Source organism: Ochotona curzoniae, unplaced genomic scaffold (assembly GCF_017591425.1).
Source record: "Ochotona curzoniae isolate NIBS_2020 unplaced genomic scaffold, NIBS_Ocur_1.0 contig_3520, whole genome shotgun sequence".
Taxonomy (NCBI): domain Eukaryota; kingdom Metazoa; phylum Chordata; class Mammalia; order Lagomorpha; family Ochotonidae; genus Ochotona; species Ochotona curzoniae.
The window spans coordinates 7,274,806-7,415,396 of NW_024465894.1; the positions used below are offsets into that span (position 1 = coordinate 7,274,806).

A 140,591-nucleotide genomic window follows, 5' to 3' on the forward strand; every position below is an offset into this window, starting at 1 on the left:
TGAGAGAGGGAAGAAGCCAAAGCTAGCTAGGACAGAGAAGGCAGTGTCCAGATGGAAACTTAAAATTTTCCTTTCCACTGTGAAAACCACCCGGGGCTCCTGGGTGCTGTTCCGAGGTGTCACCAAAGTCCATGGATGGCCTTGAGCCTGTGCAGGTTCCCAGGCTGCTTCCGTCCCATGTGGGAGATCCAATGGGAGATGACTGACCTGAAGTACTTGGCCTTCAAGGACAGTCAGATCTCCAATGACCTCCTTGGCAGTTGGGACATGGCCCTGGGTGGCCTTTCTGATGAAGTGTCCGTTGCTTCTGCAATGAAGAGCACTTGGGAGGCCTCCGGGGGTCTCACTGGAACCAGGAGCACACACCTCTCTCATCCTGCTTTGCCATGGGATCCCCTCCTGGTCTCTGAGGTAAAAGACCATGGTGACCCCTTTAAGAGGATATCAGGGCACATTCAGGTCCCATTTGTCTAAAGTCCTATCCTAATGTCCAGGGCAGTTAAGAATCTGTTATCTATATCACCTATTCTTCTCTACATAGAATCTAGTGGAATATACTTAAAGTCATTCCTCAAGCAGTTTAAGAAGCTGGGGGATTTCTCTGTGGCTCTTAATCTCAGATTTGTTTAAATCAAAATAAAAGGTTCAGCTTAGCAATTCTCATTTATGAACATTTGCCCAGTCAATTGAAACAGACTACATAGCTTGCCACGTATACCAGATAACATACATTATAAAGCAAAACTTTTGTAACAGCTTTTGAAAAATCTCTTTAAGTGTTTTAAAGTTACCACATCTTGCTCTTAGTAACACTAGTTGAAGGTGCTTTTAGTTGGAACCTGTAGCTTACTGCTTAGCTTTAGTTCTATCTGCAATGGATGCAATAGTATCTGTTGGAACTAGAAGATGAAGCATTCATTGTCAGAATTGTAATAACAAATATAAACATCTATTCATACAGCACACTGTGAAACCACCTGTAGGACTTATACACACATTTGCACTGTTTTAGGCCTTGTTCATTAGGATAACAGCTATAAACAATAATGCAATAAGATTATTAGACTTTAGTGATGTTTTCACATTTGTACCAATAGCAGTCTGTTAGGTTAATAGTTCATTATACTGGAACTAGCTAGCAGATTTAGTCACCAATAAGATGAAAATAACTTGAAGAGAACTTAAAAAGTTGGTTTGACAAATAAGATTTCAGTTCCACTGTCCCAAAGATGAACATTAAGAAAATGTTGTATACAATATGTTCAATCGTACCATACATCCTTTAAGAACTTGCTGTCTTCCTGTAAGACAAAATCTCACAAACGATGCTTTTTGCAAATTAGAACATAAATAATTGACAATGCAAGAATACAAATAATTCCACAACGTGATACAGCTGCACAATTAAAAGACAGTTTGACCATAAACATAACCACCAGTATATGCATTAGTAACTTTTGGACCTTTATCAAGAATCTTTGTAATTATGCAAGTATTCTTTCACTTTAATAGAACATATAAGCTCACACACAGAATCTGCTCCTCCTTATAGCAAGCACCACTCTAGGTGTAAACACTGTAGGCCGGATCTGGTCAGAGCTGGGATGGCACTATAAATCAGTAGATGGTTAAACTTCAAGACCAAATAGCAACAAAAGCAGCAGAAAACATTGCAAAAACACTGAGAACTCATCGCTGAAGCCAGTTGCAATGACACAGAAAAACTTTGATTGAAACATGAACACAGCATGAACAGTGAGATACACTATGAAGCAAAAGGCACATAGAATGAAATACTAGTAGTCGGGGGCAGAGGAGACTGCAAAGGGAAAGAATCTCTCAGGCTACAAAGAGTTAATGAGTTTTAAGTTCTCTCCGGGGGTGCAGGAGTCTGGGGTCTGGCCCATTGTTAACTAGCAATATTCCCGTTGGTTCCCGAGATCAGTGACCAAGGAGAGACAAAATGAACTTCTACCTCCTGTTAGATCTCTCTAAGAATTAAGCCTAAAACTAGACAATTAAAGCAAAAAACAGAACAGGGAAGGACCAAGGTAAAAGACAGTTGTGTGCTCCACATGGCGGTGGAGCCAGCACAGCACAGCAGCATAGTTATGCAAAGAGACCCATCCAGACTAACTCTCTCCACTCTAAAGCTCAAAGCTGGCAGCGAGGCTGTGGCATCCCTGTAATTGCGGAGGCACCCCAAGGGGTATCTCCGTTCAGCCCCCCATTCCTGTGACATGCTAACTCTGGGACTCCTGCCAGTACAAGTAAATCCTGGTTTTGCACCTGGACATACTTGTCAGAATAGCATGTGCTGGGAGCACTGAAATGAGGATAGAAACTAGAAGCGTCCCTCAGTTTCTATCTCTCCCGAGTCTAAGACGTCTCTTAGGACTCCTATAGCTCGCCCGTGGTGTCCAGGTGTGCACTGCTGAAGACCACAGAAGAAGGGAGGAAGGTGGGAGTGAAGTCAGCACACTTGACTCACGTCGCTCGACCTTCCACGCCTTGTGGGATGTCTCGGTTAGAACAGCATGTGCCAGGAGTGAAAAATCCGCTCCCGTTTCCTGCGCCATGCTAGACCTAGACCTCTGCCTGGTGCAATACTCTGATGTCCTGGAGAACATATAAGTCAGAAACAGCATGTGCCAAACTGCACCCTGCTGCATCTGGGACTTCTGCCGGACAAAATATGCTCTCCTTTTGAAATTCATTCTAACCTTGAGCTGACAAGCCTGACCTCAAACTTCGGCCTGATTCTATAAGGCTGTGTAACAATGTCCTTAACTAGAGCTGGAGGAGTACATGTGTTGACTCTGGCTTTCTGCTCACATTAGCGACTACACTCGTTAAGAGCTGACCTGGAGGAACTGTCTCTGCTGACTGCCTTGTGAAGGAATTAAAGCACTCTCCAGTTAAGTTTATCTTAGATCTCATCTTTAGAGGGGCCTAGAAAGAAACTCTGCCTGACTTTTCCTTTTCCCCATCACAGACCAGCTGGTATTTAGCACATACTGACCAGTAAAAGAAAACCCAAAAACTGAATCCATAGAGAATGAGGAGGCTTAGTGAGAAAAAGCTTCTGGAGAAGATATCAGAAAAGGTAGCAAAGGACTCGACAGTGCCTGAGGCTATTTAGGAATTGAGGCACGCAGCCCAGGGCTCCTGGCCTCGCCTGGTGACGACTGAGTCCCCGCAGAAGGAAGAAAAGAGTGCAGATTTCAGCCCGACACCCTGACGGGCTGTCGGAGTCTGGGGTACAGTCCAGAGGCCTTTCGAAAAGCATCAGGGAGTGGCCCTGACCAGAATTTCTGAGGCGCCCTTAGACTTCTCCCAGTCTCACGCGACGGGCTTAGTCCGCGAAAAGAAACTGAGTCTGGACAAAACCGACATTCCTGGAGCCAAGGACCCCAGCTCCAGGGGATCAATTTAGCCAAACTCAGCAAGCCTCGCCCCTGAGTCTTAAGACCGGCAGCCGCGCTAGACGCATTTAACTGGCTGACAGGGACCCGGTGTTTCTTTTTCCGAGAGTTACTAATTGTGGAGAGCTAGTGTCTCCGAAAAACAGGATAGAGTCCGCTTTGCTCACCATCCGACGAGATGGATGTCTGGAGGCTGGCTGGAGATGAACTCAAGTCTCGCTGGTAGAATCCGAGTCACACGGCACCAAAACTGTTGCAGGAATTTTGACTCCGAGTATGGCAGCAACCTCAAATTCTTGTCTCGCAGGAAAGAAGAATTTTCATGCGGACACAGTTTAGTTTTAACACAAGATTTATTAGGAAAGTTGAGAAGAGAAGACTCCCGTCCTAGTGACGGGAGGGGGCTTTGAGATAGAAAGAACCCTTACCTCCTGCCATAGTGGCAGGAGGAAAAGGACCTCAGTGCTCTGCCATAGTGGCAGGAAAATGAGAAGCAAAACCCTAGTCCTCTGCCATAGTGGCAGGGGGCAAAGAAGTAAAACCCGTATTAATGGTGGGGAATGCACCTTTTAAAGGTTTCCCTCAAAGATGTTTCTCCATAAACAAAGAAAGTTCCTGATTTCCAAGGTACCTGGCCTTGGGACAAAAGGTCACAGAGATACCAGACATAGGACATTCCAGGCCTTAGGCAGATGTGTATTACTCCTTTCAATGATAAAGAGATCAGCCTGAGGCCCTCCCACAATAGCCGAGGTAATGGCCGATACTTCAGGTGGGGAATTGATATGCTAATAGCACCACTGTCCCTTGGAAGAGACGTGCCCTGGTGAGTTCAAGACATGGTGGAGAAATTCTCTTTTACTCAGGGACCCAGAATACCCTAACTGCCTACTACCCACTCTAACTCCTCTCTCAGTTCTGGTGAGAGGTGTGTAGGTCAGCTGTGTACCCCTGGAGGGTAGTTCTCCAAAGAGGATTATTATTTTGAGTTCAAGTCCAATCAAGGTCTTCTCTCTGAGCTTTACCAGCCTCCACTGATGCTAAACTTCAGAGCTGCCCAGTCCTGAACTGGATTCTACAAACTTTAAGCTGAAATAAGCCTTTTCTTTCCCAAAGAAGCTTCTCTTAGCTATTTTAGTGAAAACAACAAAGAAAAGACAAATATAAGACAGACACGGATAACCCTTGAAGCCAGAAACACCAACAGGTGGGGGAGATCCTACATATGGGGATGAAATGTTTGCAGGGGAGAAAAGGAAAACCTGTCCAGCTGGCAGCTAGACCCCCTGTTCAGAACACAAGCAGTAATCACAGGGTAAACGTAAGTTCCAGTCAGCTGTGTCGTTATAACTAAACAGAAACAAAACCACATTGGAGCCACAAAAAGGATTCAATGCTGAAAAAAAAAAAAAAAATTCCCCCTCGGGCCCAGTGCAATGGCTCAGTAGCTAAATCCTAGCCTGGGATCCCATATGGGCTCAGTTTGTGTTCTGTTTGTTCCACTTTCTGTCCAGCTTCCTACTTGTGGCCTGGGAAAGCAGTAGAGAATGGCCCAAAGCCAGTGGGACTCTGCACCCACATGGGAGACCTGGAGCAAGTTCCTGGCTCCTGGCTTCAGAGATGCTCACCTCCAGCCATTGCAGCCACTTGGGGTGTGAACCAACAGATGGAAGATCTTTCTTTCTGTCCCTCCTAGTTAAGAGAGTATTTCTAAAGCTTCCCCAAACTACAGCAACTTCTATTCTTGGGTAAATGTTTTCTGTTAATTATCTGAATAACATTTCCGTAATTTTTGTTGTATTGTTACTTCCCCAACTTGTTTCCTACTTTTACCAACTGGTAAACTTTCCAGGTTTAAAAAAAACAAACTCTCAATTTTAAAGGTAGAGTTGCAATGTGTGTATATGACAGAGAAAGAGAGAGAGAGGAGGGGCAGTGTTTCTACCCACTGGCTTATTCCCCAAATGGCTGCCACCCTAAGGAAGCCTGGAGCTCCAGCCCAGTCGCCCAAGTGAGTGGCATGGCCCAGGCACTTTGGTCATCTTCTGCTGCTTTCTCAGAGGCTTTAACAGGAAGCTAGATCAGAATTGGAATAACCAGGACTCAAACTGCTGCTCATATGGGATACCAGCATTGCATGTGACAGATTACTAAATCCATTGCATCACAGAGCTGGCCCCAGATATTTATTTTTCTGTCTCTCTCTCACTCTTTTCCAAAGGAAATAGACAACTGTTAGAGGGCCTAAGTTACTTAATGTCTTGTTCTTGCATCCTTGAGTTCCTTGATTCAGCACAAATGGTATGTACACTGCATTTCAGCAAGAACAATGGCTGCCTTTCTTTGGCTAATCAGGACTCATCCTTTGCTTCTTAGATTTAATCTACATTCCACGTAAAAGCCCACCAAGACTATTCCCCAAGTAAGTTGCTTTCTCCCTATACAGTAGGCACTAACTATATTTTTATTGAGAATACTCTGGTCCTGGCTCAGTAGCCTAGTAGCTATGTCTTTATCTAGCATGAGCTGGGATCTCATATGGGTGCTGGTTCTAATCCCGGCAGCTCCGCTTCCCAATGTTGTGCCGGATTTCTGAGATCCCCAGAAAATCATAGAGTCTGAAGTCGGTGCTAAGGCATAAAGGGCAGTTTATTCAGGTTAACCTAGGTCTCCCAGTCACCTCCCCCAGCCCAGCAGCACTGCCAAGGTTGCAGCAGGAACAGCTGGACAGGAAAAAAAAAAGAGAAGAGCTGAGGTTGAACAGTACAGGGTTCTTAAACATTTCAGAACAATTCCATATAATTATACAGTCATGATTGGTCAGTTTTAACTGTTAACTTTCAAAAAGAGCAGTTGGCAGGCTTCTATTGGTAGGTATGAAGCGAGCGATTTTCAAAAGCTACAAATTGATGGGCTATAGGGCGGTAAATCTTATTAAACACCAGGGACCGCCTTCCTGAGGAGTGGTCTGCCTACGTGACCTGCCAGGTGTCCTGCCGGGTGTCACGTAGGCTGCCAGGCCTGGAGTTCACACAGCCCCCAGCCAAGCAATTAAGGCAGAAATCACACAAGCAGAGAACCCAGGTTCTTCACAATCCAGCTCCCAGCTTGTGGCCTGGGAAAGCAGTCAAGGATGTCCCAAAGCCTTGGGACCCTGCACCCGTGTGGCAGACCCGGAAGAGGCTCAGAGCCACTTGGGGAGTAAACCAGAGGACAGATCTTCCTCTCTGTTTCTCCTCCTCTCTTTATATCTATTTTTTAAACAAACAAACAAACAACACTTAAAGCAACTCAGCGATAAAACGTTTAAAAAGAAATGATAATACCCTATAACATCTCACGACAATAGGGTGTATTTATGTCCTCTCCTAACTGGATCTGAAAATCTGGGAGAACACACCCTGGGTCTCCAGCGCACCTCCTAGATCTTTGCATAGATTGGGCTCCCAGTGAATACAACACAGCGGAGCAGCCCGCCTTCTCCCTCGGCGGCCAATGGCGGGTGTCCTGCGCGGGGGTGGGGAGCGGGCGGGGCCGCGCAGTGACGTGAGGGGTGGGCCGTACTTCCGGCCTGAGAAACCGTCGCGTTTCTGGGGCGACGCCTCAGCTGGCGGTTACCATCACCGCACCAGAAGCCTGCGGACAGGTCACCTCCAAACACCGGCGTCACCATGGGGGCTGTGCTGGGCGTCTGCTCCCTCGCCAGCTGGGTGAGTTGTGTCCTGGCGGAGTTTAGGGAGACCCCGAACTCAGCTCGGAACCTCTCTCGGTCCCGAGGGTGATGCGCCGGCCCCGGGCCTCGAACTTCTCGGCGTGGGGGTGGGACTGGGTCTCCATCCGCGGTGCCCCGGTCGGGATCCGGCGGCTCGCCTTCCGGGTTAGAGGAGAAACCTCTGGAGCCAGGCGGCCATTGTTTACAATTCCGATTGCCCCGCCCCCGCGAACCTTCCTGACGCCAGCTTCCTCTAGCTGGGGTGGGACGGAGGAATGACAGCTCTTGGGGCGGGATTGTTTGGCTCATTTTGAAGTTCCCCCCATCAATCACCCCCCCCCCCTTGTGTGGCGTCATTTGATTTTGGTTGTTTTGCATGACTTCCCGCAGCTCCAGGATTTGCCAGAATTACACGGTGTGTGGTGGAGGTGGAATTGCAAAGGAGGGCACACTGCCGTCTCGATGCTAGGGAAGAAGGTCTTGTGGGTTAGGATTCAGAACTGGGGAGCTGTGGGTTGCACATCTGGGGACCTTTATGTGAGAAATGACCCAGTGGAGCTTTTTTGGCAGACAGATTAGTCTTAGTGTGGACCATAACAGACTGGGTAGCACCCAGGTTAGGAAATCCCAAAGACCCCAGAGAGGGGCCACTGCTGAGCTTGCTTCATGAACTTTGCCTGCTTGTTATCTTTGTATCCTTGAGTAGTTCTGTAATCTGTAACCACGGAACCTTTGTTCTGAGTGCTGGGGTGTGTCACTCCTGGAATTGCACCAGTCTTGCTATGCTCACATTGTGACTTCCTTTCTTCCCTCTCCCTGCCCAGGAGCAGGCTTGGGTACCCACTTTAGGCACCATCATGTCTAGGTTGTGCCTCACATGTTGCTCTTCCCTTCCCACTATTTACTTATTTTGAAGAACTACAGAGAAAGCAGAGGTCTTCCATCTGTTGATTCACTCCCCAGATGGCCGCAATGGCAGCACTGGGCCAGGATGCCAGGCACTTCATCTAAGTCTCCCACGTGGGTGGGTATCTGGGGCCCAGACATTTGGGCCATTGTGCTGCTTTCCCACGCCATCAGAACTGGATTGGGAGTGGAGCAGTCCCGATACTGACTGGCTTCCACGTGGGATGCTGGCGTTACAGGCAGTGGCTTTACCCACCTCACCACAATGCCAGCCCTCAGAAGATGTGAAATTTCTCAGGGTGCTGCCGACTGGCCACACTGCTCTTGAGACCAGCAAGTCAGTAAAGGCCTCACTCTCAGCTTCTGCTGTGGTTCTGAGTCCATCCTGTGATGGAGAGTTGGGCTTCCTTCTCACTTTTATCCCAGCATCTGTGTGGATAGTGAATAAATTAAGCGCTTTGCTAATTTAGGCTCCATGAAAGAGACTGCATTGCCTTTCTCCCTCTACCTGCTTCAGAGCAGTGTGATTCTGTGAAGTCTCTTCATAATTGCTTTCTGATCTCTTCCCTCTGGCATAACTAACCAAAAATTCATGCACTGATGCTTCTTTGGGACATAATACATTTCCTACCCTTTAAGATTGTTAAATTGTCATTTAGGTATTCCCTGAGCAGTGGTGGTCCAATTTTTTTGGTCTTGACCTAAAGTAAGAAATCCATTTCACAAAGTTAGCTAATGCAGCCATTTAGACCTGAAGCCCAATGAAATAATTCTTACCTTTACATTCTATTGCAGTTTTTCTTTATCAGACTGTAAAGTTTTTGGTCATTTTATCACTTGATATTTCCAATCTTAGTGGGTCAAGACGCAGTCTACAAAATAGATTTTAAAAATACATAGTTAAGAAGGTAGAAAACAAATGTAATTTGAAATAAGTATATCTTTCCTACATTGATAATCTGAATTACATTTTGACTGATTTTAAGCTGAGTTGTGAATTGATGTAGTCTGAGCATTTGTAGCTAGAAACTGCTTTTTGTATTATCCCTTTTATTCATTGGGAACAGCAAGGAATGCAGTGTAACAGAGTCTGGAATGAAGGAAGAATAACAGGAAATGAAATCAGAAAAGTAGCTGGTAGTTAAGTGATGTGAATATTCACTATGTGGTGTCTCTCTTTTTTTAAGATTTATTTTATTTTTATTGGAAAGTCAGATATACAGAGAAGAGGAGAATAGAGAGGAATATTTTTTCATTCCATGATTCACTCCCCAAGTGGCCATAGTGGCTGGAGCTGAGCTGATCCGAAGCCAGGAGTCAGAAGCCTGTAGCCTCTTGTGGGTCTCCCACATGGGTGCAGGGCAAAATGTTTTCCTCTGTCTTCTTGGATTCAGTTTCTGAGGTCCTGCAAATTAAACTCGCACAAAAATTAGCCAGAGGGAATCTTCGCTTGGTTAAGACACATAGACACTTGGCTGTAGGGTTACTCAGTGATGGGTGTCCCACAGGGTCACTACAATTCAGAACTTATGTCCCTAATTTAGTAGGAGGAAAGTGGGAGTATAAAGAGGCTTCCTTGGGAAGATCAGTAGGTTTCTTTCAGAAAAGCAATTGTGTTTTTAGGAGATAAGATTGTGATAGGGCCCTGGTGAGTGGAGGCGGGGGAGGAGGAGGGGAGGCCTTCAACGTGCTGGGATGGGATCCCATATGGGCGCCAGTTCTAATCCTGACAGCCCCGCTTCCCATCCCTGCTTGTGGCCTGGGAAAGCAGTCTAGGGTGGCCCTGAGTCTTGGGACCCTGCACCTGCTGGGAGACCTGGAAGAGGCTCAGGGCTCCTGGCTTTGGATTGACTCAGCTCTGGCCTTTGCAGCCACTTGGGGAGTGAATGATCAGATGGAAAGTCTTCCTCTCTGCATATCTGCCTTTCCAATAATAATAATAATAATAAAGATTGTGACAATATTTGTTTTACATAAGTTGGAAGCATATATATATGTGTGTGTGTATATATATATATATATATATATATACATACAGAGTTTTTGCAGGGGCATTTTACAATGGCTTGTATGGTATAGCAAGGGAGGGAAGGCTGCATTCCCTACTTATCTCGGCTGGACAGCCTGTGGCCTTGGAGGCCTTGGAGCCACCTGTGAGATAACCGGACTCAGGCCTTGATTCCTGGGAATTGAGAACCATCTGTGCTAAAGGTCACGCAGATGGTTCGGCCTACAAGCTTGTACAGTCTCACAGTTTCATAACCAAGCAAGCAAAGTGGAAGGTGCAAAAGCAAAAAGTATAAAAAGGATTGCAGTTAGCAATGAACCATGTCTACTCCGTTTTAATTTCAACTCTACACTGAGAGATTTGTCCAGTTTGTTCTGCACTCCATCCTCTGCTGTGGTACTAGATGTCCTCTGTAGGCCTCAGTGGACTGCCATAAACCTTATGTGCATCTGGGCATGCTGTCTACTGTCTGCTGCACTGCCTGAGCAACTGAGGCTGCCCAGTTCTGACACATGTACTACATGGTCAGACCACAGATTCTGCGATTCTCCCTGTGGTTGGAGTTCTGAGTTCAGTGGTTCAGTTGCAGGGATCCCCAAAGAAATCTTGTCTGAGGTGACCCCAGACCCGACTCCTGTGTGTGCTAGCCCAGTGTGGGGCCTGGCTCAGTCTGTCATCCAGATCAGCTTACACACACACTGGTGGTTGCAGTCAATTGGTCATTTCTGTCCCCAGCCCCATCTCTTACACAAACCAATGGATGCTGCGGCCCAACCCAACCCTGCCCACCACTCACTCTGCTGGGAGCCTAGGCCTCCCAGCTTTTTTGTCATTGGGGCACACAAAGGTGCTAAGAGAGCGGTGCTCCAGTTGTATGGCAAGGCCTGGTAAATGTCCCTCTGTAGAAGGACATTTTGAACCTAGAAGGTCAGCGAGCACAGGATTACAATTGATTGGACAATATTTGTATGAGAACAACTGAATGGATACCTTTTGTATAACTGATTGGATGTCATTTGTATGAGAACAACTGAGTGTGTACCATTCTGTAACTAAATGGATATCATTTGTATGAGAACAGTTGAGTGGACAGCATGTGAATGAGGACACTTGGTGGAATATACAAAACAAAAAGGAGTTCCAAACAAAAGTATAGAAACAGTTGATGGGTTTTGTTGATAAGCTCAATACCTCCTCCCTTATTCTATATGACCCTCAGTGTATAAAGTCTGATGCCACTAATAAACTTTTGACCATCAGTCAGAGTCCCCGCATGTTGTTATGGACTCTGTGCACCAAGTCCATCGCTGCAGGAAAGCGACATCCCTCCAGCTATTTCAGACGAGATCGGGCGTGTTCAGGGTGGTTTGGCTGTAGAGCCTCCAGCTATTTCAATGCAGTTTCGTGAACACTCCGCTATCCCTGAGATGTGCTGATGCATTGTTGTTTGCCCTTGTGAGATGTTCTCTGTAACTGATGTGAGCTTCGGAACTAATGTCATTAACAACATCTTGGTGAGTGGGTCTTTAACTATTTATGTTGTCTTGGCCGCTCCCATGACCCTTTGGCTGAAAAAGCTCAAGGATGTTTGTACTAACATTGTAACACATGCTTTCAAACTAATTAAGGCCTTGTTAAGCCCATGGTTGTAGTGGGAATTTATGTTTAAAGTTTATTTAAGATCTTTATGTTTTTCCCTCTGTGATATATTTTCTCCTTTAGCTGATAAGTTATAGAACAAAAAATGTACTGACTGTATTACTGATTAACATGTGCTGCCAGCTGAGGAATTCCTGGCTGCAAGGTCAGAATGGATAACACCCTGCTTTAAGGTGAAACACCCATTTTACCATGAAGTAAAAAGTATGCAAAAGCTTTTGAATTCTTCTATGTAAATAAAGGGGACAGCTTTCTTGCATTGTCCATTATAATCATGGAATTATAGTGGTCCATCTTTTCTCTTTATCTCTTTTAAAAACGCTAACTCCACACATCTTCTGTGAGCTCTGAACTTAGCTGGAGCTGTTCTCTGGGAATGGCAGCTTGGTGGGAGTGACCCCCCAGTAACTCCTATCAGGTCTGTCCCCAGTCCTGTTTCCTACACATGCCGGTATGTGCTGCAGACTACAGACTGGTACAGTCTGTCCTGCATCCCATTCAGCTTTTATGTGCACACCAGTGGGTGCTGCATCCTAGCTGCATCCTACACACCAGTGGAGCCCAGCTGACTCCACTATGCAGCCCACACTTAATGCTAGTGGGTGTTACCACCTGTCCAGCCCTGGTTCTCATGCCTACTGGTGGGAGCTGCACCTCATCAGAGAGGTGTCCACAGTTTCCTTAACAGGTCCACTCCCAATCCCACATCTTGTACTTTCCAGGTGGTTCTGCAGTCTAGCTTGACAGGACTTGCCCCATTCACTTGCCAGCTGAAGCTGCAGCAAAATCCTCCACTTACTTCGGCTTATGCATGCACCAATGAATGCAGTCGATTAGCCAAGCCTGGCTGTCTCCCTAAACCAGCTCACGTGCAGGCCAACAGGTATTGTAGCCTGTCCAACCTGGTCTGCCCTGGTCCCATTTCTCACGCTTACCAGCAGAAGTGGTGGCCCAACAGGGGAGTCCTTGCTGCCACCCTACCTGGCTTGCCCCTGCCACTCCAGGTCTTACATGTGCTGGTGGGTGCTGTGGTCTAATTCTGCCATGACCTGCCTCACCTTGGCTTTCACCAGTGGGTGTTCTAGCCTAGCCCGGCCTGACCTGCCCCCAGTTCCAGCTCATGCTGATGGGTGATTGAGCTTAGCCCAGCCAGCCAACCCCCAGTCCTGTTCTTAATGGCCTGTCTTAAACCCCATCCTCACACAAGTTGAAAGACTTTCCTCTTTAATGGCATGATGTGGAGTGCTAGCCTGGAGATCTGCCTGCCCAATACGCACCAGGCTCCTGGCTCATGTGCTGGCCTGGGACTCTACCCCTCTGCCCACCCAAGATCCAAGCACATTTCACAGTTTCCCAGCCACACCATACCAGCATGCTAACTTGGGGTTCCCTGCAACTCCACTACCCTGCCTGGGCATGGCCCCCAGGTCCCGCATGCACCCCACCAGTGCCATCCCTATCCCTCAGGCCTCCACTGTGGCAGAAGCCTGAACTCTTGTGTTTAATTCAGATGATGGTAGTGTTGCCAGGGATGCTGTGAAAATGGTCAGAGTCTGCATACAGTTTACAGATATTCGTGATCTGTTGACAGATTGGGGAAAGCGAAGACATGCAGAAGGATTTAGGATTTTCATCCAAACAATCAAGGAATAAAGTTATGCTTTACTGAAATAGAGAAGGGAAGAGTAAAACAGGAATGGTACACGGTTACTGCTTACCTACTGTGTAAAGTGCAAAAGGCAGTAGTACACTGTAAAGGTGGCTTCTTGCTTAAGGTATGTCTATTGTTCCACAGTTAGAGAGAATGGGTAGGTATATTAGCTTGTTAGAGCTGTAAAACTAAGCCCACAGGTTGCGTGAGATAAACAGTAGGAAGTTGCATCTCTCAATTCTTGAGGCTATGGTTGGCTCCTGCGGATAGTGAAGAATCTGTTGCTGCCTGTCCTCTTTGCTGACCCCTGACATGTAGGTCACTCCGTTCCCCTTCACATGGGTGTGCCCTGTGCCCTTGTGCCCTGTGTTGCAGGTCTGAACCCGTTTCCCTCATTTTATGAGGATAAGGCGCTGCTTCACTGCGGTTCTTCTTGACTGATCACATCTGTGACAATCCTGTTTCTACATGAAGTCATGATAGGAGTTACTGGGGATGGCGATTCAGCTAGAATTAAAAGAGACACAGTTTAACCTATAACAGGCAGTAGGCAGTTACTGTGGAATTACTTGAATTAGTGAGAAAAAAAAAAAAAAGCTACCAAGAGCAAGGAGTGTGAGAAGGCAGACAAAATAACTTGATCATGATTGTTTGGAAAACATCTGAATTTCTATTTACAGATACAGACTTCCAGTTTGGTCTTTTGGCTCAACTGTAGTCAAGAATTGGGGACTACTTGCTGGTCAGTTTCTGCTACCTGTTGCACATATAAGCAATAATGATTATTATGTTGTATTGAGCCCTGTCCATGTCAGACATTATATTAGGTGTTTTATATTGCTGATACCATCTCATTTTTCATACAGTAGCTCTGGCCGGATAGATGGTCTAATGTCTGTTTTTGAGAGAGAAAACTAGACTTCTGAGCAGCTTACCTCAAACTAAAAAATTAAGGTAGGGTTCAGCGCAGTAGCCTAATGGTTAAAGTCCTTGCCTTGAATGCACTGGGATCCCATATGGGTGTCAGTCTGTGTCCCGGTGGCTCTACTTCCCATCCAGCTCCCTGCTTGTGGCCTGGGAAAGCAGTGGAGGACAGCCCAGAGTCCTGGGATCCTGCACCCGCATGGGAGACCTGGAAGAGGCTCCTGGCTTTGGATCAGCTCAGCTCTGGCTATTGTGGCCACTTGGGGAATGAATCAGCAGATGGAAGATCTTCCCCTCTGTCTCCTCCTCTCTGTATATCTGATCTGGATCTTTTTTTGTTATGTGACTTGAAAACTTGCCTGTGAAAGCAAGTTAAGGGGCTGGTGTTGGTGTCCAGTGGTCAAAGCTTCCCCCTGTGAGGCCAGCATCCTGTGGTGCCAGTTTGGTTCCTGGTTGCTCCATCTCTAATTTGCCTTCCTGCTAATGCACCTGGGAGGACAGTGGAGGATGACCCAAGCACTTCGGTCTGTGCTCCCCATGTGAGAGACATGGTTATGGAGCTCCAGGCTCATGGCTTCTGCCTGGCCCAGTCTTGGCTGTTGTGGCCATTTGGAGAGTGAACCAATTGATGGAAAATCTCTCTCTTGCATACACGTGAAACCTCTCACTACAACTCTTCCTTTCAAATAAGCCTTTTTCTTTAAAAGGAATTTGAGAAATTTCCTAATCAAGCATATCTAAGAATCATTGAAATTATATCCTCTCTCCTCCAGGATGCTAAACAGATTTTAGCTGAGCAGAGTTCCAGGTTTCTTTTTTTATAAAATTTGTACACAACATTAAATAAATCATTTGAACATATGTAATCAAGTATCAGTCCATTCAGTGTTTTGCTGTCAGTATATCTAACTGCATAACACTTTAATCATTCTAAAAGAAAACCCCCTTACCCATAGCACTTGTACTCTCTGTGGTCTTCCTCCCCCATCTCTACCACTAGCCCCAACTCTTCTGTCTCTAGATTTATCTGTTTTTGATACTTCATAAATGACATTTATATATATATATGACATTTTGTGGTGAGCTTCTTTTACTTAGTGTGATGTTTTTCAAGTCTAAGTTGTTCTAGATACAGTACGGCATTCCATCAGAGTGCTAAAAAACCACTGGGTGCAGATGCCACAGTTTGCTCACAACATGTGGACTTACCAATTGATGGACATATGGGTTGTCTTGGGTTGTCTCTACTTTTGGAGATTGCAAATAGTGCTGCTGTGAACAGTCATGCACTGATGCTTTGGGTTTTGTTAGAATACTGACTTATTGCTGAGGTGGCTGGTATATGGTAAACATAGGAGTTACATAGCTAGATCATATGATAATTCTGTGTTTTGCTTTTTGAAGAACATTCAGGTTATATTAGAGGGAGGTAAATTGCTCTCCCAATCATTAATTATAAGAAAATTAGTAATGTTGCTTTATGCTATAATAGCAGCTTTGCTAACTACAATTCTCAGTAAATATTGGGTGAAAGTTGATTTTTTTTTTCATTGCCTTAACAATGTATATTCATGTGAATATGACTCTTATTGGGCTGTGTGTGTTAGGCGCTGTGTTGAACAGCACAGACTGAGGAAAAGCAAATTCTATTTATTACTGAGTCCATTTTGCAGGGTTAGAGTTAATTATGTAAGTGCTGAGGTAACGTAGCAGGGATCAGACTGACTGCAGAGCCTACTTTGAACGGTGTCATTCGCTCAAAGTTGTCTGGGCTGCCTTAACTCTGCTGCATCGCCGCTGGGTCAGGAGGGAGATCTCATGGCATCTGTTGTGCTTGCCACAGGTCCCATGCCTCTGCAGTGGCGCATCATGCTTGCTGTGTAGCTGCTGTCCCAACAGTAAGAACTCCACTGTGACTCGTCTCATCTATGCTTTTATTCTCTTCCTGGGCACGATTGTGTCCTGCATCATGCTGGTAGACGGGATGGAAGCTCAGCTGAAGAAGGTGAGTAGAAGTAACAGCCTTCTTGCTACTCATACTGGTTATTTTCACTGTTTTGTTTTAATTCACTTATTTAATTCCTTCCTTTTTTGATTACTATTTTGATAATCTTTACATAGTTGATTAGGGCACAAAGGGTCAGAGGCTACAGGAAAGTGGGTAAGACCATTGTTTCCACATTCTTCACATTCTTTTTTTTTTTTCCTGCGTCTGAGGTAGGGGGGAGATAAAGGGAGAAGGCCCACCCAGCCTCCCACCCATCCCAGGTCCCCGATATGGAGCATACTCTGAGGGCACTGCTCAAGTGGTTTTGATAGTTCAACAGTCCTGAATTGCTGCCAGTCTTGCCATTCCAAGTACAATGAAATCTCTCCAGAATCCATTGACTGACAATCCGCTTTAGAGTCTCCATTTGCCCAGATTTTCATTGCCTACACGTGGCTGGGGTAGATGGATTTGTTCTGTCCTCTGTCCTCTGTTGTGGTACCAGGTGTCCTCTGCAGGTTCTGATGGACTGTCATATTCTCCATGTGCACCTGGATATGCTGTCCACTGCTATTAGCCACTGAAGAGGCTCAGCTTTGACACATGCACTCCATGGTCAAACCATGGAACCTGCACTTCTCTTCATGGTTGGGGTTCTGAGATTAGCAGTGGTGATCCCAGACCTGATTCTTGTGTGTACATGCCAGTACAGGGTCTTGCACAGTCTGTTGCTCTAATCAGCTTATGCATATGTTTGTGGTTGCAACTGCTGGGTCAGTTCTGTTTCCAGCAGTCCTGTTTCTGTTGCAGTCCAGCCTGATCCTGCCCACCGCACACTCAGCCCTCAAGCAAACCAGTGGGAGCTGCAGCCTATTAGGAGCGATCCACAATAACCCCCTCCAGTCCCGCCCCCTGCCCTGGTTCCTGTGCTTGCCAGTATATACAGCAGACTTGTCCAGTTTTTCCCGCTTCCCATTCAGCTCTTGTTCATGTCAAAGGGCATTGAAGCCTAATTCAACCCAACCAGCCCCACTGTCCAGCCCACACATATGCTAGTTGGGTGCCATTCTGTCTAGCCATGCCTGCCTCAGTCCTGATTCTCATGCTCTCCAGTGGGAGTGTTAACCCAAGAGGAAGGTGCCCACTGTTTCTCTACTCTCACACCCGGAGCCAGGAGCCTCTTCCAGGTCTCCCACGTGGGTGCAGGGTCCCAAGGCCTTAGGCCACCCTAGACTGCTTTCCCAGGCCACAAGCAGGGAGCTGGATGGGAAGTGGGGCTACTGGGATTAGAACCGGCACCCACATGGGATTCCAGTGTGCCCAAGGCTTGGACCCCAGCTCCCAGGCCATTGTGCCAGGCCCAAGGAACTCATTTCAAATCTCCCAAGGTGTAGCAGAGAGACCCACCTTCTTGAGCCATCTCTCGCTGCCTCCCAGTGTGCACCATGTCAAGAAGCTAGACTCCAGGACAGAAATAGGACTGGGACCCAGGCACTTCAAGTATGGGATGAGGGCACCCCAAGGGGCATCACAACTCCTACAACCAATGCCTGCTCTAAATTTCTGATTAAATATGGCTGTTCTGATATATTGAAATTGCTCTTTTTTTTTTTTTTTTTTTTTAGATTCCTGGCTTCTGTGAAGGAGGATTTCAAATCAAGATGACAGACATAAAGGCAGATAAAGACTGTGACGTGCTGGTTGGTTACAAAGCTGTTTATCGGATCAACTTTGCCTTGGCCATCTTTTTCTTTACCTTCTTTCTGCTCATGTTAAAAGTAAGAACAAGTAAAGACCCTAGAGCAGCTGTGCACAATGGGTATGTAGAAGTTACTGGTTTACATGGTGCATGTCCCTTGTAGCAGTTAGTATTGCTGTCCTGATGAAAGGTTTAGAATATGTAAGTCAGTGGCCCAGATAGGTTTTGATCTATTGGATATTTCAGTGTCATTTTAGGTAGGAGGTTTATTTATTTATTTGAAACAGTTACAGAGTTGGGAAGGAGGTAAGAGAGAGAGAGGTAGAGCCATCGTATTCCATTTGTTGGTTCACTTCTTAAATGGCAATAACAGCTGAAGCTGAGTCAGACTGGAACCTGGAGCCAGGAACTCTTATCTGTGCTCATGTGGGATGCCAGCGTGTCCAGTGGTGGCTTAATCCACTGCACCACAATGCTGGCTCCATTTTTTTTTCTTAATAGCATTTATTTCTAGTGCCTAGATTTTTATTGAATCACGTGTCTAATAGATTAGATGCTACGCTAGGCACCATACAATGCACAGGTATATATATATATATATATACACAGTTTCCTTTCTATTTAAATATAAAAATGTACTTGATATGTTTCAATAGTATGTGAAAAAATATATGAGCCACTAATTTAGGTATTTTTTTAAAAAGATTTATTTATTTTTATTACAAAGTCAGATATACAGAGAGGAGGAGAGACAGAGAGGAAGATCTGTCCGTTGTTTCACTCCCCAAGTGAGCCACAACGGCTTGAAGCCAGGAGCTAGAAACTTCCTCCAGGTCTCCCACGCGGGTGCAGGGTCCCAAAGCATTGGGCCATCCTCGACTGCTTTCCCAGGCCACAAGCAGGGAGCTGGATGGGAAGTGGAGCTGCTGGGATTAGAACTGGTGCCCATATGGGATCCCGATAGGCCACGCCGCCGGGCCCTAGGTATTCTAATATTTCGCACTCATGTCTCCTAAACTCTTTTGCATATATTTCTTGTGTGAAATCTGAAGGGAAGTTGTGAACTTTATGTGTGTTAGAATTCTCTTTCTGCACAGTTCAGAAACGTTAAATAAATCACCTGAAATCTCTTAGCTACTGAGGACTAGAGCTGGAATTAAAGCTCAGGGCTGCCTAGCTCCAAGGCATACAAATTAGCTGTGATTGTGGCAAGATTCTTATGTCCTATGTTGTATGTGAGAGCTTAGATGGCAGGTTTTCACTAGAACCTCGTGGTTAATGGCCCTCTCTACAACTAATGCTGTTAGAACTCTGGAAATTCCTGTTCTTACATGAAAAGTGTAGCAAGACGCAAGTTTAGGTGTTTCTCTCATTTTGAATGGAATGATTTATTTTCCATGCTAATAGTAATCTTTTAATGAAATGCTGAGTGAATCAAGCAGCCTTGTATTGAAGGCAGAATTAAGTCCAGACAATCCTGTTAAAAATGGCTTTCGTTTTGTATTTCAGAAATTGTTTTCTACGTAGTGATGGGAATTCCCACTGACAAATGTACTTTCCTACTTTACCAGGTTTTGGTTCTTCAAAATTGCTGCCATTGTTGGTATCATGGTTGGATCTTTCTACATTCCTGGGGGCTATTTCGCCTCAGGTATGGCTACTCCACGCGGGCTTCAAGATACCATGGCATATGCTGCAGATGCTTGAAACATGTCACTGCTGATTTTGCAGAACTGGCAATTTGATGAGAGGAGGTCCAGTTACGTGACTTGATATTAATATTAAGATAATGAACAATTAAAGCCAGAAGGCAGTCAGCCATTTCCAAACTTGTCTGGAACCATATGATTGTGATTGTCAGTCACAGTGCTTTAATATAGTTTGCCTTCTCATTTGACAGTGTGAAGTTAGACTGCTTGTCTGCATGGGGGTCTTGGCAACTCTTGTGCCCTGATAGTAATCTGCCTCCTCACACCGCTGGCAAGGGACGAGGCTTTCACTGTGATAGTTTCCCTTCGCCCTTAGCAGTAAAGGAAAAGACATAACAGTGTACGTAAGAGATCTGAAACCCAACAGGGCATTCTTAGAGAATGTCTTTGAATTTTGAACTGTAATAATAGTGCTGTATTAGTGGGACATCTTTACTGTTTGTTTGATTTGAATTGAAGTCTGTTCAGAATGTTGGACATTTTTCGGAGGTGCTACTGCCGTGGCAAAGAGTAACTCTTGTCTTCTTGATTTCTAGTCTGGTTTGTTGTTGGCATGGTAGGGGCTGCATTGTTCATCCTCATCCAACTTGTACTGTTGGTAGACCTGGCTCACTCGTGGAATGAATCATGGGTAAATCGTATGGAAGAAGGAAACCCAAGGGTCTGGTATGCTGGTAGGTATCTGAACTCACCTCCACAAGCCAGTACAATAAAGACTCCGTTAATTTAAATATAGAAATCTCCTTTTAAAAACTGCAATTTCCCAGTTGAGTCCAGTGGAGGTAGTGACAGATACAATAAAAGTCACTAGGTTCTCATAGTTCACTTATTTTGAGATTTGTAACGTAACTACCTGTTTAGGTAAAGAAGAATAGTTGTGTTCAGCAACGGTTTTGGTTTTGGTAGCCTTGGTTTGGTGGAACTCAGATGGGGTCTGCAGAGGGATCACTGCACATGTGCCTCTTCAGCTAGGGGTGAACGTTCCCTACTGTGTTGGTCACTGTGGCCCCATACCTCTAGTACAAGCTTTCTGATGGGAAAGGGCACTTAAAATTTCCAGCTTGACAAGAGGACTCACAGCCTGTTGAATCATGGGGAGTGAAATTTTAGCCTTCTGCCCAACAGGGACAACCCAGCCGTGCCTCATTTTAAAACGTGACAGCTGATGGGATTCTTCACGCAGTCCCTTCCCCATTGTGAAAATAATACTGCATGTAAAAAACTGAGAAAACAAAACCAGAAAGAAAAAATTCTCTCATTCCAAGCATCCAATAATTATTACTGTTAACAAGTTTATATTCTTGCAGCATTTTCCCTAAATGTATATGTCTACAAAAGGAAAATGATTACTGAGAAATATATATAATGTGTTTTTTAAAAATGTATTATGCATTTGAATTATTTGTAGTTTGGCTTTTTTTAAGCTAAAAAGCTTATGACTATATCCTGGCTTATGGTCCAGTAATAAAGAGCTAATAATGTATACTTGAACAATAATCTGGCTAAATTTATGGAAGTAGAACTGTCAAAGGTATCAGTGTTTTAAATACTATCAAATTGCCCAGTTTCATTTTTATTTAGCTTCTTTAAAACACATATGCAAAACAATACTGCATTTAAACAGAAGTGATAGAAATTTAGAAATAAAAAATACAAATCTCAACCCACTTGCAATCCACTTTCTCTCCTAAAAGTAGCCACTATTACCGTACCTTTATGCGCACAAATTTTTGTTTAATTTAAATATAAACAGGATAATTGTTCTGTGGTCTCATTCATTTAACATCTGCATGGTATTCCGTTCCAAACAGTTCCTCATTTTTCCATGGATGGTATAACACTTTCTCTAACGTTTCCCTGTTGGTCACTTAGACTGTTCATTGTGACTATTAACATAGTGTCTGTCACTTACCATCAGGAGTTGGGAATCTCCAGACTCCTCCTTTATTTTCTAATTCATAAAAATTTATTATTTTTGCCTATTTATTTATGTTTTCCATAATTCATTTTGGATCATACAACTCTACAAGAATGTAATAATGGGTTGTAGATTGGCCTTACTTTAAAGTAACTGAGTATAGAGAAATCGTGTATATGCAAAAGGAAAAACATCAAGAATTGTGTTAGAAAGTTACTTTAAATTTTTTTAAATTTTATATATGCAAAATTCATTAAGCAGAACCTAGTTTTCTCAAGGAAGTCTGTCCTATGAATTGAACACAAGCTAACTGACCTCTAGATGATTTCATTTTCCCATACCACCATTCCTGCCATGCAGCTGTGGGCGGGGCCATTGTGAAGGCTGAGAGTTATTTATTTATTTTTCCTAAGAAAAGCTTAGAGTAGACATTACTTTGCATGTAACAGCTGTGATACTTGGGTATCTAGCTATCTGACACATGAAATCAAATAAGATAATCAAGAAATGAACTCAGCTGCTCAATGGATTTTGGCGTTTGACATTGAGCCACTTAACACAAACTGAAACTTTGATCTTGGGGTTGAAATTTTGCTGTGTGATATTTTACTGATTGCCATGATAATGAAAGCGAAATGAAATGAAATTGCCTCTTCATTTTTGTCTGGAATAGAAGAAATCATCTTGGTTGTAAGAGTCAATTTGTGGATATTTCATAGTGGTTTCCTTTTTCCAGCTTTACTGTCGGTCACAAGCTTGTTCTATGTCCTGTCCATTGTGTTCGTGGCCTTGCTGTATACCTACTACACCAAACCAGACGGCTGCACAGAAAACAAGTTCTTCATCAGTATTAACTTGATCCTTTGCGTGGTGATTTCTGTTATATCCATCCATCCAAGAATTCAGGTATGCTTCTCTCCTCCTGCTTCCTGTTGTGAAAGACTTCACAGGTGCAAGGCATACAAGCTGGCAGTCTGGTACATTGCCTGTGTCTGAGCTCACCCATTATCCCCACTAAAGGCTCCGTAATTGTTAACAATTAAAAAAAACAACAACATAATGTGCTATTGAGTGGTAATGCCTGTATTTTGATGAAATGACTAATTTGTCATTAAAAAAAAAAAGCCTTGGTAACATGAGACTTATCTTACAGAAGTGTTTACATCATGGCAATGATTCCAGTGTGTGTATTTTAGAAGAATTAGACTAGAAAAAAAATGGATTTTAATATTTAAAAGCCAAAATTCAAGCTTTTGAGTTTCATCTTCAATGCCATATGGTAGAAATCCACAGTATTTTGGATAATGAATTAGGAAAGAACATTTGTACATCACCTATCCTTTTATATATGTATATATATATTTTTAAAATATTTAGTTATTTTTTATTGTAAAGACAAATACATAGAGAGACAGAGAGGAATATTTTCCGTCCAATGATTCACTCCCCAAGAGACCACAACAGCCAGAGCCGAGCCAATCCAAAGCCAGGAACCTGGAGCTTCATCTGCATCTCCCTTGCTGGTGCAGGTTCCAAGACTTTGAACCATCTTTGACTGCTTTCCACGCCACAAGCCAGGAGCTGGATGGGAAGTGGGGCTGCTGGGATATGGGATCCCATCGCATTCAAGGCGAGGACTTTAGCTGCTAGGCCACTGCACTAGACCCTCCTTTTATATTTTTTAAAGATTTGTTATTTTTAAAGGTCAGAGTTAAAGAGAGAGAGAACAGGTGTGAGGGAGATAGAAAGAGACAGGGAGAGATTTTCCATCCTCTGGTTCACTCCCCAGATGGCTACACCAAATGGGAATGGGAATGGGCTGGGCCAGGTCAAAGCCAGGAGCCAGGAACTTCATCCAGGTCTCCCATGTGGGTGGCAGGGGGCCCCAAACACTTGGGCCATCTTCTGCTGTTTTTCTCAAGTGTATTAGCAGAGATCTGGATCAGAAGTAGCCAGGACTTAAAATAATGCCCATAGAGGATGCCTGTGTGCCTGGTGGCAGCTTAACCTGCATTGCCACAACTCTGGCCCCTCACCTGTCCTTTTTTTATAAAGTCAGATATACAGAGAGGAGGAGGAGAGACAGAGAGGAAGATCTTCAATCCGATGATTCACTCCCCAAGAGCTTAGATTTTTTCCAAAGCTTTCATGTCAGGTCAGAGACTCCAGGATGATGAAATGCCTTTGAGAACCAGTGTCCATGGTTTGTCTCTTTGTTCTTTCATAAACTGACTCAAACAGAAAGGGGACCAGGGCTAAGCAGATCCAGAAGGTTCTCAGCTCCCAACCCTTCAGCGAGTACCAGGGAAGAGTGGGTTTTAGCCAGTCAGTCTTCACAGCCCTTGTGACCTTGTCTTCCTTCTGCTTCGCAGGAGCACCAGCCTCGCTCGGGCCTCCTGCAGTCCTCCATCATCACCCTGTACACCATGTACCTCACGTGGTCCGCCATGTCCAATGAGCCCGGTAAGGACGTGTGGGCAGCACACTGCTGTGGTGGAAGCAGCAGGAAGTCACCCTGTTTGTGGGTGCAAAACACTGAGTAAGCGCAGGCGGGGCGAGTAGAGCTTGCTCTGGTGTGGTCCGCCGCCCTCTGCAGTTCTGTCGCTGCTTGCCTTCGTGTTCCCTCTGCACATTCACAGGCATGTTGGAGAGCCTCAGGTCTGGGTCCCAGTGGGCTGAGGCAAGCTAGCTAAAACTTCTGTAGTTACTATAGATCATTTCTCAGAAGGATATTCCGAGTACTCCTTTTAAAGAAAAACTGATTGAAGGCTCCCCTCTGTTTAATAGTTTTTGTTTTAGCAAGTAAATATGTAAAAATAAAACTAGGGTTAAAACCCTGTACTTTAAGGCTTTGGCACTAGAGAATTAGAGAGATTTATCATTTAAACTAAAACCCATAAAATAAGATTGACATGAAATTTGACAGATTTTTTTTTTGTTTGTTTAAAGTGAAGTAACTGGTTGTGATACACAGGGCCTTCAGAATGCTCATGGAAAATGTGCATTCTGAAAAAAAAAACTGGATTTAAAGTCCTTTTACTTTGTAATCTCATGTTTCCATGAATTTCTGAAGGACCTTAGTAGCATTCCTGACTGCTGTGATTCAAGCAGAGTGTGTCATGGCCACGATTCATGCCATGCCTGAGTGATGTGCAAGCGACCCCCAGATCCCTTCTTGGCACAGGGGGAGTTCTCACTTGGGCTCAGCTCTGTGTCCCTCTTCCAGATCGTTCCTGCAACCCCAGCCTGCTGAGCATCATCACCCACACCGTGGCACCCACCTCGGCTCCTGGAAACGCAACCACCATAGCCCCTACGTCTATCCCAGCAGCAAAGAGCGGGCACTTTCTGGACCTTGAGAATGTCTGGGGGCTAATTATCTTTGTCTTGTGCCTGTTATATTCTAGGTAGGTTAAAAAGTACTTAGGATAATGCTTTTGTAAAAGATTCTAATAGCATTAAGAAGCTGACTTGTTTTCAAAACAATGTGAGAAATTAAAAAAGAAAATAACAGCTCAAATTTAATGAAAAATCCTTGACTTGATTCAGACACAGCTGAGAAGAGTTCTTTAAGTTTTGTAAATAATTCCTCCTAACCTTGCAAAGAGCTACCTTTCCTTCTATAGGAGCATAAAATTGTCACTTGGTCCTAAATGGGTAAGACTAGTGGCTCTGAAAATAACTTGTATTATGTTTAAAAAAATTGTAGCTCCTGATCAGTATAAGTAATACTTAACAACTATGAAACTATACAGAGGGACTTCAAAAAGTTCATGGGAAAACAGCATTAAAAGATGGTTTTTTTTTTTTTTTGCAAAAATTTTAAAGTCTATGAATTATTTTTTTGTAGTTCAGATTTCCATAAACTTGCCATGATAACCTCTTTATATGGTTTGAGATAGGAGACCCAGAAGCTCCTGGCTTCAGTCTAGCCCAGATATAATTATTGTGGCCATTTGGAGAATGAACCAGAAAATGAAAGGCCCTTCTCTGTCTTTCTGACTCTGTAAAATAAATAACACAAAAAAGTAAAAATTGGGCCCAGTACGGTGGCCTAGCAGCTAAAGTCCTCATCTTGAATGCACTGGGATCCTATATGCGCATCAGTTCTAATCACGGCAGCCCCACTTCTCATCCAAATCTTTGCCTGTGGCCTGGGAAAGCAGTTGAGGATGGCCCAGAGCCTTGGGACCCTGCACCTGTGTGGGAGACCCAGAAGAGCTCCTGGCTCCTGGCTTCAGATCAGCACAGGACTGGCCGTTGTAGTCACTTGGGGAGTGAATCATTGGACAGAAGATATTTCTCTGTGTCTCTCCTCCTCTCTCTCTCTCTCTATATATATATATATATCTAACTTTGCAATAAAAATAAATCAATCTTTAAAAAAAAAGTAAAAATTATCTCTTACAAATGTGCGGGGGGAACCTCATGTCCACATGCAAAAAAAACTTAAGTCCTATCTCAAACCATATAAAGAGGGTATCCTGGCAAGTTTATGGAAATCTGAACTACAAAAAAATAATTCATAGACTTTAAAATTTTTGCAAAAAAAAAATAAACATCTCTTAATGCTGTTTTCCCATGAACTTTTTGAAGTCCCTCTGTATAGTTTCATAGGCCTTTCCTGATTTGTTTTCCTTGGGATCACTTTCCAGCATCCGCAATTCGACCAATAGCCAGGTAAACAAGCTGACCCTTTCGGGAAGTGACAGTGTGATCCTCGGCGATACCTCTGCCGCTGGAACTGGTGAGGAAGAAGATGGACAGCCTCGGCGGGCTGTGGACAATGAGAAAGAGGGCGTCCAGTACAGCTACTCCTTCTTCCACCTGATGCTCTGCTTGGCTTCCTTGTATATCATGATGACCCTGACCAGCTGGTACAGGTGAGAGACAGTTACAAAACAAATAGGCCACCTGCCCTGTTGGACTGCCTGCTGAATCCCCCCTCTGTCCTGAGCCTCTTTACCTCTGTGCTGATGTAATGTTCGTGGCTCCTTTCTGAAATGTGGAATTCTTCATAGCGGGGGTGGGGCGGGAATCACTGAGCTTGAACTAATCGAGAGAAAAAAATCATGCAAATTATGTAAGCCATCTTTTATATACTAATTTTCTCTGTGTCTGGAGATGGCTATGTCAAGGCAATAGTGTACGAGTTAAGAAAAGCTACAGGGGGGCCAGTTAGGTCTGGGTTGTTGCCAGTAACTATAACAGCTGGATAATCTTCAAGAACCTTGTCTAGAGAATGGTTGAGGTCTTTAATGTTCTCACGAAGAGGCACTTACTCTCTGAGAGTTCTCGGAGAGGCACTTACTCTCTTGCTCATAAGAAGTAAGAGTAGCAGCTACTTCAGGTCCCCTCTAGAATTGTCCTGGGAAGTTATGCCAGTCAAGTTTCACAGGGTAATTTTTTGGCCTTGGCTGGAAGGGTGCAGGAAGTTGATAACAGATTCTTTTTCCTGATTCTTATTTTCTTAGCCCTGATGCAAATTTCCAGAACGTGACCAGCAAGTGGCCAGCTGTGTGGGTCAAAATCGCCTCCAGTTGGGTGTGCCTCGTCCTCTATGTCTGGACCCTTGTGGCACCACTTGTCCTCACCAATCGGGACTTCAGCTGAACCTGAGGGCCATGGATGCCTCTGAAGCTTATAAAGGTCTCCTTTGCTGAAAACTCATATCACTTTTAAGTTTGCTTCAACTAAAATATGTAGTGAACGCTTGGCAAATGTGACTAATTGCAAGCTTCTATCCAAGGCAAGACTAACATGTGCTGTGGAGTCAGAGTGTTGTTCTATGTTCATGATGTTGACTTGTAAGGACAGAGGATCAAGGGAGGAGTTCTGTGATGTAAAGTGAATTGCAGCTGTGCTGTGAAGAGAGTTCTTTATAAAGATCTGTAGCTTCCTACAACTTTGGTTTAAGATGTAAGAAGAATGTTGGCTGTTGAGGCCATTGTTAATATATTTCTATTGCAGTATTGCTACCTTAAAAAAAACAGTCCACACCAAATCACGTTGATATGACATCTTGCTCTGTGAGAGGCCTTCCTGGTGTATGCCAAGCACTCCTCAGAGGGGCAGGGCTCATGGATGGGCTTTCTCTCTGGGAGAGTGCTTGCTGAGATGGTCACCGCTTCTATGTTGTGAGTTTTTAAATTTACTTTTTAAAATACTACAGCATCGAGGCTGTTTGATTCAGGTCTGTAGCTTTGCTGGCTAGTTTAATGTCAATAAATGCTTTGTAGATTTGGTTAAAATGAAGGTTCACTTGAGAAAACACTGCAGTGTCTGTGTAATGATCTTGTTCTGAGTATGTAAAAAAAAAAGTGAAATGCATGTGACTTTATTATATTTGTACTATAAAGCTATTTGATTAAAACAGACATTAAGTTTTTCAGGCCCTTTCTTTAACAGCTGTGGTGAGTTAGCAGCCATTCTTGGGCTTGTGGACAGTCAAGTTTGTCAAGCATCTAGCCAGGATGCTCAGATTCCTTCTAAAACTTACTGTGTGACTGTAAGTAAGCAGAGTGTTACTCCTTTCAAAACTAAGACCTTCTCTAGCTCACTTTGGTGAGGAGCAGCAAGGCATTGTCAAAAAAATGTATTCATGAGAGGCAGCATATAAGGAGGTAGAACAAAAAGCATTGTTTTTCCACAGATTTCCTGAATGTCTCTTCTGGCCCAGGCTGTTAGGTTCTGGGCTGCAACCCAAGGCAGGTAGTCCTAGACTCTTCCATCTTGGACTTCAGCTAAGAGTGAGAGCAAGCTGACAGGCGGTTAGAATGTGGTGGTTCTGTGGTGCTGGGTAGGAAGTGCAGAGAACTCACAGGAGAGGCCCTGTGAGTGGTGGATACCACTATAGGCTTCCTGGAGGAGATATCTAAGCCAAGACTGAGGAGAAAGCTGAGGGAGACATTGGAGTGCAGGGGCATAGCAAACAGCCAGTGGAGCTGGGCTGGGCAGTGGCACCAGGGAGGTCAGGAAGAGCTGAGTGAGTCCTGCTCAGGATTTTGGACCTTGCACTGGACAACGGAGGGCGTGCTCAGAGTGACACAAGCAGACTATGTCTTTGGTCACTTGGACTGATATAGAGATGATACCAAGGCCAGTCTGTCTGAGATTTGAAAGAGGAGGGCAGTGGAGATAAAGAAATTGACAGTTGGGACTCAGTAATCAGAATTTTAAACATGAAAATTAATTAGATATGAGGAGACAGTAGATGGTAGTTCCATTTATTTATGTGGGAAACATAAAAACACTGTTGGGAGAAGGGAGGTCGGCCATAATGGTTAATGAGCCTGGGTGTTGTCCCGATTTGCATCCCAGCTTTGCTGTTTCCTGTTGTCCAACTGGCCGGCTGACTTCTGAGTGCACATGATGCTTTGCTGCCCTTAAGCCTGCGAGGCTGCCTCTCTGTATGTCAAGTGTTCATACCTGAGATGGTTAGTATTAGCGTGCAAGAGTGTTCATAGAAAATAAGGTTATTGTGCAAAGTGCTTAAACCATTCCAAGGCTGCTGACAGTAGCTGTGTATCTCCCTGAGGCTGGATGGTATGCAGAGGTCAGAGGCGCTCAGCCAAGACCCCAGCAAGGCTGGTTTCCAGGTATTTGGGCAGAATCAAACAGGTGAAGGTAGAGGCGACAGACTTTATGGCCAGGGATGGGGACAGGCAGCAAGCAGGGCTTTATACGGATTGTTGGAATCAGCGGTTTATATCAATGTATGGAGAGAAGTTTACAGGAGATTTAGGGGTGGACAGGGCTAGTCTCCTTATTTTGTCAATGGTAATTAGACATCTGACTTTTCTTAGTGGGGAGAAGCCAGGTTAAGAGCTTTCAAGACCCTGAATTTCAAAAACATTACAGTGCCCCTTTCTCCATCTTATTTAATTCAAGCAAAAGCAACACTAGGCTGTAAAAGAAATGTAATAAAGTCCAATAAAATTATTTTTCCTCATAATAACTTGGATATTAATTTGAACTAATAAGTACTCCTTAAGAAGCAGTGGCGGGCTGGAAGGAGCAGTGCCACTGCTGTGCTTGGTCAGATCCTAAGAAGTCTTCCTGGGAATGAGACACCCGGTTACTCAGGGGAATTGTGCACACAAGTGCTGAATTACACATAAACATAAATAATGCCAGCATCCTGAGTAAGCCCAGGATCAGATTCCAAAGCAGGACATAATTTTTTGAGTCAGCAGATCTCATGGTGTCAGCTCACTTGTGAATCACCAGGATGAACAGGGCTGCAGGTGGAGGCTCTGGCTTCAAAGTCTGGGGCTCGCTCTAGGAATTTTTCAGCTACTTTGACCTAGTCATGGCTGGGAGAAAGCTTTGTAGGACTAATTGTGCTGGATTGTTACTTTTTTAAAAAAGATTTATTTTTATTGGAAAGTCAGGCTCTGGCTTCTCACTGGGGGTTCCTGCTCATTGCTGCCCTCCTGTCGTTTGGTCAGTCTATTCTGGCAGGTGTCAGCCAGCCAGCCAGCCAGGTGATGTCTGTATCCTCAGGTGAAGTGCAAGTCATCCAGTGTGTGGTATTTACATAGAGTCTTTGAAAAATTCATAAAGATGGAATTAGATATCGTGTTTATTTTGGCTTAAATTTCTTTTGAAATTAATAATTCTTTCCACCCCAAATACTTATTTATTTGAAAAGGCAGAAAGAAAGCAGGCTCACTCCCCAAATGTTCGAAACACTTGGGGCTGGGTCAGGCTGAGGCCAGGAGCCAAGAACTCCACCTGGATCTCCCAACATGGTGACAGGGGCCCAAGCCCTTGGGCCATCTGCTGCTGCTTTCCAGGCCCATTAGCAGGTAGCTGGATTGGAAGCAGAGCAGCCAGGACTTGAACCAGCACTCCAACATGGGATAGTGTTGTTGCCATTAGCAGCTTAACACACTGTCTCTCCATGCTGGGCCTTAGCATTTACCTGATACACATTTTCCATGAACTTTTTGACTCCATCCTTGTTGATACCATATAGATAGCTGTGTGTAACAGTGAACAAGCATTACCTATATTGCTGTAAGGTGATTATCTTGGCCCACTTCATTGCTCAAACTGAGGCTTCGAGAAGCAAATGACTTGTATGGTTGCTTAGTAAACAGCAAAACAGAGGCAAACCTAGGCCTCCTTGTCTTGAGGCCCTTAAGGAAGATGCAGGCTACTTAGAAACACATATGGGAGTTAACTGGCTCACTAAAGGAAAAGTTACTAATCACCAGAAGGCAGAAACTAGTATTTCAGCAAGCTACTGTATCCCAAGTACAAGGCATTTGGTCTGGTAAGAGCAGGACTATTTGGCTAAGAAAATTTTTTTTTCAGAAAAGTGATACCCTGAGGATCTTCCTCCTCCCCAGCTTGAAGTGCAGTTATGTGAAATTTGCACTGCCATGGGTGCAGGTGTGCCAGGGCAGCCCTCTGTGAGGAGTAGGCACAGAGAAGGGGCTGACTCCTTATAGGCTTCTGACACTGCTGTGAGGCACCCAAGCACGACAAGCAGGCTGGGGACAGGCGGGGCACAGGCTGGTGTGAAGAACTACCTGGCCACAGCGTAAGTACTAGCCTGAGGCCTCAAACAGCATGTGCGCTGTGGTAAGAGTAATTTCTTAGTGGCCTTGTTACCTGTACAGCAGACCCGCCATGGCACCTCACTTTTATGTTCTGCTCTGGGGTAGAGTGTGTGCTCCCCTCTAAACAGGACAGGTGGGCAAAGCAAGACTTGAACCAGAGACACTTGGGCTATACTCTGGTGGCTCTCAAGGGGTCAGAAACTGGCTTATCGGAGCTTCCAGACTAAACTATTGAGTGGTCACTTGGCTCTGAGAGGGGCAGGACTGCTGCTGTGTGATTTTGAAGAAACTAGAACACAAGCCAATTTCCTCTGTACCCCGGGTGTGACTGGTTGTGTTCTGCCCACATTGGCATAGTCTCACTGCACATGAGCGCCATGTACAAGATGTGCCATCATCATGTGTATCCTGGCTCACCTGGAGGAAGACTTGCCCAGACCCCTGGAGTCACCCACCTCAGAACTTCAGTCACAGTCACAGAACACCACACACCATCAACCTTATAGGGATTTTTTTTTTAATTGTGGAAGTCCCAGTCATGCATACTAAAATGTACATATTTTTACCACTTTGACTTAGAAAATGCACTAGAAAAATAAAACTTCTTGTCAAAACAAACACTGAAGTAGATGCAGGCGTCGCCATGGTTCCCTTTATGCTCAGAGCCAAACTGAATTTCAGTTTGAAGCAAGGAATGAGACCAGAGGCAGCAACAGTGCTCCCTAGCTGGTCAGGAAAGCCGCCCACCCCCCACGACCCCATCAGAGGGAGAGAGAGACGCGCCAGAGGCTCTCAACCATAGAGAAAGTTCAAGTATTTCACTTGGAGCAGGTTTCTACCTGCAGTGCCAGGAAGCCATCAGTATTACCACTGGTATTACGAACGGTTCAGTTCTGAGAGGCATTCTCAGGAACTTGCATGTTTCCCTAATGGTTGGTGTGTTTCCTTTGGGAATCTCCATGCCTCTCCCAGACACGGGAGGGCCACCAGCACGCCATGAGCCCAGCCACCTCTCCCTCCCGACATGCGAGCGCTCTGGGCGGAAAACGTTCACGTGAGGCATTAGAATAAAGCCATGACATTGCTACTGCTTCCGCTGCCCACAATGACAAGACATGCCTGTGACTGGTATGAAGATCCGACGCCACTTAGAGAAGCTGCCTGTCCAGAAGAAATCTGAAGGTTTGACGCCTCACAGGAATTCAGGGGAAAGGACTCTGGGACTCTGAGTGGGGACAGTGTAGGAACTGGAAGTGCTGAGGAGCCCCGGACAAGCGCCCCCTGGTTGAAAGCAGCAAGGAAGCCTGAGGGGTCCAAACCTCAGGGAAACTCCTGGAGAGGAGGGGAAGGAGGGAGCACGTCTAGCGGTTCCTGTAGGTTCCACCCAGCTTTTCCCTTGAATGCAGGTGTGGTTTTCAGGAAGAGACATGATTTTCCAAAATTCTCTGTGGGGCACAGGGGAAGAGGTAGAGGACAACTCCCGTACACCAGAATCTATGGATTGATTTGAAAGCTTTTAAGTGTCAATTCATCCAGATCTAAATGTCCTAAATAACAATCCAAATGGGGGTGGGGTGAGGGGCAGAGTCACCTCTAAAAACAGAATAGGGCATTCCTGAGGCAGTAAAGCCAGTGGAATATCAAGATGGGTTCAGAGTTCATGGTGTAGACATGCTCAGGGGATACCAGCGATTCAAAGCCAGAGCAAGGTAAGGCTGCAACCGAATGGAGAGGAAAGTTAACTTCTGGGTGTTGTGAGCCTGCCGGAACTCTGCCCCGTGAGAAAACCTTCCAACTCCTCCATTCCTGTTGGTGGTGGGTTTGCTCCCTGTGTACCCCCCTACCCTGCTGGGGCAACTACACAAACACCCTGGGAAGTCTGAGAGGCCGCCTTCGTATGCACCCAGGGACGTCCGCTTGGCAGCTTGGTTCAAGCCTCTTGCGGTCCAAAGCTCCAGGTTCTCTCTTTGAGGGCAAAGCACAAGTGCAGGGGCTCCGAGGCAGACAAAGCTCGCCCAACTCCTTCCCTGAAGCTGACAGCACAGTTTCTTGGGCCCTTACCTGGAGAGGCCTAGGAACAGGACCACATTCTGCCTGGCCTTTGAGATGTCTCTCAAAGCATGGCTACTCCTGTATGTCACTCAGACCAGGCCGATGGCCTGAAATGCAATATTGAATTGAAACCTCAGGAACAGGTGAAGCCGAGTGAGCAATTCTCTTAGTCTAAAAAACATTTTTCCCCCCTCTCTTCCCTCTGGGAATCTGAGAAAGGTTCTAACCAGTTCTCCAGCCCAAGTTGTTGGATTCTGGACGCTCATCAGCCATTCTTGCCCTAGTTAGGCCATGACAGCTCGTAGTAGTTGTATCCTTGTCAGCGGCAAAAAGGCAGCTGCAACCGTGTGGCTTGGGCATTTCCAGCTCAACCAAGACCCTGAGGATCCAGGATTGGTATTTGCGGTTTTGGAAAGAACTTCCTAGAATTGGCATTAGTGAGGTAAATAGACAAATTTTCACCAGCAGCTTCTCCAGACATTTTCAAAAGTGCTCTAAAGATGAACAGCTTGGCAGCAGCAGCCTGGCCTTGCACTTGAGAGCACTGCTCTCAACCGCTGTGTGCCTCACGCACTTAGTCTGACAGATGCACGGGGGAAGGTACATACACAGTACGTAGCACTGGTCGCTGTTTCACACCACGGCCACAGGGAACGAATGTGAAAGGAATCAGGTGGGATGCCATCACATGGACCCCCTAATCTGATGCCAGGGCTAAGGCTGGCATCCTGATGGGGAGGGTCTAAAGTGCCGAAACACAGAGCCGACATTCAGGCTGGCTGACTAGTCCTTCCAGGGAGCCTGGGAAAGCTGGGTGCCCAAGAAGTGACCCAGCCCTATGTTCATTTCCAGGGACCAAAATGGAAGGATCTCCAGCACTGTCGCCACTGCAGACAGGTTTATAATACATGGCCACACAAGATCCTGGTGGCCTCACCAAGGTCACCCTTCTTGAAGTCTAACCATCACAACAGGAAGGAAAGGCAGGGCCAAATGGTGACAATCCCTCCTGGAAAGGGCCACGTGACTCACAGAAAAATAGGACCCAACCACTTGTATCTGAGCAGTCATCTTCCCAGGTACAAAATGGAACCAAATTCCAGCACCTCAGTAACCAGAAAAACTCTAGCCATATCCTTAATCCTGCCTTGTTTTACCCGTGAGCAAGCTGAGGCCCCAGGGGGAAATCTGAGCTCCGTTCACACTGGAGCCCAGGTCTCTGTTTCTGAGGCCAGAATTCTACTGCCCTAGTATTTTAGAGGCAATTAAAATCTCAAACTTTTAGGACCCTGAAAGAGTCTACCAAGACCCAGGGCTAAGGCTTTTTGGGTTTAGGAAAATCCAAGTTTCTATCACAAGATTCAGCCAGTGGATTCCTGCAGTGCTTTGGTCTGTGGCTTCCGGATGTCACCAGGGAGTGCTGACAGTCCTGAAGCTTGCAGGAGTAGGAGCAGGTCCTTTTCAAGCTCATTGATGGCAACTGGGGCCTAGGCCTCCAACTTGTTTCCTGATGAGCAGATATTTACAGTGGCTCCTGTGAAAGACACAAATGCCTCAAGCCAAAGCTCACCCCTGGCCAGCTCTGGGTTTGACCAGATGGTCTCGCAAGAACAATGCCAACTGTCCAGGTGGGCTGTTTCCTCCTGGAAAACAGACTCAGGGTGACATGGGCCCTGACACGTCTTGCTTCTGACATGCGTGAAAACACAATGTAGCTGTGGATTAAGAGATGCAAACCAAGATTCCAAACACTGGGAGATTCTTGGGCCCATTTCCCATGCCTTACAAGGAGTAATTCAAGTAACAGACGTTTAGTCCATGAGAGGCTCATGGTTAAAGCTCTCCAAAGGCTGCTCCTCAATGCCACTGTTGAATCACAAGGAGTGAGACTGAATCCTTGGCCCCTTAAATTCACCTTAGGTGTTTCCAAAGGGAAAAGGAAAGGATGAAAAGATAGTGGCACCCATGGGGGACTGGCTAGTAGCAGGAGTACAGCTGGGACTTCACAGCTCGCATGGAGTCATCACACTGCACGTCCGAGGTTAGGCCTTCTGGCAGCAGTGCATGGTCCAAGATGCTGTCGCAGGTGGGGACAGGCTGGCAGAACTCTTTCACAAAGTCATCCTCTGAGGCCAGCAGCACTGCGTTCCAGGTGGCAGTGTCCAGCTCGCCAGCTGTGCCCCCATATTCCCTGGGGAGAATGCTTCTTGGGAGGTTTGTGTGGAGAGAATTCAGGTCAGACCCATGGAGGAAGAACTGAAGGGGAGATGAAATGAACACACACATACGCTCTGGTTAATCGCTGAGGCAGCAACATCCTCTGGGGTAGGAGCTCCAGCATCTGGTCAGTGAAGGGATGACAGCTCTACCCTTCTCATTTCTCAGACCCACAACTTTGGAGGATCCGGAATCCCCTTTCTCCAAACTGCACACTCTTATTGGCTGGATGTTCAGAGTAGATCCAGATCCAAATACTTTTCAACCACCCTCAGGGTATCATGCTGCCATCACGTCTCCCTGAACATCTGTAAGAGTCTACTCTGGTCCTCCTGTTCCTACCTGTCCCACTGCAAACTTGGCTTCTTTCAGTATCTGTCAGATCATGCAATTCTCTACTAGCAACCACCAGGGCTTCCAGCTCACACACAGAAAGCTCAAATTTGCCTGATAGTCCACCAGACCTCTCATGATCTGATCCTGTTATTCTGACTCGCCCTCTCCCTACTACCACTGTCTGGGTACTGACCACTCAGGTCAGCCCCCCAGCTGTTCCTCCAGGACACCAGTCAGGCTTCACCTTGCAGTACTGTTGTGACTGGTCTTCCAGGTCTCTGGTTCATTTCCTCACCACTCAAGCCCTTGCTCAAACATCCATCATATCTCATGCTCGCTATCTAACACTAGACACCATTAGTAAGCCGCTAGCTGGCTGGCTATCTTACGAGCACCCCTGGGCCAGGTTTGGGGGCTTTTGTTCATCTTGCACCTAGCGGTTGACCAGTAAGTATTTTTGGGTAGATGAGCATACAAAGGAACAAATGAACAACATCAAGGGCTGCACATAAGGGCATCTCACAGGTGTAAACGCCCTGACCACAGGCTGCTTGGGGCACGGTTCCAGGCAGCTACTTACAGGCCCCACAGGCCTAACGTGCATCCCCATTACCCTGGGAGATTCAAGCCACACAGACCCGTGCGGGCCATCCCTGAGCTGATGAAGCTAAATCTTGGGATTCCAAGTTCTGGGTCCTTAGAACCTTGGCACTATCTGCATTTCCATCTGCTTCCTCTTGACAACGCATATGGAATTCAGGCCCAACCTGTGGGTTGTTAAGCTTACCAGCCCACAAGGCTGTTAAGCCTAGGGAAAGGGGAGAGGGCGAACGTCCAGTGCAGCTTGGTCAGCTGTGTTGGGCGAGGTGAAGACATCTCTCCTGAAGCTTGGGTTGAGACAAGTTGGGGAAATGTGAGGAATTATTACAGCTCCTTGCACTTTTATGCCCAGTGATGGCTTTTGCATCTCCTTTTTGCTACATCCTCTTAGACACAAAATACAGTATCTCAATGATGACAAAGCTGGGAAGCTCTTAAAAAAAACTTTCATTCTGCTCCCTTCACTACCAAGCAATATATTCTTACTCATTTTGTCTTCCCCTCACAAACACAATTCTTCGTGTATTTTAACTTGGACCTTGAGCTTTCCAAATTAGCGGTCTCAGGTCCAAACGAATAAGCTGAGACATAAGGCCTATATATCACAAATAAAATAAGAGAAAAATCAGTTTCTGGATTCGGGAGGCTCTGTACTTACTCTGTTTGCTATTTTCTCCTTGAGAAATGGTTTGATGATGGCAAAGATGCCTTTGAATATCCGTGGCTCATTCACCACGTGAACTGCCTTTATCCGAATGGGGAAACCATCCTGAGGGGAGGAGCAGAAGGAAGGGAGTTAGGTCAAGTGGAGAATCTGCAGCCTTCCCTTTCACAGTCCACTTCCCTGATTGGATTCCTCATCGTAGGGCTCAGCACCAGGCCTGCCTGGTTCTCCTCAGAGCCCCCAGAGAGGCTAATGAGTAAACAGTCCCTGGGGACCAAGTCTCCCCTGGGACCCAAAGCTGGCTCAGGAGAGACGTAGGCAAGCAGGTGGAGCATGATCTTGGTCTACAGGCAGGTCTGGAAAACACCAGGCCTCCAGCGTCAGGGTGGTCCAAAGCATCTTCCCTTGGATGCTAGCAGGTGATGAGAGGCAGGCAAATGAGTAGGAGTGATGTGACACAGCCAAGTGATAAGTGAGGCCAAGCACGGAAGACACACTCCATTCAGCCACGTGTGAAGCAAAAGCAAGGGAGGCTCAGAGAAGCTACAGGTGTCATGAGGGAGAGGAGCAGGGACTGAGTGACAGTGAGACAGGAGTACACAGCTCTGGGCTCCCCCGCAGAGCAGGATAACAAGGGATGAGAGTTCACGATACAAAACAAAACAAAACAACTAGAAGATTTTGGATATTTTAACCATAAAGAAATGTTTGGGGAGAGACAATATTTACCCTGACTGACATGATACAATACATACATGACACAAACATACACCAAAACATCACATTAACCCGTAAATAGCCACAATATCTACTACATTTTTTTTTAAAGAAATATAAACGAGGGTCAAGTGTTGTGGCATGGTGGGTAAAACCACCACTTCCAATGCCAGAATCCCAAACAGGTGCCAGTTCATGTCCGGCTGTCTCACTTTCAATCCAGCTCCCTGCTAGTGCTCTGAGAAAAGCAGTGGAGGACGGCCTAAGTCCTTGGGCCCCTGCCACACACGGGAGGCCTGGATGATGCTCCTGGCTTTAGCCTGGTCCAACCCTGTCTGTTGCAGCCATATGGGGAGTGAACTAGCAGATGGAAGATCTCCCTCTTTCTGTGTACCTCTGTCTGACTTTCAAATAAGTTGATAAGGGCCCAGTGCAATGGCTCAGTGGCTAAATCCTAGCCTTGCAAACACTGGGATCCCATATGGTGCCAGTTCATGTCCTGGCTGCTCTACTTTCCAACTAGTTCCCTGCTTGTGGTCTGGGAAAGCAGTACAGCAAGGCTTAAAGCCTTGGGATCTGCATCCAGGTAGGAGACCCAGAAGACACTCCTGGCTTTGGATTGGCTCAGCTCTGGCTCAGCTCCACTTGGGGAGTGAACCAGAGGATGAAAGATCTTTCTGTAAATTTGTCTTTTCAATAAGAATAAATAAATCTTAAAAAAAAAAAACACCTTTTTTCTAAAGTACAGTCATATTGATTTAATCACAGCCCTATTAAAGATCTTTACTATGGAAAGGTTTATGATAAAATTCACAGGAAATGGACTGACTATAAAAATGCCAATCCCACTTCTATCCTGGCACATGAGTCTACAAGGTATCCAGCAGGAGCGATCAAAAGACTGGAAGCTAAGGAAAGCCAGGGTTCAAGCTGACAGACATGTCCAAATGGAGGGCACTGATTTGTTCCAACATTAAGCCTGCTACACAGCAGGGGCTCAAACACATCTGTGGAACTCAGAGAACCATGGTACAGCTGGTATCCACAGCTCACAAGACAGTACAGAAAACAGGGAATGCAAGGTTATGGAAGCTGTCAGGCCTGAGCTGGCCTTGGTCCTAAGTCCTTCAATTTCTCCAATCATCTCAAAGACTAATCCTCACCTTAGCTATCTCAGAAGATTCTTGGAAGAACTAGACAAGCCAGTGACTCTGAAAGCATTGTGCAAATCCTTCAACGCAGTTCAGATATGTAAGAAACTTCACAATTTCCTGTGACCCGAGGGGCAATGCTACAGACCGGAATGTGCCCCAGTAGAATTCCATGAGCCTAGTTCCTTACAGGTGGCACAGGCTGAGTTCTTGGAGGACTCCTTCTCCATCTTCCAAGCAAACAAACAAAACACCCAGTGGAAAAGCATCTCCCTGGTGTTTGGACTCTGGTGCTACAGCTGATCTTGCCCAGGCAGAAGAAACCTTCAGAAATGCTTGGAGACCCTGGCCGGAGCTGAATGTAAAACTGGACAAGGAGACTTTCTCCTGTAACACCTCCTGTTTCTCTCTGCTTGCAGGAGTGGGATGTGGGATTTAGATGTTCTGAGACCTGCAGTAAAGGGATGGGGCCCGCAGAAAGCCAAACCAACCACAGAAGAGGTGCAGGACAAACAGCGGAACATACCTGGAGGATGCCAATCACCTTTTTGGCTATAAAAGGGCCAAAATGAGATGCTTTTGATAAGCTCACTCCTTTGTAGTCAGCCAGAATCACAATTCCATTCACCTGGGTTTCTTCAGACTGAATGAGTTTTTCTAAGGTCAAGTATATGGCGCGGATGTTTTCGGTAATGGGATAGTTGCTGGGGATCCACCTGTCTGGGGTCACAAGAGATGGACATGTTATAGAAATGAGCATGGTCGTGCAACCCGAGAAAGCTTAACCTTTCTTTGTGTTCAGTTTACAGCCAAGGACCATGGGCAGTAGCTCATGTTTCCCAACTCCAAATGTTGAAAAGGAAGAAGCCGCTTGGTGACGAGGCTGCATGCGTGAGCTGTGAAACCAGGCACGCCTGGGGGATGGAGCCTTGCTGGCTGTGTGACTCTGGCCAAGAGACTTCCTCCCTGTGAACCATCTCCTCCTAAGTAGGACAGGCTAGTAACACCTACTGGGGCTTTCTGCTACCAAAATCCTCCTTCTCTTGAAGCCACCACCGTGACTTTCCTTGGGGAGCCATCAAGTTAGGCTGGAATGGACTTGACCCCTGGCAAGCAGAGGAGACTGGATGAATTTGGTCCAATCCTCCTGTATGATCCATGCCAGGTCATTTGGGGTGCTTGGCCCTTGGGAACTGAAAGTATCCTCTCCTTGGCAGTGGTGAGGCTATGAGCACAAGACTCCAGGGTTCCTGAAAGCCAGGGCTGGCCTGAGAAGGCAGCTCAGGATGGGGACAGCCCTCCAGCACCCGATGAATCCAGCTGGGCCCACAAGTCAACAATGTGGACAAACAAGTTCTCCTTTGGGTTCCAGCTGATGTGAGCTGGCTTCCTGTCGCTTGTGACACTTCTGAGTCACAGCGCACACCCCACCTGCCGGAGGTGTTGCAAGAATGGAGCTATGGAGGCCTTGCACAAGGGCTCCTTTCCAGGGCGATGCTCCCTCAATACTCCCAGTTTACTTAAAGATCCTTAATTTTCTCTGGGGAGGGAAGATAAAATGGGCAACTTTGGGGTGTTAACTGTCCATCTCAAGAAAATCCCACCAAGATCCATGTATCTATCCCTGCTTTAGGAAAAGAAAACTTGCAGTTTGCCCCTGAACAGGGATACATAATGTGCAAAATCCCCATGAAAACTCTAGTGCACAAATGGCTCCAGCCGGCTGTTTGCTGCTGCTGCTGTCTTACCACCACATAAAGGATCCCAACCCTTTCTACCACACGTCTCTGCAGGTACCCAGTTCAGGGCAAAGGCTATGGACTCCTCCCCTTAAAAAGCTGGGCCGATGGAGAGTCCAGACCTGCTCTAGACAAAGGTGGAGAGGAAGTTACCCCATGAGCAAAGCAGAGTGCCCAGTGTAGAAACAGCTGACTGTTCTGCAATCTTCTCATGAGCAGAAGACAGGGACAGCAGTACAAGCACTGCACTGGCTGGCATCCAGCGTCTCGTTCTCCTGCAATGTGGACTGCACTGCTTATTTTAAAATAAATGCCAGCTAACGTGGGAGAGCACCTGAGTGGGTGAGGCCCTTAGCTGTGTGCCTGGTGTGCAGCCAGGGCTGAAGAGACAGGTTCAACCATTGAGAGGGTGTGGTGGGTGACTCAAGGAAACAGTGATGTGGGGCTCATGGGTTCAGGGGGCACACCAAGGTATCTGCCTTCCCCTGGGCGGTTTGTCAGCAAAGGCAAAGGAGAGCTGCCAGTACTTTCTCCGTTTCTGGCTTGCTGGTGAAGAACACCACACTCTGCCTTCCAGTGGTTTCTTCAGCTCCGCCCGATGCAAAAGGTCTGGGGGACATGCCTCAGCTGACAGTGCATTTGATGTCATAGGAGGGCCCAGGACAAGGGTCTAGAGCTGGAGTTCTGACATTCTCCAAGGTCCTATGTCCCATTTCTGAATGCTCTCTGAGGGGAGCCTCCCCCAGCCCCAGGCTAGTGGCCAAATGAAGGTGTCCTGGCACCTGGAGCTGGAATCTAAAAAGGGATCTAGAGTGAATCCTCCCAGTGGCTTCAGACAGCAAAAGAAGGGGGAGAGGAGGCAGAGAGCAGGTGCCCAGCCTGCAGCTATCATCTGCCCCTCCCTCTACTCCCACAGGAGGGACAAGAGCGTCCCGGTCACCAAACTGTACCTTGTGACCAGGGGCAGGTCCCTCAGATTCTTTCTTCTAGAGACCAGAATTTGGGTGGCCAGGTGCACACGAGAGCTGAGGGTGACAGATTCCTCTACACACAGAGGTACAAAAGCCAGTCTGCAGGCGCAAGCGGTTGGTGCAGTGGCAAAGGCAATACTTGGATGAATTACTTACTGGAATGCCAGGTTCAAGTCCTGGCTCTACTTCCAATTCAGTTTCCTAACACCAATGCCAGTGTACACCTTGGGGGGATGGGGCAGCAGGTGATGGAGCCAAGAGTTAAGAGACCTGCCATCCAGTGAGACCCTCAGGTAGAATTCTGGCTCCTGGTTGTGGTCTGGCTGTCACAGGCCTTTGGGGAATGAACCAGCAGATGGAAGGTATCTCTCTTTTTCTTTTCCCCTTTCAAGTAAAATGAAGGGAAATTTAAAAAAACATTTTTCAACTATTCTAAAGAAGAAAAGCAGAGTGGGACAGCAACAGGTGGCAGAGAAACACAGAGACAGCCTTCCTAGCTCCCAGCACTTCGCCATCTTAGTTCCCCCCACACAAGGGCTGCTCCATGTGTAACCCTCTGGTTTTGAGAAATACTGCTGGGTCCTCACACTGGGCTTGAGTTGGTTTGTCACCTGCAGCCCCGAGCACTTTGACTCAAATAAGCAGGGGTGAAAAAGGGAATACTGGATGGACAGACACAATCTGGAGACACTCCCTCCCTTCTCCCAATACCTGGGCGGATGCAGACGACGTGGCAGCCCCGGGGGTCAGTGTGGGGCAGCACGGTGAGGAACCCTGAAGCCAGGACGTCCTTCAGGGCTGATGGCCTCAGGTTACTGAAGACTTCGGGCCAACTCCTCCGGCAGCTGTGATAGTTGACTAGGAGCTGCAGAGCCCGGTCGTAGTCGAACTTGCGGGCTCGGAGGAAGCGTAGCAGGAAGGCATCATCGAGAGCTGTGCTCAGGGTTGGGTACTCCTTCCGCACCATGTCCCGGAGGGCCTGCACATCCCGAAGTCGCCACTCAGGCTTCTCCTGGAGCTCCTCCCGGGCCTTGGCGACCAGTTCTTCAGACAACGAGCACACGTAGCCCGGTGGCTCGGGCAGCTCAGGCGGGGCGGGCAGCTCATTCTCGGAGAGGGAGGCCGCAGAAGGGCTGGTTCTCAAAGAGTCGCTTTCTTCGGACATGAGCCACCAGGGTCCCTGCCAACACAGAAGTCCCAGGAGGTACTGTTACAGCCTAGCACTGCGTTTCTCAAACCCCAGGGCAGCAGGGACACTTGTGGCCAAACCCAGTGGCCTCAGAACAGGGGCTCCGAACCAGGGGATGGAGTTAGGTCAAGCCTTAGTTGTGACTACAGTTGGAATCTTGTCGAAGGGTCTGCTGTTGTGGTGCAGTGCGATCAGCTGCTACTTGTAACCCAGGTATCCCATACTGGAGAACCAATTTGAGTCTTGGCTGCTCCACTTTTGATCTGGCTCCCTATTAATCTACCTGAGAAGACAGCACAAGAGGGTCCAAGTGTGTGGGAAATTCAGATGGATTTTCTGGATCCTGGATCTGGCATGGCCCAGCCCTGGTTGTAAACAAGTGAACAGAGGACCTCTTTTTCTCTCCCTGTCATTTTGCCTTTCAAATAAACAAATAAGAAAATCTTGTCAGTGCTCAGGCAGTGATGGCCGATGGGCACATCCCTCACCTGGCTAGCGTGAAATGTGACAGGTACTTGACGTGACTCCTCATCCAAGATGTGGGAATTAAAACAACATGAGATTCAGAATGATTGTGGCAATATGCACTCTGCCATGCTTGCTGCCAGTGGAATATCAGGGCATTCAGCCTTTTTGGGGGGCAACTTGTTGATACCTATCAAAAGTTATACCCACCTACTCACTGTGCATGTGTCTTACTTGGCATTGAGTTTCAACTCCCGATCCCAGCTTCCCGCTAATCAGGCCCGGGGAGGCAGTGGTAAGGCCTCTGATGACCGAGTTCCTGGATTTGAGCTGCAGCCCAGCCCACCCTGGGCCTCTGTGGGCATCGTGGGGAGTGACTCAATGGATGGAAACTCTCTGGCTCTTACATTAAAAGTCTAAAAACATCCCACATATCCCTTGGCTCAGCAATTCCATTTCTGGTACCTATACTTGTATTCATGAGTACAATTTGCACACAGCCAGTACAAGTATTAATGCTGAGGATAAAAGACTGGAATCCTTTAAAGCACACATCAGTACAGCACTGGTTAAATAAGATTACCATGTGAGTGGATACTATTCAGTCATGAAAAGGAAATTAGGCAGATCTTCCTGACTGGACTGTTGGAATGCTTTACACCACAGACCCAAGTCACTTCTCTGGCCGCCACAAAAATGCACTGGGCAGGCCTGCTGCTGGGACACATCACTGACAAATGGCCTCAGCTACGTCCCCCTAGAACCACTTTGCACAGGTCACTGCCAGCCAATGACGGGGTGAGACTTGGGCTCCTCTAACGGGCAGCCATGGCTGCAGACCAGGGCTCTTTCTGACTTCTGCACCCTCCCTCTTGTCTTCCACAGGTGTTGCCTTTGGTGTTTCCTACAAGTGTAATCTCACCCAACACTTCCTGAACGGAAAACGAATCCAAATAGCCACTGCAGATGCCCCAGCAGCACAGCTGAGTTGCAAAGCACACACACAAGCCTGTGGCTACCACTGATACCCGGACTTCAACAAGGACAGCAGGCCGCCTTCTTGGGGATCCCCACACACCACGTCCTGACTGCAGCCCCAGGATCCTCCCGGTCTGCATCGAGTGACTGGGTCATTTCTCCAAATGTTAGGTCGGCCTGCCCTGCTCCCAGCTTCTCCCACTTGCTCCGGCATGCTCTCTCATCCTGCGCACACCCTATGTCCCGTAAGCCGCATGCTCTTCCTCCAGCTCTTCACCTGACCAACCCTAACGCATCCTGAAGACCCGATTGCATGCCAGGTCATTCACTCAACAAACACTGAAGCCCTCTCCCAAACCTGGGACTTCGAGTCTAGTAGGAGAAACAAGTGCACAAGCAAAGCCAACAATGTCATCTACTGCAAGGTACTGAATGCCGGGTAGTGAAGCAAAGCCGAGAGCAGGGTTGCAGGAATCTAGGGAGAAGGGCTCCAATTTTCATAGGGCGGCCAGGAGTGGCTTCACTCAGGAGAGCTTTGAGCAGTGATGAAGAAGCAAGGGAGCAAGCCATGCACATCTGAGCAAAGAACAAGTGCAAAGCGGAGGCAAGAACACGCCCGGCTCCCTGGTAGACAGAGCTGAGTGGGCAGAGCCAGAGGATCAGGATGGGCAATACTTGGCAGATGAAGCCAAAAGCCGCGGAGGCCTGACGGCCAGGGTTTTGGAGGCCGGTAAGAACTTGGACTTGTACCCTGAGCGAGCCGTGAAAGGTTTTCAAGAAGGGACATGGTCTGCTTTCTCTTTCAGAACTGTGTGCTGTCTTGAGGCTGGGTGGGGAGGGCGTGAAGACAGAAGCAGCAGAGACCACCTAGAGACCACAGCACTGATGCAAGCAAGAGACGGGGAGAGCCCGAGGCCAACAGGCCCGGGGGAGGGGGCTCCTGGGCATGGCTCTCCCCGACTCCGGCACTGTTGTCCAGAGGCGACTCATGACAGCACCCACTTGTGCTTCTTTCATCACCTTTAATGCAGCAACCAGCATGGTGTCAGGCCCACGGGCTGCATTCCATAAACACTACCTGGCTGAAGCTGCTTTGGAGGGGTGGCATGCTGAGGGAGGGACAACACCCACAGACATTTGTCATTCCAACCAGGGAGACTTATGCCACCAGGCTTCCCTGCCAGCCTAAAGCTAACGCCCCAACCTTCTCTGGGTACCTCCCGTACCTGCTCTCCTCTGCCTGGAACTTGTTGGTCCCCAACCAGACAATGTGCTCCTATTAGGTCCTAACCACAAGATCACTTCTTCGGTGAAGCCCTCCCTGGTTGCTCCAGCGGAGTCCCTCCTCTTCCTCAGCTCTGGGCTCCTGTTTATCTGTTTGTTGCGGCAGCCCAGTGCGTGGTGGGTGTTTACAGGAAATGCCTCGGCACCCCCATCCCATGAGCACACTAGTCCCGATCCCCTCCCAAGCGTGTCAGGCGCATGCTCCCAGCCACACACATCATTCCTTGCCCACAGGGAAGCTGCCATTAGCCCTGAACAGGGACCTGCGTATTTCACCACCTGTCAACTGCTCTACTAGGCAGGCACCTCGTGTGTTCGTATTTGCCTGTCCCTACATGTGGTGACAACACTAGGGCTGCTCCCATTTCACTGAGGCAATGCACATCTCAGGAGGGTCGGGTACCTGCTTGTCACGTTCACGGTGGTGTCCCCTGTGCCTGGTACAGGGCAGTGTCCAGGGGGCAAAGGGGAGCTGACAAGACACGGCAGGGGTGCACACCTAGCGGGCCAGCCCCACCTGGACTTGTCACCTCCACCCGCCACCGCAGCGTCCTGCGACCCCACACGGAGGAGAAGCCGGGCATGGGCCCCACCTGCAGCCCGGCACCTGGCGCCCCGCCACTCTCCCCCAAACCGGGGGTCAGCACGCCCTCTCTGCACAAGCCTCGGCCCTCTCATTGCGGGCACCACCTTCCGGGTGTCACCCCTTCCCCAGGCGTCCCCATTTCCTGGGGTCTCCCGTTCCCCACTTCCGGTGACTCCTCCCTCTGGGGGGCGGGGGTCTCCCTCCTCGGCCCGCACGGTACACGGCTGGGCTCGCGGGCACTCACCGGCCCGGCTGCGGGGGCGGAGCGCGGGTCACTCGGCGGCGGGAGCCTCGTCGGCAGCGCGCACAGCACGGACCCGCACTCCCGGCCCGGCCGGTCCGGCCCCTCGCGCCGGAAGTGACGAACAGGGCGTGCCGGCGCCGGGAGTGCGCATGTGTGACACCTGCCGCGAGACCGGCTCTCTGGCGCCCTCTGGCGCTCGGGACTGCGCGCTGCGGGCTCTGGGCTGGCACAGGGCTGCTGAGCGGGAGCTGCTGGGCAAGGTCGCTTTGCAGCAGGTAACCCACAGGGCCACAAACACCCACAAGTTTCTGCCACGAGCTAGATTTTGTGTGAGGGGCAAGGAGCGGGGGCCTGGGAGTGCCAAGTTCTGACCCTGCAGCTGTTTTCAGCTCCATAATTTTTAAATTACCAGGGAACACAGCAAACCCTCCATTACATGTACTCCTCCTTTAAACGACAGCTTCTTCTTCTTTTAAAAGTACAAAAAGGTTTTTTTTGTAACATCTGGGACACACTGATGCTTTCAAATTTGTTTATCAGAAAATCAAACGGCACTGGGCTTCCAGGTGCTTCTGTTTCTGGCAAAGCTTTTGCACTCGCTTCCTGTTAATTCTGTCACAGCTTCCTGACTGGAAATAACACGGATGTGTTCTCTTACGGCTCTGTGAGTCATAAATCTGAAGTCAAGGGGTTGGCAAGGTGGCGTCCTTTCTGGGGACTCCTGGGGGCATCCACTTGCTTGCCTTTCTCAGCAGGTGGAAGTCCTCCTCCGCCCCCGCCTGCCCTGGCAGCTCTCACCTCACAGCCCGTCCCCAGAGCATTTCACCCTCTTGCTTTTCCGGTCATGTCTGACACTGACTGATCCTCTAGACGCCTTCTTATCAAGATGCCTCGAGTTAACCTGGCCCCTCCTGGACAATCTCTTACTACCTCCAGCCCCTTGGTTCACCATCACAGCACCATCCCTTTTGCCTTGTTAATATAAGTTATTCATGGGCTCCAGATATTGGGATGATGACCTGGAGAAAGGCCACCCTTTGGCCTGCCCAAATCTGATAACCCTAAAACCAACTGGGTGGCCTTGTCCAAAGTACTCAAACTCCCCAAACCTGGAGCATCTTATGATCAGAAAGCCAATTAAATGATGCTATTGCCAGGTAACCAGAGCTTAGTCAGTGGCAGCTCTTGTGGCAAAGGGTGAAGGGGGACTACCCACACCACCCTGTTGAAATGGGACCGTTTCAGCTCCCACAAAGAGGATACCTGTGATGGCTTGGAAATCATCAAACACAGCTAAATTTCTGAATTGTGAGGATATTGAGCTGGGCCGCTAACTGACCCCCTGAAGATGGTATGGGAAAGAAGAAGAAGCACAATCAGGTATGTTTCTTGCCTTTCCTATATGAGTTGTGGCACTGAGCAAAAACAAAAGTATTAACATTGTTACAGCCAGTGTATAAAAACAAAAAAAAGAGACAATGTTGCCGGCCACTGGCCGCGGATGACCTCATGGCTCATCTACAGTGGCAGTTAATATCTAAATAGTGATCTCCGGCGCCCCCTATCGATGCGCCAAAAACATAGCACCTGCGTCTGAGGCAGTTGCTAATTTGCAGGATGTGCCATGTTGTAATGTATTATGAGGAGGCAATAACAGAACCGAGCCCTTCACAAACTTTGCAGGTCACGCAGTCTGCAATCTTCAGCAGATAAGCTGCAAGGAAAAGAAGAAACCGCCAGAGGAGGAAAGCTGTAGGTCAAAAGAGGCTCAAAAGTCTCAAGGTGTGGAAAACTGAGACTGCATATTCAGATAGTTAAGCAGTAAAGAAATGCAAAGAAATAGATGCTGTAGAAGTCAGATTAGAGTTCCTTCCGAGAGGTTTGTGATTGAGATGTGGCACACGGCTAGTGGGGGGAGGAGAGGTTAGGGAGCTCCTGCAGAACCTGGGAAAGTTGCGTTTCCTGAGCCGGGTGGTGGTTGCAAGGCTGTTTGCAGAGAAAAAACTCTTCAAGCTCTAGTCAGTCATCCTTGGTGGGATCCCACATCCGGTTTTGCTTTTCTAAAAAATGAAAGAGAAAGTATCTGCATGTGTCCCTGTGTGTGATCCCAGTATGTATCCATGGTCATACATGTGTACCTGGACATAGGTGGGTACACAGTAGGTGCTCATTCACTCCCCTGTGAACCGTGCCACCTCACCCACATTCACCGTCACTGCCGTGGCTAACTCAAGGAACTAGTGAAACAAAGTTGATGCTTCTGAGGCGATCATTGTGTGCCAGGCACTAGTCCCAGTGCGTCGAATCGGAGTCCTCAGAACCCAAGTAGCTGCATAGCAAGGCTGCCCCTGGCTGCACAGGTTTGGAGCCCAGGCTGTCTGCCTCTTGGGGTCTCAGTTGCTACAGTGAAGATGCCAGACGTTTTTCTATTTGGTGGCTAAAGGCCCTGTTGGCAATAACAACTCCCTGTGTTAATCTGGTTTCTGTGGCTAGAGCAAAGTACCCAAGTCTGAGCACCAGCAGAGGGGTTTATGGAGCACGGGGTACGTGGTATGGGAGATTCACAAGTTACCTTCTGGGAGAGAGCCCGTGGTGGGATGGAAGATGGAGAGGGGGAAGGGTCAGATTTATTCTGCGGCACAAGCCCTCTTTAGGAACTCAGGAGAGTCAAGAGAAATTTGTTCATTCCTTCTGTGAAGTCGCCAGAGGACAGTGCCCCGACGTCTCCCCCAGGTCCTACTCTCACCTCCTACGCCACCACACTGGGACCAAGCCGTTGACACACGAGCCTGGGGAGGGACACTAAGCCATTTATGCACCCCTAGGCACGCGCACACACACACTAATTTGCTGAGTGTCTGCCACCATGTGCACCTGTCATTCCTTCCCTGGACATGCGAATCCACATTCCAAGCACAGCTTGCACACACGTATGCAGCATGCATGTGCACAAACACTGAGTGCCTGTCAACTTGTCACTCCTCCCGAGTCTCGAGACTGCCCTCGTGGCGGAGGTACTTGTTAATCTCCACGGGATGGTTGGGAAAGCTGGGAACTCAGGGAGGTGAAGAACTGGCCCAAAGTTACAGATTAAGTAAGTGGCGTGGGAGTAGGGGTGGACGGTGGGGGGAGGGGCTGAATGGAAGCTGTGGAGGGTTCATCTGTTGGCTCTCGGAATTCGGAAAAACAAAATGTTCTATACACTTAAACTGTGTTCACCTGCTGGGACTGATCCAGACCGAGGTCACAAGTTGCCCAACAAATGGCCCGGAGCTTGGCTTGGCTTGAGAAGTGTCCAGACCAGGGTCAAGGAAGCTGGAGGCTTGGCAAGCAGTGGGCAGCCTGACTCCACGCTGCAGAGGGTCAGGTGAAACTTGTGACCCTTGAACCTGGCAGGCGTTGGGAGCCAGAGACTCGCGTTTCTTGGTATGCCAGCCTTGTGCTCACAGGCCTTGGAATCAGGACCTAGAACAGAGCCTGCCAGCACCCAGTGCAGGGGAGGGGGAGAAGCCGTGTCCAGCTGGGCTCTGTGGTCACACATTGATTTCTCAACCTGAATCAGCATGGCAGCCAAGAGGGACAGACTGTCCTGTGTTCCAGAACCCTGGATTCCAGCCAGGCTGAAACATTTCCAAAGCAGGGTCTCTCCTGGGGCGGTCTCCCCTCCCCAGCTGTGTTCATCTGGCTGTCTATAGCAGCTGCAGAGCCCTGCCCAGCCCCCCTCTGCTGTGAAACATAGCACCCAGCATGGAGCCGGGCCCTGAAGCCCATTAACTCAAACAGCCCCGCACAGATGCTATGGGATGGGGTGCACACAGGGAGAGGCACAGTCATTTGGAAATAGCCACATGGAGACAGAGTCGCCAGTCTGTGTTTGAGGAACTCCAGCATGTCTGATCTTACACCGCTCTGTGAAATTCTCTGTGTCTCTTAACCCCACAGTTAACCCCAGCGGGTTGGGATTGTCACTGCATCCAGGCTAGGAGAAAACGAAGGTTCGGTGAGGTGGGTGTGATTGGCACTACACTTCCTGACAGCTCTGGGCCAACAACTGGCAGTCATTTTGCTGAAGCATAGGCCAAAGCTTACAGTGGCTAAAATATGCCCACGATCACAGAAAACTTGTGGCTTTTTTGTTGTTGTTGTTATTTGTATGGTCCTAGGGACTGACGTGGACAGGGACACCTGGAGGCTCTGGGCCTCCGGGGACATGGGCTGTTTGGCTGCCCTTGTAGAGGAGTCACAGTGTGGGGGACCTGTCAGCTCCCACTCCAGGCATTCCCTAGCAAAGGCTGCTTGTGTGTGTCCTACCACCTGTTGCAGGTGGGCAGTACCCACAAGGGTGCACCACAGGGGTCAGCTTGGGTCCTGTCTGGCAGTTCCGCCTGGAGGGGAAAAGTGGTGACAACAAAAGAGAGCTGAGAAAGGGAGCCCCAGCGGGGGATGTGCACCCCCAAGGATGAGAGGGATCTCCCAGCCCCAGCTGTCTCCCTAGAGACCATGGCAAAGGAAGGTGGTCTTAAATATCTGCTGGAAGCCAGGCAGGATGATGGTGGCTGATGGGAGACCCCTCCACTTGCAGGGGAGGAGAAGTAGAGAAGGACCTGGCCCTCCTCTCCACCCCTGCTGCGCTCTCCCACAGGTCTTAACTGGGGGGAACAGAGACAGTTGACACCAGAGTCAGACTGGGAGCTGTGATCTGTCACTGGACCAGATGCTCTGGTTTCTAAATTGGGATGTGCTTGTGACTGAAGTGTTTGCACAAAGTGAGCTGAGGAATGGGGTTCAGTTTCCACCCCGTGGCTGGGAAAGTGTGCCTGCATGGACTATGGTTCATAAGGAGCATTGGACACACACACAGCAGTGTGCTTGGATTATGTCACATACCGGATCTGTTCTGTCTGCCTGTCACAGAGAAACAGAAACTTCTCCAACATCAGTCTGGGGAGTCTGTGTTTCAGAAGGTTCTAGAACTTGGCTCATTAGATGGGCACAGAATGTGGGTGCCTCTGGGAACTTTGATTCCCAGGAACTGTGTTTCTGGGAACTCACTCAAGAGGAATGTGGAGTGTTCCCCTTAAGCACAGGGCAGCTTGGAACCAACACAGATGCTACTTAAAATGGGGCACTGCCCTGTTCTACCCATTGTAAATGGAAAGTATCAGAAGCTGAAGTTGTATTGAGTACACCTAACCTGCCAAACATCACAGCTTAGCCTAGCTGCCTTGAACACTTAGCTTATCACTGAGCGAGCGGGGCCTTCGAACAAAAGCCTATTTCACAATAAAATATTGAACATATAATAATTGACAACTGTACTGAAAAATGAAAGACAGAATGGTTCCCGACCATCTTATAGTTGAAAAATTGCAAGTTTAACCATTGTGGAGACACAGTTTATGCCACAGTGCTACTTGGTGAGAAAAAAAAGGGGGCGGGGAAGTAGTGATACCTGCAACAAGATGGATGAATTTCTTTTTTTTTAAAAAAAGATTTATTTATTTTTATTGGAAAGGCAGATGTACAGAGAGGAGAGACAGAGATCTTCAGTCTGCCAGTTCACTCCCCAAGTGACTGCAACGGCCGGTGCTGCACCGATCTGAAGCCAGGAGCCAGGAACTTCCTTCCGGGTCTCCCACGCAGGTGCAGGGTCCCAAGGCTCTGGGCCGTCCTCGACTGCTTTCCCAGGGCACAAGCAGGGAGCTGGATGGGAAGTGGAGCTGCTGGGATTAGAACCGGTGCCCATATGGGATCCTGGCGCGTGCAAGGTGAGGATCTTAACTGCTAGGCTAAAGTGCAGGGCCCAGATGGATGAATTTCAACACAGTTATGTTGGTTGGCTTATTCCCGCAGTGCCTTCAGGGGCCAGGGCTGGGCCAACAGGGAGCTAGGAATTCAATCCAGCTTTCCACCTGAGTGTCAGGATTACTTGAACCGTTACCACAGCCTCCCATGGGTTTGGAACAGCAGGCAGCTGGAGTCTGGAGCCAGAACCTAGGTACTTTAGTGTGGGATGTGAAAAGCTTGGGAGCTGTAATAGCTTGCTGGCCCCCTCAGTAACATTTTAAGAAAACCAAAACAAAGTCCTAGAGACTGCATTGTAGTGCAGTAGGTGAAGCTGCTGCTTGTGACGCCTGCGGTGTCTCTGATCCAGCTTCCCAGTGATGAGCTTGGGGAAGCAGTGGGGGATGGCCTGAGTGCTCGGGTTCCTGCCTCCCAGTTGCAACCCCCAGATGGAGTCCCTGGCTCCTGGCTTCAGCCTGGCCCGTCTGGGGAAGGAAGAGTTTGATCTTTTGTGGCCGGTGCGATGACTCATCTGGCTAATCTGCCCCCTTCAAGTGCCAACGTCTCTTATCGGTCCCAGGTTCATGTCCTGGCTGTTCCCCTTCCCATCCAGCTCCCTGCTGTGGCCTAGGAAAACAATGGAGGGTGGGACCCTGCACCCGCGCGGGAAACCCAGAAGAATCTCCTGGCTCCTGGCTTCAGACTGGCTCAGCATTGATTGTTGAAGCTACTTGGGGAGTGAACCAGTGGATAGAAAGTCTTTCTGTCTCTCCTTCACTCTGTAAATCTGACTTTCCAATAAAAATAAAATAAATCTCTAAAAAAAAGGAAAGAAAAATATTTTGATTTCTCTCTCTGTCATTCTTTCAAATAAGTAATAAATAACTTTAAAAAAAAAACCTAGAGAGGATGGTCAGGATTAGAACTCCTAAGAAGCTGGTAAGTTATGGCATGCCCCCTTTCCCGGCTGGAGCTTGAGAGCTCATTCGAAGGGCACCATTGGCAAGAAGTCTTCCTGTCCTTTCCCTGGGGGACAGTGGCTTCTCAGAAGGGGCCTCCTCCTGGCCTTGGCCTACACCTCCCTCCAGTCAGGAGACCCTCTCTGCATTTGGAAGACCCTCCATGTCAGGCTCAGCCTGGCCTGGGGATTGGGTTGCAGCTCTGTCACTGAGAGCAGCTGTCTGACCTTGGCCGTGCTGCTTGGGGCCTGTGAGCTGCAGCTTCCTTGTCGGGATCATGGAATCATCATTGAAGCCACCTTGAGCACTGCCTCAAGGACCAAATGAGAGCCAGTTCCCATTAAACAATTAGTAGGCCCGGTGGGTAATAAAGCACTCAATAAATGTTAACTATTACTGATCTTCACCTGCGCTGTTTGGTGCCCAGCCTTTGAATCAAGTCCTTGCCGCCCCGGCCCTACTTAGTGATATGGACAGATGCCCGGAGTGCACTGTTGAGGAAAAAGGAGCCTACTAAACAATAGATGCTTCCCAGGTCATTTTAAAGAGGAAACGAACGAACTTTGCCAAGTTTATGGGAAACCAGTAGGTGTATTTTGGTGCAAGACATTTTAAAATATACACATTTATGGATCCTCAAAAGTCTCATGAAAAATATGTATCATGAAAAAAATGATGCATGCATGTCTAGTCCCCTCCCCCCCTTAAAATAAGCTTGTCTTTTTGTTCCACTTTGCATGGACTATGTGAAGTGCTGCTGTGTACTTCACACACGGGAAGGCTCACCAAACACCAGCTGGGATGGGCATTGTCCCGAAGCCTGAGTGCTGGCAGCTTCAATGTGACGTAGACACCAGACCCTGTGTCCAGCTGGGACTCAGAGGAAACTGAACTGCCTTCTCTCTTGAGACACTTTCAGGAGTTTGTTGTGAGCAGGATTGTGCTGGACTTGGGAACTGTCTGATGTGGATTTTGGTACATTTTTTTATGTGGTCCTGTAGCAAAATAAAAGTAGTATTGCCTTTTGGAACTGAAACTTGAAGCTCAGCTAAAGGATGTTCTTGGCAGTCGCTGAGGTGCTATGCCAACCTGTAGACACTTGAGGGCGCTCTGGTCAATTTGCAATGGGGAAAACTTGGAGTTGAAAATAGTAGGTCTGTGGATGTGATATTAAACAATGGTTGCCATGTGTGGAATTCTTACCATGAAGTTCTAAAATGTGTTAAGAGAGCTATAGACGTTCTCATTTTCCTTTCAAAACCCCATCAGTTAGATATCACTGCTTAAGATTTTGTACATAGGATGTACTGTTCTTTTAAATTAAAAAAAAAATGTTTTTTATGGGACCAAGAGTTGTGGGACAATGTGTTAAGCCAGTGCGCAGGATTCCCACATCTCACGTAGGAGGGCCTGGGTTGGAGTCTCACCTCTGCTTCTGATCCAGCTCCCTGCTAACGCACCTGGGAGGCAGCAGAGGCTTGCACCTGTGCTTGGATCCCTGTCACCTTGGAGGGAGACCCAGATGAAATTCCTGGCTCCTGCACGTGGCTTGTCCTATCCCTGGCTTCTGTGGATGTCTGGGAATTGAACCAGTGGGTGGAAGATGCCCGTCTCTTTCTCTCCTGCCAGTCGTTCAAATAAATAAATAAAGCTTTAAAAACTACCCTTAGGAGGTTATTGATTCATTGTGTAAAGTGTAAAAATACCAGTGTATGGCTTGGTGATCACTCCATGTGACGGCAGATAAATAGCTTCCTACCCGTTAAGATGTAAACATTGCCTATTAGCCCTTTTACTCGCCTTCTACTCCTGCCCCAGACAAGCACTGGCCCCTGATTTCCCTTGCATGTATTCCCTTTGCTTTTACATCTCTTCCTTATTTTTATTAGCAAGAGAGAGAAAGAAAGAGAGAGAGAGAGAGAGAGAGAGAGAGAGAGAGCGAGCCTATTAGACTCATTAGACCTCAGAGACAATTCAAGTTCAGAGGCAGAAAAAGACCTGTTCAAAGCCATATATTCCATAAATAGTGTAGCCCTTTGGCCATTGATGGTGACTTCGTTGAGTCAGTCCCTTAGCTGCCTATTTTTCTGACATCTGTTGTGTGCCAGGGTCTGCTTTAGGCCCTGAAGTCACACAAGGACGAGAAGAGCCAAGTCCTTACTTGCATGAACACTCTGCAGAGGAGCTGACGCCCTGTTTGCTGGCAGGTGCTTGACCTGCCCCTTGTTAGTTAATATTGTCTCAAAGGCACTAGGGCTAGAGAAACCCCCTTACAAACATACCCTCCCTGCCCACACACACATGTTATCACTCCAGAGATGGCAGGGACCAGCCAGGCAGTGGGCTCACTCTGTCATGGATATCAGCACTCCCACTTTACAGATGGTCTGGGAGGGAAAGAGGTTGGCCCAAGGAGATGTAGCTGGTACGAGGCAGGATAAGGATTGAAAGTCACCTGCACCTGACCACACAACCCTCTGGGACTTCCGGGTACTCAGGATGGCTAAAGCCTGGGGATGCACCCATGATGGTGGTGTCCTGATTTGGGGGTTCCAGACCCAGGTTTGTGGCCTCAGACATGGGTTTTGCTGTCTGGAGTCCCATGGGGTAGAGGGTCACTGGATGGCCTGTGGGTCTGCAGAAAGCTTTCGATGCAGGGACAGGCCGGATGGAGCACATAGTGGCACTCGGTGAGGCGGAGCCTCGGGGTGGGTAGGCTGCTCAGCTGTGAGATCAGAACGCTGCTGGCCGAAGTACGCCTCTGGGTGTGGGACTCTGTCTCCATCAGCTGGTTGAATGTGTTTGAAAATACCATGTCCCGGGGCAGGTATTTGGTCTAGTAGTTAAGTTGCCTAGATCCCGTGTTAACCAATTCCAGCTCCTGACTGCAGCGTCCTGCGAGTGTAGATCCTGGCAGGCAATGGTGATGGTTCAAGTGACTGGGTCCCTGTCACCCACCTGGGATGTCTGGACTGGGTTCCCTGCTCCTGGTTTTGGCCTGGCCCAACTAACTGTTGTGGGCCTGGAGGGGTAGGGTGGGTGGGCAGGTCTGTATGTGTAAGGGGAGAGTGAGATAGCAGATGGGAGCCCTGGGGCTCTCTCTGCTTCTTGAGCAAACAGACATTAAGTCCTAACAATGCGAGCAGGTGAGCAGGTGTAGAGCCATAGCCAAGAGGAACTCACAGAGCGCTGCTCAGGACAGTTTTGTTGAGTGTCCTCCGTGAGGAAGTGTCTCGTTGGTCACCCTCTCATGTGGCAGGTGCTGCCCATTCCATGGGCCGGTTTTGCCGCATCTGCAAATTCCCTGTGAACACCTGCAGGTTGGGTGGCGTCTTTACACCAAAGGGACAAGCCACCTGATTCCCTGCCCCTCTGCCAACTCTGGAGTCCTGCAGGAGTTGTTCACTGGATCCGGGAAGATGAATCATGGACCCCCGGGCCTTGCCCTCCTTCGCCCCTACCTGAACATTTCTGGAAGTTCATGAATGAGCTCAATCACCGTGTGGGGCTTCATCCTTGCAGATCTTGGAGGAGAGGCAGGTGCCAACATCCACAAGAGCCCACCAAGTGGCTGACCAGTGACAACCTGATGGACTGGGTGGCGGCCTTCTCAGAGCCTCTGGATTGTTTTTCTGGCTGACCCAGCATGAGGCTGCCATGAGGGTTCAGCCTGTGACCCCAGCTCCTATCACTGCAAAGGCTGGGCCTCCAGGCCATAAAGTGCTGCTATCTCCATGAGTATCTACAGCTCCAGCTTTTCCAGGAGCCCTGACAATTATTTTTATCACATACCTTTTCTCTAATTATTTTTATCACTTTTTTTTTCTCACAGTAGCCTTGTAAGCAAGACTAATGGTGTTCTTAGTTGCTGGGGAAGCCACGTCTTGGGATAGGAGATTTCTGCAGCTTTCTTGACCTTGCCCAAAGTTGTACAGAGGGTCAGGGGTTTGTGCCCAACAGTAGCTTGGGGTGGGGGGCCCAGCTGGGGCTGGGCTGGGGCCAGAGGCTATGAGAAGGGAAGGAATGTGTGTGCAGCCAGGGAACAACCAAGGCCTTGGCTGCTCCCGAGCTGTGTGGCCATGGGCACGTTGCCGGAACTCCCTGTGCCTCTGGGTCCTCAGCAGTCAAAAGGGGTAGGAATAAAAGCACTCCCCCTGGGGACTTAGGAGGACAAGGGGACTTCAAAAAGTAGTGGAAAAATGGAAACAAAGGGTAATTTGATTTTGGTGCAAAACTTGGAATCTGAGCATTGTGTTTTCATAGTGTGAACTTCTCACTGACTGTTTGGAGATCACCTGGTGTTCCGTGGCTTGGGTTGTGTGGACTGCTCAGCTGGGAACCTGGATTCTAAGCTCGGATTCCATCCCATCACATGGGGGCGGGGGAGCTGGGGTAAGCCCTTGCCCCCTTGGCGTTTCGGCTTCCTCAGGTTGTAAAGCTGCAACTAAACCCGCCCTCCCAGCCCCGGCCGCAGCCCCAGTGAACTCCTTCCTTCCACCTGACTTCATTTTTTCATCAAGTGTTTTGTGAGCACCTACTATGTGTCCAGGGGGAGGCTAAGCAAGTCCCCATTCTTGTGAGGCACAAACTATGAGAAAAAGCAAAACAACCAAACAAGGCAATTATGGAGGTAATCACCTCACTAGGGAAAAATGCTACATCACCGGAGGAAGTCACGGGAGAGGTGACCTTCCAGAAAAGCCCTTCCAAGGAGACTCTTCAGTGCTGATTAATAATTTATCTGAGGAACCGGTGCATTGGCTCAATTGACTAGCGCTCCACCTGCAAATACAGGGATCCCGTATGGGTGCCGGTTCTAATCCTGGTAGCTCCACTTCCCATCCAGATCCCTGCTTGTGACCTGGGAAAGCAGTCGAGGACGGCCCAAAGCCTTGGGACCCTGCACCTGCGTGGAAGACCTGGAAGAAAGTCCAGGCTCCCGGCTTTGGCCTGGCCCAGCCCTGGCTGCTGCTCAACCATTTGGGAAGTAAACCAGAGGATGGTCTTTCTCTTTCTGTAACGCTGCCTCTTAAACAAACAAATAAATACTTAAAAAAAAAAAAAAGATTCTTGAGCTTCAGCTTTCAGTTTCTCCAACATTCACATCATAGCCATGGAACACCTGCCCCATGAAAGCTTCCTCTGTAAGACGAAGTTACAACTTCCAGTGCCTTAAGAACTGCATGAAAACAGAGGGCAAACCAGATGTGGATCTTGATGCCAATGTTACGGGGTAAAGCAAACAGCAGGGGAGGGAGTCCTTTGTTAAACACCAGGGGTTCAAAGTGCTGCGCACCTGACAGTGAGCTGTGTTCTTGCCATCCATGCCACAGTCATCGCCTGCTTCCTGCATTCGACTCTCCTTGTCCCAGATCTGCCTTCTTTTACAGTCAAACGCATCCCTGCTTCATCTGGAGAAATAGCTCCAATCTAGCTTCTGTGTCTGTGTGCTTCCAAGAAATGTTAGGTGAAATTTGAAATGTAACATACATCCCAAAGTGCACAAAGGTATGTGTTACAGTGCTTGGTGAGTTGTCACTAAGAGAACAGCACTGGGTTCCTGGCACCCAGATGAAATAACACGAGCCAGTATCATGGCGAGGTGCGAAAGTCACCCATATCCATGGGAGCACTCTTCCCCAGTGCCCAACTTCAGTTTTTGGTTTGTTTTACTTATTTGAGAAACAGGGGGAGACAAATCTTCCATCTGCTATTTCACTCCCCAGATACCTGCAACAGTCAGGGCTGGACCAGGCCAGTGCCAGCCAGGGGCTGGGTGTCCCACACGGGTGACAGGGACTCGAACACGTGGGCCCTCATCTGCTGTCTTCTCCAGGGGCACAGTGGATGTCCTAAGCAGTGAGTTAACCTTCTGTGTGACAGTGCCCTCGCTCTGCTGTTCCCCCACTGGCCTCTATCTCTACTGTTCTCCATGACTTCCTCCAGGTACTGTGGATTTTGTGCTAGCCATGTGCTAGGTAACATGCTAAGTACTTTCCATTAGAGTTATCCTCACCCCAGTCTCAGTGGTGGGCTATAGTGTTAGACCCACTTTACAGGTGGGATGTTAGCGCTTGCCATCCAGTCTGCCCAGCTGCTCTATCCCTAAGACCATCATCCATTCATTCTGCTCACATGTCAACTGACTGGTTTCCTTAAAATTTTTGTTAGGTGGAAACTGAGTCTTTCCGTCTGTTGCCACAAAGAGGGGACCAGCAGCAGGTGTGTCAACAAGAACACCACTCCAGAGGGCAGAGAAGGAAGCAGAGGTCAAGAACGCTTAGTTGAGACATCTCGGGGTCCATGCAGGGAGCAGATGGAATCCCAGAGTCCTCCCTCAGGGGTTCTCGGTCTGTCTCAGCACCATCGACATCCAAGCCAGGGTCATTCTTTTGGCATGTGCTGGGGGTGGGGCTGGGCTTCTGTGTGCTTGGCGGTGGGGTGTTTAACAGTCTCTAGCCTCTGCCCATTAACTGGCAATAGTTTCCCCTCTCCATCTGCCTTGGCAACTGAAAATGCTCCCCTGGCATAGAGTCGCCCCGTGCTGAGAAGCAATGGTCCAACAGAAGGGAGTTGAATGAACTAGTGCTGAGGTGGCATGCAAAGCCAAGGGAGCACCAAGCAGTGGTCAGACACCCGGGAGGAAGAGAAGACAAGAGTGTCACCCAAGTAAACTGGGGCTGGGGAAGGGATGCTGGGAAATGCAACCTCCGCCACAACAAAGACAAGCAGGGTGGTGGCCAGTGGCATGTGGAACCCCACCATGTGTGCCCTTTTACATCCCAAGGGTCCTCTCTCTGGCTCAAAAGCAACAAGACAGCTGATGGCTGGGCACTTCTGCGGGGGAGGGGTGGGTGACACAGCAAGGTGAAAATTACATGGGGAGCAGGTAGACAGGGACGTGGAGATAGGTCCAGCAGGCAGGAAGATTGAGCACATCCAGGTGGAGGAAGCCAGGTGCAATGGTTTGAATGCGTCCCCAACATTTCATGTGTTGGAAACGTGGTCCCCAGCTCAGCGCACGCACAGGTGAGGTCTGTGGATAGCTAGCATGTGGGGCATGAAACCTATGTTTCTGTCTGTTTTAAGAAATACTTATTTTTATTGGAAAGGCAGATTAGATTTTACGGAGAGGAGAGACAAAGAGAAAGGTCTTCCAAATGCTGATTCACACCCCAAGTGGCCGTAATGGCTGGAGCTGAACTGATCCAAATCCAAGATCCAGCAGCTTCTTCTGGGTTTTTCATACAAATACAGGGTCCCAAGGCTTTAGGCCACTCTCTACTGCTTTCCCAAGTCATAAGTAGGGAGCTAGATGAGAAGTGGAGCAGCCAGGATATGAACCCCGCCCCTAAATATGGGATGTCGGCTCTTGCAAGGTAAGGATTTAGTTATTGAGCCACTGCACCAGGCCCAGCCTGCATATTCATTCATTTGTGGATACTCAGACTCACACATTCTTGGGTCATAGGAAGAACAGGTTTGTAATAAAAGTGACCTCTCTCCCCATGGGCTGGCCTTTGCCATGGTAGGATGTGGCAAGAAGTCCTCACCAAAGGCCAGCTACAGGCTCTTGAACTTTCCAGCTCGCAGAACCCTGTCCTAAATCAACCCCTTTATAAACTATCCAATTCCCAGAGTTCCATCATCACCACAGAAAACAGACCCGGGCATCGGGAAAGGGCATAAGTAGGGAGCAGGGGGGACAGCATGCACAGAGGCGCAGTGTTGCAAAAGAGCCTGGCTCGCTGAGCTGTTGATCAGCCGTGCTGGTTTGTTTGACTGACTCTGTTCTGTGTGCACTTGGTGCAAAGAAAACATTCAGAAAGAACAAAAGGGCAAAAAACTGGGAAGGAGGTTTCCCTTCCACCACTTGGCGCAGCGGCCCAGCCCTCCGGCCTGGAGGCCTTGTCTCACTTGGTCCGACAGCCTTGTAGAAAGAGACAAGAATTGTGCTAGCTGGTGGATGCACATGATTGTGCGACTCGGTCTCTTGATTTGTTTGATTCTGACACCGTAAGTGGAAGAGTCCCTACAGGTTCAATGCTCCGGCATCATATCTGAGTTCACTCCAACTCCACTCGACCCCTGGAGAACTCCAGGAAAACCCCTACTGACTGTCACCCCTCCACATTGCAGGTCCCCAAGGGTTCTGCCAGCTTTGGGATGTGTCTGCCATAGCAGTCCTAAGAGGACTTCCAGAGTTCATTCAAATTGTCTTTGATAGGGGTCAGCGTGTTGGCGTAATAGTGAATAGAGCTTCTTCCTGCAATGCCACCATCCCCTGTGGGTACCAGTTTGTGTCCCACATTCAAACCAGTTTCCTGCTAGTGGCCTGGGAAGGACAGCAAAGGATGACACAGGTTGTTGGGCACCTGCCACCTCTGTGAAAGGCTCAGATGAAGCTCCTGGCTCCTGGTTTCTTATGGGTCAGCTCTGACCATTGTAGCAGCCAGAGGAGTTAACCAGCAGATGGAAGATTGGTCTCTCGCACTTTCTGTCTCTCCTCTTTCTCTCTTTCTCTGTGGCTCTTTCAGATAACAAATCTTTTTTTTTAAGGCAATAGGATTATAAGTCTTCCTATCATAAATTCTCATAACAGGATGCCAGGGTTTGAGTCCTGGCTTGGCTCCCAGTTGCAGCTCCCTGTTAACCTGTACCCTGGGAGGCAGGAGATGCTAGTTTAGGTAGTTGGGCTCCTGCTACCCTTGTGGAAGACCTGGATTGAGGTAATGGCTTCTGGCTTTGGCCTGTACCACTGCAGCCTCAGGTGTTGTGGGCAACTAGAGAGTGAGGCAGCAGACGAACGCTCTGTTTGTGTCTCTACCTCTTAAAAAAAAAAGGGAAAGTTTATTTTGGTGCAAAACTTTGAAACCCATGCACAATTTCACAACAGTACTCTTCCATGAACTATGAGAAGCTTCCTTGTATGCTGTTTGGTTGATGTTTTGCAGAACATGCAAAGTGAAGTGCATGCAAAGTGAGCCTCTTGCAGGAAGGGATTATGGTAAGCAGGACGTGGAAGCCCAGGATGAGGTTCAGGAGAGCACTTGCTGCTTGAGGCAGAAGAGTGAGGTTTCTGTCTTCGTGTCCCTGACCTTGCTGAATCTAACAGAACAGCTTCCTGCAAGGGGAAGGCCTTGAGAGCAGGTAGGGTTCAACCACCTTGGCTGCATTTGACCTGACTCAGACCTGCCCAGGGAATACCAGATCCTGCCTGCCCAGTTGGTGTCTGGAGTTTGCACTTAGTTGGCCAGGTACAGAAAAGAGAACCCCCACCTACCTCCCCAACCAACCATCTCATGGACCTGCCAGTGCCTAGAAACAAACATCCAAATTTGTATGCTAGATGTGCAGGCTGAATCTTGGGAGCCAGAGCCCATAGCACCAGGAGCCAAGGAGGATAGGTCTCTCTCACCACCCATCACCCCCTGGGGCTCTGTTCTGTTCCTGCTTACTCACTCAACACCCAGTTATTTCCTGACAACACTCTGTGTTGAGCAATTCAAGGCAGATACACGAAGGACCCCCTTCCTGGACAGGTGCCAACTGCACAGCAGCCCTGGTTGAGGAGAGTGTCGAGGGAGCCCATTTGGCAGATAAGGAAAACTGAAGCTTGGAGGGGAGGAATGGGAAAAGGTGGGAGGTCAAGCATCGTAGGTGTAAAGCAATGCTAACAGCATTTGGTGTTCAATGACAGAATTCAAGAGTCCTGGGCTCTCATGGGTAAACATCATAACCCACCCCTCCTCCCGGTGCGGCCACCATACCATGGAGGAAAGGTCGCTCTTGGCCCAGCTTCTGTCCACTGAGACCTCTTCTCTCTGCTGTGGATCTTATTCTTGCTTCTCCTCTTGTCTTGCCTCCTTCCAAACCTCACACAGTGCCCGGAGGCCTCGTTCCAAATTACCAAGTAGACTCTGTCACTCTCCCCCTTAAAACCCTTCACTGGCTCCCCTTTGCCCTCAGGATAAAGTTCAAACTCCTTGACAGGCTTTGCTAGGTCCTCTGTCCTCCGGCCACGGTCTCTGTATGCTCTGCGCATCCACCAGCTCGCACTGCACTTGATCACCAGACAGCTGTCTGCTTTCCTTCTCCCCAACTCCTGGGCCTTTGTGCCAGCTGCTCCTTTCCCTTGGACCCCGGGCCACACCTGCACTCTCTTTTCTGGTTGAAGCGTACCCTCCCCACATGTTCCTACTTCCCCTGGGAAGTTGTTTCTGCTTCCATCCCTCCCAGCCAGTCTGGGGTGGTGCCTCTGCCATACCACATACTTTCCATGTCAGTCTCTGTCTTATCCACAACAAGAGCTCCCAGAAGCCAAGTGCTTGCCTGTGTCCCCATCGGCTCATGGGCCACAGAAGGGCAGAAAGAAGGGTCACCTTGATGGGATCCCTAACTGCCAGCACTGTACCTGGCAGAGATGAGTTGTTGAGAACAGGTGCGTGTTGATGAGTGGGTCATAAGATGCCAGAATCACAACTTCACCAAAGTTGAGAACCATGGACTTGGTGAAACAGAAACCTAAAACTTCAGAATCATAAACTCAGATGCGCGTGAACACAGAAACCAGGAACTCCAACGCCTTGGGCTCTTAGAACGGCTGGGACATTTTATAAGGTTGCAATCTAACACCTAGCTCAGTGTGAAAGGTTTAACCGGGACTGGAGAATCCCCTTAATCTTGACTCATTTCTGTGCCTGGCCATTGCCAGGAGTCCTCAGCTCCTCTCTGCATGCTCCTTTTCACAGGGCTGCTTGAGTGTTCTCACAGCATGGCTGCCAGTCCCTGGAGCAAATGAAGCAAGTGATCCTAGACAGTAGCCTGGAAGCCACAGCACCTCAAATGCCACATGCCAGGGGCTGGTGTTGTGGCATAGGAAATTAAGATGTTGCCTGTGGACCATGGAGTGCCTGTGTCAGAACTGGACATCCTTGGTTGCTGAAGCCTGTGCATTGGACAGCACATTCAGATACTCATGTGAGGACACTGAACCTGCAGAGAATGTCTGGTACCATGGAGGACAGAACAAATTGGACAACTCTCCAGGCCAAGTTTTGACAGCAAGTACCTGGGTGAGTAGAGAAGCTGAGCTGGACTGTGTTAGCCAATGGACCTTGCAAGGATTTCCTCATCCTTGAGTAATGATATCAATAATATCACAGAACTACCAAAACTACTTAAGCAGCACCCTCGGAACATGCTCCACACTGGCGACCCTAGGAGGACAACTGTCCCACATCTCTTGGGTACTGATGCAGTTAGGCTGCTGGGAGCAGCCCTCTCTCCTCTCCTTCCAAATACACAAGAAAAAAAGAAAGTTGGAAACAATTGTCTCATCCACATTGCCCCATTCCTCGATTCTCCCCACCCTAATCAATGGTCCTCATGGGTGTCCATCCTTCTCAAATATGTAATAATCATCAAAAATAAAATAAAATATTTTTTAAAAGATGCTGCCTTGACTGGCATCCCATATGGGTTCAAGTCCCAGCTGTTCCGCTTCTGATCCAGCTCCCTGCTAATAGCCTGGGAAAGCAGCAGAAGACAGCCCAAGTGCTAGGCTCCCTGCACCCCGGTGGGAGCACCTGGCTTTAGCCTGAACCTGCCCTGGCTGTTGTGGCAACTGGAGGAGTGAACTAGCAGATAACATCTCTCTGTGTTTATATCTGCTCCCCTGCCCCCAGACCCCTGTAACTCTGCCTTTCAAATAAATGAATCATTTTTTTAAAGCCATGCTTCATCATTTTCCAGAGCAAGCTAGTGATTACACAGAGAAGACCCATCCAGTTTGAGGAATTCCCCCCAGTGGGGTAAATGCCCTGGACCGGTGTCTCTGGGTCCCTGTTGGGGGCTGGTTACTCCTGCAGCATTGAACAGAATTGACCAAGTGCCCTGTTCTAATGGAGTCAACAGTCTGGAGAGGAGAGGGTAGAGGAAGACAATAAATTGATGAACAAATAAGTTGTTAAGTGCCATAAAGAAAATCAAACAGAACAACGCATTAGAGCTGTAGCTGGAAAGCCATAGTCATGATCAAATGCAACCTGCTGCTTGCTTCCGTGAGGCTTGGTGGGAACTTGGCTCTCCCATTCCCTTCCCTGGCTGCTTTTGCAGTCACATGGATTAAAGCAGCTACAGCAAAGCCCACAGACTGCATGAGGGGTCCCATCTTGAGCTACATTCACAAGGATTCTCCACAGAGCACCATCACAGCACAGATCTGAACGGCTAGAAGGAAGTGGCCTGGAGGAGAGCAGAGAATATTCTGGGTAAAGGGAGCACCAGGATAAAGATTGGGAAATAGGGGAGAGGGGCCCGGGGGCAATGGCTCGATTAACTAATCCTCCCTGCTTCAAGCGTGGGATCCCATTTGAGTACCAGTTCATGTCCCAGCTGCTATACTTTCCACCCAGCTCCCTGCTAATGCCCTGGGAAAGCAGCGGAGAAAGGCCCAAAGCCTTGGAATGCTGAACATGCATGGCAGCCCTGAAAGAAGCTCCTGGCTTTGGATTGGCTCAGCTCCAGCTGTTGTGGCCACTGGGGGAGTGAATCATCAGACAGAATATCTTCCTTTCTGTCTCTCCTCCTCTTTGTATATCTGGCTTTCCAATAATAATAGATAAATCTAAAAAGGAAATCTTAAAAAAATTAAAGATCTGTTTATTTTAAAAGTAGGAGGGAGAGAGAGAGAGAGAGAGAGAGAGAGGGAGATCTTTCATCTGTTGGTTTACTCCTCATATGGACACATTAGCTGGGTTAGGACCAGACCAAAGCCTAGAGCCTCTTCTGGGTCTCCCACATGAATAGCAAGGGCACAAGCACCTGGACCATTCTCTGTTGCCTTCCCAGACACATCAGCAGGGAGCTGGATTGGAAGTGGAGCAACTGGGACTCAAACTAAGCATCCCAGGTGGTGGTGGTTTAACCCGCGACATGTCCACAACGCCAGCTCTAGAGCTCATTGGTGTTGGTATGACCCTGACCAAGCCCTGTGACATCAAGCTAATCTAACCTGGAAGTCTTTGGGTCCCTCATTCTCCCTGTCCTACCAGCTGCTGGATCTATGAAATCTGTGCAGTTGTGACAAGTACTGATTTTGAACCCTGGGTCTCAGACCCTGTCTCTACCTGTCCCTCATTTCTCACAACTAGCAAACGAAGTCACCGTCAGTCTCTGGGAGAAGACTGGTGGGTAGAAGCTGAGGCTGTGCCAGACATCCTAGTCCCAGGAAGAGTGGGTGGGGATGTGATGGCGCAGGCAGGAGAGTCCTGGGCCACACCGGGGCTGCAGACATGGCTGGAAACAGCAGGGAGGTGACTCATCAGGCTTCCTGCATTTCCATTCCTGCTTGAACCTTCAACAACCAGGCCAATTTCAGGGTTGGCCCCTTGAGGGTGGCAGAGTTGGAGTCGCTTGGCTGAAGGCAAGACCTAAAGGGAAAAGGCCTGGGGCTTTGTCTTTCTCTACAATAGCCCTCTCTTGTAGTAGAGAGAGCACAGGAGCTGCGGTCAGAACCTGGACTCCATCATGTTTGCTCTCTGATCTCTGTACCTCAGTTCTCTCATCTGTGAAATGGGAAAGCCTGACCCAAGCTGCTTGCAGCGTAAGGAGCACTAGTGCTTTATGTATGATGTGGAAAGAAAATACATTGCCAACTGAACCCACACACTTGAGCTGTCACCTGCTGCCTCCCAGGGTGTGCCTTGGCAGGAAGCTGGAATTGGAAGTACAGGCAAGACGTGAAATGGCACTTTGAAATGGGATCTGAGTGTCCTAGCAGGACTTAGCTACTGTGCTAAACTCTTTCAGGAAGCTGTGATTGGACCAACAGTGCCTTGCGTGAGGCCATTGGCTTAAACACACAGCTGAGTTCTCCAGATGTCCTGATGGGAACAAGGCTGCATCACGGACATTGTCAATTTAGCCCTAACTGCTGCTCCCTGGGCGTGGTACAAGGGCAAAGAGAGCTGAGCCTGCGACCATGGGTTCCCAGCCACGCCCTGTGTGCCAGGCTCTGCAGGGCGGGTCCCTTAGCATTACTCAACTGTCCCCTGGCTCCTCGCAGCCCAGGGCATCGCCCTCCAGCTCAAGTTTATGGCGACAATTGCTGCCCCTGCCAGACGTGATCTCAAAGCCATAAAGGCCGTCACAGTTTCACTCTCACCCCGATAAGCCAGCACAACCCTTCCCAAGGCCAGGAGCAATCTCAGCACCCGAGGGGAGGGGCCAGGCCTGGCTCCAGGAAAGAAAAGGAACAACTTTTATGGCCCCCAACTTCTCTAAAAATACCACGTTCTCAGATCCTCTGCTTGAGTTTGCCCGGAAAAACCCAGCCCTGGCACATGGCGCTATTCATTCATCCGCTCATGATTGGACAAATAGGTGAAGATGTGTAGGACACACCATCTTGGACGTTCTCACGTAGTCTCTGTTACGCTGCAGGTGGACTGGGAAAGTCCTTCCCCTTCCCTGTAAAATAAAGCCAAGTTCACGCACCTTACCCCGTGGCCTCCGAGAGGAGTATGCCAGCATTATGTATACAGTGGGCCTGCGGAGACAGAGCCTGGATCCCGACAGGTCGCCATCTTGCTTTTTAATTTTCTGATTTTTCTTCCTCTTGCAGTGTTTGGACCCTGACTAAAGTTTTCCCCTGTAATCTGTTTGCTACCTGAAGGCCTTGTAAGCAAGCACCAGTACGTTCTCTGGCTGGCTCTTGTTTTTCTTCCTTCTTCTTCTTCTTTTTTTTTAATGAAAGGATGATGCTTGATCTGGCTTCTTTCATTCCATGTAATGTGTTTGAGATCACACAGCTTACATCTGGTACAACAGCCTGACTTCAAAACATTGTTCATCTGAGGAGCAGAGAGGCAGAGAATCTGCTGACTCATTTCCCAAAGGCTTGCCACGGCCAGGGCCAGAGTTCAAGGATAGGAGCTAGGAACCCGATTCTAGATCTGCCATGTGAGGTGGCTGGAATCCAGGGACTTGGAGCCGTCAGCTGTTGGCTCCTGGGATCTGTGTTAACATGAGGCTGGAGTCCCAAGTACTGTGATGTGGGAGTGTGGATGTCTTAACTGCTGGGCCAAACACTTGTCCCTCATCTGACTTTAAAGCTGCCTTTGTCTTGGGCTTCGTGCTTTTAAAATTCTCGTAAAATTATAATTGACATGCAACAAGTGTGCATGTGTATCTGTACACTATTGCCACGGACTTTATAGTGGTGGCGCCTCCCTCTTTACCCTGAGCTCTGGATGTGTACACGTGGGGGTGCTTCCTTGTGTGTGCCACCAGCATCTCATCCAGACACATCCAGAACCAGGCTCTGTTCTCGAACCCAGACCTGCAGCTCTGCCCACCTCCCTGTGTCACTCTGCCCACAACCAGTAACATGCTCCAAGGCTATTTGTCTTTCTGTCATTTTGCTTGGCAAGTTTTTGGCCTCTGTTACTCAAAAATATGTGTGAGCTCATAGCTCTTGTTGTCTGAATCCTGGGCCCTACCTGATGGAGTTCTTTACTCAGGGTCTTACACCAGCTGGTTCTAATCCTAGCAGGCCTGCTTCCCCTCCAGCTCCCTGCTTGTGACCTAGGAAAACAGTTGAGGATGGCCCAACACTTGGGACCTTGCACCCCTGTGGGAGACCCAGAAGAGGCTCCCGGCTCCTGGCTTTGCATCAGCGCAGCTCCGGCCATTGTGGCCACTTGGGGAGTAAATTAGTGGATAGAAAATTTTCCTGTCTCTCTTCCTCTTCCTCTCTGTATATCTGACTTTCTAATAAAAATAAAATAAATCTTAAAAAAGAGAGAGAAAGTCATAGTGACAGAGAAAGAACTTTCATCTGCTGGTTTTCTACCTCCACTGCCTGCAAAAGCCAGGGGCTGGGCCAGGCTGCAGCTAGGAGTGTAGAACTCAACCCAAGTCTTCCATGGGAATGACAGGGACCCAAGTACTTTAACCATTACCTGCTGCCTCCCTGGGCACACAGTAGCAGGAGGCAGGAGAAGGAAGTAGCACTTGAACACAGGTGCTAAGGTGTGGGGTGTAGCGCCCTAACCTGGCCACCTCTTGCCTCTGGCCAACCTCCCTCTGAGTTTATGCCACTTCCTTTTCCGACCTCAGCACCCTCTCCATCCCTGTTAGCTCACCGGCTGTCACTCACTCCCTGGCTCTTAAGATGCTGTGACTTTTCCCAGGAGCTTTGTACCATGAGCTCCAGGGGGAGAAGCACCCTTGGATGCTGCTGCTTGGTAATCCCAGGGTGCCTCTGCCGGGGGCTTTGGTCAGGGTATGCATCAATGAACATTCCACTCTTCACCCTTGGGTCCACCATGCAACAGCTGAGTCAGCAGGATCCTCTCAGTGCCTTGTGGTGGTACCAGGAGAGGTCGATGGGCCTTGGAGCAGCTGGCACACCAGCTAGGACCTCCCAGAAGCTGCTTCCTGCTTCAAAGCAGGTTTCCTTGATGGTGAAATGGAACAAGAATGATATCCTGTCCAGCAAGGTTTGGCGAAGAGGAAGAGCATCATAAATGCCATCTTTGGTGTTGTAGTTTGGCTTTTAACTCCACCATCATCCAGCAGATGTAAGGTCGCATGCTGGAATTTAACACCTGATGTACCGATTTGGAAAGCTTCAATCAAAGGTGAGTGGATTCTGTAAAGGAAGAAGTAGGGCGGTCTCACCAATCTGGGGGAGAGGCTGTTCATGCCAAGCGGAACTTTCTTTGGGTCTTTATCCTGTAAACCCCAAGTCCTGTCTGCTTCAAGTCCCAACTCTGATGACCTGAGGAGCTGTGAGTTGGGTGACACATTTGCAGAGGGACTAAAATAAGGTGCTTGCTTGGAAGTCCCAGTTATTATTTTAATTTATTTGAAAGGCAGAGTGATGGAGATAAGGAGAGAGAGAATCTTCCATCTGCTGGTTCACTTCCCAAATCAACACAACGATGTCCAAGGCTGGTCCAGACTAAAGCTAGGAGCCAGGAACTCCATCTAAGTCTCCATATGGGGGGCAGGGGTGCAAGCCCTTGGCCATCTTCCACTGCTTTCCCAGGCACATTAGTGAGGAGCTAGAACAGAAGCAGAGCAGCTGGCACTTGAACCGGTGCTCCGATACAGGAGGCTAGCACTGCAGAAAATGGCTTAACTTGCTACACCACAATGCTATCCCCAAAAGTCCCATTTATTAATTCAGTATGCATGGGTAGGTAGCAGCAGCTTGGGCTTTCATCCTGGCCCAACACTCACTAAGCTGTGTAGGTTTGGGCAAGTTTTTTCACCTTTCTAAACCTTGGTTTCATCATCTCTATAATGGGGATTTTGCTGTTTGTCATCTTTGTTGCTTAGCAACTGGAATGGAAACCAAATGTGGAGCTCTGGCCACTCAGGCTGAGATTTGAGATTAACTAGAGCAAAGGGCTGATGAGGTGGAGGAGCCAAGGTCAAAGACCTTTATGGCAGCCCAGGGTTTATGGTTTTGATATGGATTTATTAAGCACAACGTAAGATTGAAATAGCTTCCTTTCCCCCACCATCCCCCAATGTCCATGCTCGCAGTGCCATGGACAGGGCCTCCATTGCAACATCACAGAAACCATTTTCTAGTGCTAACGAGGGGAAGGGAAAGACAGGGAAAGGCAACAGGGACCCCAGGCCCTTGGCAGACAGCTAAGTGAGGCTCCTGAGGCTGGAGAGCTTGGTGGTTGGCACCTCTTCAGGAAAGGGCAACGTGATGAGCTTCTTACACAGTGTAGCATGGCAGCTCTCGTGGTCACTGTTGTCCTGACAACTTGAGTCCTGACAACTTCCCTCCAGGGAGGCATCCTTTCTGCTTTGCAGGTGCATTTTAAGAGGTAGCATCACCTGACCAGTGCTACACTGGTCCCCAAGACTTGTGGCTCCAAGACCAGAACTCTTGTCCCCTCTGTGGGAGCTGAAAGGGTCCCCTGCTCTGCCCTCATCCCTGTCACCAAATCTTGCCATTCTAGATCTTTCCATCACCCTCTCCCTCACTCCTCCTCTCTTTGGGAGGATCGAATTTCTCCACACCTTCCAAGATGACTCAAAAGGATCATGTAAAGTGGAACTGAAAGATGTGTGTGTGTGTGTGTGTTTCTCAGAACCCACGCATAGGTTTATTTTTCATTGCCCATGAGCTTTTTGAGATCCTTTATATTCACTGCTTGGCTTCAGCTCCTAGGAAGTATTGAGCCTGTTTCCTTATTATCAATAAAGGGAGAGATAAGAGGAAAATCCTGATAACACCTGCCATGTCTGATGAAGAGACTAAAAGCTGCTAATGGCTCTGAAAGTGTTTTACCCACCCAGAGAACCACAGACCATCCTCTTTCCCAGAGCCAACACCTACGAGGAAGAATACACAGCCAACCAAGGACTTAGAAAACATATCTGCCATTTATTTTGTTTTACAAACTTTGTTAAAACACGTATGAGTAAGAAATGCTTTTTTGCTTCTTTGCCCCACTGGGTGGCAGTGACGGGACTCAGGGTGGGGGTGATGGGTGGCACAGGACCAGAGGATGTTGATGTCTCTGGGGAAGGGTGGGTTGGCCTGGTGCCACCCAGTGCACTTCCAGAATTGCTTGATGTGGATTTTGTAATTCATTCCTAATCAGGGTGGACAAAGAAAAGTGGCTTGGGTCATCCCAAGAAATTGAGGAGCACTCATTTCCAATGGCCCTGAGAGTGCACACAGGAGAAGCCATGTGAGTTCTAGAAGATTCTGGGAGCTCCTGAAGAAAGGGCTGTCTTGATGAAGGGATTCATGTGCCTTCACTTGCTCTCCCAACAACCCTTTGTAGCCCAACAGGTTTTATGTTTTAGGACCACTATGCTGGTAGAAAAAAAAAGATTTTCCAATGTGGTGTCTTCTGCTTAGCATGAGATAGTAGACCATGATGGACAGCGGGATCCCAGCCTCCCTAATGGGGCCAGTCTGAGCACTGGAGCAGGTTAGAATGGCTGAGGAAGGTCTGTGACTCTGAGCAAGGAGCAGAAAGCACCTCCTGGGTGAGGAGCTTGGTTTGGCAGCACAGGGAAGGCCCGGCAGGGCTGCAGATCTTCAACCGCAGATCTTCTCTGTGCTTCTCCATGAAAAGGAGTGGTGACAAATGGGGACACTGCTGGGCACTGCCACGCTGCCCCATCTGCTCGAAAGAGCCACCTTGGGTGGAAGGGTGGTGGTTGCCACTACCTCACCTCACCTCACCTCACCGCTGGCCTCCGGACACACAGCTGTCATCCCACCAGCCAGTGACCATTACCAGAATCTTCCTCAAAGCTACCAGGATTCTGTATGAGTGAAGTGGCCACCGCTCCATCCTGGGACTGAATGGTTCCAGACTGTTCCCTAAGTGGTGATGGGCCATTTCACCTTCCTTCCCTGTTGCTTCTTCAAACTCTTGTCCACAGGTGCCAGGCCAGGTGGGTCTGTCTTTTCTGGATCTTTTCTGCCTCTTCCTTGGGCTTGGGGAAGAGACAGGGAAGAGATAAGGAGTCATGCATTCTCCTTCCTGTTCATCCAGTGAGTTTTAGTGCCTGAGGTCCCAGTGTGGGCAGAGCTCCTGCTGAGAACGAGCTTTTGGTTTCTGAGGTTGGTGCAGAGGGCGGAAAGCCCATTTCTGCCTTAGTTCAATCACAGTGGGGATGGAGCACCTGTTCTCTTTCAGGGAGACCAAGTTCAAGTTCTGACTTGGCCTCCTCCTTACACGTGCCTATATTTAAGCTCACCTAACCTCTTCAGGGTTCAGGTTTGCTTCTGTAACCATCGTTAGACAACAGTTGAGGGAGCAGTGAGATGAAGCTGGCTAACTGCCTCAGGCAGTGCCTGGGAGCCCGCAAGAGCCAGCATGCCCCCTACCTGAGGGCTCGCCCATCCCTTTCTCTGCAGGTGCAGTCCGCTGCATTCTCACTAACACTGCATCATGGCCCCTCCTCATCTCCCTGCTTCCTCCCAACTTTCTACCACCAAAGTGCTAGCATATTCACCTTGTGAAATCTAGCTCACTGCACGCCCCTGACTACTCTTGGCTTCATTTGACACTCAGGGCCCCAAGCTCCCCGGCTTGCCCTGTAGACTCAAGAGAGCCTGCTCTCCTCATTGTGCCTGTGTCACCCAGTTATTCTACCTCTGGGCCCAGGCCTTCACCCAGGCTATTCTCCCTTGGGATAGCCTGTCTCCCCTCCTCAAATGCCTCTTGCCTGAAGTATTCTCTGCCCTGCCCCTTCCACCCCACCCCCAGCCCCTTCCCCTCTGAGGTCATCTTGCAGCTGTCAGCCTGCAACAATTCTTTCATTCCAGAACACCTTTAGTGATCCAGGCTTCAGTCAGTCACCATAGCCCCAGGGAAGGGAAGTACAGTGCAACTGTAGGAGGGGAGGGATGTCTGCTTCACAAGACAAGCCCCAGAAGCCAGTGCTTATGGAATGTTCCTGAGATGACTTGGGGAATTTGTTCCAAGTTTTTCTCAGCTCCCAGAGAGGCAGCTTTGGGGAAGACAAGATGGATCAGGATGGTGACAATGGGGGGGATGGACAGGTCATCTGAATTTGGGGCAGTAGAAGGGGGCAGAGCAAGGTGATGCAAGTTGATGCAGCCTGGCAGGGCTCTGCATAAGGACTCCATGACCACCGTGACTGTAGTAGGACAGGAAGGGGAACCAGTAGAGAAAAAGGGAGCAGGGTTGGAGCAGGGCCTCCTAGCATCTCCCAACAGCTGTCCTTCGGGGGTGAAGAATGTGGGGAGATGTGGATGAAGGTGAAGGTAGTGGCTTCACCATGGAAACACTGTCCAAGGCAGCAGAGAACTTCCTAGGTAGGGTTTCCCCAAGTCAAAGCCCCAACATCCAGGGCATAGGTTGTCAAAGGGTGGCGATGGGATAGAGCCCCCTGTCCGCATTCTTGGGCTCTTGGCCCTTTCCCTTCCTGTTCTGGGCCTGGCCCTGTGGCCACGCCTCCCATCGCTGTGACTGAGGGATCACCAGGCACTCTCTGAGGGGGCTGGGGGGAGCCAGCAGAGCCCCCGACCCCCAGCGGCTTGCTAGATGACTTCTTGCTTGGTGATGGTTGGCTGGGGGATGGCTGAGGGGGGCTTGACGATGGTGGTGATGGCTCCTGGCAGCAGCTTGTATGGCTCAGAGCCCGAGCCACCTGGCGGTGAGGGCTGTGGTGTCTCAGGGGTGGCTGGAGGGACAAAGAGAGATTCTCAAAGTTCCAGCCTGCGGAAAGTCAATGAGCTCTGAGACTTAGCTTCTTCTTTTATAAATTGAGAAAATTAGATTAGATGACACTTAGTATGATGAGACCCAAGGCTAGCTGGCTTTCAAAATGCCACTTCTTGGATATTGAGGAGATAAGCAACAGAAAAACTGGCCTCATCCCCGCTGTAGATTCAGAGAGTTCCCTCTGACCAAACTGGCCAACTTCATTCAACAAACAACTCACCTAAAGGGCAATCTCTGTCAAATGCCATCTCATCCCAGGGACCACCTCTTCCCATTGTGAATCAGATTTTTGCCATTGGCAAACTCATTCTGCAGTGATTTCCTACCAGCAGGCATCCCTACCCATTGCATGCTGGGTCCTCACCCAGTTGGGCAGCTTTACTTTGATGGACATGTCACCTAGATGAATCCTCTCCCCTTGACTCTCATCACCCAGTGGATAATCTCATTTGGCAGATTGCTTCATTCAATAGAGAGGTTGTCAGTCAGCTCAATGAATAAACCACCGCAACAAGCAATCACTACCACTACCTCATTCCTTACACTGCAGCTCAGAAAACTCTGCATCCACTTCTACCTTCTAGATGCAGCCTTCTCCTGCCCATACTCTTAGGACCCATCCTCGTCCACTGCAAGGAAGAACCTAGATTGCCCACCTGCCTGCCCCCTGGGTCGGGGCCACTCACACATCTGTCCATTGCTGAGATGAGTGGGCATTGTGTTGGCAACGATGACGTTGGTGCCCATGTGTTCCTGCATCAGGTGAGGGTGCAGGGGGTGGTGGGCATGGGGTGCATCACTGGAGGAACCTGCAGGCAAGAAAGAATAGAAGTCAGGATGGAGTCCAGGATGGGATCAGCTCCAGGCCCTGTGTCCTCAAATTCCTTGGGTGTGGCCCATCTGCCTGTCCATTCAACACTGACAGAGCCATCCCCGTGTTAGGCAACTCGGCTTTCAATAGGGGTTATCGGGAGGATCCAAAAAAATCAAGAAAACAAGCAATTGGAAAGAAACCAGGAGCACATAAGGAAGTTCAGAGATCATTTAGATGGTTTACAGAGTAGCATGTTGGTTGCATAGTAGTATAAATGGATTATGTCAATGACTTTCAAAACTCCTGCCCATGCAAGTCCTTCAGCGACCGACCCTGACTCAGCTTCAGCCAAGCTGACTTACAGGGAGCATCAACATGTCCCCTCTACTTTCCTATCTCGATGCTTTCATGCATGTTGCTGGTTCGACCAGAGAGAATTCCTCTGCTCCTGTGCATCTGCACAGCCAAATTACCAGCTCCTTTGGAAGCTTCTCCTGCTTCTACCTTTTCTTCCTTGAATTCTCATGTACTTTGTTTGAAACCAGTTTTTAGGAATGATCATTTCTTTTAAAAAGTATATCAGAGAGTGACAGTGTGGTCTGGTAGTGGGTCGTGGTCTAAGTATGACAAGGACAGACTTAGGGCTTGTAAGGGGCTTCTGGGATGCAACCGAGTGCTGAACCTGTGCCTGGGACTTTCCATTATGCTTATACCTCATGTTTTACACAATTTAATCCTCACAACTTTCCTATAGCATGGACACCATATTTACCCTGTTCTTTTACAGATCAGCTAACAGGCCCAGGGGGATGATCTTATCCAAGTCATCCCAATCCTGGTCTCGCTGACACCTGACTCCCTGTAACCCAGTATTCACAAAGTGAGGATAAAGTGAGCGATCCAGGGCCCAGAGCAGTAGACTAGTGGCTAAAGTCCTTGCCTTGCATGTGCCAGGATCCCATATGGGTGCTAGTTTGTATCTCTGTTGCTCCACTTCCATTCAGTTCCCTGCTTGTGGCCTGGGGAAGCAGTAGAGGATGGCCCAAAGCCTTGGGACCCTGCACTCACATGAGAGATCTGGAAGAAGCTTCTGGCTCCTGTTCACTGGGAATGAACCAGCGAACAGAAGATCTTTCTCTCTGTATCTCCTTTTTGTTATAAATCTGACTGTCCCCATGACAATGGTTCACAACCTGGATGACTTTGTCCCTAGGGCAGCATTTGACAAGATCTGAATACATTTTCAGTTTTGGTCCCTGGGGAAATGCTACTAGCATCTTGTGGGTATAAACCAGAGATGCACAGGAAAGCCCCTCTCTCAAATCAAGGCAACTGTGCAGTCTCAAACAGCAATAGGGCTGGAGCTGAGACACCTGGCCTTGGTCACATCATCAGCGGGAACCACATTGGCCCCAAAGTCTTGAGTTTGAGCATCCTCACTCCAATTTTACCCCCTGTTCTCCTAGCTCAAGTGAGGTCCATCCCTACCACTCACTGACCCCCTGGTTTTCCCCACCTATCACCCCTGTGTTACTTCTCTTCTAGTCTGGCTGAAATTCCATGACCTAGCATTATAACCACTCCCTTGTGGCCATCCTAACTCCCTCATAGCTCCTCTTCACAACAAAACAGTGGGAGATGACCCAGGTGCTTGGAACTGCTTCCGCCACCACACACACACACACACACACACACACACACACACACACACACACACACACACACACACACACACACACACACACACACACGTGCGAGACCCAGATGGAGTTCCTGACCCCTAACTTTGGACCAGTCCAGCCCCAGCTGTTGTAGCTATTTGGGGAATGAATCAGCAGATGGAAGACCCGCCCCCTCTCTGTTTCTTTCAACCTGTAACTCTACCTTTCAAGTAAATAAAATAAATTTTGAAAGACAAATCATGCCCTGCTCTTGAATTCTGGAATGCCTCTTCTCATGCCTACCCTGCTGCCTTCCTTCCTCCCCTCACCCAAGCTTGTATTCTTCCACTGCCTTCCAGAGCACCCGTTCTTTCCCTGACTCCTGGAGGCTGGAAAGCCAGAGCTGCCTTTCACCTTACATTTGAGCAACTGATCTGTAGATTTGACTGCCTCTTCGATAACTCAACCTGGATACAAAATAGCCACCTCTCCAATAACTAATGTCCAGTGTGATCACTTGGGTCAGTTCTCATCACCTGTCCCATACCTAGCCTCAAGCTACTTTTTCTGTCTTCTCCATCTCAGTAAACTACTCCACCATCACATCTTCTTCACCCTTAGTTCTTCTTCCCCTGATTCTCCACATCTGCTTAATCTGCAAACCCAAGGCTTCGTCCCCTAAACAGACAGCCAAGTACATTTGTCCCATTCCACTTCTATGGTCCAAGCCTCTTGAGGTCCTCCCTGAGGACATAGCATGCTTGGGGGTCCTTTGTTCCACTTTGTACTCCCTCAATCTACTCTATCCCACAAAATCACTGTGGTCTTGGCTAAATGTTCAGCATTTAAAACAGTGATTGGCCCATGTGAGGCTTGGTGCCTGAACAAATGGACCATCACCCTAGTCCCCATGTTTTCATGAAGAAACAAAGGCTCAGGCAGGTCTAGCAACTTCCCCAGGGCCACACAGTAAGGAAGTGATGGAGTTGACAGGCATGCTCAGGGGAGGATGATCTCTTGGTGGTGGTGGGGGTCCCCTTCTGCACCCCCTCATCCCCAGCCTGAGGGCCAGCCAGAACAGACCTCCCAGGAGCATCTCCTGCAGCAGGTTGTCAATCTTGGCCATGCCGAAGAGCTTGATGAACTGGATCTGCTCAATCATCTGCCAGGTGATGCTTTGCAGTGTGGGCAGCAGCAGCAGCAGCTCACCGAAGCGGCCGCGTGAGTCGTACTGGCGGTCATTGATGTAGTCCTCCAGGCTCACTTGCACCTGTGACCGTAGCCGCTTGATCTTGCCCGGGTCGCTCAGCCCCTTGGCGTCTGCAACAGGATGGGGAGAGGGCAGGGCAGGGCTTCAGGGCTCAGTTGGAGCAGCTGGAGAGTCAGAACCCTGAAGCTCCCTGACTTGCAGGGAGTGCCTGATGGCCCAAAGTCACTTGGGAATCTTCAGCAGCAGTAGGATGCGGAGGCCTCATAATCAGGGTGTGCAAGAACAAACGTGACTTCCTAGACCGTGACAGAAAAGGCATGGAGCATGGGGGAGGACCATAGACATGCAGGTTGGGACTTTGGTAATATGCCCAGTAGGAGCTTAGCAACCACCACGCCATCCACATAGGGGAACTTGAGGCATGGGCCAGCAAAGGAGTCATCCTTCAACAAACAACACTCATGATAACCTGGGGCTCGTGACCCACAGCTGCGGTGCCAGCAACTCATGCCTTCCTGTTCCTGCCTTCTACTTCAGGCTACTCCTCTTCCAGGCAATCTGCTATTCCACCCCACAAAGTCTGCCCTGTCCGTCTCCACCACCATGTCCCCACTCCTCTGTCTGGGCCTCTTATGTCCCTCAGAGTGCCACTGTCTCTCCCATTAGACCCTGAGCTCTCTGCATGCACAGGCTTGAGCCTGTTAGTGCTTTAAACTCTACTTCATGCTGCCACGTGTGGTTGGTATTTACTGATCAGATAACTGGATGAAAGAGTGGGTAGGTGAATAAACAGATGAACAACAACAACAACAACAACAACAACAAAAATTCATGAATGGATCCTTGATGTTCAAGAAGTCACCCAATATGCTAATCTCAATCTTCTTAAAAGTCATGCATGTACCTCCTCTTTAATAGATGAGACACTTGTCAGGATGAGATTTCAGCCTTATTTCCTGGAGCTCTCTGTACTGAATCACCTTCTTTTACTGAGTCAACAAGTCATGCCTTGAGCACCTTCTGTAAGCCAGGTCCTGGAGAAGGTTTCCAGCACCTTGAGGCCTGGCTGCCAAACCTGAGCCAGCCTCAGCCACCTGCACCTGTTACTGAGCCCTCAGGCTGAGCGCTGTACCCTGCAGGGAACACAGTCCCAACCAGGCTCTGGATGAAATGAGACCCAGACAAAAACCTCACCTTCCAGGAGATGGGGAATGAGAACGCAGGCTTAATATTAGATAGCTAGAGATTGACAGATGGTCTGGAGTTCAAATCCAAGCTCTGCCAATTTTAGGTTGGGTGGGATCTTGAGCCATAATCTCCCTATACCTTCCTTTCCTTTTCTGTAAATGGGAGATCAGGTAACTCCTGCTGCGCAGGTGCCGCCTTGAGAGATAATCCACACTGGGTGTTGCTGGTACCAGTGCACCAGTGGGCATCCAGTACCACTTCACTGTGCTGGTCCTGGGAGATGACCTCTGTGCTCGTGGGGTTCTAACCCTAGGGTCAGTGCACAGCCATACTCAGCCCTCTGAGAGGGGCAGGCAAGGAGGCGAGCCACCTTGGGGATGCACTTTGAAATGAAATCAGGCTTTATAGTCATGTCTGTGAACTGTACAAGTGAAAGCCAGGAGATGGGTGGGGGTCACTAGCGAAAGGGAGGGGCAGGGCTGCAGTGTTTGCCTCCTGCCTAATAAAGGGTTAACTGGGGTGCTGAACAAGCCAAGACTCAGCACAGCACACAACTGGTGGCTGGTGTTTTGCCTGACAGTTGAGATGCCTGGGTCTCACTTGTGAGTGCTGGGGTTTGTGTCCCAGCTTTGGCAGTTCATTCCTGCTAAGACAGACCATGGGAGGCAGTGGTTTAAGTGGGTGGATCCCTGCCATCCACCTAGGAGACCTGAATTGAATTCTGTGCTCCTGGCCCTGGCCGCAGCTCCATCTCAGCCACTGTGTATATCTGAGGAGTGAACCAGCAGATGTAAGCTCTCTCTGTCTGTATGTGTGGCCATGGCCCACATGTAGGGATGCCAAATTTCTTTTAAAGGTACATAACTGAAAGTTGCAAAGGTAATCAAGTTAGACATGGATACAGCAGGAGGATGGGACAGATGAGATGGGGCAGGTGGAGAAAGGTAAAATCTCCAGCTTTCACAGGAAAAAAAAAAAACATCCTCAGAAGCTGATGAGTCAAGAAATGGGATCAGGAAATAAGAAGATGCATCCAATTACTTAGAGTGGTCAAGGTCATTGCCAGGAGACACGGTGAAGAAGGTCAGAAAATGATTCTCATGGGGAGTGGGCTTCAAATTAGAAACGTGAAGTGGGCAAGAGAGTTGCCAGCATTAAAAGACACGTAAAAACTATTTTGGAAAAACAGAAGTAAAATCAAAGAAGGAAGATGGAAAAGGAGAGAAAGAAGTCGTCCAAGCCTTTGGTGCGATGTGGTGTGGCCTGGCTCATCAAAGCAGCCCAATGAGCCTTGATTAGCCTCCTCTAAGGCAGGGGCTGACAGCAGACTGTCTCTGGGTTGTCATGGCAACGAGATGAGGTCCAGCAGGGCTTGGCAGGGGAGATGCATACCTGGGTCGAAGAAGATGATGGCTTTGAGGCAGGCGTACTCGTTGTCATCGATCTGCAGCTCCTGGAAGGGCAGCACCAGCTCATCGAGGATGCGCATGGACACACGGCTCATCTCGGCCAGCTCCGGGCAGTGCCGAGGCACGATGTAGTCATTGCCTGGGTGGGTGGGGAGGGAGAGGGATGGAGCAGAGGTCTTGGGCTGACCTTGCTCCTCGAGATGTGCTCCAGAGGAGCACTGAGCCGTTCAGCCTCATCTTAGAGAAGAGAAAGCCAGGATCCCCAAAGTCACCAGACTGAGTTTGAAGCTTGGCTCCCCAAGCCTCCAGTCACATCATCCAGGGTCGCTGTCCCCACATGGCTCACAAGGTGAGAGCTGTACAAAGGCCGTGGGAAGCAGGCAAGCATCAAGATGAAGGGACCAGTCTGTCGGAACTGGACTGGTCTGGTTGAATGGTTCTGTCCCTCACAGATAAGTTACTTAACCTCTCTGTGCCTTACCATCTACAAAATGGTGATAACTTCTCTACCAGACCTGCTGTATTAAATGAGGTACTGTTGGTAAAGCATGATGTGTGGGCCTTAGCATAGTGAGGGGGCTAAGCAAATATTTTAAGACACTTAATACATTGTGGGGTACATGGGCTTGGGTTTGTGTCATCCATGGCCACCTCCTGGTGCCTACTCCAGGAAGAACACCAGAATGTCGGTGTCACTCCTGGGATGCCCATGGAATTCTACTCCCTAAATCCTCATTTCCTCACATGCTGTTGAGAACTGAGTCCCAGAGTGCTCCAGTGGCAAGCCCTGAAGCAAGGCCATTTTCCTTCTTTCTCCCTTGGCCCTGCCAGCCACCATGAGGATATGCCATGCTGGGCACTGCCCTTCTCTCCTGCCCACCCATGGAGCTCTGGCCAGGCCAGGCTGCCTCCTCACCCAGGAGCAGGACATCCTTCAGCACCATGGATCGCTTGGTGGCTCCGAGCAGCAGGTGCTCGCCAGCATGGGCTCGGAGCAGGGCCACCTGGAAATGAAGAGAAAGTGTGTGTGGTGTCTGTTCTGGCCCAGGCAAGGACATGGAGCAAGTCAGCATAAAACTCCCCTCTCCTGCACCAGGATCAGGGGTGGGGGCATGCCCCATAACTGGTAAACTCAGGGGCCTGGAAAGGACTCTGCAGAAACCTGAAAGGGGAAAGAGAATACACACAGAGCTGAGAGGCCTGGCATTGATCCTGCCCTTGAGCTGCTGCCTCCTTGGGCAGGTCACAGCTCCCTGCTGGGCCTCATCCACAGTTCTGGTGAAACTGGAAGCAAGGTGCTATGTGTTTTACTTAAAGGCACAAGTTCAGAGGGTTTCATCAGATCCTTGCAAGCATCCCTGGGACCAAAGGTACTAAGGTTGGAGGCCCAAATCCTACCCTTTGGCCACCTCCCACCAACATCATGGAGAAACATGAGGAGTACATTAGGAAAACAGATTCTTGGGCTCTTGTGGCAGAGGTTCTGAATCTGGGGGTGACAGGTGGGGCAAGGGATCTGCATCCTACCTGGTCTCTGGGGGATTCTGAGTGCCTCTCTATCAGGGACTAATGGGCCTACAAAAATGTCCCTTGGGCCTGATGGCGTGGCCTAGTGGCTAAAGTCCTTGCCGTGAATGCACCGGGATCCCATATGGGCACCGGTTCTAATCCCAGCAGCTCCACTTCCCATCAAGCTCCCTGCTTGTGGCCTGGGAAAGTAGTCGAGGACAGCCCAAAGCCTTGGGACCTTGCACCCGTGTGGGAGACCCAGAAGAAATTCCTGGCTTCAGATCAGCACAGCACTGGCCATTGCAGTCACTTGGGGAGTGAACTGGCAAGTGGAAGATTTTCCTCTCTGTCTCTCCTCCTCTCTGTATATCTGATTTTGTGATAAAAAATAAAATAAATCTTAAAAAAAAAAAGAAAAAAAGAAATGTCCCTCTACCCACCTCTGTGAGAAGCTGGGAATTGAGAGACCATTGGCAGACCTCAGGGGAGGAGCCAGGCTGGCCCTGGCAGAGGCAACAGCATGAGCCCTGGTCCTTGATGAGATGCAGGACAAGCTGTAGGGCAGACTACGTCAGAGGTAGGGTAGAGCTTGCACGGAGACTACAGGCTGGGCTGCTCATGGTAGTGCCAACCTGCTAGCTCTAGAACGCCATCTGTGAGGCTGGGTGAGTGGGTTTGCAGGTCCTGCAGATGGAAGGTTCAAATGCCTTCATTCCTTTGAAGACTCGTTCCTTTAGCTATGACATCTCACATGATGCCTGACTTCCAAAGCTTCACCTTTGGACAGTTGGACCATAATAATAAAAAAGACAGACAAAATGTTTAATCTTATAAAACTCATCTTCCACAAGGAGGACAGAGAACAGAGTAGCAAACAAGCAGATAAGACAGAGGACTGAAAAGTGCTAGAAACGAAGGAAGGAAGGTGAGGCCATGCGGAAAGGAATACTAGGGCTGGCGAACTTGCTTGAGGTGAGGTGGGAGAAGGTTCTCCAGGGAGATGGACTTATCTGAGGCATGGGAGGTTCTGGCAAAGAAAGCTCCCAAACAGGGCCAGTGTTGTGACCCCACCTACAACAATGGCATCCCATATGGGCCCTGGTTTGAATCTTGGCTGCTCCACTTCCGATCCAGCTCCTTGCTAATGCGCCTAGGAAAGCAACAGAGGACAGCCCAAATCCCTGGCTTCTAAATCCATGTGGGAAACCTGGAAAAAAATCCTTGCTCTTGGTATAGGACTAGCCCAACTCTAGCTGAAGCAGCCATTTAGGGAGTGAACCAGTGAATGGAAGATCTCTGTCTGTCTCTCCCTCTCTCTCTGGAACTCTTCCTTTCATATAAACAACCCCTGTCTTTCTAGTTCTCAATCTGCTTACCTAATGGCACCCTGCCTGCCTGCCACCTGGGCCTCAGTGGATCAATGCCCAAAACAGATCAACTGGTCCAAAAGCAGGCAAACCTGGAAGCTGGTCCCTGGGACACACACTGTCAGATTTGGGGTGTTTGGAGAAAAAGGCTCCCAAATCTTCCACAGCTGTACCTGCACTGGGCAAGATGGGCTCCTCAGACACCATGAATGGGTTCCCAGGTTCACCCCTCTGACATGGTGGCTGTTCTAGGAATAGGTGGTCAGTGGCGGTGGGGTTGTGCATGGGGGGGGCAGTTAATGATTGTTCCGTGTTACTGGCCACCCATCACTGCCCTTTGAGAATGCTCTGAGCCCCAGCCAGGGAGGTTTGGGTGGGAAATTGAGGTTAGCAATTGCTTGGCTCAGGGGTGTCCTGTCACCCTGCTGAGCCTTGAGAAGGAACAGGAGGGATTAAACATTAATGTGGACCCTGCGGCAGGGGGCCTGAGCACGGGCTACAGGGGAGAGGGCACGGGCAGCTGGCACAAGACCGCTGCCCTGTCACTTTCCTGCCCCCTGTGTGACACTGAGGAGCAGCTGTGCTGTGAGCTCAGAGTGTCCTACTGGGTGGCAGAAGTGAATGCTCCAGGATCAGTCAGGCAGGGCCTTCCCAGCTCCCATGACACACAGTGGCTGCTGGGCTCCCCAGCTTCTCCAAAGCTCCAAGCCCCAGCAGCCCTAGCCAGCTCCTATGCAGCTGTGCAGGCAGCATCCTCCACAGAGGGGAGGGTGGCCCAATCTGGCTCCCCTTCCTCAGCTGCGGAACATGTCTGCAGAGGCCAACGCAGATGTCCAGGTGCAGCTGCAACAAGTGGTGTGTCTCAGAAGCTCCTCACCCTCACTCCTGCCTCTCCTGACACTGTCTGTCCCACTGAGTGTTCTGAGCCATTTTGTGGGACACTAGGAGGAAGCCTGGACACGGGGTGGCCAGCTAGGGTCCGGCCTTGGGGGGGTACCCTGTTGTGGGGCACAGCATTGTCCTCACATTGTCTTCAGTCCTCCCCAAGGCACTCTGAGGCAGGCATTATAATTCCCATTTCACAGATGGGAAAACTGAGGCCAAGAGAAAGGCAGCAACTAATCCAGGATCACCTAGGAAATCAGTCTTAGAGCCAAGGTTTAAGCTCAGGTCTTCTGATTCCTGGTCCTCGGTCCTTGCCCAGCACTCTGCACCCTCCTTGCCCTCTAGAGAGCTGTGGAGGGCAGGGGTGAGGAGGCTGGACTTTGGAGTTCTCCTGTCTGGTTCTAATCCCATCTGTCTCAGATCCTGGCTGTGTGCCCTTGAGCAAGTTACTTAACCTCTCTGTGCCCCAGTTTGCTCACCTACAAGATGAGAATGGCAGGATCTGCCTTCTGGTCACTGGAGGGCTTAAGCAAGTCAATATTTGCAAAGCGATTACACAGTTCCGGGCCCCCGTGAGTCCACACCGGTCCAAGGCTCTAGCCCAGGTGGGCAACAGGCTGCCCCTGTGTACACTGTCCTCACCTGGTCGTCTAGGGGGAGCTCACAGAAGGCTGGGATGTACTTGGCCCACTCGACAAGCACCAGGAGCTGCTCCTTCATGGACTCGCACACATCTGCGATGCTGGCGATCTTCTTAGCACGGATGTCCCCGTTGATCCCAGAGACAGGGGAGGTGATCTGCAGGAGACCAGGAGCTGCTGCAGACCCCACAACACTTTCTCTCCACGCCCACCTCCTGGGAGGGTGTCCTGGTCTGGACTGCGGGTCCTCCCAGCTTTGCGGGATGCTCAGACGAAGAGGCAGGTGGGAGGATACAGACAGGGTGGAGTGGAGGGAGGACAGGGCTCCCTCCTCTGCCAGCCCTTTAGAGCCCTCAGGACTCCCTTGGCCCTCAAGGCCAAGCACAGCAAAAGCCATCATCTTCCTCTGATTGATGATGCTGTCACCCAGAGCAGATGAGGGCTGGGGCTTGACTGGGGTCACACAGCAAGGGGCTGGCTGAACCCCACCCAGCTTGTCTCCTGTGCCCTCAAGGACATGAGCTGACCTCAGGTCCTGTGTCAGAGCTAAGCCCTGGGAATGTGGCAGTCACATAACTAGAAGTCACCCCAGAGCATGGGGTGCAATGCTGGGTTGTTTCTCTGCTGTGTGCAGGCCCAGGGCCTAGCTGGGGAGCACGGGAGGACAGAAGTGGAGAGTCCTTGGTCATGAGGGAGAGATGAAGAAGGTGGCCCCCAGTACCTGCTGGGACAGGACCTCTGCTTGCAGGAGCGCGTTGATGGAGGGCAGGCTGCTGTCCTCATAGCTGGACCTCCGAGTGCTGATTCGGTCACGTTCATTCTGGACAGCTGTGAAGAGGTGGAGGCAAGTGAGGGGGCAGGGAGGGCACAGGAAGGGGCCTGGCCCTAATAGGTATGGATGTGGTGCCAGGAGAGAGCCCAGTGCAGGCAGGGACACTGTGTGGGTTGTCCTGGAGTGCGAGTAGCACAGTTAGGAGCAGGCGCAGGAAGCAGCAGTCTGGAGGACAGTCTGGAGCAAGGAGCCCAGGTCAATGGCACAAAAGAGGGTGTGGGGAGGCTAACTTGACATCTTCATTTTTTCCCCATCCAAGGCATTTACTGCAGAATCATAGCCAATTTCTTTACTACCTGTCTCCCCATGTGATGGAAAGTGACAGAAAGTCAACCCGTGCTCCACTTTGCTCATGGCTGAAGCCTTGATGCCTAGAACAGAACCCGGGGCACAGCAGGTGCTCCTTAAGACTCGGTTGAGTGAATGCAAGGTGGAGTGGAGCAAGATAGGCTCCCATTCTTCTTCCAGGCAGGCTAATCCTCCAGCTTTCCCACCGACAGGTAGTGAATGGGCTAGGACAGGGACCCCAGGTGGGAAACTTCCTCCAGCCACCCCTGTCTCCTGGCAGCCAGGCTTGCCGGCATGGGTAGCAGAGGCGGACAGAATGAAAGGGCTGCTGTCAGCAGCTGGAGCTCGTCAAGGCTGGGCCTGCATTATCAGTGCCCAGCGCAAGCTCAGTCACGGAATGATGTTTTCCAAATGTTTGCTCAGTATTAGCAGGGTCGGGGACCTAATGTAACTTCTATTGAATCATTAACTGACCAGGCAGAGGCGGGAGATGAGCCTGTCTTTCCAGAGAATTTCGGGGGGAGGAAGTTGGAGGAGAAGGGCTGGCAGGAGAGCAAGTGGGACCCAGCAGACACCACCTGCCCCCACCAGCCCATCATCACCTTGTGCCTCCTGCAACACCTGCTGGATCTTAGGCCTAGATAGCCAGTTTGAGGCCAGGCAGGTGTTAGTCTGCCTGGTTATAAGTCAATGGTCTCTGCTCGTTGCTGGGCTCATAGATCCCAGGTTTCCTAAATTTTTGCTCTCTGGGACTCCCCTCCTACCCTCTGGCCTGAGAGTTAGGGTCCTTCCCTATGGATGAGGGAAAGGTTCAGTGGTCTAAACTCGCATGCCCACCACTCGGGTTCAGTCCCAGGGGTTGGTGACTCCACTTCTGACTCACTACATCACCACTGGGGCCTAAGGTTCCCTTTCTGTAAAATGGGGCAGGAGGAGATTCAGTGGCATCTTACAGACCAGACTCACTGGTCATTAATCCTACACTTGCAGCTGCCACTGTCTGCTCTTCAAGGGACTGCTTTTGGGGGTATCAGCCTCCAGCTGCTCCTAACGCCATCAGGAGAATGACATGAACACTTGTGCCTCCTCTCCTGATCAGAAAAGCTCCCATGGAGGCTTGGGCTTGGCTTTGGCAACCTCCCAGCAGACAGTGGAGGGGTGCCGGCACCGGAGGACTCAGCTGGGAACAATCAGACTTCCCAGGGTTTGACCACAGTGACCACAGAACACCCTGCTCCTTGGCCCTCCCTCAAAGCAACCCAGCACAGCCCGTGTCTCCACTTCCCATCATTTCAGCTTGGTGAGGAGGCACTGACCTTCACCATCTCACCCTCACTCTCCAACCTCCCTCGGCACCTCTCCAGGTTGAGTTAGAGCCCAGTGGCCTGGGGCTTACTGCCCTTCGGTGTGCTGGGGACCTACTGGCCATGCCTCAGCTCAGGAGAGGACCAGCAGACAGCATGCACATGCTGCAGCCAATGTGGACAGGGGTGCCCAGCTAGGCCAGTGACTATACAGCCAGACCCATGGGCTGGGCAACTTCTGTATGCAACCTCCTCCTTTCAGAGGTGGGAGAATGAGAAAGAAACTTCTTTGAAGTCATGTGGACGACAGTGCCTCTGGACCTATATCAGGACCCCTGTAGGAGCAGCTCTTGGCAGCAGCTTTGGTAGGTGGCCACAGGGCTGCCCACCCCTCTCCCACCTGCCTGTCATAAGGCCTGAAAGTTCAATCCAAGAGACTCCGTTCCTCCAAACCCCGTGCCCTCTGGATGACACCTGGAGACTATTGGTCCAGGGGAGAGTGAGTGAAACAGGCAGGTGCCAAGGAGACAGTTGCGGGGTTTCTGAACACACAGGGAGAACACCTGCACCATCTGAATCATCCCTACAGGAACCACAGAAGGCTGGGGTTCCTGATCTTTGGCATGTCTTCAACTGTGTCATCGCATATCACATTCCCATTCTAAAAAGTGGTTTTGCACTCAAGTGAGAGAAGCTCAGCTCCATTGGAAACCAGATACAGAAGAAGAGGGGGCCTGGGCAGCACACTCCTTCATCAGTATTGGCAGGCTCTGGCTTAACAACAGAACTCCTGCGCTCAGACTAAGATACTGTAAAATGTCTTGGGGGCTGGCACTGTGGCACAGTATATTAAGCAGCCACCTACAACACCAGCGTCCCATATCAGAGCACAGGTTCAAGTCCCGGCTGTTTCACTTCCCACGCAGTTCCTTGTTGATATGCTTGGGGAAGAGGTGGAAGATGGCGTCACTTGCTTGGGCCCCTGCCACCCACATGGGAGACCAGATGGTGTTCCAGGCTCCTGGCTTTGGCCTGGCCCATCCCTGGCTGTTATGATTATTTGTAGGAAGTGAACTGGCAGACAGACGATTCCTCTTTCTTTCTCCCTCTTCCTCCTGATCACTCTTTCAAATAAATAAATAAATCTTTACAAAGTGAAGGTGTCTAAGGTGCAAAGACAACAGGGCTCAGAGGTAGAGCAGGGTTTGGGGGAACTGCCAAGCTGAGCTTACCCTCCTCCTCCTCTTCATTGTTAGCGGGAGGGGGTAGGTCCTGGGCTGTGTTACTTTGTGCAGGACCAGCTGGAGATTTGGCAGCTATGGCACAATGGTGGGTTCATCTTAGCATGGGGGCGCGTGAGTAGAGGTAAGAAGGAAATGGAGAGATGTGCAAAGGAACCCAGAAGAGGCTGAGAGCGCTGTGCCTCGGTGTGTGGGCTGGGAACCACGCTGAAGGCCCCCAGGGTCCTCAGAGCCTAGTGTGGGCAGCACTGGAGTGTCAGGCAGGCAGTGAGAAGCTCAGGTTCCAACTCCGGGCCTTCCTGTGAGTGACTGTGGGGCATAGGGCATGCGGCCCATCCCTTGGGGATCTCAGTTTTCTCCTTGCCAAGCAGGAAGTGGTGAGAGCTCCAGCCAGCCCACAGCTTGTCATGAGAGTGAGCTGAATTTGCCCAGGGGCCTGCCGAGAGCTAGCCAAAGCTGTGCCCCAATCATTCCTTCTCATCCATGTAGAATCAGTCTGATGTCTTGTTCCTGTTTTCTAGAATGCAAAAGCTCTGGAGGCCATCTGAGACCTAAGAACGAGGATGAAAGGGACTCGGTGCACCTGACATGGGGCCAAACACCCAGGACTAGAGCCACCCTAGCCAGTCCCACCTGTGAAGGCCGGGGTGGGCACGGGGCTGCCTGTGACATCACACCTTTGCCACGTCCTCCTGCTCCCACTGTCTGCCTCGGGGCGGGTGTAGGCAGGTGGGGACAGTGGCCGCTGGGATAGGAGGCTGAGCAGTCAGAGCAGAGGAGCTTATCTCACTGAATCTTTCTCAAGACCAAGCCCAGCCGCTCCCTATGGCCAGATCGCTGGGCCCTCCCTCCCCTCAGCCATTAGCCAGTCACTCTGGGACCTGTGAGCAAGTCATAAAGCACGGCTCCCGTTGTAAATGACTGCGCGGTTGCGGGTGGGGCGGCGGGGCGGTAGGGAAAGCCAAGGCTCACCTTCCTTCTTCATGCCAGCCCGGAAGCACTTCTTGAGCCTGCAGTAGCGGCACTGGTTCCTCTTGTCTTTGTCCACCACGCATTGCCGGCTAAATCTGGGGAGGGCTTTGGATGGTTGGATGGAGAAGACACCAGCCTACAGATCCCCTCAGAGGCCGGCACAAGCACCCTGGCCTTCACTTGGCCCCTGCCACCTAGCCTATGCCTACCTCCCAGGGCTGGGGTTGGGGCACGAGGGAGACGGGATGGGGTGCTCTCCTGCCAACCCGCCTTGAGTTGGAGGGACCTCGGGGCTCGGCTCCTGAGTCCCACTTGTCCTGCTAATCCTGAGGAAGCAGGCTCAGAGAGGCCGCAGGTGGCATAGCGCCCACTCCGTCCAAGGTTGGGACACCTGGGTTGGGAAGTTTAGCTTTTGGAGTACCAGGGCACTGCACAGACACCCAGAACCCATAGCAGGCCCTGGAATGAGCTCCAAGGCCATACTTGGTGTATACAAGTCTCTTCCTCCACGGAGGAATAGGTTACACATAGGCAGAGCCCAAAGCGGTAGCCCTGGCTCTGACATTCACTCAAACTGGGTGACCCTAGGCCAAGTTCCTAGTCCTCCAGGCCACAGGATGCTCACCCATAAAATGGGGATAATAAGAGTGGCCACTGCAGAGGGGTGTGACTGGCCATGGTCACACATGGGCTCATGTTTGAAAGAAGGAGGTTCCTAGGCTTTGGGGAGCCCCTGGCTAGGCAGAAAGGCATGGGGCTCATTCCCAACATGTCCCAGGGAAAGCCCCAGCCTGGGTTTGCTTGTAGACCTGGGGCTCTCCATTGCTAAGTGGCACAACAAGTACAGGCTCTCAGAGACCTGGCATAGGAGTTGGCCTGAGCCACACTTGATCGGGGTGGTTGGCACCTGTTTGACCACTGCTTGGCATTCTTGGGAGACATGAATTTGCAAGGAGCCTTAAAGGCGGCATAGGGCAGAGGCCTCGGGAGCCACTTGGAGAACAGATAGACCCTGGGGGCACACGAGCCCACACACATCCATTTCCCATCAGGAGAAACCAAGGCCCGATCAGGGCTCCTGACCTGCAGGAGTACATGTGGTTCTTTCTCACACTTCTTCGGAAGAAGCCCTTGCAGCCATCGCAGCTGGAGGCGCCATAGTGCTTGCCTGTGGCCCGGTCCCCACAGATGGCACATAGGGCGCTGACGCCCAGGCTGTTGGGCGCGTTGAGGTTGGCACCTTCGGACGGGGATGTGTCTGCAGCAGAAGAGAAGGTGGAGACCTCAGGAGGGGCAGGAAATCAGGGACCATCTCCATCCCAGCAGGTATCTGGCCAGGGCTTTGGCCTCAGCTGGACTAGAGTTCAATGCTTGCTCCTGTCCCACCATTGACCTTGGGCAAATTACTTGGTGTTTGGAGCCTCATCTGTGACTTGGGCCTGGCTGTGATGTAGCCTTCAGCATCTTTGCTTCTCTGCAAGGGGGAAGCTGGTAGCCCAGCTTCCGTGGAAAGGTACAGATACCTGGCTGCCTCCCAAGGGACACGTGGTTCCTCCTTGGGCAGAAGGACAAACACCACCCCCACCCCCGCTCCTCCCTGGAGAAGCCCAGTCCCTCATCCTCCCTGGGTGGCCAGGGCTGGCTGGGTGGCATTCAACTGGCTGCCCAGGGACCCTGAGGTCTTCCCAGGGCAACCACAACAAGTAATCCCTGCCCACTGGGGAGAGCCAAGCAAGGCGCTGGACACCCCTCTTGAAGACTTCCTGTCCCAGAGGCCAATGCAGCAGCTACACAAACACGTGGGACGGGGGACGAGGTTGGTGACCACAGAGACCTCCATTGGGCACGAAGGGTTCCTTGTGCCGAAGTAGCCTCCAACTCACTGGTCACCTGGGCCTCAGTTTTCCCAGCTGTAAAAGGAAGCAGTGGGACTGGTCCAGCTGAACTCCCTTTGGGATCAGCAAAGATTCCACTATGGACTAAAGATACACACAGCAGACATTTGTGAGCACACATACCCCCCACACACACATTTCACTGGAGCCCTGCCTCCCACCTTGGATTGTTAAGGGACATGTAGTTAAAGAGCCGGAGAGCATAAGCCCCAAAGTCCAGCTGGAGTCCTGGCCGGGCCATGTCGCTGGCTGGCATTGGCCGATTGAGTTGACTTCCCCACACGCTGATTTCCCCACTTATAAAACGGGAGTGTCATGGGCCCGAGCTGCTCCCTGATTCACTGCCTGAGAAGTTGTAGGCATGCGATAAGCAGTGCATCTGTGTTGGTGACATGAAGACACTGCCCAGCCAGCCCTGCACCCAGATACTACCGTGTTGCCCTCCTGTCGTCCCTGGCCGAACACCTCTGAGATGCCCGAGTGTGCCCAGGGTGCAGCCCCTCTGCTGAGTGAATTATTTTTGCAGATGAGGATAACTGTTGAACAGTATCTGTGCCCTTTCTCCCTCTGTCTCTCCGGCCCTGGCCCCTGAGGAGAGCTGACCCCACGTCTCCAGATGTCCAGGTGGAGGCTGGGGAAGCAGCTCCCCACTCCTGGGAAAGACAGGCCAGGTGCTGTGTTACTGAGGTCAGTGGGTCACCTCGTCTGGGTGTCGACAAGAGATTTGCCCGTGTTATTACACCAAGGGGATTAAGGAGAAGGGCTGCCATTGCTGCTGACGAATTAGGAGCTGGGACAGCCCTGGAGTGTGTGAGCCACCTGCCCAGGTAGACACCTTCACTGGCCCCCACTCTCCATAGGGATGCTCGAGTCATGGGCGACTCACTGGGCCCAGGAGCCATCCTCATTGTTCAGGCCCATTGCTGACCTAGCCCAGGGAACCAGGCGTACCTTTATCCCTCTCGGTAAATAAGGAGACTGAGGCTCGGTGAGGGGAAAGGGAAGGAGCCATGCCTGACAAGCCCAGTATCTTTTAGCCCAAGAGCTGTAAGGGTCCCTTTTTTGAGGATCCCGGGTTTCAGAGCATGGGCTTCCTGGGCTCTGAAGCAATGGCAGAGCCCCAGGGAGCAGCCCAGGCCTTGGCCAGGGCCAGGAGGGTGGCGACACACACTGTCCTGCCTAGCATAGCAGCCATCGCTTGACCCCTCATGTGTTCCCTGGGGCACATGTAAAAGCAGCCAGCCAGCAGGCTCGGGTCATCAGATCTGTTTTACAGAAGACACAAAGGCCGAGTGAGGAAGTGACACCACATATGGCCGGCAGGGGCAGGCGGGCACAGGGAAGCTGACTGGCAGGCTGGCTGGCTGCTCTTCCAGGCTGGCCTAACCACAAACTTTCCAGGTCTCCTCCTGATGCCAATGTGCAGCGCAGAGCTGCGGAAGCCAGGCAGGTGGCAGGCTGCCCTCAGCCTCTATGAAGGCTGGCCTGGGCTCCTGGCTTCCTGGCTTCATCCCTTACCCTACCGCCCTGCGGGCAACACCTGGCCAGAACCACCACCAATCATGGCGGAGCAGAGACATGGGTGGTCAAGAACCAGCTCGGAGACAACGCAGATGCATAGCTGCTGCGAATCTCATTCGGCTGAGGGTGACGTAATCATGAGCATGGGCAAGTGCTGGCCCAAGGAACAGGGGGCCACATACGTGTAGCCACATCCACAAGCCTGTTTGGCCAATGACCCACTCTCACAGCACACTTGTATATATATATCCTCAGACACATGTACACACACACACAAGCAAGACATGAACACCTCCAGGAGATGTGAATACACACAGATTTACCCAACGAGCAAGAGCAACCGGAGATGACCCACACCACACACATGCAAAGGAACACAGACATACAAGTACATCTGCATGGGCACACATCTGCCCAGGCAGCACACAGCCCACTTGCATGTCTGCATGGACATGTGTGCTTGCACCACACGCACTGCTGAGTCGGCACCTTCTCTAGTATAGCCCCTCCCCACCCTACCCCTAACCTTTTTTTGAAACCCCAGGTCCCTCAGGAAAGCCCCAAAGCCAGCCTGAGGTACAGCTCTGCCTCCAAGCAGCATCTATGGGGACCAGGCCGTACCTTTCCAGCTCCCTGTGCTTACACCCACTGCAGGCAAGAAAGAGCCACGCTGGGCGGAGCTGCCAGAGCCGCACGCCAAGACACAGCTCACCATGGTGTCTCTGGCTCCGTGACCCCCAGCCCGGAGCCAGCAGGGACCAGAAGAGCCAGGGAAGGAAGACCTGGGATCTGCTTTGGCTGGAAATTCACCCTACCGGCCTTCCCTCTCCCACAAGGCCTTTGGCCGCTCTCCACGGCACCACCTGTGTGAACCTGTAGGCCCAGCCTACCATTTTCTCTCGTCCTCCTCCCACCCCAAAGTTAAGGGCCAAAGTGCCACTCCCGTACCTGGGCACACCTGCCCCCACTGGTACACCTGAGCACACCTGCCCCCACCTACCATTGCCCATGGCCAACACCTGTACATTCTCAAATTCCAGGGTGGTGTAGGCTGGGTCCAAGGCGGCGCTGTAGTCGGCCATGTCCATGTCGACGAGGGTTTTCGAGAGGCGCATTCTCCCGCAGCCTCCACGACTCGGCCGCCTGCCCTGCTCAGGATGCCCACCCCGGCGGCCCCCCGCCCTCCGCCCTCCCACGGCCTCCTCCCAGGGGCCCTCTCTGCCTCCCTGCCTTTCAAACCGTCCTCTGGGAGGATCTGCAGGAGTCTAGGCCTAGCCTCTGGTGGGGCGGAGGCTCTGGCGGGGAGGGGTGGGGGTTAATGGTTAATCGTCCCCCACTGGCCCACAAGCTGGGCGGGGCAGCAGGGATTTGGCTGCTTGCTGCTCTCTGACTGACACCCCGGGTGCTAATTACAACTGTGGGGGCCCTACTTGCCAATAGTCAGCTATCAATCCTGTATGGCGGGCGCTGGTGTGGCCACCCTCCTCCGCCATTGTCACCCCAAGTCTGGCCGTGCCGCGACTCAGGCCCTTCTCCAATCACACTGACTTCTGTTCTCAAGGTATCTGCCCAGATAAAGTGGCACATGATTCCACAGGCCCACATGCCCACCTTCCGGACCTTCATTCCGGGAGCTCCCTGCCTCGCTTCCCTGTCTTCTCCAGGGGCAGAAGGGGCCAGAAGCTTGGCATGGAGCTAGGAATGATCACCTGTCACTCCCCTCCCCCTGATCTCTGAGGTCCCACCATGGCGTCCACTGGTCCCCACAGCTCCCTACTATCCAGACCTCTGATGGCTCCGCCCTGTCCCTCGTCCTGCCTCCCCAGCCCCCACCCAGGCCCCCCAAGCAGGCAGAGGCAGGCTTGCCCCTCCCACAGACCTGAGTTTGCCTTCAGGCGCCTGCCCCCTGCTTGCTGCGACGTTTCCTTCCTTCCCTGGGCAGCAGGCAACTGCCCTAAAACGGCTGCTGAGTAGACGCTGAGTCGTGGCCGGCAGACGCCCTCATGTCCGCCTCCACCCACCCCAGCTGTACGCCCTATCTTCTGTCTCCCTTGGGCCTCTATGCACCTGTCTTCTCACTTCCCCATGAGAGGTGCTGCCTGTGTGGTCGCCCAGGACCTCGTGCTCAGAGAATCCCCACGTCTGACTTAATGCTGCTGGCTGGTGACATGAAATTCTCCATGCTTTCTGAGACAAGTGGCCTCACGTTTGTGCTCAGGACAGGATCTGGCCCATTCAGCTAGGGGTTGTCCCCATCACTTCTAAGAGCTCCCACTCCAACCAGACAGGATAGAAGACAGAGGGGGAGGCCAGGGCTTCTGGGGGCCTGTCCCCTCTGGGAACACCTCCCTAAGTTGGGAGGGACGTGGGCAAGAATGGGCGACTCTGCAGGAAAAACCATTCGTGAATGGGCAGGTGGGTGGGACAGGAATGAATGGAGGCAGGCTGAAATCACGTGTGAGTTGAGGAAAAGAGTGCGTGGATTAGTGAAAGAGTGAATTAATGTGTATATATGAAGGTGGGGCCAAGAGCGAGGGTTGTGTGTCTGAGGGGCGTGAGGGGAACCCCTCCACAGAAGCCCTGCCCGTAGCCCACTCTGAGCCAGAGGCTCTGGGAAGACAGTTGGTGATGGGAAGGGGAGGTGAGTAGGATGCAGAGCAATAGTTCTGGAGGCAGGGGGCTGAATTCAGCAGCAGGAGACTGGCCTTAGAATGAACTGTTGCTCCTGGAATGGATGGGTTTAACTCTCATCTCATTTCAGGACCTCAAGTATGATCCTGGCCAGTGGTTAGGGACTCCAGCCCATACTGTAGGTCACTGAGGCCCACAGGCGAGCTCCATCTGGGACTGCAGGCTTCCTCTTGTGATCCTGGAGACAACTGGTGTGGTCTAGAGAGACCTGGGGACAGGACTGAGCTGCCCAGGAGCAGATAAGCTGGCTAAGGAATAAGTACTCGAGACAAATGCACAATAGCCCTTGGGAGGGCCTCCTCAGTCCCTGCCACCAGCAAGGCTCTGTAACAAGACATGCCTGGATGCTCCCTGCATGATCGAGCAGCACGGGTCTTACCCGTTGTCTCCTCAGAGAGGTACCTGCCACACTGCTGAGTACAATGGGACTGTCAGCCTGGCAGAACGTGACTGGTAACAAAGGAGGCTGGCATCCCACAGCATAGTCAGTTTGAGTCCCGGCCGCTCCACTTCCAATCTAGCTCCCTGGTAATGTACCTGGGAAAGCAGCAGAGGATGGCCCAAGTGCTTGGGCCCCTGACACCCACGTGGGAGACATGGATGGATCCTGGGGCTCCTGGATTTAGCCTAACCCAGAATGGCTATTGCAGCCATATGGGGAATGAACCAGAAGACGGATGATCTCTCTTCCTCTATGTCTCTCCCCACTCTCTGTAACTTGGCCTTTAGAATAAATAAAACAAATCTTTTTTTTTAAAATTATGTCATATGATAAGAAAAATAAACATCAATAGAAATATGACCAAAGGCTATGTGAAAATCTTCCCCCCAAAAATATATCTTTGACAAAAGCTTAAAAAAAAAAGAAAGAAATTAGTAGCAGAAATCACAATGCAGGGACGGGCACTACAGCTGCCCCTTGGCACACGTGCATCTGTGTCACAGTGGCGGTTCAAGTCCTGGCTCCTCCACACAGCTCCAGCTCCCTGCTAACACACCCAAGGAAGCAACAGATGAATGGCTCAAGCGCTTGGGTCCCTGTTACCCATGGGGGAGGCCTGGATAGAGTTCCTGTCTCCTGGTTTTGGCTTGGCCTAGCCCCAGCTGTCACAGCCATTTGCACAGTGATTCCTCTGTCCCCATCACTCTGTCAAAAATAAATGAAATGTATCTTTTAAATGCACTTTTCTTTAGGTGACATAAGGTCTGTGACCAAGCCAGGTCAGCCAAGCCATGCCAGGGCCAGGACCGATTATACATAAGAACCACTAGGCAGACAGGTTGCACGTGGTGAGTACATGGACCACGACATACATGACTGAGCAAAGGCACAACACGCATGACTGCCTGTGGGGCATATTCCAGCCGCGGCCCACCCCATTACAACAGGCCCCTTCCAGGGAGCCCACCTGCTCATCCGCTAGGATCAGTTATACCTGCCACTCAGCCCACTCCAGACAGAATCTTCTAGAAGCCACCCTTCTGGCTCTGGGACCGGAGGTTTCCAAGCCTCCATTTCTACTGTAAAATGGTCCTAACCCATAGCAGTACCACATGTTAGGCAGCACAAGTCCCGTGGAGGTGATTTGAAGTTCTTGGGAGGCGTGCAGGATGTATGCAAACATGAAATAGCAGACTGTTCTGGATGAAGCACCCTGGATTTTAGTACTCCTGGGGGTGGCCTTGGAACTAACCCCCTGAGGACACCAAGGGACATCCCACAGCAGCGGGGATTCTTGTCAATCATTGTGGCTCCTTGAGCCACTGACCATACCATACCATCTTTGGGAATCAGGATCCTGGCTGTGGAGAGCGCCTGGGTCCAGCCATGCCTAAGTGTGGACCTTACTTTCCAGGGCTGTCAGCCCCCAGCCCCGAGGGCAGAGGCTGGCAAAGGAAAAGGAAGGGTATCAGAGCTCACTGAGGAGACCTGGAGAAGGCAGGCAAGGATGGGCCTGGGTGGGCAGCTGCAGGGAAGCAGATGCTGTAGAGCTGGCTACAGGCAAGGAGCAGGTGCTTCGGCTGGGCAGCCACAGCCGTGGGCAGCATCGCTTACCTCTCACAGTGCCACAGAGGCTGATGAACCTGACACCCATCTCCTCACTGCCATGTGCTTGAAGGCAGGAGCTCTCAACCCCCTCATTTCACAGGTGGCTTAAGGGCACCTAGAGGGGTGCAGCCACTTGCCCACGGTCATGCAGGGCCAAGGGCTCGGCCTGCTGCATGGGGCTAACCCTACCCTCTTTGGTAGTACTGCGGCTGGCGCCAGGCGCTACCTGGGTCTCACCCCTGCTGGGGAGTCCCAGCATCGGGCCAGACTCAAAGGCCCTATCCTCGGGCACCAGGGGCCTGGCAGCATCCTCAGACACCTGGCCGCCACCTGGCTGCCGGCGCCCGACCTCCCCTCTGAGCTCCCCAGGACCTCCCCTCTGAGCTCCCCAGGCCGCTGCTATCTCCTACCCTGCCTCCCCCACCGGCCACCTGGGGTGTGGCACAGGGTAAAGCAGGACTTTATCAAGGCAGAGAACAAAAGTCGTGGAGGAAAGAAGCCAAACGCCATCTCCACTCTGGGGTAGGGCCCTTCAGCTTCGCCCCTTTGAAATTTCAAATTCCAGTTTGTGGACAAAGTCCTAACTATCTCACAATATAGGTCCCCAAGCAGTGACCAAACACCAGTCCTGGCAGCCACCCGGCCTGGCGGGGCTGCCTCTCTGGACTCCCAAGGGTGTAGGGAGACAGGGAGCAAGGGTCCTGAGCCAGCCGGGGTCTGCCATCCACACAGCTGCAGCGCACCCCACAGGGATTCCTGCTTCTTGTCTGAGAGCCCTGGGCAGGCAGCTAGGATTGGACGTTCATTGGAACCCAGAACAGGTAAGTCTCCTCTGGGAACCTACAACCACTGCTCACATTTCCCTCTGTGTCCCCACGTAGGCCACCAGGGCTCCGTCGGGTCACAGTCTCGTGCGACTTTGGGACTAGAAGGCTGACCCACCCATTCGAAGGATGGGGACACCGAGGCCCTTGGCGAAAGGGCAGCCGGCTGCAGGCATGACCGGAGACCTGGAGCCTAGGTGTGGGTGCTTGACTGAGCCCCAGAGGGTGAAGAAACTCACTCAGGGCCACTAAGCCGTGGTGGTGAGCCCTGGTTCACCCGGGGGGACCCTGTGGCTGTGTGACAGCTCCTCTACAGACCATGGTGGCCAGTAGTGTCTGCTCACTCAACCACTGATGGATCCTGGGCTGCCATGGAAGTGTTTCAGGGAGGAAGATGAGGGAGCAGGGGGCTGAAGGCCAGTGGCTTTGGAAGGAAACAACATTCATGTGGTTAACTGATAACCGGGCCCCATCCCTGGGGCCTCCATCAGCCTCCTTCCTCCCTCCTGTCCTCAGCTTGATTAAGACCAACTTAGCTGCCTGCTAATCATTGCTCAGTCTGTTGATTTTGCCTTAAAAAATTAACTGGGCATGAGTTTGCGGTTTGTCTCACCCCTCACCCTATGAAGGCCTGGGGGTGGGCAGGTGGCCTCCTGGGTTATGCAACAGGCTGCCGGCCTCCCCACACACAGCCCCGGCCAGTAGCAGCCTCCTCAATCACGCTCTAAAGGGGATGGTTTTGTTCAAGAGTCAACAGCCTGCCCGGCCCCCTGCTCCGGGTCCTGAGCAAATTTGCTCTGTTACCAAAGAGAGATAAAGACAGCTCTGTGGGCAGGGGGCAGCTTTCCAAACAGGGATGTGCTGGGCCGCGCGCGGCAGCTTTGAGCCGGGAGTTCTAGAAATCCCACAGTGTCAGTCGTCAATCGGGAAATGCTTGGGCCATGCTGAGTGTGGCTGGGCCAGGAGGGAGCCAGGAAGTGCACCTGTGGGCGCGGCATATTCCCACTTTCATGCCAGCTTCTCTCAGCCTTGTTTTCAGCCCTGGGCCTGGGTGCAGCTGGGGAGATGGAGGCTAGCTGACAGGAGTAGCTTGCTTTCCTGCCTCCCCTTCCCCCTACACCGCCACCACTGCCCACCCTGAGCTGTGACTCTCTCTGGACCCAGCTGAAGGTGACACGTGGTTCCCAAATGTCTCCTCCAGTCATACTCCCTTCCCTCCCAGACTGGCCAGAAGCAGACAGCCTCTGAGGGCAGCCCCCTGTCCAGAGGAGAGTGGCCGTCAGCCATGAGCCACAAGCCGGAGCTTCCGTGTTCTATCCTGTTCCAGCCTTGTCCAGCCTCCAGAGACATTGGGCCCCACAGACACACGCAGAGCCCTGCCCTGGCCCCGGTGACCTCGCCCTGCCTCAGTTGCGTAATTTGCACATTGATCACACCTGCTGATCGATCGATCCCCACAGCCACTAGGCAAGGCAGCTCGTGTTTTTCTCACTGACTGGAGGCACAGAGACTAAGTCATGGGTCCCAAACCACAGAGCTTCTGAGAGGCAAGGGACAGAACGCAACCCCTGTAGACTCCGTGCTCCCTCCCAACTCCTGGGCCACCGTGTGCCGCTGGGGGCTGCCACAGTACAGGAACTTGCTGGGGGGTGGGGGGAGGGTGGGCTGGGACAGGGCATTACTGTAAAAGAGGAGGCCAGCATGGGTTGGCCCGAGATGTCAGGAAGGCCCAGGAAGGGAGCCAGGATAACTCGGGCAGAGCCCCTGAGCACTGTCCAGGTAGCTTGTGACATCTGGGTTGCGGCCATTGCTCTTCTGTTTATGTCCCTCCGTCCTGTTTATGTTCCTGACCTTATCAGTAGTAGTGACCTTGGGGGTGAGATGGGTCAGCCTGCCCTTGCTGAGTTCTGAAGGGTGACGGAGCCCTGGGCCAGGCTTGCATCTTGGAATGAATCTGCACGCAGAAGCCACAGCCCTGCCCTGTGTTCTGAGGGGCACCAGAGATGGACAGCGTGAGTTGATGGGAAGTCCTGAGACAGACCAGGATCACTGTTTACAGGTATATACGTTGCTCACTGCACAAACGTTCTCCAGCAAAGGGCATGAACAAGGCTAGAAATGTCAGCCATGGGCACATTTGCCAAGCCCAGGGCCTGTGAGCTGCATCTGCCTGGAGCGAGCTGCTGGGAGCCCTGCCCCAGCTCTGGTCACAGCCACTGTGGCCTTGGCTAAGGTCATCTCCCTGCCTGGCCTTGGTTTTGTCTAGCATACAGTGGACATTCAATCCTGACAGTGACCTTTATAAAATACAACTGCTAAGGCCCCATCACACAACAATGAGTGGGTGGACTCAAGGCACCTGCACATTTTGAAGTTCTCACATGATTCTGACCCACTGTGTCCAGGACCCTAGGACCTTAGAGCCAGCAAAGCTCAGCAGTGCATCCAAGATCTACAGCTTACTGGTCAGACATTTCTGTGAGACTCAACATTCCCATCTGTAAGATGGGAACAAGGACGGCTTTCTCTCAAAGCCAGGATACCAATCAGCAGAGATGATGTTCAGGCAGTGCTTGGTACTGGGCCTGGCATGTAGGGGCTCCCAGGAACGAAGGCCAGCAACCCTTGGGTTGCTTCACTTCATTGGCAAACATTTTCCCATTTATTTATGAATTGTTCATACAGTCATGGTGCAAATTCAGGAGATTAAAACGTGTTCACTGGGACCAGCATGGTAGCTCAACAGCTCTGCCTGCAGCACTGGCACCCCATATGGGCACTGGTTCTAGTCTTGGCTGCTATATATTTGACTTCCCATGTAGCTCCTTGCTTATGGCCTGGAAAAGCAGTGGAAGATGGCTCAAGTTCTTGAGACCCTGAATCCACGTAGGAGATCCAAAAGAAATTCCTGGCTCCTGGTTTTGGATTGGTTCAGCTCTAGCCACTGTGGCCATTTGGGGAGTGAACCAGAGGAAGGAAGATCTTTCTGTCTCTCCTTCTCTCTGGAAATCTTTCAATAAAAATAAATAAATCTTTTTTAAAAAGACTTATTTTTATTTCAAAGGTGGATTTCCACAGAGAAGCAAAGAAAGATCTTTCATTAGCTGATTCACTCCCACAAGTGGCTGTAACTGCCAGAATCAAGCTAGGAGCCAGGAGCTTCTTCTGGGTCTCCCACATGGGTGCAGGATCCCAAGGACTTGGGCCATCCTTCACTGCTTTCTCAGGCCATTAGCATAGAACTGGATTGGAAGTGGAGTAGCTAGGGCTTGCAAGTAGAAGCGTAGCCTGTTAAGCCACTATGCTGATTCTAAAATAAATAAATCCTTAAAGAAAAAAATAAGTGTCCACTGAGCAGCCTGGCCTCTGGCCCGATGCCCCCGGCCTAGCACAGTCCAGGCACACTGCTGCTGGTGTGACAATGGCTGCTGGAGCCTCACACAGCCTGTAGGCTCAGCGCTCCTGCCTCTTGCTGCTCAGCTCCCTGCTTTGTTCAGCTACACTCGAGACTTGTCCGTCACAGCCAAGGGCAGGCTTCTACGGGGAGGGAGGGTCACTGCCTTTCCTTCCCATGGGGGAGACAGAGGCTCAGAGACAGAGCACCACTTCTCTCAGGGAACTGAGTCAGGGGTGCCTGAATCCCAGCCACCTGGCCCCGAGTTGGGGTCTGTGCCATGCCCTGGCAGAGCCTTCCAAGAATCCCAGCCCAGCAGGTATTTTCTAGCTCTGAGCCTGGAGCCCTCCAGGTCGGGCCTGGTCTTCCTGGGCTGACAACGGGGCTGAGCTAGCCTGCCAAGGCTCCGCCATGTCTGGGCCCCAAAGTTTTGAAGAGAGACTGAAACAGACCAAATCTTTCCCAAGTCATCTGGAGAGGGACCCAGAGAGCAGTTGTCCCCTGCATGGGGCAGTCAGGGCCTGTTGGCTGGGCCCTCCCTCTCCGCCAGCACAGGGAAGGCCAACTGGAACTCTGTGCACCCAGCAAGCAAGGGAGATGAGGAGCACAGGAAAGCAGGTGCATGAAGCCCCAGGGGACTCACTCCTGGCGGTCAGGGAGGAAGAACTGGAGTTCAGGGTCAAAGCAGCAGGGAGCTTCTCCCCAGAGGGACAGAGCTGCTCCTCCCCCTTCCCCGGGTGCCTGACCCGCTTCAGCTCACTGACTGCGCAAGTCACCACCCCCACAAGGTGCCTCAATGTCCCCAACTGTAGAAGGAAGAGGACTGGAGACTTAGAGAACCGCTGGAAGATCCCGTGGGGCTCCACTCACCCCGTTAGCCATGGAATGTCCATCTCTCATCAGCACCCTTGGCCTTCTGGGCTTGGGAGTGGGGAGAGGGCATGGGGGGGGGGGCGGGGGTGAGTGTTTGTCCCAGTTCTCCACACTGCCCCAGCACTGGGCCTCCTCCCTCTGGCTGTCTTACTCCAGCCACGCCACCCTTCCAGGCCACGGCCTGGTTAGGACCCTACCTGGGGAGCTGTGGGGGAAACCCTGGCCCCAGGCTGCCATCCTCCAGGCGCAGCCTTGGGATCCCGCAGCAAGGCCGACCTCCTCATCCTGGAGCAAGCACCTCCTGCCACCCTGTCGCCCAGGACCCCGCGAGCACGCTGCCTGCTGCCAGCAGCGTTAATCCTTTAATACTGGTCACAATGAGATTGCTGGGATGGTAGGAGGAAGTTCTCATGGAAACCATGGGGCTGTTGGGGACCAGTGCAGGGAATTAGTCACAGGGCTCAGCCTGGGCCTCCTGAAGACCCAACCCAAAAAAGAACTGGAGATACAGTGGCCTGATGCCTAGTGCCTGCAGACCCTGGAAGGGCTGGGGCCCACATAGCTCTCCTGCTGGACTGGCCAAGCCACAGGCACAGAGAGAGCCCTGTGGCTTTCCCAACTTCCTTCTGCATGCTTCCGCTGGGGTTCTAATTCTTACATCCAGGGCTGTCCTAGATGGGCACAGGTTCAGGCAGGCGGGTGTGCAGCCTGGGGCCCAGGTTCAGGCGGGCAGGTGTGCAGCCTGGGGGCCAGGACCTGAGTTTGAAACTCAGCTCTTCCCTTGCATTCAGCACACACCCTGTGGTTGCCGGCTGTACTCGCAAGCCTGCGGCTCAGGGCATGCAAACCCATGAGCAGCCTGCTCAGATTCCACAAATAGCAAGACTTGTTTGGAAGTGTAAGCATGTCCACGTGTCACGGAGCATTCTGGACGGTAGCCAGCCCAGCGTGGACTGTGGGGGAGGGATCTTTCCTTCCCCCAAGATGGGGGGCGGGTGTCGCTGCCCAGGAGAAGGTCCCAGCGCACCCTAAAGGACAAGGTGGGCTGTTGTAGTAGAGAGGGGACCCACTTTTCCCCGGGGGTGGAGGGGGAGAGGGAAGGGGGAGTATCACTTGGTAGACTCCGCAGTTTTGCAACTGGGATCTGGGCTTTCACAAACTTTCACGAACCCGCAGCCCCACCCCTTGGGTCAGCCAATGCCCTCCTCGGGGCCGGCAGCCAGAGGAAGCACGGGGCAAAGGAGCTGTGCAGAGAAGCGTAGCCACCATCCGCAGAGCCAGGAGCCCTGACACACGTTCCCATCCCCCTGGTCAGTCCCGCGGTTGCCCCAGGGCACGGGCACGAGCAGAGGCTCCCGAGGGCATCCCAGAGGAGGAGGCCACCCCCCCCCCCCGCCTGCGTGTTCTGGGCGCTTCCAGGGCTCCGCCTGCTGGCTAGATCAGGAATTGGCGCTCAGAAACTCAACCGGTGGCCCAGGCTTCGCCCTTGGCAGCGGAGGCCTCGCGACAGTCCCACCAGTCACGGGTCCAGAACGAGTTCTCGCTCTAAATCCAGTCAGTGCCGGCTCTCAGCGCGTTCACCAATCGCCACGCACAGGCGCACGTCCTTCCAATCATACAGCAGTCGCTGACTCAATCAGAACGCGAGGTTTAAAAGCCAGATCCCCAGGCCCGCCATGGCGCCATGTTGGACACTTCTATTCCTCACGCGTGGCCCTGAGGTACGGGCGCTGTGGAGGAAGGCCCGAGGGGTCACCCGCCGCACCCAAGAGCGGAGAGCCACGCTGTCCACACACAACACTGTACACAGCCACCTGCCTGTCGCAACTCAGTTACGCACGCCCAAGAGGCTGGCTTTGGGGGTCTCTTCCCCTTGCCTCCCAACGCGTCAGAAAAACCTCATTCTAGAATTTTTCTCACCTTCCTGCCTCCACCACAGCAGGCCATGGCAGAATCCCCGCGGTCCCCAGAGTGCTGCCTGAGTCTCGCGGCTTCTCTGCTTTTCCCGCTTGCCGGTCCGCTGCCCCCAGGTGTCACCGGATGGACACTGGCCGCTGGCGCAGACCCCTCTCAAACTGACACATTCATTTCCTGTGTACTTGGGATCAAACTCCTGCCCGGTTTCTGTGTTCCTACATCTTCAACTTTGTTTCTCAGGCTTTATTTTAAAAGGATTTGTTTTTATTGGAAACTCAGATTTACAGGGAGAGGGAGAGATAAAATCAGGTTTTTGTTTGTTTGTTTTTTGGTTTTTTAGATTTATTCATTTTAGTTGGAAAGGCAACTTTATGCAAAGGCAATTTTACAGAAAGGAAAGACAGGACCTGGCGCAGTACACTAGCGGCTTAAGTCCTCACTTTGCACGTCAGGGATCCCATACGGGTGCTGGTTCGTATCCTGGGTGCTCCACTTCCCATCTAGCTCCCTGCTTGTAGCCTGGGAAAGAAGTGAAGGATGGCCCAAAGCCTTGAGATCCTGCACCTGCGTGTGAGACCCAAAAGAGGCTCCTGGCTTTGGATTGGCTCAGCTCTGGCCATTGTGGCCACTTAGGGAGTGAATCAGCAGACAGAAGATCTTCCTCCCTGTCTCTCCTCCTGTCTGTATATCTGATTTTCCAATAAAAATAAATAAAATCTTAAAAACAAAAACAGCTTTCTCTTGCTGGTCATCCTGGGAAGCAGCAGGTGATCGATGACTCAAGTCATTGGATCCCTACCATCCAGGTGGAAAACCCAGACTGAGTTCTTGGCTTTGGCCTGTCCCGGCCCAGCCCGGGGTGTTGTAGGCATCTGGGGAGTGAAGCAGCAGATGGAAAATATGTGTCCCTCTCTCTCAAATAAATAAATTAAAAAATATAATTAACGGGAATGTGAAGTTTGGGCTACAATATCTTACCCGTTCTTGTCTCCAAAAATCTTACATGAGAGGCCAGTACTGAGAGATGATTTCTGCTCACATTCATTCCCCTTGCTCCGGAAGACGTGCTTTTGGGGTACCCTTTACTAACGGTGTGATGACGCCCATGGGACTTCTCCGTACACAGCACCATGCTAGGGCGGCTCAGGCATTGTCTTACTAACCCGAGAGTCACATCTGTTCTTGCCCTAATTTCACACACCAGGAGCCTGAGGGTCATAGATGAAGTCACCGTCCCAAGATCATAAATCAGGTGTACTTCATGCTTTATTTATTTTAAAGACAGAGAGATATATTTCATTCATCTGCTGGTTCAGCTGATTCATTCCCCAGATAGCTGCAACAGCCAGGTCTGGACCAGAATGAAGCCAGAAACCCTTAACTGCAGCCAGATCTCTCACAAAGGTGGCAGAGGCCCACGTGTCTGGGCCATCCTCTGCTTCCTGCCCAGGCACATTAGCAGGGAGCTGGACTAGAAGCAGAGCAGGTAGGATCCCACTGGTGATGTGGGATCCTAGCATTGCAAACAGCAGCTTAACTCTTCAAAAAGCTCATGGCGGGGGGAGGGGGAGGTAGTGGGAACCCATGCATGGTTTATCCACAAACTTCCTCAAGATCCCTCATATAAGTCCCAGGCCTCCTCACTTCCTCTCTCGGTCATTGCCAAGGTCCTCTTCACTCCTATTCCTGTGTCCTCAGGGTTCTCACTGCTCCCCAGAGGAGCCAGGAGCTATGGGCAGGGCCTCCCCAGAAACTCCCTTATCATCTCCGCCCCCCCCCGCCCCCCAAAAAAGAAAAAAAAAAAACCCAAACAAACAAAAAAACTCCACAACCCACACTCACAAAAAAACACAAAAACCCCATGACTGATCCCAAACAAACCTCTCTCCTTTCCCCCAACTCCACCCTCAAATCATGGGATTTAGGGTCAACACCACTGGGGGAAGACAGAAGGCTGGGCCCGTGAGTAAGTCTCACACAATTGTTTCCTGCACTATTGTTTCCTGTGTGCGCGTCTGATAAAATAAACACAAAGGCTGCTAGGCAGGGCTGGGGGTGAGAGCACCCCTGCAGAGACTTCTAGAAATGCCAGGAATGCTGGAGCCATGTAGGGACACCAAAGAAAACTGTGAGGTGGGCAGGAAACCCAGCCAGAGGTACTGGACCAGTGTACTCAGTAATGGACAATGCAGGTAAAGGTATTAGCCAGGAACGTGTTGGCTGCCGTGGTGCCCATGTGACCATGTGCCGCAGATGTCCTGCGAGCTGCAGCTGTCATCTTAAGGTTTCTACTAGTCATGTTAAAAAGTTGTAAAGCTCTAAAACAGGAGACTGCATTTCCAAATAATGAACTTCGCCAGCTCTTGGCAACCAGGGTCCCTAACTCAGGTGCCCTCAGTGTCTGGATGAATAACTGGCATGGGTAGCACAGACAGCCTCTCAGCAAGCTTTGCACTGCCCAGGGCAAGCACAATGGTTTGCATGCGTGAATCTGCTTGGTGTAGGGGCGCTACAGAAGAGTAAGAACTATGGCAAATTTAGCAACACAATATGACCTAAATTAGCTGCCTTGTAAATGTGGAAATCAGGGATGCTACAGCTTCCAACTTTTTCTTTTCTTTTCAAGAACCAGGAATTCGAAAATTTTAAATGTTAGCAGGCAATTCAAATTAAACACACACACACAACGAAAACCAAACCAACAAACCTGGGATGGGCTGGGTCTCAGCCTCTCGTGTGCTTTAAACCTTTGACCGTGTTTTATGGAGGAGGAAACTGAGATTCAGAGTGGTTAAATATTTCCTCATCTCACAGTATAGACCAAGCATGGGCACTCCAGGTTCCCTTTCCCGGTCACTTCAGCTGAGATGCTAGGGAGCGACATTGCTGGCTAGGTTCTACAGGGGGCTAGCGGGGAGCCAGGCTTTGTGCCGAGCCTACAGGGATGGCATCAGAAGGAGGCACAGCTTGGAGACGTGGGACACAGAACCAAGGTTCAGAAAGGTGGAAGGAATCAACCAGTATCACCCTGGGAGGCTGGGACTTGGGTCTGTACTTGATTGCCAGATTCTAAAAGCTTCCTTTTGTTGCACACCCTTCCATGCCACCAAGATAAACAACCCGAGACCAAGGAGGCTGGGCTACTCTGAAAGGCAGGAGCCTACAGGATAGCAACCTCCTGCAGCTCTGCCAAGCCATTACATAAAATCTTTTTTTAGGGGCTGGTGCTATGGTGCATCAGGTTGAACTGCTGCCTGTAATGCCGGCATTCCGCGTAAGCCAGTTCCCAACAGCCCCACTTCCAAATCAACTCCCTGCTAATGCATCTGGGAAGGCAGCAGGTGATGGCCCCAGTGTACAGATGGTTACTCCCCATGTGGGAGACTCCGATAAAGTGCCTGGCTCCTGGCTTCTGCCTGGTCCAAATCTGCTCTGTCTCTCCCTCTTTCTCTGTTTCTCCCACATATACGCATCCTCTCTGATACTCTGCCTTTCAAATAAATTGCTTTTTAAAAAGCAAAAATGCAATCTTTTTGAAAGCTTAATAACCACTGGGCTATCATGGGAAGGAACTAATAAGTAGAGGTGGGAAGATCCTGAGGGCCCTCTGCAGGTCAGGCTTGGAAGCGCAGTCTTCTAGCTCCTGGTGCTGGCCCTAGCAGGTGGCCCTGGGCGCCATGGGCCTCTGCTCCAGAGTGTGCCAAGGCCTCTTACAGCTCCTCTGGCTCTGCCCCGGGGAGCAGGGACATCCACTCCCTCCATGTCCTGCCTGCCACCTCCTCCACCTGGCCTCCCACCTGTTGGGATAACTTTTTGACCTGTTCCTTCACAGGCTGTGTGCGAGGTGTGGCTGCTGCCTGCACAGCGTGTCTCAGGCCATCCTGGGGCCTTGGCCGATCCCATAGCAGACGATCGTCAAACAGAGGCTGTCTGGGCAGAGGGAGGCCTGTTTACCCAGGGCAGGGCCCAGGCTGAGGCCGCAGCTTCCTCCCCACACCGCCGGCCCATCTAGCTGTGCCACACACTGACTGGACTGTCCCCCTCTGCATTTGCTTCTTCCAGAAATATGTACGGGGCACCTACTGCGTGCCAAGCACTGCTCCACCTGCTGGGAACAAGATGTCCATGCTTTCCACTCCAGGAGGCAGATGACGAGCAGAATTTCGGAGCCGAAGACAATAATGGGTTTGGTGGTGATAGAGCAGGCTGGGGCACAGACAAACTGAGGTATGGGTAGATTGGGGGGTGGTCCAGAAGGACGGCTCTGGGGGCAGGGTGGGGTGGGAGGAGAGGATATTTCAGCTGAGATCCAAGCTTTGGGAAGAAGTCAGCTGTGAAAATAACTGGGGGGAAGGAAGGATGCAAACGCCCTGGGGCGGGAGGATGGTGAAAAGGCCGGTGAGGCAGAAATGAAGTAAACAAAAGCAAGAAAGACACTTGCCCTTGCCCAGCTCTACATGCCTCCCAGCGCATGGAAGCAACTCCCATAGCTGTGTCAGCACTCCCGACTTCCCCGACCCACACTGTCTGCCACACCCCTGAGGAGCTCAGTATCCCACTGGTTGCTAATGTTCCTGTTTTAGACGTGATGTGCTTGCTCACTAGAAGCAGCCGCTGTCTAGATGGTTAGAAAATCTGTACCTGCAGGTTCTCTCTGCCAAGCCACAGCGCTAGTAGTGCTGTTTATTGTTTACAGCTGTGTGTGTGACACTCGAGGCCTTGGGATGCGTGATCTCAGTTAACCCCCATGATGGCACTCCCCATTGGCACCGGTCACCATGGTAACAACCCTGCCTACGTGTTTGCAGACTCATGCATCCACCTGCTGATCAGCAGAGGCCAGCAGAGCAGGCATTGACCCTGATTCCAGGAGAGGATAGAGTTGGGCAGTGCCTAAAATCCCACCCGCCTGCCAGCCAGGAAAGAAGGAGATGGGGTCCCTGGTCAGTTGTGTGAGGGAAGTTAACTCTCATCTTGCATTGGGGCTGGTTTGTTGTTACATCCACGGGTGGTTGTTACATCCACCTGTGCAGAGGCTACACTCGCAGCTGAGCTCAGCTTCTCCTGGGCTATGGGGTTTGGAAACAGCCGCTTCATTGCACTGGGCCTTGTTATGTCTCCTGAGAAATGGGTAGGATGGCAATGCCCACTCAAAGGAGCAGTTTTCATTAAAGTAGCTACTTTTCATGAAGTGCTTAGGACAGTGAGGACTAGATAAGTGATAACAGAATGGGGGCTGGGAAATGAACAAACCCAGAGCCAGACATGCACTTTCCGAAGCTGAATTCTGCGTCTGCACAGAAGACACTTGCCTTTGTCTTGGTGGTTTATCCCACACCTGCCCATGATGTGGACTCTATTCATCTGTAAATGTTGGCTTGACACTTTTCTTTCTCCAGAAGTTTTAAGTCACTTTAAAAAAATTTTAATCCATTTAAAAGGCAGAGATACAGAGAGAAAGAGACAGTGAAAGGTCCCTCAACTAGCTATTCACTCCCCAAATGCTCAAAGATCAGGGACGAGGCCAGGTCGAAGCCAGGAGCTATGAACCTAAGCCAGGTCTCCCGCCTGGCAGAGGGGCACTCACTCAGTGCTTGAGCCTTCACCTTCACCTCTGTGCATGTGAGCAGGAAGCTGGCACTGGGCACAAAGCTGGGAGATGAACCCAGCCAGCGTGCGATGGATGGGCTCCCATAAGGGAAACCACTGAGCCACACTCGCACGCAAGCCTGCACACTCACTTGTAAAGGATATTTTACATGAAGACTTTCATACGCTAGTTATGAATGCTTCTAACCACAATAAAACAGCTTCACAAATACGTAAAGTTGCTTGCTCACATACTTTCTGGAACCAGTTCCTCAGCACTGTGGGAACATCTACTGAAAAGTGTGCTATTTTTAAGCCTGTAAAGAACTCGGAGAACACTCTGTCCAGTGGCTTTTCAACCTTTGATCACGGCCCTCAGGAAGAAACATGTCCTGTTTCCCAAACTTCATATACAGTGGTAGCAAAGAGGGCAAGCAGACGCAGGCCAGGGCCAGGGTTGGCAGGGCCCCTCTGATGCCGTGGGACACCTATGGGCCTCCATTTCTTCCGCACCCCAAGGGTCACCCTGAAAATAAGTCACATGCATAAAGGCCCTAGGAAGTACTCCATAGATTTTTCTCTGCTATCACAACCACAAGCACATATTCATGAACATTAAAAAACCACACATAAGTTGCACACCCATACCTTTTCCTAAATGGAAAACACCATCATATATTTTTCTGTTTTACATTATTCTTGTGTAAAACTATTTCATCTTCATGAAATTTCACAGAACTTTACAACCTCCTCTGCGTTGAACGTTAAGATACTTCAAGTTAAAATGTTTGTTTTTTTCTAAGTGATACATTTTTATTTAATGGGAAGAAATGTCTCATGAAATGGGCTGGCAGCTCATAGCCACCACACCGAATAACGCCTATGTATTGTCCATCAGAGCTTCCTCTGCCGAGTTTTGCGACTCATGTTGGCCCTGTGATGTCTATGACCCCAGGGGAGCTTGTAGTTATGACTCCTACATCTTTTGACACAAAATGATGTGACATTTGCAAAACGATATGTGGAATTTACTTTTGATTGGTAATCAAAAATGCAACATCTGAACATCTTTGTGAACAGACAAGAAAACAGGAGGAAACGGTAGATGAGGTGGACAGCCAGCGTGTTGAAGTGCATTGCCAGCCCGTGGGGCCTGCATGTTAACAGACTTCAGATTTCTAATGAGGATTGGTGAATTATATTCCAGGAATACCATGTCTGCTTAAGAACAAACATTTGGGCTTCAGGGGCTTTTTTTTTTAAAATAGCATCCAATGCTCAAAAGCAAAGGTTAGCCAACTTCAGCCCTGGACCAGCTCTGGCCACCCGCCCATGTGGGTGAGGGAGGCTGTGTGGACCACAGTCATGTTTGCCCATCTGCTTGGGGACTGTGCCTACTTTTGTGCCATAACCATGCATCTGAGAAGCTACCATGAACCCTTCTGGCTTGCAGAAACCAAAAATATTTGCTGTCTAGTCTTGCACAGAAAAAAAAAAAGTCAACCTCAGTTCTAGAGTTACAGCTCAACCCTTCTGGTACAGTAAGTCTGCTTCTATTTGTATGTGATTTTGTTACTTGTAAGTCCAGTGAACTTTAACAAGGGCCTTTCCTTCAACATTTTACTGTGCAAAGCTGAAAGACAAACACAGGGAACACTAAGGTATGCTTTCCCCATAATGCCACTTGTCTGGAACATTCTGACACATTTGCTTAATTGCTATCTCTATATCTATATACTTCTTAAGTAAAACATCTGATCTAAAAAATTACATTTTGTGTTAGTCACACATATTTGGGGTATGTGTGTGTGTGCATGTGTGTATGTGTGTGCAAGCCCATAACAGAACTGGTCAGTGGGGCCCAGTACAATAGCCTAGTGGGTAAATCCTCTCCTTGCATCTGCTGGGATCCCATATGGGCACCGGTTCATGTCCTGGCTGTTCTACTTCCCATCCAGTTCCCTGTTTGCAACCCAAGGCCTTGGGACCCTGTGCCTGTGTGGGAGACCCAGAAGAAGTGCCTGGCTCCTGGCTTCAGATTGGCTCAGTTACAGCTTTTGTGGCCGCTTGGGGAGTAAACTAAAGAATGGAACATCTTTCTCTCTGTATTTCCTTTCTTTGTATATCTGCCTTTATAATAATAATAATAAGAAGAAGAAGAAGAAGAAGTCAACTGTGCCAGCAATACATGTTCTTCCCATAGTGTGGAGCTATTTCTTATAAACAGCTCCTCAAGTGAAGGACTACATATCCCAGACTCCTTTGCCTTTGGTTGGAGTCATGTGACTAGTTCTCACCAATGGAATATAAGCAGAAATGTTAGGCATCACGTTGGGCGGCACTACTTCTAGGCTCCCTAGAAGACTCAATGATAGATGTAAACAAACTTTTACCTTGCATCTGGGGCTTGCTGACTAAATTAGCTAGTAGTCCCCAAACTAACATAACCCAATAAATCTCGTGTTCCACTATGATACGGATTTGCAACACATTGGGGTCGTGCTCTGGTTTTCTAAATGCTTGGCAGCCATGGAGGCTTTTTATAAAATATTTCATTCAGAAGATGAGGAGCTTCTCTGTCTAAGCCAGAGGTTGCAGGTTTGGGGGAGACCAAGAGCTGGGTCCATTCACACAACTCTTTCCCCACCTCCAAGTGGACCCTGACACTGCTTCCCCACCTCCCAGGTCTCGGCACACCAGCTTCTCCAAAGAAGACCTGGAGAGACAGCAGGGGGTGGTTTGAAGGGGGCCTTGAACGCAAGGTTCCAGCCAGGGTAGCTAGCTGTGTCTTTCCTCATGTCCATGCCTCCCACTCCTCTCTGAGAAGCTGCAGCGGCTGACGACACCCAGGAACCAGCCCCGAAGAGAGTGGACAGGTTTCACGCAGCACCTGGAGCCTGGGAGCCTCGCCCTTACGTCCAGCCAGCCTCCTCTGGGACCAGTTCCTGACCTTCACTCGTTTCTGTTACTCTGTCACAGCTCGGCAGCAGGTGCACACTGTACAGACATCATTAAAACAATAGCTCAAATGCACATGGGACTTTCTACATGCCAGATGCTCAGTGCTTTACAAATACTCCCCATCTTGAATTCTCACAGCGCCCTACAAAGCAGAAGGCATTGTGATCTCCCCCATTTGACAGATGAAGAAGTTGAGATACAGATGATTAAATAGCTCAAGGTCGCACAGCTACACAGGGACCATTTGAACCCAAAGAGCCTGACTCTACATGCTATGCTGCACAGCCCCTCAGATGCTGCTATGAGGAGTAACAAGCTTAGCTGGATGATGGTTCGGGGGCTAGATTTTTTAAAAAGCTTTATTTATTTTTATTGGAAAGGTGGATATACAGAGAGGAGGAGAGAGAGTGGCGAAGATCTTTTGCCCTATGGTTCACTCCCCAAGCGGCCATAACAGCTGGAGCTGAGTCAATCCGAAGCTAGGAACCTCTTCCGGGTCTCCCACATGGGTGCAGGGACCCAAGGCGTTGGGCTGTCCCCGACTGCTTTCCCAGGCCACAAGCAGGGAGCTGGATGGGAAGTGGAGCCGCCGGGATCAGAACTGGCGCCCATATAGGATCCCAGCGTGTTCAAGGCGAGGACTTTAACAGCTACGCTATCACACAGGGCCCTCCTTTATTTTTCAAGTAAGTATAAAGTAGCCCAAACCCTGCCCATATTACATAGAAGGGACTTGAAGGGAAACAGTTGTCTTTTCTTCTCACAGGCCGACACTTATACCAGAGGTCTGGGAATCAGAAACAATGAAAATCCACAGGTCTGCCCTTGAAACAGCTAGTGTCTTTAGGAACAAAAGAAATCATTCACAGAACAGTGCAAAAAGTCCCAGATCCTTTTGGGAAAACATGGCGTTAACGACAGAGCAGTGTAGGATTGGAGCCGTTTGTGGCCCGAGCCAGGTCCTGCACATGCTGGTCTTCCACTCCTGCTCCCTTCCTCTTTCCCTGGCTGACTCTGCCAACCCTTCAGATTCCAGCTTAGATGTCAGCCCGCTCCAGAGTCAAGAGCCCTGACCCCCGTCCTTCTACTAAATCCCATTGCTACAGTTCCTGGTCTGTCGACATTACAACACAAGGTCTTTGGCTGCTGCTGGCTGCTTTGTGCCCTCCCAGACGGGCACTACAGAAAATTGAAGCCACTTCTCCTGTTCTAGACTCCGCTGGTGCCTAGAGGAATGGCTTGCACATCACGAACCCCTAGTGGGCATGTGGTGAAGAAAACAAACACACAAAGTGTGAATTAATTAATGCAGGAGATATCCAACTGGAGACAGGATGCGCTCTGGGTACCATTTTCTGCCTTTACTAAATAGAACCAAGTGAAAAATGGGTTTCCGTTCTGTAGATGACCTGGATATACATTTTTGGGGCTCACCCCAGGAGTTCTGATTCCCCAGGCCGGCAATGGAGCCCTGAAGTATGATGGCTTAAGAACATTTACCTCAGGGATCAGCACTCTGACTCAATGGGGTAAGCCATGGCCTATGATACCAACATCCTATATGGGCTCTGGTTCGAGTCCCAGCTGCTCTACTTCCAATCCTGTTCCCTGATGATTAATGTACTTGGGAAAAGCAGCACCAGGTGGCCCAAGTCATTGGACTCCTGTATGCAGGTGGGAAACCTGGATGAAGTTTGTGGCTCTTGGTTCCAGCTTTGCCCAGCCCTCACTGTTGTGGCCATTTGGGGAAGTGAGCTAGCTAATGGAAAATCTCTCTCATTGTAACTCTGCCTTTCAAATAAATAAGTAAATCTTAAGAACAAACAAACAAACATAGGTGTGACTAGGTTTGTGTTCTGTTGGAACCCCAGGAACTGAAATTTGCCTTGAGGTAAGTCAAGAGATAATGTAGAGAAAAAAGGCTCCTGGAGTGGCAGAGGCTATATTTGAGGGAACACAGGTGGGGACAGCTGTAATCTTCAGGGAACACAGTCCCAGCTGACCAGCATCTGGAGTCTGAGCCAGCTTTGGGATGCCACACGTCACAGAAACAGAACCTGCTGTGATTTACAGCATGTCTCCCCGTCACGAGCTCATGGAGTCCTCCCAAGGCCAACATTTGCTTGGTGGCAAAAGCACCTGGGAAGCAGACAGCTGAGGCAAAGGGCCCAGCCTCACACTGCCTTAAGCTGGAGAGCTGCTTAGCCACATGCCCAACAGCAGCCTCTGACTGGCTTGAGGCAGAAGATACTGATGTCCCACACCTGGGGGACATTAGGCTCTTTTGGCACCTAGAGACGGACATGCTGCCTGATGAAGCAGTGCCAAGCAGTGGCCAAGCCCTGGGCACTTGAAGGTGCTGCTACGTCAAGTCTTCTCAACTCATCCCATCCCATCCATCCGTATTTTCATCTGTCTACTCAACCATCACAGCTATACATCCATCTACCCCTTAATCATCCATACCCCTTTCCAGCTACTTGTCCATCCATTTATCACATATATTCATGTATGTCACTACCTATCCCAACTATCTGCCTACCTACCCACTCATTATCCTCCAAATTCACCAAGTTACCCATCATTCGTTAATCTACCCATTTTCCCAGTTACCCATTTCTCCCTTTTGTCTCATCCATCCATCTTTTACCTGTTCTAGCTGTCCGTCATTCATTCAGCTACCCACCCATCTACCCATCCATGCATCTGTCCATCAATCCATCTACTCATATACCTGACCACCTACACACTCATTCACTCATTCATATTCCCTTTCATTCCTCCACTCAGTTAACCTCTAAAAAGTCCCCAGGCCCTTTGGAAACATGAATCATAAAAAAATTCAAAAGAAATACAGATATCTTCCTGAAAGGCAGTTTATCAAAAGGCCAAAGCAAATAAGCAAAGAAAACTTGTGGAGAAGAAAGAACAGATATGGAAATAATAAAACTGGGAGTCAAGTTAGCACACAGACATGTGTACCACAGCATCACATCTTTACATTGTTCCAGGGCAGCCCTGAATCTCACCCTGAGCTGCATCTTCACACCCACAGCAAACACTGCATCATGAAAGTAACAGCCTACTCAAATGTGGCCACACTGACCCACAGCGATTCCTGACCCTGTGTTTGTATGTCCCAGAGTCCATTTGGCTGTCTGGAGACATTTTGGTTGGCATCTCTAATGGGGAGATATGGCACTGGTTTCCAATGAGCAGAAGCCAAGAGGGCACCCCCAACCCCAGGGAACTCTCTAAGCCTGAGGACAACAGTACTGAGATGGAGAAGCCCATAGAACATCTCTTGGTTGGGGCAGTCATGGGCCAACCCCAAGAGAAGAGCACCACCAGGCTAGGCCAGCCTTTGCTTTCCTATGTCCTTCTACTGGGCATGAGATTCCCCCGGTGTCTGAATTGGGCAAGTCTGCTGCAAGGTTTCTGGGGGAAATTTGCCTGGTGATGAAAGAAACAAGTATATTGAGGAAACTTCTCCCTCTGATCCCTCCAGCTATAGACACTCAAATGTTGACATGACACCAGGAGCTGGGACAGCCACCTTGGGTCTGCCATGGGACAAACACAAGGACCAGAAGCCACACATGGAGGAAGGCTGAGGGACCAGATGGGAAGATCCTGAAATGTAAAAATGTTTTTCAAAACCTTCCACCTCCTCCATGTATTCACCCCTCAATGCTTAGTGAATGTTTTTGTGCCAGTCCCTGTGTGAGACAAACAAGGCAGAATAAGCCACTGACACTCCAGACCTCATGCAGTGTGTCTTCTGGGAAAGATGCAGAGCATCACAGTTCACACCAGCAACTACCCGATCAAGGGAATGAGGAAAACCACGGAGAAAATCGAGGGTGCCAGACAAGCTCTGAAGTCCTGGGATGGGTCAACTCCATCTATCCATCCATTCATCGTTCTGCCATCCGTTCTCCTATCCATCCTTTCATCCACCATCCATCCCTCTATCCTCCCTTCCATCTGTCTGTCCATCCCAGTAAATATTTGCTGAATACTTGCTATATGAAGTGTACTACATAGGAGCCAGGATGAAGGAACAGGAGGACATCCAATACGTTATATAGACCTGGGAGACAATATTGGTTGTCAGGTTATATTCTAATTCCTTGATCCTTTAGGAAGGTTTCCAATGGGTTTTTGTTTAACCCTAGCCTGGGCTTATAACATGGGCTGTCCTTCCCCAAAACTTACTCTCAGGTGCCTGATGGAGACAAATTCAACCTCATCCAACCATAAAGACTGTGGTATGACCTGCCCTTTAACTATGCTAACTCCCCCCTCCCCAGTCAGCCTGACCCTGATATTAGCTCTACTTGACAGATGAGGAAATATGTTCAGAGCGGGGATGTGTCTGGTCCAAGGTGACACAGCTGATGAGGGATGTGGGTCCCCAGGCCCTTTAGGCTTTCAGCCTTGGCTACTTCCATTGCATCCCATACTCTTGCTTGATGGTTGCTCGAAGCCAAGCAGATCTCTGCAGCAGAGAGAGCAACCAGCTCCTGATTCTGTCCTACCCAGGCCATCTGTGTACAGCTAACAATGATGTTTAGCAATATTTATTGAGTCCTTAATCCTAAGGTTTATCCCCTTTCATTCATTCCAGAAATCATGGAGGTACAGAAGCACCAAATAACTTGATTCAAATCAGGGAACCTGAGCCAGGCCCAGCTGAATTCCAGAGAGCAAACTCTGTGCCTGCGTCTATGACCCAAACAAGACTATAAACATCACCCAAGTTTTAAGAACTCCAAACTGCAGTCCCCATCTCCTCCTGCCTTGCCAATAAAGTCACATGAACATTCTCTTGAATCTCCTTCCTAACAAACAGAATTGTCACGTTTCTTGGGGTGATCCCACTCCCACGGAATATTCCATGCAATTCAAATGTGTGTGTGCACGAAGATACCTCGATCTTCTCCATCCGTCCTGCTAGCAGGACCTCCCACTCACTGCTAGCCGCTTGTGCTGTGTGCAGCTCATGGGTCCTACCCTGTTGGCATGCAGGTTGAATGCACTGCCTCTTGAGGATGCCTTGCCCTGGGCTGACCCCACTCCCTCTACTGGCGGCCCATTAGCAACTTTCAGGTTGGAGGCGACCTCAAACCATAAAACTAGAGTGCTCTCCAGTCAGGAGGGGATTGCCTGTCCTGGTCTTGTCTCCAAGTCCCACACAGCCAGCACAAGGGCACTGTCATTTTACTACATCCCACCACAGAACCGCACTGCAGGTCTCTGCCCCAGGTCATTTACCCAGCACCAATGAGGTTGGAGGACAGGGGATTTGGACTGCTCTGGGAGTCTCCCGCTGTCTTTCCTGGATCCTATCTGCAGCTTGCCCATGCCCTGGCGAGATGACTTCGGCCCAAGGAGGCTCTCTGCAGCCCTCACTTTGCCTGCAGCAAGCAGACAGATACACTCGGACCCCCACCCTGCCTGGAATCTTGCAGACTTCCTGGGACACATTCTCAAGAAAGCCTCCAGGCAGCCAACAGGAGCCAAGCCCTTGCCCAAGGGACTCCTGTGGCCTCTCCCAGCACCAAATCAGCCATGATGCAGTGAAGAGCAGAGCAGGCAGGACTGTCACAGGCCACCACAGGACCTCCTGCTTCTCCAGAGGCATGCAAGGCTCTCGGGCCCACCAACAGCACAACCTAGGGCTGGTTTCTGACCTCCCAGTTGGACTGCGATCCCACCATATCCAGTCCTCCCCCAGCCATGGCTGCTGGCCCCACTCACCATAGCGACTCTCCACGGGGGCCCCGAGGGGTTCATTCACACTGACCATGGCCAAGCTGAAGTCCAGTGAGCGTGGAAGAACCGAGGGCCCACACACAGTGGCAACGCAGCCGCCCGCAGCCAGTTCACCAGGAAGGCCGAGAGCCCAGCCAGCTGCCACCGCCCGGTTATCTTATTGATTCTTCTAATCACCCAAGGTGGGTGGATACGTTAAAGAGTAACCAGTCACTTAGGGAACCTGCGACTGGGGACGGTGGCTATCGCCATGGCAACAGCACCCTGGCCAGGCCTGAGGTCCATTCAGGTCCTGGTCCTGCACTCAGAAGTTCAGGGCAGCCAGAGTCAGAAGTAAGAGACACGACCCCCCAACTTGAGCGAGAGATCCTAGCAGGAGAGTTGTGGAGGCAACAGTCCCAGCTGGGTTGGGTTTTATGGCTGTAGACCATGGGCGTGGCCTGATGCAGGAAGCTGGGACTCCAAAGGAGGGTGGAGGAGCACAGGAGGGTGAAGCCCTGAATTTATGAGACCTACTGGATGCAGGGAGCTGCATGCAGGTATTGCTGTGTTTGGATTAAACTTTGAGAAAAAGGAATTGAGGCACACAGAGAGGTCCCTGGCCCGAGTCTCCCAGTGGCGATCCAAGGGAATAGGGATTACAACCCCATTCTCCCCTTCCATCTCGTGAGACTGGAACATCTACTACAGGCCAGGCCCTGTGCTAGACAAACTCCATGACAGAAAAATAGAACATGGAAGACACAATGCAACATGCATCTCCACTTCCAAACAAAAGATGGACTTCCAACGAAAGTGTTGGACATATCTAGGCAATAGGATGTTGGACTGTCTGACATTGTCTGTACCAGTATTGTTGGAAAATTAAAAAAAAAAAAAGAAAAGAAAAGAAAAGAAAAGAAAAGAAAATGAACATGGCAGACACAGGCCTGTCCCTGGCTGCTTGCAAACTAACAGCAGAGGAGACGAGCCTGTGTCACATAGTCCTCGCTGGGGACTGTGAGAGTTGGGGGCACACATTTTGAATGGAGCCTGCCATGCCAGTCTGCACCCTGGTTTCCAGAAGCAGAATCCCCTGGTCTGTGTGCTTGCATACTGCACACCTGGAGTGTTTTGGACCTTCTCCCACATCCTCTTTTCTTCTTTTGGATCTCACATCCTATTCTGGGGTTCTGAACTCTGGGTGCTTCACCATATTGCAGGGACCACACATGAGAGACACTGAAACAAACTCCGGCCAAGAATAATCTGCTAACCCCAGCTCCTTCATCTTCTGGCTGCGTGGACTCCAGTACATTTGTATTTCCTTCATGCAAAATCGACCTTTCAGGCTGTTCTACCTAGGGAAGAGCAAGTTGATCTGATCCCTCTGTCCACTGCCTCATTCTCCAGGTCCTTACCCCAGCAATGCCAGGAGCTTCTTCCCACCTACTTCCCCCTTATTTCCTCTTCTTTAGCTTCCTCTCCACGCCTGTCCCCTCTCCTTCTTCCCCAGGCTCCTCTCACTCCCTGCTTCTGCTTTGATTGTCTGAGACTGTCATTGAGTTTGGTCCCCAGCTCTCCACTGTCACCCATGCCGTCATCATTTTCTCAGAGTCTGGCCAGGTTCTTTCCATCTGAACTTGAGGTTCTCACCATCATTGGCGGTCCAGCATGGAGAAGTGTGAGTTGCCATGGTGACATGTGGACCTTCTCTGGACCTTCTGTTCAATTTGTCATGCATCTACAACTGCTCACCATGGGAAAGTTTATTTCCAAACAAATTCCTCTGCAGGCCAATCTACCTGATACCTCTTCAAGGGCTTCCATGAGATCCAAGCAACACTTCATCTGATGGTATTGTTGTATTTCTGTTGGGCTCCCATTGGTTACCTGATGGCTGCATTAGTTTTGCTTTGTTGTTGTTTTTAAAAACAACCTACCCATTTTTATTGGAAAGGCAGATTTACAAAGAGAAGGAGAAACAGAGAGAAGATCTTCCATCTACTGGCTCACTCCCCAAATGAACGCAATGGCTGGAGCTGAGTCGATCTGAAGCCACGAGCTAGGAGCTCCCTCTGGGTCTTCCACATGGGTGTGAAGGGTCATCCTCTACTGTTTTTCCAGACTGCTAGCAAGGAGTTAGATGGAAATGGAGCATCTGGGACATGAACTGGTGCCCATATGTGATGCTGATGCTTGCAGAGGGAAGGATTAGTCAACTGAGCCATCACACCAGGCCTGGCTGCACTAGAATTGTAAGCTGCAAGAATAGAGCGAGGTTGCCCAGAGCCGAGATTCACATGCTTTTCCTGCAAAGGGCTAGAGGACATATCTTAGGCTTTGTGGGCCAGACATACTGTGCTCTCTGCCACTGAGAGTGGGAAGCAGCCACAGGCAATATATCAATCCACAGGCAAGGCTACACTTTAGCAAAACTTGATGTATAAAGCAAGGGGTGAACCAAATTTGCTCGTGGACCTTTGCTTGTCCCCTAAGTGACATTAATGACTTTTGTGATCCTAGTTGGCACTTATACATTGTGCCAAGGGCTGTGACCCATCTAACATTTGGCACCACCTCTTGGGGTAGATACTGTTGGCATCCCCATCTGTGGTCAGCCTAAGGGTTCGAGAGCTTCAATAACTCAGCCAGGTATGCATAGCCCCTTTGTTCAAATTGAACCCAGGTTGTTGGGCCCCAGAGTCAACCCCCTTGGCTGTGGAATGAATGAACACAGCAGGGATCAGAGGCAACTGGAATGTGAAAGTCTACAGAAGGTGAAAGCATTGTGACACAGAGACAGCGACAGACCTGTGGCAGCAGACATGCCCTCACAGGTGGCATGGCAGCTCAGAAGCCAGGACTCCTGGACAACCTCCACTCCTTCCAGCTCTGCAGTGTGTGAGGCCCGTGGCAAGAACCAGCCCAACTAGCTCTCTGCTCCTTTGCCATGGACTCTCCTCAACGCCATGCCAGAAACCTGGGGTCATCTGCAAGTCCCGTCCGACAAACAGCTGAACGGGGTTGCAATTCTTCACATCCCATCTCCGGTGAGTGGGAAGGGCGATCATGAAGATTTAGCATCCCATAGAATTGGTTCAAATTCAGCTTCTTCAGCTTCAGTTTACCTCTGTAGCATGGGGATAGGAACAGTGACTATGGCCTGTGAGAGCTATGATAACTCAGGGTGATTAAGAGATGAGAGTGCTAACCTCCTAGGCAGCTCAGCAATGCCAGTGGCTGGCATCCTCTTTACCTTGCCAATCAGGACACAGGAAGGGCCAGAAGGGAGCTGTTGCAACAGCATGAAGAATGCTGAATTCAAATCCTGCGGCTGCTCTTTCCTGGCTATCAAGAGGGTCATTATCAATGAAGTTTCCAAAACATTCCAGAACTGCCAAGAAGTCAGCCAGTCTTTTCCACCCTCACTGTCATCATTAATTTACAAAAGAGAGGAGGCGCTTCTTTTTTTTTTTTTTAAGATTTATCTTATTTTTATTGGAAAGTCAGATATAGAGAGAAGAGACAGAGTGGAAGATCTTCCGTCCGATGATTCATTCCCCAAGTGGCCACAACAGCCGGAGCTGTGCCGATCCAAAGCCAGGAGCCCAGAGCCTCTTCAGGGTCTCCCATGCGGATGCAAGGTCCCAAGGCTTTGGGTCATTCTCAACTGTTTTCCCAGGCCACAAGCAGGGAACTGGAACAGCCAGGATATGAACTGGCATCCGTATGGGATCCTGGTACGTGCAAGGTGAGAACTTGAGCTGCTAGACTACCACGCTGGGCCCAGGAGAGGAGTTTTTTAACTTGCATCCTCACCCTCCATTGAAATAGAGTCAGGGAGATACAAGCTAAGAATAGTGAACTCCAAGTCCTGGATTCTCTTCTTTCTTTCTTTCTTTCTTTCTTTCTTCCTTTTTTTTTTTTAAATTTACTTTTGTTGGAAAGGTAGATCAGATTTACGAAGAGAAGTTGAGACAGAGAGAAAGATCTTCCATTGGCTCATTCACTTCCCAAACAGCTGCAATGGCCATAGCAGAGCCAATCTGAAGCCAGGAACCAGGAGTTTCTTTCAGGTCTCCCATGGGTGTAGGCTCATAAGGCTTTGGGCCATCCTCCACTGCTTTCCCAGGCCATAAACAGGGAGCTGGATGGGAAGTGGAGCAGCCGGGATAGGAACCAGTGGGCTTGCAAGGGGAGGATTAGCTATTGAGCCACTCTTGTGAAGTGGTCTCATTCCTGTCCTCATTCTTCTGTGAAGTAGAGTCCCAACACAGGCACCCACTCACTGAGGACTTTGCTTCACCAGGTTCCTTCTGACCTCCTTCCTACGACCCACTCCCTTCACTCTTCTTTTTGACTCTCCAAGAGCCAAAGGAGAGGGGACCAGAAACAAACATTGCCCTGGAACTCAAGGACTTTCTCGGGAGCCCCCAGGAGGGCAGAGGGGGTGGTGATCACATACACCAGCTGTGTCCTGTTGGGAGTGACCAAGAAGGGAGAATGCTGGCTGCGGAACACTGGAGGGACTGTGAGCCTAGGCCTGTGTCCCGTCCCAGGGTGCTCACAGGCAGGGCCTCCCGCCAGGCAGGGGGTGGGCCCCCTGCCAGAGGGCAAGGTCTGAGGGAGGAGATTTTACTATCTCAGGAGACAAAAGGACTTTTGTGTGTTATGATCCCTGGGTGGGATGGGGTGGGGAGAGGGGAAGTTCTTTATTGGAATGAGAATGAGATTATAAGGGAGAAAAAACTGGGAATCAGAGACGCACAGTCTGAAACTGGAGACAGAGGGATAGAAATCAAGGCAGAGAGATAAAGAGGAGGAAGGCTCCGGCCCTGGGAGGCAGGGTTCCTTCCAGCCTATTCTGGGAGTTCCCTCCCCAGCTCTGAAAGTTTAGGGATGTGCACTCATTGAGAATCCTGGCACCAACTTGCAAGCTCTAAGTCTGACCCTTGGCTGAGTCTCAGTGTACCCATCTGTGAAAAGGGCCCAGACCAAGCAGTGGCTCCAGGAACTTGCAACAGAGGTGGGTGTAAGGCAAACACAAGCTCAGGCCCATGTTTGTAAAAAGTTCAGACTTGGAATATGTCTGAATCAAAGAGTGCCCAGGCACTGGCTGGTTGAGACAGGATGAATGGAGGTGGGATCCAGGCTACAGACCGTGTGATACATGCCTTTTATTGGATGGGCCATCTTGACTGAGTTGGAAGCCTTAGAGCTGCAAAACTGAGCCTCTGGGATGGTGCCATTCAACATGGGCTGTCTGAAAACGGGTTCATGAAAGCTAGGGGTCTCCTTCGCGGAGGGACCAGGGGAGAGAGAAGAGAAGGGATGTGAGGGCCTTTTCTCATGCCAACTGACCAGATGTCTGGGAATTCCTTCCTGCCTGACTGGCTGGAAATGGCCTTGGGGCCCAGGGCTTTCAGAACCACACGAGCCTGTTGGACTTGAGGCCGGAGAAGCACATGTTGTTACTGCAGCTGCCTTGGTAGCTGGGAGGGCAAGCAGAACACGGCCTCCCCACCTTGTATGGCGCCTCTCCAAGCCAGTTGCCCCTGGAAGAGAAAGAAGAGGCCCAGGGTAGCGGGGTCAGGGGCTGGGAGAGTACAGCGAGCAACTTACACACAGGTGTCCGGGACAGCATGGTGGCCGCTGACAGCGTGACCTTGAGCGAGTCACATCCCCTCTTTCACACCTAGCCCACCACCCTCACGGGATGCAGCCAAGATCTAATACCGCCACACGTGGGTGCACCCAGCACCGTGCCAGGCAAGTACGTGATGCAATCCCTAATCCTCGGCTGGGCAGATCTGAGCTCTGACCCTGTGTCCTGGCACCTCTGCTTCATTTCTTGAGACTCGAGTTTATCCTCTGAATAAGAACGACAACATGCCCATGAAAGTGACATGAGAGGAGAGAACATATGTTAACTTAGGAATGCTGTGCAAGTGACAGTGGCATGTGAGATGGCAAGTGCAGCTCAGCCCCAGGAGAAGGTGGCTGCCATATCTCATCATCACCATGGCTGTCTACGTCTTTGCTGGTTTTCTCTCAAATTCCTCCTTCTTGTTCCCAAACAAATCCTATAGAAAGACCACCATCTTTAGCAGGGAGAGGCAGGCAGTTGGTGCTTAACGTTTGCAATCTTTCTCTTTGGGCTGATTAAAAAGATTTGGTTGCCCAACAATGTGACTAAGAGTAATTCCATATGGTTGTGCATTTAATACTGTTACACACACATTTCATGTTACTTAGAATTTATCAGACTGTTTAACATGTGACAACACACTATAGGGGCAGGTGTTTGGGCCTAAGGTTAAGACACTCTCAAGTTGGACAGAGGTGCCGGCTGCTGTGCATCCTGGGAGGCAACAGGTGGTAGTCCAATTGCATGGGTCCCTGCTGCCCACTGGGGAGACCTGGAGACAGTTTCAGGCTCCTGGCTTCTGCTGGTGCAACCATTGTGGGCATCTGGGGAGTGGACTAGTCTAGGGTGAGGGACTCTCTCTTCCTCTTTTAAATATATATGCATGTATATCTGGGTGTATATGAGTGTGTAATATACTAAAACTCAGTGATGAGTTGTATGGCAAATGAATTCTCTCTCAAAATCAGTTTGTTTTGATAACATAAGACCCTACTTCCATCCCATCATTGTCCCACTTGCCAGCTTTGGGGGGTCTTCCCTTTTTCCTGGCAGGCATGGAATGGCAAGCTTGCCCCATAAATGACCAGAGGACAAAGACAAGGATACTTCAAAAAGTGTATGGAAAGCAGAATTAGAGGATAAGTTCTTTTTGGTACAGAAATTGCTTAAAATCTGTGCATACAAACACAGAAGAAGTTTAGGGGCAGGAAGGTTAGGTGGGGATGCCTGGGACGATAGAATAAAAGTCATTCTTGGGGTGGGTGCTATGGTGTAGTAGGTTAAGCCTATAGAATCCCAACATCCCATATGGGCACTGGTTCGTGGGATGCTCCACTCTTTTTTTAAGATTTATTTATTTATTGGAAAGGCAGATGTACAGAGAGGAGGAGAGACAGAGAGGAAGATCCTCCGTCCAATGATTCACTCCCCAAGTGAGCCCACCGGTCGATGCTATGCCAATCCGCAGATCCGAAGCCAGGATCCATGAACTTCTTCCAGGTCTCCCACATGGGTGCACGGTCCCAAGGTCCTGGGCCATCCTCTACTGCTTTCCCAGGCCACAAGCAGGGAGCTGGATGGGAAGTGGAGCTGCTGGGATTAGAACTAGTGCCCTTATGGGATCCTAGCGTGTTCAAGGCGAGGACTTTAGTCGCTAGGCCACGCTGCTGGGCCCAGATGCTCCACTCTTGATCCAGCTTCCTACTAATGTGCCTGGGAAAGCAGCAGAGGATAGTCTGAGAGAGTGGGCCCCATTGTCCATTTGGGAGACCCAGAAGAAGCTCCAGGTTCCTGAGTCTGGAATGCCCCAGCTCCAGCCCTTTCAGCCATTTGGGGAGTGAATCAACAGATGAAAGATCTTTCTCTGTGTCTTTCCTTCTCTCTGAGTAACTCTGCCTTCCAAATAAAAATAAATAAATCTTTAATTAAAAAGAACAAAGCTCATTTTTTTTCGAAGAATTTGATCCCTTGGGAAAAGTTCTGTTTAAATAAACAAACAATTGAAATCACTGAAGCTAAAAACTTGAAGCATCTAGAACAGAGAACCTCGCTAGAACCTAAGGCCACGTGTAAGTAGCATACGGCATGATCAAAGCAGCACACAGCCCTGTGCTTGTATTTCACGCCTTCTGTTTTGTGGGGCAGGTGGCATTAATCCTCAAAGGGGAAACTGAGGCCTGTGGAGATACAATGACTCGCTCAGATCTTCAGCAGGGCTGTGGTGGAGCTGGTGCAATGGTTAAGATGCCCTTGTGATGCCTACGGCCTGGACCAGAGTACCTGGTTTGACTCACTGCTCTGCTTCCAGTTACCTGCTGACACGCAACTTGGGAAGGCAGCAAGATGACAGATCAAGTACCTGGATCCTTGCCACCTGAATGGGAGACGTGGCTTGAGCTCGATCAGGGTCCCAACTTCAGCCTGACCCAGCTCTGGCCATCAATGGCCATTGGGGGTATAAGCTAAGGGACAGAAGATCTCTCTCCCTGTCCCTTTCTCTAGTTCTGTCTCCAGCTCCAGTTCCCTAGCTTGCTTGCTTGCTCTCTGCCTTCCATGTACATGGATAAATAAGTGCATTTTCAAGGCACTTTAAAATAATAAAATTCCACTGAGCCTTGAGCAAGCCTGTTTGGCTGGCAGAGGGTGTGGCTCCACTAAGGCCAAGGCCTGCCTGGCCTTGGAGTAGGTGCTTACCTAATGGCATAGTTGCAGACCAGGTACACTGCCTGATGCCAGGTGCTGCCCCAGACGTTGATGCTCTTGCAAGTGTGCATGGCACAGCCCAGCCGGTTGGAGGAAGCCCACACCATCTAAGGAAAGGCAGAGTCAGGGGGAAGGATTCAGGGAGCCACAAAGCCTGCCCTGATACCCACGGCTGCTAACACACCTGTGTTGCTGCTCACATGATTTTGTATATTTGCTGTTCTAATATTTCTAAATCTCGATGTTTTTTTTTTTTTTTAAAGATGCATTAGGGCTGATGCTGTGGCATAGCAAGTCAAACATTTGCCTCAGTGCCAGCCCTCCACATAAGCACCTGTTCAAGTCCCAGCAGTTGCACTTCCAATCCAGTTCCCTGTTAATGTGTTTAGGAAAGCAGGGGAGGTAAATACCAGGGCGTGGGCCCCTGCACCCATGTGGGAGACCTGGACGACACTTCTGGATCCCAGCTTCAGAATGGCCCAGCTCTCGCTGTTGTGGCCATTTTGGGAATGAAGATGGAGGATTATCTGTCTCTCCTTCTCTCCCTGTCTTCTTATCCCACCACACTACAGCACCAGCCTCCTCATTCTCTAGGTTGTACTGGCTACATCTCAACTTCTGTGTTGTTAAATAAAGTGGACAAAAACAATCCTTCTCATCGAATATATGTGTTGATGAACTCTTTCTTGTAGGTGGAACCCAGCCTGCCACAGGGTCATAGAAAGGGTTGTACATGGGAAGGCTGGCAGAGCTGTGGCCTGTGTACATGGGCTTGGCGTTGTGGTCTGAGCACTGAGTGTTAATTTCCAAAGAGATGTCCACCTTCCAAGCCAACAGAGCCTTGAGAAACAAACCAGGCAAGACATTTCCCCATAGAGCTGTATCTACACTCCGCCAGCCTGCAGGATCTGGCGCCCCGCTCGAGCCCAGGCAGTGGGGCCTGAGTTCCTCCCGTTCCTCCCCTTTGCATTTCCTCTAAGGGACTTCGAGCTCTGGTGGAGGCGTACCTGAGTGTAGTGCGAGCACACGGGGCCGCTGCAGCGCCAGGGGCAGTGTGGGTTGCAGTCCCTCGGGGCAGGAAACAAGTAATGCCGCTTCTCCTCAGACCACGCCTTTACCAGATCCACCACGGAGCGGAACCTGTGGAGGCGAGGAACGTGAGGGACGAGGGACAGAGGGGCAGAGGGGCAGAGGGGCAGAGGGACGAGGGGCAGAGGGGCAGAGATCCGGGCGGGAGCAGCGCCCGGCACCCGCCTGTTGGGTGGCCTGGGGTGGGTCTCCTCAGTCCCCATCCTCAGTTTTCCCCACCTGTACAATGAGAATGAGGACGGAAGCCCCTTCCTCACAGGTGTGTATGTGCAAGATCACGTGGGATAAGGAGACTTATCCCAATCGCAGTTAAATGGTCACTGAGTCCTCACGCTGGTCATTGTCACACACTGCTGGTCATTGTCATACAAAGGGCCAGGCTGGAGGCAGGCACTTGGCCCTGGACCTGAGGAATGCCCAGTTTGGGCCTCGTCAGATTCGGTTGTCAGAGACAGATCTACATAAGGGTCACAGAGGGAGAGAATCTGGATTAAGCCAGGCTGGAAACTTCCAGCAATGCTGCTGCTTTGCCTAACAGCACTGCCACTGCCATCGTCTCCTGATGACAGCTTGTGGGGCTCGGGCAGAACCTGACGGGAAGGTTTTAGACACAGAGGACGGGGAAGTCTTGGGTAAAAGAGCACATGGCCCAACATCTGGAAGGTTCTGGGGGATCATTCACTGCTCCCCAATTCTGGCTCTAGCCCCCAGCCGGCTGCCAGAGTGGAAAGAGGCAACCAGGGTCCAGTGCCCACCCAGCACAGCTGAAAGCACCAGCCTTGTTTGGTCTTCCTGCTCCTCTGGAGCCAAGGCTGATGTGGAGAGGCGGGGAAGGTGACTGCTTTTCTCACCTCTTCATTTGGCAAAGTAAAAATGTGACCCCCCCCCCCCCCCCCCCCGCCCCTTCAAGTGGGAGTGGCAGGAGGAGGTCAGACAGAGGAGTGGGTTTGCCAATCTCAGACTTTGCTGGAACCCCCTGGGGCCAGATGTGCCCTTCCCACTGCTGCCTTCATCATCCTTGTAAGTCACTCCTTATCTCTGTGACATCCTGCCTCTGTAAGCAGAATGTAGGCTTGTCCTGTGCAGGGAACTGGTCTCCCTAGCTCACCAAGCATAGCACCTGACATGGAGTAAGTTGCTCATGCACATTTGTCAAATGACTGAATGGCAGGCAGAGGGTCACTCACCGGCCGGCATGGATGGAGAGGTTCTGCCCCACGTATTTCATCAGCTGCGAGGGCCCGTGAGCCCAGATGCACTGGGTGGCCCATGCCTCAGCAGATCTGGCCAGCTGCTCATCCCAGACCTGGGGGAAGGAAGGTTGTAAACTTCCAGCAGGGTCATTACAGTGTTTGGAGATGGGCATTTAATTGGGGCCACGCCTCCCTTATCACCTTGGAATCCCATCACAAACCCACTTGACAAATTAGAATACTGAGGCTCTGGGAAGGGCTGTGACTTCAGGGTCAAATGCAGGTTCACACCCAGGTCTCTACTCCAAGTCTGCTGCCTTTTTTTTTTTTTTTTCCCTTACTGAACTAAAAGCCTGAGGGCCTCAATTTGAGTGACATCTCAGGATGTTTGCCCAAAAGTTTCCAGCAGCCCCTGGGAAGTGACTAAGCCCAGGGGGATGCCTTGTATGTTGGACTTTTTTTTAAGTATGTTCATATTACCATTAATTTTTAAATCTAAAACTGGATTTTGAAATGTGAAAATATATACAAGTTTAATTTTTAAGACATCAAAGGAGACGTGGGAAGTCTATTCTCTCTTCTGCACCTGTTCCCCAGTCACACTGCACTCTGCGCCCAGGGGCAATCCGCATTGCTTGGGCTCTCCTCTGGGACCATTGTATTACTCCTCACTGTGATTTCCATGCGTCCTCTGAATTCCTCTGGAATTTTAAACTCCCAAAGTCAGGTACAATCGAACACAACAAGCATCTTAACTGCTGTGCTAACCCTGCACCATGGTGATGCTGCACTTGTCACAGAGGTGGCCAGCCCTGGCATCGAGTGGGTAGGTGCTGCTGAGCTCCTTCCAGAGGGAGGAACCACAAACACTAGCCTTAAACACCAGCGGGACTGAGGCCAAGAAGCCCTTGCAGAGTGATGGTCCTTTCCCCTGGGACTCCAGCAGGAGGATGTAGGGGAGTGGACGGGATGGACACTCTACTCCAATCATTCTTGGACTCTGGAATGATAGTGCTAGACCCCAAGGACCAACAGTTTAGCTGGGAACTACGAGCAAATCATAGCTGTTACCCATGTGGAGGGGCAGAGAAGGTGACAGGAGACCCCAACTTTCATGGGGCTGTGGCAGCCAGGGCAGTTGGAATGAGGGGTGCATCCTCTGATTCCTACATTTGTGGTGAGGAAGAGATGGTGGGGGGACAGAGGTACACACCTGATCTCCTGCAGAAGGTGAAGGAATGATCCCCACATATTTCATCTGCTGCGAGGGTCCGTGGGCCCAGATGCACTGGGTGGCCCACGATGCTCCAAAGGGGATAAACTGAGGGAAGGAACCTGCTGAACATTAGATTCACCTCCACTGCCATTCTCTGCTCCCCGGGTCCCTGGGCACCAGGCTCTGTGCACTGACACATCAAGAAGAATCAGTGCCACGCATGCCCAGCTGCTGCTGAATGAATGTGTCATTTGTTTGGAAAATGGTAATAAGTGAATGAGTCAGTCCGTGAGCAAATAAGGGACTTAACCTAGCTTGAGCTGTCTGCTTCCTGGCTCCTGCTTCTGCCCCTCCCCAGCCCTGTACTACCTCCTGGTATGACCTGGCACAACATTAATGATATGACCTGGCATGACATGACATGGCATGTCGTGACTGATGTTTTGCCCCCACCACCAAGCGTAAGTTCCATGGGGAGAGGAACTACATCCTTCCTCATCCATTCAAGAGCCTGTATCTGATGAAACTGACCTCTTACCCAAGGAGAAGCATTCCCCGGCTACAGTGTTGTATGGAGAGAGGACGGATGGGCCGTCTTTCCCTAAAGAAATCTGTGTGTTCGTGTGTGGTGGGGGAGGGCGCAGAAGCCTGTCACTGCAGGTTGCCTTGGGACAATGGTCCCAGGGGAGGAGCAGGGATTAAGGGCAAGGTTGCCTCTGCCATGCAGGGGGCTTGCCTTCTCTGCAGAGGGCCCTGGGCAGTGCAGCCTTCCCAGCTGCCTCATTCAGCCTGGGGACCTCAGCACCTGTCCCCCACTTCTCGGGTCCCTGGCTCCAGGGCTTGCTGAGGGCAGCCTGGGCATGTAATCACAATCATACACACACACACACACACACCCTACCTCTGGAGCCAGAGACAACACACAGCCTGAGGTGTGGAGCCAGGTCTAGAGCACTGGTATTACACTGTTACATTGTTTAAGATACCATCCCAGGGGTAGGTGGGCTAGCTATAGGAATCCCTGCTGTGTTGCTTCTGACCCCAAGCCCTGCTAACACACCTGGGAAGGCAGCTAGCGGATCATGGCTCAATTACTTCAATCCCTGCCATCATGTGGGAGACCCAGATGGAGTTCCTGGCCGCCCCCCGGCTTCAGCCTGCCCCAGGCTCAGCTGGCGTGGCCTGGGAAAGTGAACTAGTAGCTGGATGCTCTCTCTCTCTAAATTCACTCTTACCTCCAGTCACTCTACTTTTAAGACAAACAAATCTTAAAATAATAATAATAAAAATACAGTAGATACAACCTCAGCAGGTATCCCTGGGTTGGAATCCCAGCTGGGGATATGTGCAAAGTGGGGGTGAGGGAAGTTGTGGAAAACTGGGGTGCCCTGTAAATAGTTGTCCTGTGCCCCAGACTCCCTGAAGACCCCATGCAGTTGCCTTGGTTTCCTCATCTATACAATGGACAGACTTATTTCTGCCCTCTGCTTAGGACTCAGACACCAGACACTGGCTAATGGGGCCAGACCAGCAAATGGCCCAGCTGTTCAGAACCAGCCGTGACTCTGGCCCTGGGAGAAGGGCTGCTGTATGCTGGGAGAGGTACTGGGGCAGTCAGGGGGACTCACCATGTACTCCATGTTGGCAGCAGGTGGGTGCACGCTGGCTCGGATGTGGTTGTGATAATCCAATAAGGTGGTCATGTCTCGGGCAGAGATGTGACGCTTCCGGCGATGCCGAAGCACCCCTAGGCCACTCAGGGGCCTCGTGGCTGTGTCCTCAGGTCTGGACAGTGCCAGAGTGGCATTGGATATCATCAAGGCATCCACTGTTTGGCCTGCCCAGAGGAGCAGGCCAGCCAGGCCTATGGTGCTAGGCAGCAGGGACATGGCTGGCTGTGGGGATTGTTCTCTGCTTGGGTCAGTCAGGGCTGGCTGCCTGGCAGGGGCAGGCATGAGAGCATCCAACCCCGAGAATTCTCCTCCAGAAAACTGCACCCTCTTGGAACGTGGCAAAGGTCTCCTGACCCAGCTCTGGTCCAGGTACCTAATACTCCTTCTTTCCTTCCACAGGGTGCTGAGTGGTTTGGGCAGTGGGGAAAAAAAATGCCCAGACGGTGGCTAATCCAGACCAGGCAGGCCCTGGGGTGAACTGGGGCCACAACTTCAAAGGCAGGGCCCTGTCCCACCCACCCAGGAACCAGCAGCTCAAATGTCCTCCCCTCCAGTCCCACAGGAGGGGGCTCAGTGAGTGGCCTCAGCAGGCAGGGCCAACCTTCCCCAGTGTGCTTAGCCAACCCTGGGCCAACCCTGATGCCCGAGTTGGAGTTACTTAGGGACTGAGAGAGAGATGCAGAAAGGACTAGAGGGCTGAGAAAAAGAGAAGGAGAGTCAAAAGATAGCAAGAAAAAAAGTTCCAAGCTACAGAGGAGGAAGGAAGGAGAGAAAAGAGAAAGAGAGAGAAAAGCACAGAGAGATGGGGACAATGGAAAAAGAAGCAGAATGCAAGAGAGCCAACTGGCAGCAAGAGGTAGTGGATCTGGGCAGCAGGGCAGGTGGCAGGAAATGACTGAGAAGGTGGGGGCCTCTGTGGATACTCTGGTCCACCTGGCAGCTCAACTCGGCCCGGCTACTTGAATGGTGCTCTGGAAGCTGATGGCATCTGACGTCCCTGGCCCCACGGCCCCCTCCCCTGGCACTCAGGCCAGGTTTGGACAAGGCGGCTCCGCCTGCTGGTTTCTGGCCCTCCCAACCCCGCCCTCACCCCTCATCCCTCCAGACTGCTGTTCTAAGCGCCACCTGGAGCTTACAGAGCTGAATTGAGCTGCTAGCCAGGGTCAGGGTCATGGTCAGGGGACAGGGATGGGAAGGAAAGAGGTCCCCAGAGGGGGTCTTACCATCCCCGCCCAGGAGCCAGAATCCAGAGGCTTCTGTCTGTCTCCCAAACTCTGACTTACCAAAGTCACCTTACCTCTGATGAGCATTTTCTGAATGTTTTCCCCCCAAAGCTGCCCAGCCTCGGAAGGGGCAGTGAACGTGGCCCCACTTAATGAACGAACACTTGCTACGTACCAGGCCCAGGGCTGAGTCCTTTCCACACACAAGCTCAGCCACACCCAGCAACAGACAACAAAGCACCCCGATTTACAGATGGAGCTCCAGACAGGGGAGGGAGCAAACCCAAAGTGGAGCCAGACTTTGTGTCCATGTTTGAGCCTGGGGTCCTGTAAGTTGGTAAAAAAAAAAAAAAAAAAGTCACTGAGTAATCGCTTGGAAAAAGCACCATGCAGCATAACGAAGTAGCCCATGGGTCAGGACTCTGTTGTCTAACCCGCTAATCGGGCATGCTTGCATGAGCTACTCAGCCATTCCGTGAGCATCTCTAAATGGGATGAATGATAGTGGCCTCGCGTAGTGCCGCTAGGAGTACAGGAGTGTGGGCAAAGGTTAAGTGCTCTATGGATCATTTATGGCTCACGTGTGTACTTGCGTGAGTGTGTATGTACTAGGGTATCATGCGTGTGCAAGAACACTAAGATGCATATGTGTGACACACGTATGTGTCCACCTCTATATGTATAGTGATGTCTGTACAGCGAGTGTGCTGATTTCTGAGTTGTTGAACTTCTGCATGAAGAGTTTTTCTCCTTAATTCCTTGTGTTTGCTAGGAACAGCAAGCATTTGTAGCAGCGAAAGCAGGTGTACAAACAAAAAAGGCACCCAACCCAAGGGAAAGCACTGGCAAGCCTCAGGCACCTAGGCTGAAAGTATTCTCAGACAGTGAGATTCTGCCCTGGCCCAGCTGGCAGTGTGTGACCGGGGGTGGGACTGGGCTACTCCAGCTGGGTCCTCCTCAGACACACGGAATTCCCACCGCAGGGAGCCGCCAGCCTCAGCCTCTGCAACCCAGACAGTAACAGCTGCCAAAGCACACACCTTCCCTGTGGCAGTGGCTTCCCCAGCCCAGGCGGATACTGCTGCTGGCTGCGAAAGGCAGGGAGGCAGAGCCGTGAGTCCTGAGGGCTGAAGTTCCTGCCCTTTGCAAGGCTTTCCCATCACTGTCCCACCAGCAGGACAGAGAGCTAGCCATCTCTGCCTGCAGGGTGCTGTGTGACCTGAGGCAAGTGTCTGCCCCTGTCTGGGCCTCTGATATCTCCCATGTAAAACTGAACTCTTGAGGAGGCAGGCCCTCAGGTAGCCTGAGGGAGGCAGATGCAAACAATCCAGGCGTGTGGGAGCACAGGCGTGTCAACAGTGGAACCCAGCTCTCTGGGAATGCCTCATGCAGTCCTCTACCATGTAACCGGCACATTACATGTGTGACTCACGGGCTTCACAGCTCCCTTGGAGGATAGCCCTACTCACTGCATAGATGAACATATTGAAGCTCACTCATCAAGTGAGCTTTGATGACTTGCCCCCACAGACATTTGCAAAGCAACTGGCATTCTGATAGTGAATGCCCAGGACATACATGGGTTGAACAAGCATCCATTGTACACAAAACACACACACACACACACACACACACACACACACACACACTCAAATCAGCCCATCCTCCTCCCTCAAATCTTGGAGGCCTCCATCCCCTTGGCCCCTCACACCCTCTCTCTAGTGCACCTGCACTGCCCTTGCATAATACTCTGTTCCCAGCTTGGCGTCCCTAATACAAGCAAATAGAGGCACGCTGGCAGCATCTTGACAATGCCCCACTCTGTTTGCAGTAACCCCTTTGCACAGATGCGCTCATTCAATCTTCTGAAATCCCCTGTTATTTTTATCAAGCCCATATTTATTCACATGAAGAATTAGCACCATGCAGCAATTCGCTTCCCCTGTATCACACATCTGCTGGGTGGCAGAAGCCAGCTGTGTCCTGCCCTTGCAGGGATGGACAGACATACAGACAGGGAAGAGAGTACACCCCAGTCACCTGGCAAGGAGCTGTACGGCTGCCCCACACATCGGCAGAGCCCCAGCAAACACGGCAGCAACAAGCACACGGCAATCCCTCAGCCACTCCACCTGGGGGGACCCTCTTTGTGGCCCGCATCAGCCAAGGCTGTGTGTGCCCAGTCTCTGTGGCAGGTTTCCCGATGTTGACGGCGGGAAGCAATCAGAGATGGCCCAAACTCAGGCCTAGTACTGATCTCACCTTTTCGGGTAAGAATGCCTTTCTCACCGCTAGATTTCACTCTGCCAGACTCAGCCACTGCCCTATCCTTACCCCAGTGGAATTCTTGCTGGGCTCTGGCAAGCAAAGGGAAAAATCTTCCAGAGAGAAGTAGTGTTCCAGGCAAAGTGGCTTGGTGAACTGGGGGCGTTTGGGGAGTGAACCAGTGGATGGAAGGCATCTCTTTCTCTTTCAAATACACGGAAGATGAATACATAATGAATTAAAAATAAGTATTATAAGAAGCATGAACCCTCAGATCTCTGTCACTTCAAAGGCAAGCAGGCCCGAGAGCAGAGTGTTGCCTGTTCTGCAGATGACCCAGAGGGAAGCACGGGTCTGGTGAGCAAGGACCAAGTCTGTGGAGCTGGAGAGCTCCAGCTGACCCAGGGAAAGCCACTGGACCCCTCTCAACCTCCATTCCCTCCCTGTAAAATGGGATGAAAAAATAGATAGCACCCTGTTGAACTCCCACGAGAAATTCAGTGATACAAGAAGCATTCAGCATAGGGGTAGGTGTTTGGTGCTTTGCGAAGTTAGCCTAGACATAGTTGATGGGATTTAGGGGATCGCGGAGTGCACTGGAGGACCCAGCCAGGTGGAGACGGGCGTATATATAGCTTCAGGGTTTGAAAACAAACACTGTCCCACCCGCTAATGGGGCGTGCTTGGTGAGCTACTCAGACATTCCGTGAGCCCGGCATGATAGCATAGTGGCTAAAGTTCTTGCCTTGCATGCACCAGGATTCTATTTGGTTCATATCCTGGCTGCTCCTTTTCCCTTCCGGCTCCCTGCATGTGGCCTGGGAGAGCAGTAGAGCATGGCCCAATGCCTTGGAACCCACATGGGAGATTCCAAGGAAGCTCCTGGAACCTGGTTTCAGATCAGCTCAGCTCCAGCCATTGCGATCACTTGGGGAGTGAATATGCAGATGGAAGATCCTTCTCTGTCTCTCCTTCCCTCTGTAAATCTGACTTTCCAATAAAAATAAAACGTAAAAAGCAAACAAAAAAACCACCCAAGCTGGTGGCTCGGACACCTGCCTCCCATATTGGACTGCTTGAATTCCAGCTCCTAGCTCCTTGCTAGTGTGTGCCCTGAGAGGCAATAGATGGCTTAGGTATTTGGATCCGTCCCATGGGGGGAACCTTGGCTAGCTCCGGCTTGGTTGCCTCATCTGGCTATAACAGGCATTTGAGAACTGAACTAGTAGCTGGATGATTTTTTTTTTTAAATTCAGTTTCTTACTGCCTTTCAGATAAAATGAAAATAAATAAATAAATGAAACTGTTCTAAAAAGTCCATTGCTATGTGTAAAACAAAGTGTTTACACTAAAATTCACTCAATTTTAGCTATTAACTTCTCCAAAGAGAAGCACTGCCTGTGCTTGGGCCTCTGTAACACACGCAGGAGGCTGGCTGGAGTTCCAGGATCCTGGTTTCAGCCTGGCCCAACCATGGTGCTGGGCCATTCGGGGAGTGAACGAGTGGATAGAAGATCTGTTTGTCTCTCTTCCTCTCTCTTTCTGTAACTCTACCTTTCAAATAAATTCTAAAAAAGTTTAAATCTTTGTGTACGTTTCAAAAGTTCTTTCAACAAGTATAAAATTAAAATTCCACATAAGGAAAAACATACATACCAGGAAAGCTAGCTTGTTCCTGCCACACATCCCTCCTACCCAGCATACATAAATACTTCTATAATATCCACAAAACCCCCCAAACTGTGCCCACACAGACAAGCACCCCAACACAGACACAAATAGATGTCACAGTTAAAGCAGCAGACACACAGCGTCTGCCACTCAAACCCACGGCACACCCACCTCCAAACAGATGCTTTTCCACTCCGGGCCCACGCAAACACTCCGTCCATGCCAACATGCCAGCCTAACCACGGGCTGAGTTGTCTCAGTGGGCAGGTTCTTTTAAAAATGTGTTTTATTTGAAAGGCAAAGACAGAGACAGAAAGACCTTCTGTCTGATTCACTGCCCAAAGGCCAAGCCCAAGTCAGGAGACCAGAACCCCAGCCAGGTCTTCTCCGTGAGCAGCGAGCTGCAATGAGAACTCGGCCGCTCTGATAGGAGTGGCATCCTAAGTGCTGTGCCCAGCATCCGTCCTGACTGGGCAGGCTCTCGGATCACACAGAGGGAGCTAGAAGCCTGGGTCCCCTAATTTCCTTACCCTAGAACTTAGGGCAAGTCATATCATTAACTCAGGAACCTCAGTTTGCGCATCTGTAAAATGATTCCTCTCTCATGAAATGAAACAAGGTTAAAAGACAGACCATAGGGGCTGGCGTTGTGATGTAGCAGGCTAAGCATCCACCTGTGGCACTGGCATCCCATATGGGTCTGTGTTCCACTTATGATCCAGCTGCCTGCTTATGGTCAGGGAAAGCAGTGGAGGATGGCTCAGGTCCTTGGACCCCTATGCCCACATGGGAGACCAAGAAGAAGCTCCTGGTTTCTGGCTTTGGACCTATGCAGCTCTGGCTGCTGTGGCTAATCAGGGGGTGAACCAGCAGACGGAAAGCCCCTGCCTTTTTTGCTGTTGTTGTTTTTGTAGCCCCTGCCTTAAAAAAAAATTTATGGGCTGGAACAATGACTCAATTGCCTTAACCTCCTCTTGCAAGTGCTGGGATCCCATATAGGCATAGATTTGTGTCCTGGCTGCTCCACTTCTCAGCCAGCTCCTTGCTGGAAAAGCAACTGAGGACAGCCCAAAGCTTTGGGACCCTGTACCCATATGCAAGACCCAGAGGAAGCTCCTGGATCCTGGTTTCAGATCAGTTCAGCTCCAGCCACTGCGGCCAATTGGGAGTAAACCAGTGGATAGAAGATCTTTCTCTCCAATCTGTAAATCTGCCTGTCTAATAAAGATAAATAAATCTTTAAAAAAGGAAAAAATGGTGGGGCGGGGGGGGGGGTCTGGCCCGAAACCAATAAACTGCTGAGGGAAGAGCCTGTGTCCTCACGAACTCCCATCAGTCATAAGTGGTGACTTACAGGTGCTATCAATTCACTCCAGATCCGTGTATAGATTTAATATTATCTCCATGAAAACTCCAACAAGCTTTTCTGGAGGAAGCTGGCGAACTGATTCTAAACTTTTCAGAGTTTAATATAAGTGATGGATGATGATGAAGCCGGAACAGCGAACGAGCAGAGGTTAGAGGAATGAGAGCGGGCGGGCACAGCAGTAAAAGGAGGAGCAGAGGGCAAGGGGCACAGTGCCCGCGGCTGGAGTCCCAGGAGCTGCTTTCTCACAGATGCCCTGACGCATGGAACCACAGGCGACCCCAGAGGCAGTGCCGGGCAGCCAGCCTCCCACCCTGGGGTGCCAGAGGTGTGGGTTTGGCAGCAGCTGGGAGAGAGAGGCCCACTGGACCTCGCTGACCCCTTGGAGAGTGCTGCGGGTTCCAGAGCAGCCCCTGGCCCTGCTGCCCCGGTTGCCCCTGCTGCCCCGGCTGCCCCGGCTGTCCCTGCTGCCCCTGGTCCCTGGCCCTGCTGCCCCGGCTGCCCTTGGTCCTGCTGCCCCTGCTGCCCCGGCTCAAAACTGTGCCCTTGGGCGCCAGCGCCAGGAGCACTGGGGAATCTGTGTGGCAGCGCAGTCTGCAGCTGTACCACCAGGTGTGACCGTGGAATTTGCTGTGTTGCCATGCCCGTGCAGCCAGAGCGGAAAAGCTTCATTGTCAGCCTCCCCTGCTTTGCCACGGGCGCTTGGGGAGTCCGGCATTCCTGTGCCGGGCGGGAGCGCGGCCTGAGGCCAGGAACCTGCAATTGGATTCAAGAATCCAACGGGCGGGGTGGACAGGGACCCGCGGAGCCTCGGGGCTACCCACCCATTGCATGGGGAAGGTGACCCTTTGCCTGGTCTGCCTCTCAAACCATCCTTATTCCAGACGTAATGGTTTTTTTGCACCTATTATATGCCAGACACCAGCAAAATACAGTTTCCCACGTCCATGCAGGCAGCTGGGTGGGTTGGGTGGGGGTGGGGAGGGCACTCCCGTACGCTGGTTCATTTCCCTAAAGCCCACGATGGCCTGGACTGGACCAGGAGCCAGGTAGTCAGTCCAGCTCTCCCACAGGGTCTCAGGGACCCCTTCTTGCTGCCTCCTTTTGGGGTAGAGTGCATGTGAGCAGGAAAAAGGAATGGAGAGCAGAGCCATGTCTCCCACAGAAGAAGCATCCCAAGCAGTGTTCTAGCCGCTCTGTCCTGCTTGGGGTTTGTTTTTCAATACCGAGACTAGACTTGAACTCACGTCTCTGGCTGTGTGCTTCATCTATGTAGTAACTGGTTCCTCAGTCCTACCAACTGTGTCTGGGCAAACTTGGCCAAGTGCTGTGGCCACCTTGGTGGCTTTAACCCAAGGCACAGTGAGGCCAGAGGGGCACCTCCAGCCCCAGGAGGGTGTA

The 140,591-nt window shown here is 50.5% G+C and overlaps 4 protein-coding genes and 1 long non-coding RNA gene across 8 annotated transcripts; 1 reads left to right on the plus strand and 4 right to left on the minus strand.

The window, feature by feature from the left end:
• Positions 1–6,998: 6,998 nt before the first annotated feature.
• On the plus strand, positions 6,999–27,975 carry SERINC3 (serine incorporator 3). The gene is made up of 10 exons (XM_040981440.1): positions 6,999–7,135; positions 16,129–16,290; positions 17,898–18,091; positions 19,543–19,622; positions 20,217–20,354; positions 22,335–22,504; positions 23,971–24,061; positions 24,825–25,005; positions 26,254–26,481; positions 27,073–27,975. The coding sequence occupies exons 1-10, from the start codon at positions 7,097–7,099 to the stop codon at positions 27,209–27,211; spliced, it is 1,422 nt and encodes a 473-aa protein (XP_040837374.1). The 5' UTR covers positions 6,999–7,096; the 3' UTR covers positions 27,212–27,975.
• On the minus strand, positions 27,262–30,238 carry LOC121157317. Its single transcript, XR_005883996.1, has 2 exons — positions 29,217–30,238; positions 27,262–28,149 (listed from the first exon to the last, which is right to left on the minus strand). It is a non-coding gene; the product is annotated as an uncharacterized LOC121157317 (long non-coding RNA).
• Positions 30,239–31,663: 1,425 nt separating this feature from the next.
• Positions 31,664–46,467, minus strand: TTPAL (alpha tocopherol transfer protein like). The gene is made up of 5 exons (XM_040981441.1): positions 46,361–46,467; positions 42,326–42,794; positions 39,431–39,624; positions 37,031–37,141; positions 31,664–35,475 (listed from the first exon to the last, which is right to left on the minus strand). Exons 2-5 carry the CDS (start codon positions 42,777–42,779, stop codon positions 35,197–35,199), a joined length of 1,038 nt encoding a protein of 345 aa, XP_040837375.1. The 5' UTR covers positions 42,780–42,794; positions 46,361–46,467; the 3' UTR covers positions 31,664–35,196.
• Positions 46,468–74,022: 27,555 nt separating this feature from the next.
• On the minus strand, positions 74,023–119,200 carry HNF4A (hepatocyte nuclear factor 4 alpha). Of its 4 annotated transcripts, none has more exons than XM_040981090.1 (10): positions 94,086–94,248; positions 90,753–90,927; positions 89,670–89,764; positions 85,754–85,860; positions 85,034–85,189; positions 81,547–81,634; positions 80,614–80,769; positions 77,907–78,143; positions 75,005–75,157; positions 74,023–74,307 (listed from the first exon to the last, which is right to left on the minus strand). In XM_040981090.1, exons 1-10 carry the CDS (start codon positions 94,198–94,200, stop codon positions 74,165–74,167), a joined length of 1,425 nt encoding a protein of 474 aa, XP_040837024.1. In that variant the 5' UTR covers positions 94,201–94,248; the 3' UTR covers positions 74,023–74,164. The 4 variants fall into 4 exon arrangements, with proteins under 4 accessions (XP_040837024.1, XP_040837027.1, XP_040837026.1 ...); XM_040981093.1 differs by lacking the exon at positions 94,086–94,248 and adding an exon at positions 119,148–119,200 and having other exon boundaries at positions 74,159–74,307; positions 75,035–75,157; XM_040981092.1 differs by lacking the exon at positions 94,086–94,248 and adding an exon at positions 119,148–119,200 and having other exon boundaries at positions 74,159–74,307.
• Positions 119,201–124,566: 5,366 nt separating this feature from the next.
• On the minus strand, positions 124,567–132,881 carry R3HDML (R3H domain containing like). The gene is made up of 5 exons (XM_040981094.1): positions 132,621–132,881; positions 129,771–129,889; positions 128,502–128,634; positions 127,486–127,601; positions 124,567–124,699 (listed from the first exon to the last, which is right to left on the minus strand). Exons 1-5 carry the CDS (start codon positions 132,879–132,881, stop codon positions 124,567–124,569), a joined length of 762 nt encoding a protein of 253 aa, XP_040837028.1.
• Positions 132,882–140,591: the final 7,710 nt, after the last annotated feature.

What these genes read in the sequence shown, in the direction of transcription:
- SERINC3 (XM_040981440.1), top strand. Translation starts at nt 7,097, where the DNA reads ATGGGGGCTGTGCTGGGCGTCTGCTCCCTCGCCAGCTGG. An exon ending in AGAGCAGCTGTGCACAATGG is followed by an intron (nt 18,092 to 19,542) that starts GTATGTAGAAGT and finishes CTACTTTACCAG; the next exon opens with GTTTTGGTTCTTCAAAATTG. An exon ending in CGCCATGTCCAATGAGCCCG is followed by an intron (nt 24,062 to 24,824) that starts GTAAGGACGTGT and finishes TCCCTCTTCCAG; the next exon opens with ATCGTTCCTGCAACCCCAGC.
- TTPAL (XM_040981441.1), bottom strand. Translation starts at nt 42,779, where the DNA reads ATGTCCGAAGAAAGCGACTCTTTGAGAACCAGCCCTTCTGCGGCCTCC. An exon ending in CGTCGTCTGCATCCGCCCAG is followed by an intron (nt 39,625 to 42,325) that starts GTATTGGGAGAA and finishes TTGTGACCCCAG; the next exon opens with ACAGGTGGATCCCCAGCAAC. An exon ending in AGGAGAAAATAGCAAACAGA is followed by an intron (nt 35,476 to 37,030) that starts GTAAGTACAGAG and finishes TCTCCCCTTCAG; the next exon opens with TTCTTCCTCCATGGGTCTGA.
- HNF4A (XM_040981090.1), bottom strand. Translation starts at nt 94,200, where the DNA reads ATGCGCCTCTCGAAAACCCTCGTCGACATGGACATGGCCGACTACAGC. An exon ending in AACCACATGTACTCCTGCAG is followed by an intron (nt 89,765 to 90,752) that starts GTCAGGAGCCCT and finishes AGCCCTCCCCAG; the next exon opens with ATTTAGCCGGCAATGCGTGG. An exon ending in CATCATCTTCTTCGACCCAG is followed by an intron (nt 78,144 to 80,613) that starts GTATGCATCTCC and finishes ATCCTGTTGCAG; the next exon opens with ACGCCAAGGGGCTGAGCGAC.
- R3HDML (XM_040981094.1), bottom strand. Translation starts at nt 132,881, where the DNA reads ATGTCCCTGCTGCCTAGCACCATAGGCCTGGCTGGCCTGCTCCTCTGG. An exon ending in TGTGCTCGCACTACACTCAG is followed by an intron (nt 127,602 to 128,501) that starts GTACGCCTCCAC and finishes GCCTTTCCTTAG; the next exon opens with ATGGTGTGGGCTTCCTCCAA. An exon ending in GTCTGCAACTATGCCATTAG is followed by an intron (nt 124,700 to 127,485) that starts GTAAGCACCTAC and finishes TTTCTCTTCCAG; the next exon opens with GGGCAACTGGCTTGGAGAGG.